Here is a 140710-nt window from a genome sequence, read left to right as displayed (position 1 = left end):
ACAAACAAACAAACAAACAAATAAATAAATAAATAAATAAAATAAAGGACTGGTGGGTCCGAGTGCAGTGGTGTTTACAACTAATTGATCACAACCAGTTAACAGATTTCTTTGTTCCTTCTCCACTCTCACTGCTTCACTTGACTGGAAAAAAAAAAAAAAAAGTACTTCTGGCTGCTGGGTGTGTGATGGATTAGACAGTGAGGCAGGCAGCTCTGTCGTTTTGGCTCTTCAGGCCCCCAGTCCCCCAATGTCAGCATCATTCTTGCTTTCTCTTTTCTCAACCCCCCCATTCTGTCCATCAAGAAATCCTGCTGGCTCTACCTTTGAAATGCATCCTAAATCCCTTTCTTGCCCAGCACCCTAATCTGTCCGGCTTCATCTCTCACCTGGACGATTACAGTAGCCTCTTCACTGGTGTCCCCTATTCCCAACGCCCATAATTTGCACCCCACACACAGCCAGTGGGACCCTGTGAACACCTAAGTCAGGTCACATTTCTCCTCTGCTTAGAACTCTCTGGTGGTCCCCGTCTCATTCAGGGTAAAAGCCAAAGTCTTGCAATGCATTAGGAGGCTCTGCATGATCTGGTTGTCACCTCCTCCCCTTCTCTCCTTCTCTCACTCTGCTCTAGCCACGCTGGCTCCACCAGGCACACTCCCAGCTTGGGTCCTTTGCACTAGCTGTTCCCTCTGGCTGGGAGCACTCTTCCCCTAGATGTCCACATGACCCGTTCCCTTTCCACCTATTAGCATTTGCTCAAATGTCAACTTCTTAGTGAAGCTTCCTTGGTCATCTCCTTTCTGAAACTATCCCTACCCCCACCCTACCTAGCTTTATTTTTCTCCAGAGCAGTTATCACCATCTGACATAACCTATAATTTGCTTACTATGTTCGTTGTCTAGGATGTCAGCTTCACAAGGGCAGGAATTTTTATCTGCTGTGTTCACTGCTGTGTCTCCAGCTCCTAGAACAGGGCCTCCCACAGAGGATGGGATCAGAAAGGAGGATGAGATGGGGCTGGATCACTAAGGGCTTTGACTACCAGGCTGAGATGAACTGTATTGAGGACACTGGCAAACATATGGAAGGGGAAAAAGATGCTTCCGGCTGCCAGGTGGAAGGTGGATGGAGGGGACAAGAAAGAAGGCCCTAAGCCCAGAGAGGAGGACAGGGTGGGTCATAGGGAGGGAAGGCAGGAGGCATCCCTGACAAGGCCCAAGACGCTGACCTGGGGACTGGAGGAGCAGTGGGCTGCCCTGACATGGGGATGTGGAGGAGGAGGCCACGGAGAGGGAAGTCAGCAGAGGCTGGATCTGAAGGGTTTTGAATGTTGAGGAGGTTGGACTTTATACTGATGGCACTGGGGAGCCATGGAAGGCTTTTGAGCAGGGGAGTAATATGGATTTAGAAAAATCCCTTTGGTTGTTGTATGGGGGTGCATCAAGGAGTAGGAGCCCAGAGAGGAGGCTGGGGCAGAAACCCAGGAGCAGAAACTGGGTGGAAAGTACCAGATCTGGAATCTCCAGTAGGTATCAAAGAGGTGGGGATCCAGGAGCAGGAAGCTGGGCCCCGCCCATCCCTCCTTTCATCTCTCCCTCCTGTCCTGCAGGCTGGCCTCGGCTCCATCTCCAGGTGTGGTCTCAGGACAGCTTTGGCCGATGCCAGCTCGCAGGCTACGGTTTTTGCCATGTGCCCAGCAGCCCGGGCACTCACCAGCTGGACTGTCCCACATGGCGGCCCCTAGGCAGCTGGCGGGAGCAGTTGGCACGGGCCTTCGTAGGTGGTGGGCCACAGCTGCTGCATGGGGACACTATCTACAGTGGGGCAGACCGCTATCGCCTGCACACAGCCGCTGGTGGCACTGTGCACCTTGAACTCGGCCTGCTGCTACGCCACTTCGATCGCTATGGCGTTGAGTGCTGAGGGACTCTGCCTCCAAAAGCTCCTATCCATACCCCTGGAAACCCATTGTGGGGCAGGATGGCACAGTGGTAGAGAGCATGGGCTCTGGAGATTGTCAGACCCAACCCCAGCCAAAGCATGGTCTGTCCTTGCTAGGACCTCATTAACTGCTCCTCTGGGCTCAGTTTCCCTGTCTGTAAAATGGGGGCAGTGTATGTGCAGGGTCACAGGGAATTGGGTGAGAAGAGGATGCTTAGGACATGGGAGGTATTCAATAAAGGAGAGCAATTCTTACAGGTATTGGTGCCTTCATCTGTCAGTTGTCCTATTGCCCTGTTCTCCCACCGACATCCTTTCTCCTCAGGCCCCCATCTTCTGCAGACCCTCTTGCCCTATCATCTGCCCCAGCTTCACACTCTCTTCCCATTCTGGGTCCCCATCCTCTAAGTCCTCCCTACCAGGTCCTCATTCTCTTGGTGACCCCACACAGCCCCCAAAACCATGGCTCATCTCGGTCACCCGCTTTTGTAGCGCTCGGCCGCCAGGAGGCAGCACCCTGTTTGTGGGGTGGAGCCGGGGTGCCCGCCCCCTTCCCCGCGGCTGAAGGGACCCCCCTCGGAGCCTGCCCACGCGAGATGAGAAAGGTAGCCCGGCCCCCCCATGCCCTCCCCCTGGGGGCCGCTCCCGCCCGGCGCGCTTCCTGGGTGGGGCCTGGGTGGCTTCAAAACCCCCCGCCGTCCCAGCCGGTCCCCGCCGCCGCCGCCCTTCGCGCCCCGGGCCGTCCCCCTCCCTCCTCCCTCCGCGGATCCGCCAGACAGCAAGGCCACCGGCAGGGGGCAGGGGGGACGCCCCCTCCGGGGCACCCCCCCGGCTCGGAGCCGCCCGCAGGGCCGGCTTCGGCCCGGAGCGGAGGAAGTAGCCGCCGAGGAGCAGCCGGAGGCCCCAGAGACTGAGACAAGCCGCCGCCGCCCCCGCCGCCGCCGCCACTGCGGGAGGAGGGGGAGGAGGAGCGGGAGGAGGGACGAGCTGGTTGGGAGAAGAGGAAAAAAGTTTTGAGACTTTTCCGCTGCCGCTGGGAGCCGCAGGCGCGGGGACCGCTTGACGCGTCGTCGCCCCGCGAGGAGGCAGGACGTGGGGACCCCGGACCAGCCCCCATCACCGCCTCGGACGCTTGTTTCTTCCCTGCCCCCTACACGGCGTCCCTCAAGCGCCCCCATTCCGGACCAGTCCTCAGGAGCCCCAAACCCGGCTTCCCGCGAAGAGAGGGCGCACGCCCCTGCACGCCGCTCTTCCCCCTCAGCCTGTCTCCTGAGTCCCCGCGCATCCTAGGACCCTTTCTCCTCCGGGAAACGGATCTCTCTCAGACCTGCCACCGCTCCCCTATTCAAGACCACCCACCTTCTGGTACCAGATCTCGCCCATCTCGGTTTTTTTTGTTGGGCTACTGAAACACCTCGGGTCAGAGCCTTTCCTCTGCCTTTGCTCCTTTCTCCCTGAAGGCCTCAACTTTCCCCCAGACCCTCTTACCTTTCCCCGGGAGACCCCCAGCCCCTGCAGGGGCGGGGCCTCCCCATCCCATCCCAGCCCTGTTCGTGCTCTCGGCAGTGCCGGGGGGCGCCGCCTCCCCCATGCCGCCCTCCGGGCTGCGGCTCCTGCCGCTGCTGCTACCGCTGCTGCTACCGCTGCTGTGGCTACTAGTGCTGACGCCTGGACAGCCAGTCGCGGGACTGTCCACCTGCAAGACCATCGACATGGAACTGGTGAAGCGGAAGCGCATCGAGGCCATCCGCGGCCAGATCCTGTCCAAGCTACGGCTCGCCAGCCCCCCGAGCCAGGGGGAGGTGCCGCCCGGCCCGCTGCCCGAGGCGGTGCTCGCCCTGTACAACAGCACCCGCGACCGGGTGGCCAGGGAGAGCGCCGAGCCAGAGCCTGAGCCTGAGCCAGACTACTACGCCAAGGAGGTCACCCGCGTGCTAATGGTGGAAACCAAAAACCGTGAGCTCGGAGGGTCAGGGGAGTTGGGAAGTCGGGAGGGGGAAGCCCAGGGGGCGCCGTAGTGCAGGGGTCATGGGGACGAAATTACTGGCAGAGGAAACTGGCTGGAGGAAGAGAAGCCCCAGGGGCGCCGGTAACGTGGGAGGGGGTCTTAAAAAGGACGGCGCTGAGCTCCCTACCCCCCAGGTATCTGATCTCGGGGAGGAGGAGATAGTGAGCCAAGTGGACCGCTTCAAGAGGGTGAGGAACTTGTGGGATTGTGGGGGAGTCCCCTAGAGGAAGAGGAGCAACTGGAGTGGGGTGGGAGTGGAAAAGGCTCCCCCCTCCAGAGCGCATTTGATGCGGGAGGAGGGGAGAGTGCTGCAGAGAAGGGAGCCCGGTTTTGCTAACACCCCAGCATTTGGGAAAGCAGAGGCAGTGGGGAAAGTTCAGCGGTCGTGAGGCGGAAAGATACAAGAAGGACGGAAAAGCTAGGTGAAGTGATCCCCGGGGATGCCAGGAAAGCGGAAAGTGGACCCACTTGCAGAGAGTGAGGAACACGTGGGATTGGGGTGGAGGGGTCGCAGAGAGAGACGGCGGGGATGTGATAAATACGGGTAGGAAGGGACGCAAGGTCATTGGGAGGAGGCTAGCGGGAGAGAAGTAGAGACGCCAGGGGGATGCCAGGGATGCGCGGGGACGTGTTGGTGGGTGTTTTCCATAGGGAGGTGAGACATACAGAGGGGGGAGCCCAGAGGGCCAAGTGAGCCCCCAGGAAACCTAGAATACTGGCTCCTGGGAAATAATTTACAGAGAAGGGAGACCAGCGTGGGAAAGCTGGACCCGGGATGGGGACGGAGAAGAGATACCCAGCGCACTCATGCTGTGAGCGGGGAGCCCCCACTCACCGCGAGATGGAAGGGAGGGGGCTAAGTGAGGAGTCGAGGCCTACGGGCAGGGATAGGTGGGGCGACTCTACAGCACCGGGGTGAGAAAACCGAGCTGATAAGGGTGAGAAAGCCCCACGTGGGCGCCACGCGCGGGGGGAGGAGCCTGCGCTTCCAGAAGGGGAAAGGAGGACCCCGCAGAACTAAACGCCGGCAGCCTGGACCCCAAAGTCCCAGTTCCTCTCGGGGAGGCTGGGGAAACCCCAGCGTCCGGCCGCCTCGCCCTCCTCCCTTCCCTTTCCTTCCCGTGCCCGGGGGGCGGGGATCGCGCGGAGCCTGGAGCGAGACGGGGCAGGTCCGGTGCCCGCCCTCGCGGCTGCTTCGCCTCCCGCCCTCCTCACCCCGGTTAAGGGCGGGGCTACCGCTGAGTCCGCCCCGTCGGTGCCCACGCGGGGACCCAGGCGTCCCGCGTGGCCGGAGCCTTGGGGGCGGTCCCCTGGATTTCACTTTCTCTAATGTGGTGGACTCGCGGGTCCGTGGCCCATTCCTGCGCCAGTCTGCGGCTCCGGGCAAATGACGCCCCGTGTCCTCCCACATCTCGGCCTCTTTCTTTTCCGTCGCTTCACCTTCGTTGTAGAGGTTACTTTAACACTAACAGCTCCAATCCTTTCCTCTCCATTGCCCTCCAAATGCATGTCTCTCTCCTTGCACGTGCCTCCCGTCTCTCCCGCATCCTCCACCTCTGCCCTCTGCTGTGTCTCTCTCGCGCGCTCTTTCTCTCTCTCTCTCACTTTCTCTCTCTCTCTCTCTCTCTCTCGCTCGTTTTCTCCTCCGCACCCCGCCTCCCCATGTTTCTCCATCTCTCTCTCTCTCTGTGCAGCATCCACCAATCCTTCCTGTCCCTTCTTTTACTCCCTCCTTTTACTCTTCCTCCCTGTCTATCACCCCCAGCCAAGGCTCTGCCCTTCCCTTGGGGTTTGAGAAATAACTACTGGGCTAAGAATAGGGCTTATGGGGTGGGGAGGGAGGGCTGGTTGGGAGGGAGAAAGGCCAGTGGGCCCCAGGAAGGGTCTTCCTCCGTCCTTTCTTATCATATACGCTCTCCACCATTTTGGAACCCCCACTGTAGGAGGCCCAAAGTTGATCCAGACGTTCATGGCCTGCCCCTTCACCCCCAGCCCCGAACTTTTCTTAGACTAGAAAACGGCTCTTCTTAATTTTCTTTTTCCCCCTATAGCTATTCCTACCTAGAACGAACTTCACTTTCTCTAACCAGCTGGGAGCGGGAGTTAAGGGGAGGAAGCAACTAATAATAATAAAAATAATAATAGTGTCACACCAGCAGGGAGGCAGCAAAGCTTAGGGGTTAAGAGTACAGAACCTGGAACCAGATACCAGAGTTTGAATCCTATTATACAGTTTCCTAGCCATGTGACCTTGGGGCAAATTACTTAATCTATTTGTGCCTCAGTTTCTCCATCTATTAAGTGGATATAATAATGGTATTGTCCTCATGGGGTTGTTGTGAGGTTTAAATGTTTTCATCTTTGTAAAGACGCTTTGAATAGCACTAGGCAAATGGCACTGTTTAACATACAGTTTACTGAGTGACCAGTGTATGCCGACTGTGTGCCACATACGTCACCTGCATCATCTCACTATCATCCTGGAACTGGTTCTCCTCTTACCGATGAAGATCTGGCTCAGAGAGAGGAATTCACTTGCCCAAGGTTACATAGTGCATCCATTAGGAGAGCCTGGTTGGAAGGCAGGGAGCTTTATGTTATTGTTGTTTTTCAAAGAATAACAAGAAAGTAAGTTTCAAAGAGGGTGTGTGAACTGCCCAAGGTTACACAGCTGACAGGCAGTAGAGGTACTATCTGATCCCAAAACCTGTGCCTTTGACCCTTACTTTGCAATTTAATTTGCATTTGAGGCTCCAAGCCCTGGGGAGGCCTTAGCGAGCCTTTGGTACCAGTCATATACTGGGTGGACACTTGGTGGATGATGCTTCCTGGGAGAGAAGGGTGGTTAGGAACTTTACAGAGGAGGAAGGAGAGCCAGTGGGGAGAAGCCACTCCCCCCAGGGTTACATAGCTAAAAAGTATCAGGGTCAGACTCCAACCCAGAGCTGTCAGCTCCAGAGCCTTAGATTTGGGGTTTACCAGCTACCCCCACTTCTGCCAACCTCCTGACATCCTGTCTCTCTGTTCCTCCCGCCTAGCAATCTATAACAAAATTGAGCACAGCCCACACAGCATACATATGTTGTTCAACACATCAGAGCTCCGAGAAGCAGTGCCTGAACCCGTGTTGCTCTCCCGGGCCGAGCTGCGCCTGCTGAGGCTCAAGTTAAAAGTGGAGCAGCACGTGGAACTGTACCAGGTGAGGACATGAGCCAAAGGGGTGGGGACACCAGCCACAGAGGGCTAAGCTGTGGCCAGATGGGATGATTGCAAGGCTGCTGGTTGCACAGTCCACACATAGACAGTCCCTGAGGGACGAAGAAGCATAGACCATATCCTAGGGCCCTAGGGCTCTTTTAAATGTTCAGACTCTTTGCATCCTGGGATGTTAAATACTTAAAAGGCTGGAAGCTTAGGAGTTGGACTCTTTAAGAACACAGGACTATTGAAAGTTGGAATCTCTGGAAAAGTTGGAGGCTTTAGAAACTCTGTGTCCAATATGGTAGCCACTAGTTGCATTTAAGTTGATTAAAATTTAAATTGATCAAAATTAGGGCCAGCCCCATGGCTCACTTGGAGAGTGCGGCGCTGGTAACGCTGAGGCCGCGGGTTCAGATCCTATATACGGATGGCCAGTGTGCTCATTAGCAGACCACACCATGCCGAGGGTTGCGATCCCCTTACCAGTCAAAATAAATAAATAGATCAAAATTAAATATTTCAAGTGCACTGTAGTCACATGGTTAGCAGCTGCAAGATGACCGGTAAGGGGATCTTAACCCTTGACTTGGTGTTGTCAGCACCTTATGGGATCCGAACCCGTGGCCTTGGTGTTATCAGCACCACACTCTCCCGAGTGAGCCACAGGCCGGCCCCAGCAGCTGCTATTTTGGATGTTACAGATAAAGAACATTTCCAGAAAGTTTTTTTTAGACAGCACTGCTCTAGAAGATATGAAATCTCCAGTATTGGGACCTTCGGAAGGGCTGGAGTCTCTAGAAGCTTATGTGACCTAGAATACATGTCATATGGAATGTTGGATGGTAGATGTTTGACTCTCACAATAAGAGAATGTTGTCTAATGTTGGCTTCTCGGAGTCTAGAGAATTCAGCTTTGTGCTGTAGCCTCTGGAGTATTATATCCAGCCCTTGGAGTCATTCCACATGCATGTCACACGTCTATAACATCTAGGTGTGTGGCATGTCAGACTCTTGGATTTGTAGAACAGTAGTCTCCTAGAACTTCTCAGGCTCATTAAATGTGTAGTTCTTGGGATGCTGTGGAACATGGGAATTGTAAAATGACTCCTAACATAAGTCCTTAGAAAGTTATAGACTCTCAGAATTCGGGGTGTCAAATTTGCTGAACCATATACTTAGCAAACCCCAGAATGTTAATGCAGAGTCTCTTAGCATTGTGGGCTGTCCGAGCTGAAAGTGGCCCAGCATTTCACCAGTGAAGAAACTGAGGCCTAGGGAGGGAAAGAAAATGCTCACAACCCCTCAGAGAGTCAGGGGCAAAGGTTGAACTACCCCAAGGTGCCTTGACCCCCGCTTGGGGCTCTTTCTCCAAGTGTCCTCTTAGAGGCACTTGGATCCTACAGGGCCCCACAGTGTGTCTGTCTGGGTGGGTAGTGTCTGGGAACTGTCTGGAAGCCTGTTTGGGGGAGCAGATGGAGTGAGGGGTATAGTCTGTGTATGTGGGGGGCGTGGCAGCATCTACCCACTGTCTCTTCCCTCATTCATTGTCTAGCAATACAGCAACAATTCCTGGCGCTACCTCAGCAACCGGCTACTGACCCCCAGCGACACGCCAGAGTGGTTGTCCTTTGACGTCACTGGAGTTGTGCGGCAGTGGCTGAGCCATGGAGGTGAAGATCGCTTGTCTGCCCCTCCCCTGTTTCTCAGTGGGTTGACCCCATTGGGGTCACCTTGCATAGCACCCCCCCACCCCCTGTTGGTACCAAAGAGCCGAGACCTGGCCCTCCTTCCTGACACTAAAACCTGAGTGATTAACTGATGAATCCATTAATGGTTAAACCAATGCCCTAGCACCTGCTCTCTGCCATGCTCTGTGCTAGGTGATGCTGGAGACACAGCAGTGACCAAAACAGCTCCATCCTGTCCTCACAGAGCTCATGGCCCATGGAGGGGGGTGGGGGGAGACAGATCTGTAACCAGGCAATGATGACCCAAAGTGGGTAGGACTGGGATGGGGAGCCCAAAGGAGGTGCCTGACACAGGCTGGAATCAGGGAGGGCTTCATGGAGGAAGGGACATCTGAGCTGATGTCTGAGAGATGAGTAGAACCAATCAGGAAAAGGAGAGGCAAAGTATTCTGGGCAAAGGGAACAGCCTTTGCAAAGGCCCCGAATTTGAACTGTCCAGGTAGGGATTATATCTGTCCTGTTCCAGGCTGAATCCACGGGGCCCATGTCTCCCTTCCTTATCTCCCTGTCACTCATGCCTTCATTCCATAAATGCCAACAGGTTCTTGCTCTGTGCCTGGCCCTGTGCTGGGTGGTGTGGGGAGCACAGTGGTAACCAAGACAGGTCTGGGTCCTGTCTTCACAGTGTCCACAGTCATTTCTGGACACTTGGGAGGTCTTGGTAAAGATCTACCAGGCAGTAACAATCTGCAATGATTAAGGTCGGGATGGGGGAGGCACAGGCAGAGGGGTCAGGGCCGGGATGGGGGGAGGGGTACATGCAGAGGAGTCAGAGCTGGGATACGGGAGGCACAGGCAGAGGGGTCAGGGATGGGATGGAGGAAGCCCTAAATGCTGTGTGGGAAAGCGCTCAGGCTTATATTGGCATCTCAGCTTACTTTTTGCCACCTGTGTGACCTTGGGCAGGTCACTGCCTCTCTGTGCTTCAACTTCCTTGTCTGTAAAATGGGGCATCTGTATGAAGATTAATGTAGACAATGTACATAGGGTGTTCAGAACAGGTTCTTGCACCCAGTACACAGTAGATATTTGTTTTTAAGGCTGAGGTTCATGCCCAGTGGGGAAGAAGAAAAACAAGGATCCCTGCCCCTGCCCCCAAGTGATATAGTTGGGGAGGGGTGTGTGTGCTGGAAGTCCTCTTTGAGGAGGTAACATATGAGCTGAGACCCCAAGGAGGACGAGGAGCCGGCGATGCAAAGGACTGGAGCAAAAGAGTTGCAGAGAAGGGGAGAGCCGGGGAGAGGCCGGAAGGAGCCCCTAGGGTTTGCTCCTTGCTTCCTCTTCTCCTAGGGCTGGTGAGCCACACACTCAGACTGGCTTTCCTCTCCCCACTCCCACAGGGGAAATAGAGGGCTTTCGCCTCAGTGCCCACTGCTCCTGTGACAGCAAAGATAATATACTCCAAGTGGACATCAATGGTGAGGCCCATTTTCCTGTCCCAGCTTCATGCCCAGGAGTGATCCATGTGTGTGCGTGCGTGCGTGTGTGTGTGTGTGTGTGTGTCCCCATCTGACCTCCTCCCCACCAATTAGAGTGTTTGTATGTCCTCCACCCCCGACTCCCAAACCAGGGTTCAGTAATGGCCGCCGGGGTGACCTGGCCACTATTCACGGCATGAACCGGCCCTTCCTGCTTCTCATGGCCACCCCTCTGGAGAGGGCCCAGCACCTGCACAGTTCTCGGCGCCGCCGAGCCCTGGACACCAACTACTGCTTCAGGTGAACTTTGTAGACTTCAGCTGAGGCCTTCCAGGCGGGGGGCTTGACTGCTGTCTGCTGACCAGGCCCTATGGATTGGATACCTGGCTGGTGCTGTGGTTGGGCTGAGTGTCTCCTTTAGCCTGGAGGGCTCAAGGGATGAGGTCCAAGACCTGGAAGGCTGGGATGTGGGACAAGTTGTAATGTTGGGGTCAGGTTGCTTTCTTGCTGGAATGTTGGAATCAGAGAATGTTAGAATATTGAACACTGAGAATTTTAGAATTCAAAGTTGGAAGATCACCATATGGGATTTCCAAATTGTTGGCAGGTTGTGATTCTAGAATGTTGGGATTCTAGAATGCTAGAATTTGGTGTTAATTATTGAATTCAAGAATGTTGGACTTGGGGCTGGCTGGTTAGCTCAGTTGGTTAGAGCATGGTGTTATAACACCAAGGTCAAGGGTTTGGATCCCTGAACTGGCCAGCTGCCAAAAAAAAGAATCTTTGACCCAAAGAAAGCTGAAATGTTGGGATCCTAGAATTTGGGAATTCAGAATTGGAAGATTGCCTGTGCTGTATTTCTACACTATTGGCAGATTGTTGTCTCTGGTGTTGGCAGATTGGCGTCCTTGATTGTTGGGCTCAGAATGGTAGAATCCTGTGTTGAAATATTAGCATATACAAATGTTGGAGTTGGAGAAAGCCAGAATATTGGTATCCTAGAATGTTGGAACTCAGCGCTGGAATGTTAGCATCTTGGAATGCTGGGATCTTAGAAAGTGATAGGTTGGACCTCTTGAGTGGTGGGCTCAGAATTGTGGAATGTTGGAATGTAATGTTGAAATACTTGGATGCAAGAATGCCAAGATCCTCAAGACTTGGAAAGTGTGAATCCTAGAAAGTTGGAAATGCTGTCAGAATGTTAGAATCTTAAGATGCTGGAATATTGCAATCTAAGAAAGTTAAAATGTTTGGGCCGGCCCGTGGCTCACTTGGGAGAGTGTGGTGCTGATAAAACCAAGGCCCCGGGTTCGGATCCCATATAGGGTTGGCCAGGTTAGCTCACTGGCTGAGCGTGGTGCTGACAAAACCAAGTCAAGGGTCAAGATCCGCTTACCGGTCATCTTTTAAAAAAAAAAAAAAAAGAAAGTTAAAATGTTAGATTCCTAGAAAGTTGAAATTCAGAGTTAGAATGTTTCAAATTTAAAGTGGTAATCTGACCTTATCCCTCCCCTACTTAAATTTTTTTGCTGGTGCCTCTGGGCTTTGTTACATGCTGTTCCCTGCTGGAAAGTCAGCCCTGCTCCCAGGCTCCTTCACCACCAGATCTTACCACCCTAAGCCCAGAAACCCTGCGAATGAACAGATTGAGATTTTAATCACCAACAGCCATTACAGAGGGAGACAGTCAGTCACAAAAGCCTCTGTAGGGAGAGACACAACATCGCCTAGGATGTCTTGCCAAAAAAATCAAACCTGAATCTATTCAGGACTGTAGATCCAACTACCAATTTTCCAGAAATACAGGGACAGGGGAACATCTTAAGCAACACTACAGGGATACAGTCAGCAAAATCCAGATTGTGGGAAACCTGACCCAGTTTCTTCAACAAATACAATGTGAAGAGGGAAAACACACACACACACACACACACACACACGCATATATAGATGTATATAGAGATGGTTCTGTAGATTTTTACCACGCTCTAACCAACTGAGCTAACTGGACAGCCCAAGTTCTGTAGATTTTTAAAAGAATCCTAAGAGACACATCACCCAATCACAATGTGTAGACCTTATTTGGATCTTTATTTCTACAAACTTTATTTTAAAAAGACATTTAGAAAATAGTAGGGGAAATGTGAACTCTGACTAGATATTTGATGATATCAAGGAATTATTGTTAATTTTTCACATGGACTTGTGGTTATGTTTTTTGTTTTGTTTTGTTATTTGTGTTTTTGACAGCTGGCCAGTATGGGGATCCAAACCCTTGACCTCGGTGTTTTATAACACCACGCTCTAACCAACTGAGCTAACCAGCCAGCCCTGTGTTTATATTTTAAATAGTCTTAACTTTCTTAGAGATACATACTGAAATATTTATGGATGAAATGATATGGTAGATGGCATATCAAAATAATCCAGTGTCAAAGAGGAAGTTCATAAGGGTAGAGATACAGTGAAATTGGCCATGACTTGATCATTGTTGAAGCTGGGTGATGGGGACATGAAGATTCAGTATAATATAATACTCCGTGCTTTTGTGTGTTTGAAACTTCCCATAATAAAAAGTCGTTCTTAAGTCAGTTCAAGCACCACCTCCGCTGAGAAGTCTCCCTGACTCCTTTTTCCAACATCCAAGGTGGCTGTGAGGCCTTTGGGCCTCTTCTGGGGCCCCAAGTGGATTTCTTTCATTCATTAGGCCCTGTTGGGTCTTGATAGACTAGAAGGAAGAAGCTTTGCAAAGGCAAGGGCCAAGCGTATCACTGGGACCAGAATGCAGAAGGCTCTGGATGTGTACTAAACAAATGAGTTAGTGCATCAGGATCACCTGGAGGGCTTGATCAACAAGGAATGCTGTTCCCCACCCCCATCCACACAGTTTCTGATTCAGTGGGTCAGGGTGAGGCCCGAGGATTTGCATTTCCCACAAGTTCCCAGGTGATGCTGCTGCTCCTGGGCCAGGGACTCCACATGGAGAACCGCTGACTTGGATAATAGGATCACAGACTGCTAAAATCTTACGACCTCAGAGCCCTATCCAGAGTTGGACGACTAGAGATTCAAGATGATTCTAGACAGTGGTTCTTCCCCTTTTATGAGTCCAGGACCCCTCGCCCTCTGAAAAGGCAAAAACCAAGAATCTTTTCCCCAGAAATATGTGCACATATACACATATATGTGCCTAGGGTGGCGTTCACACCCCTCCCCAAGCCTGTCCATGGACTTCCTGATGCCTCCTTGGCCCTTAACAAACCTTATATGATCCAACATCCCCCACCTCTTTGCTTTCTTTTTTTTTTTTTTTTTTTTTTTGGTGGCTGTCCTTTACAGGACCTTGGTGTTATCAGCTCCACACTCTAACCAAGTGAGCTAACTGGCCAGCTAGCCCCCACCCTGCCTCTTTGAACAGATGGGGAAACTGAGGCCCAACCAAATTGGGGAGGGACAGACTGAGTTGTCTGACTTCACAGGGATCTCAATTTCCTGACTCCCTTCTCAGGGTTCTGCGGTTCTTAGAAAGTTCTTGTTTTGCCTGAGAGATGCTGTGTCATCTCATCGCCTCTTCCTCTTCTATTTGAACTGAACTGGCCACACTTGGCAGATGAGGCCACAAACTCCAGGGTCTCACAGAATCTGCTGTGAACCTGGTCCTGCTTCATTCTTCAAATGGGAAGAATAATAAGGCCTGCCTCCCAGTGTTTTGAAAGAAATTGATTTATTCTCTTTTGATTACTTTTTTTTTGGCAGCTGGCCAGTATGGGGACCTGAACCCTTGACCTTGGTGTTATAACACCACGCCCTGACCAACTGAGCTAACCAGCCAGCAGTCTTTTGATTATTTTTTGAATAGGTAAATACATGGACATGAGCCAGTCCTAGCTAGAGAGGATACTTAGACCCTCCAGCTCTGACCCCAACCCCTCAATTTTGTCTTATTTGTGTCTCCTTTCAGATAGTCCCTTCATGACGCACTTATACATATAAATATATTCTTTTTTATTTTGTCCATTGGTAGTCTTGGGTGGGGGGGAGCCTGCATTTTCTTTCTTTTAATTTTTTTGTTCTGATTCTAAAAGTAACACATACCCACTTTTGAGAATTTGGAAAATACAGAAAGATATCACCCATCCTATCACTGCACATAAAAAGTCACAGTCAATATTTTAATATATTTCCTTCTAGTACTTTTATATATAGCAGAATTTGGATCATACTGTACCTATGCCTTTTTATAGTGTTTCTTTCACATGTCATGAACATGAAATATAAAGTGCTCTTGGCTTCCCATGAGTCAACATTTTTAGCCAAGCTCCCTACCCATCTCAGCCATGGCCCGAGGGGCTACCACATGAAAACACCCCAGTTCCTTTCAGACAAGCAGAAGCCTGGGCTCTGGGTTGGGGAAGACTGGCCTTTGGAGCTGAGCGTGAGACAGAGATCATGAGGCCAGAATAGTAGAGTCTTAGACACCACTATTCCCCAACTTGCTTTTTTAAAACATAATATATTAATTGATGTATACATCCAGCATTTGCTGAGTGCCTACTGTTTGCCAGGCACTGGGGATACATTAGAGGACAAAGCAGACAAAAATTCCTGTATTCAGAGGAAGACAATCAATCTAATAAAATAACGGGTGGCAATAATTTCTAAGAAGGAAATAAATCAGAGGAAGAGAACAAAAAGAAGTAGATATTGGCAACCATTTTTTTTTCTACTCTGATTAAAATTGTTTTATGATGGAAAATTTCAAATGTATACAAAAGCAACCAAAATAACGTAATGAATGCCCATGAACTCGTATCCAGCTTCAACAGTTACTGAGATTTTGCCCTACTTCAAATACACACATTTTCATATTTTGTTGCATAACTGCAATGCCGTATTATATAGAATGGAATTAACAGTCACCTGGATTGATATTTTGGATAGGATGGACCAGGAATGTCTCTCTGAGGAGGTGATGTTCATTTGCATAACTATATTTATTAAGCACATACTGCATGCCGGGCACTGTGTTAGGAATTAAGGCTCCCCTAGTGAAGAATATTTGAGCCAAGGTTTAAATGAAGAAGGAACAAGCCAGAATGGGTATCTGTAGGAATAGCAAGCCAGGCAGAGGGAACAGCTAGCGCAAAGGCCCTGTGGTAGAACTGTGTTTGAGTGGCTGGAGTGGAATAAGGGTGAAGAGTTGAGATCGGCCAGATTTGGTAGCACCTTGTGGCTCATGGTGAGGACCTGAGCGAGACAGAGTCATGGTCAGAGCAGAGGAGTGACATCACAATCTATGCATGGGGTGGGCTGGCCTGTGGCTCACTCGGGAGAGTGCGGTGCTGATAACACTAAGGCCACGGGTTCGGATCCCATATAGGAATGGCTGGTTAGCTCACTGGGTGAGCGTGGTGCTGACAACACCAAGTCAAGGGTTAAGATCCCCTTACCAGTCATCTTTTTAAAAACAAAAACAACAACAAAAAAACAATCTATGCATGGGGCCCTGGAGGGCAGGGATTTCTGTTTTGTTTGTACTCTGTCCCCGGTAGATGCCAGCCTAGCACACAGTAGTAGTTCCATAAACATTTGTTGCACAAATAGAACATATCAGTACACTTGGAGCTGCATTATTTTTTTATGTTCCATTGTGTGGCTGTGCCATGATTTATTTAGCCTTCCCAAGTGGATGGTTGTTTGGCTTCTTACAGGCTTGATGAGCATTGCATGAGATAACGTTTATTACAATGTTCCTAGCACAGTGGTTAACTAAAGGAAGTGCTTAGTGTTATCAATAATCATTACATTACTGTTATTATTGTTATTATCACGGGGGTACAAGGAAGACTTGGAGATGGGGCTGGGGAAAAGCCTAGAGTGACACACACAAACACACAGACATGGGGGGAGGAAGGGCATGGCCTGCCCTTGGGGTGGCAGCTCCTCCCTGCTCTTGACCCCGTGTTCCTCCTGCCTGAAGCTCTACGGAGAAGAACTGCTGCGTGCGGCAGCTGTACATAGACTTCCGCAAGGACCTCGGCTGGAAGTGGATCCATGAACCCAAGGGCTACCATGCCAACTTCTGCCTGGGGCCCTGCCCTTACATTTGGAGCCTGGACACGCAGTATAGCAAGGTGTGTCTAGCCCACAGGGGATGGGGGGCAGGATGGGGGGAGCAAGAACTGAGGAGGAGAAGAGAAAAATAAAAGTAAGAGAGATGAGTTGGCGGGATAGAGAGAGAGAGAAATATGGGGGAGGGATGTTTAAAGAGATGGGAAGAGAAGCAGGAAGCCAGACACAGGGTCTGAGCAGAGTTAGAGGGTAGGGGACAGAGGGACATAGAGATATGGAAAGGCCCCCAGAGCTGATGAAATGGGGGGTGGGGGTGGAGGAGAGACACAGAATGAGAGGCAGAAAGACATTGAATGGTACAGAGAGACAGAGGAAGACGGAAGGAGAGGGACAGAAAGACTGAGATACACAAGCCAAGAGTCGAAAATGGAGAGAGGTAGTGGGGGATGGAGAGAGATAGAGAGATGAGGGGAGACGGAGGTGTGAGAGACAGTCAAGGAGAGGCTGGCGGGGTGGGGGGCGTCGGGGGTAGGGTGCGGCCACCCACCCCCTCCGCAAACCTTGACCCCACCTGGTCGCCCCGCCGCCTGCAGGTCCTGGGCCTGTACAACCAGCACAACCCAGGCGCGTCAGCGGCGCCGTGCTGCGTGCCGCAGGCACTGGAGCCGCTGCCCATTGTGTACTACGTGGGTCGCAAGCCCAAGGTGGAGCAGCTGTCCAACATGATCGTGCGCTCCTGCAAGTGCAGCTGAGACCCCGCCCCGCCCCGCCGCGCCCGGCAGGCCCGGCCCCTCCCCGTCCCCCGCCTTGTATTTAAGGACACCCGCGCCCCAAGCTCACCTGGGGACCCATTAAAGATGGAAAAAGGAGTGGGGGGTGTCTGTGTCATTGGGCGCCTGACAGGGGTCTGCCTCCCCGACAGTACCCCCTGCCCCGCCTCCTGCTCCATCTCTCTCCCTGTGCAGCCTCCAGTCTCTCCACTGTTCATTTGCCCGCATCACAGAAACACTTACTGAACACTGTTATGTTCCAAGTACCTCTGTAGGTGGAGGGACCAGTGGCGAACACGAGTTAGATCTTCAGAGCACCTTGGGCACTGTTTTAAGTGGCTTATATTAATGAACTCATTTAATGAGCATAACAACACTCTGGGATATAGGGACTCTGATAACACCCATTCTAAAAGTGAAGAAACTAAAGCCCAGAGAGGTAAAGGGAGTAGTTCTTTTCTACCAGAAACCTACTTTCTGGGGTGGGAGACAGATAATGAAAAATAGTGGTTTAGTGAGAAGTGACATGTAGACAATAAAGCAGGATCTCATGAGAGAGTTGGGGAGGAGGTGGCATTTGAGCCTAGAAGGGAGCCTGGGGGAGGATCGTGGGGGAGCATTCATGGTAGAAGAAAGGCAAAAGCAAAAATCCGGAAGTGACAATGATCTTGGGGTGTGCTACACAGGGAGGAAAGAGATCAGTGTGGTTGGAAGAGAATGAGCAAGGGCAGGGTGTTGGCAGCTGAGTCAGACCATAACACTCACAGGCTGGAGAGTAATAACAATTCTACATGCCAGGTGTGTCGTTTCTACTAGCTCACTGCCTTCTCTCCACAACCTATTAGAGCAAGGGTTGGCAAACTACCACCCTTGGGCCAATTCTTGTAAATAAAGTTTTATTGGAATACAGCCACGCTCATCCGTTTACATGTTGTCTGTGGCTGTTTTAGTACTACAATAGCAGAAGTGAGGAGAGACTGTATGCACAAAGATATTTACTATCTGGTCCTTTAGAAAAAGTTTGCTGATGCCTGCTATAGAGAGCATTTGATCTCTACTTTACAGATGGGAATACTGAGGCACAGAGAGGTTAAGTTACTTGTTAAGTTCATACAGCTAGCTAGTAAGTGGCGGCTTGAGTTGAGGGCCCATTTATGTAACCCTACACTAGTACTGCTTCCCAGATAACGTCAGGTGTGTAGGACCCTGCAAGAACCTGTACTCTGAGAGGATGGGAGCCATGGCAGGGTTCTAACCAGAGGAGGGACAAAATTCAACCTAGGTGCTCAGAGTCCACCCTCTGGCTGATGGTTGATAGTAGACCGAATGGGAATGAGGGGTGACTACAGGAAGGCCAGTTGTCCAGGCAAGAAATGACAGTGGCCTGAGCCAGGATGGGTTTCCCTCTGCTGTCTCTGTTTCCTCCCTTCCCCTATGGTTTTCTTGTGAATTCTCTCCTGCTTACTCTTTCTCCTGTCTGTTTCCTCTCTCTCTCCTCTTCCATCCTCAGGCCTAGGGGTCCCTGGACTTAGTTCTCTTCCCAGTGGTTGTCCTGGGAGGGAAGATGGTGTGAGTGCTGTGGGCATGAGAGCTGTTGGCAGCACTGAGTCTGAGTGCTGAGTCCTGGGGCCCTCACAGCCCTAGGGTAGAAGTGTGGTTATTCCTCCTGCCCCAGGTCTGGGAGCCACAGAGGGCCAGGGGTAGGGTGGGGGTGGGAGGACAGAAGGAGTACATTATGCAAGGACATGCTGACGTGTGTAGAGACACTGCTGAGGCCTGCCTCCAAGAGGCAGAGACACAAGCAAGGACACAGTGACATGGACTGTAGTCACTGCAGCCCCACGAGGATGGGGCACATGTACACACACATACATACTCATAGCAAAGTTCAAATATGGATAGTGTCCCACAGCCACACAAACACATTCCCCTCTCAGAGCCGCAAAGGACACACAGAGACTGCAGCAGGACCCATGACACATGGACTGTGTCACCTGGCAGCAGTCACAGCCCATCCATACTCAAATACAAATAGAGAAAGTGTCACCCCCTCATTTAAACCCAGCACAGCCTGGAGCTTCACTGGAACATGAGACAAGCAGAGACTTCAATAGGGACAGAGCAAAACACAGTCACACAAATATATTCCATAGGATCCTGGTCACAACCACCACAAAACAGACACAGAATCAAACTGACAGTGTCATGCATAAACACACACCTTCATAGCATCAGAGCCCCATTAGGAACAGACCCACCAACACTCACACAAACATCCTACATGGGTCAAAAACAGGCACAGTGCTCACGCACACAGTTCGACCCATCACAGTCCCACCCAGACACATACCACACACAGAGGTGTGACACGTCACAATCACACAGACTGCCAGTCAGTCCTACCCACTCAGTCTGACATCTCACACACCCCCACACACACTCCAGCCTGCGGAGTCCCACATGGCCTCACAACTGCAGTGACCCCTTTACACCCAGACACACTGTCACACCCAGGGTCCCAGACAGAGCAGCTCCCCCACACCCAGACACACCCCCAGGGTCACAGACTCGCCCTCACACGCCCAGCTCGTGCCTCTGCCTGAGGACAAGTCCTGGCTGCGCTCATGACTCCCCCCCCCCACCCACTTGCCCCGGGCTGCCTGGCGAGCTGGCTTGGCTGCGGCCGAGGGCCCAAGGGCGGGGAAGGGAAAGTGTGGGCTCAGCATCTTCCCTGGGCCACGTGCGCGCTGCCCTGGCCCTGCCACCCTGGCACCCTGGCCCCGTCAGGACAAGTCTGTCCCCGCCCACAGCTGACCGCAGGGCAGGGGGTTCAGGAGCCCTGCTCCCCTCCTCTGCAGGCAGCCCTGGCCGCACAGGGAAGTCGTGGGGGAAGCCTAGGTTCTGGCTGGAGCCCCAGCTTCCCGTCTGGCCCCCACAGGGCAGGAAGCTGGCCGGGGGAGGCCAGCTCAGGCCTTCCTGCCCCCTCTCCCAGAAGGGCCTGGGACCAGGGTCAGTTTGGAAAGGGGGGGCGGTGGAAAGGGAGATAGAAGGGAGTGCAAAAAAGTCCCCTTCCTTCTGAACCTCTGGACATCTAGTGTTTTGTGTGTTTCTAACGTGAATTCACTTCTGTTCAGGACTTCTTTGTGTGTGTGAGAGAGTCTGTAGGTTTTGTGGTGTGAGTTGTTTCTCGCATGAGTGTTCTATCTCTTAACACTGGCTTGGGTGCCTGTTTGGTGAGTCTGGTATGGCTTCTATTGTCAGTATCTGTGTATGTCCCCAGCACATGTTCAACTCCATGTGTATGTAGCTGTGCTGCATTTCTGGTACGTGTCTCTGCATTTTGTGTTTCTGCTTGATCAGCTGGTGTGCTTTCTGTGGGTTCCATATCCTGGTACTGTTTGACTAGGCAAGTCTGTGTGCACACATGAATGGGGCGTATATCTGGGATGTCTTGTGTCTGAATTTTTCTCAACATCTTCACAGTTTTGCTGTAGGTATAAATTTGTGCATTCTCGATATAAGTTCAACTTGAAATATGGGTATTTTCTGTGTATGTTTATGGGTCTGTGAGAAAGATGTTTTTCCAAGAGGGTGTGTGTGTGTGTGTGTGCATGTATTTTGTTTCTTACACGTGAGCTGTATTTTCAGTGCATGTGTGTGGTAGTTGCCAGTGTTTGTGTGTCTGTGGGTGAGTTGTTTCTGGTTACATTTTGTGATTAGTGTGTGCATCTGTGGTATTCCGAGCATGTCTCACAGATGGTGTGTGTCTACATGGTTTCCAACTTGCTTGCTGTGGTTCTCAGTGTGTGTGTGTGTCCATCTCAGGGACTGGTATTCTCAACCTTTGTGGGTGTCTTTGAGCAGGTGATGTCTGCATTTTGTGTCCCCACATGTGGGCTGGTGAGTTCAGTGCATAAGGAATTGTATGGGTCTCTATTTTGTATCACCTTTGAGTTCTCAGCAGGGTGTGTATGTGTTCATTACCAGCAGCTATTGTGGGTCTGCACTGTGTGCTGGTATTTTCAGGGGAGGGGGAAATTGTGTGTCGAATGAAGCAAACGGCATCCTGAGTGACGAGTGACCATTGGCCTCCGAGCAGAGTGGAGTCTTCGTCTGTGGTGTGTCCCCTTGCTGGCTGGTGCCACGCTGGCTCAGGGCTGGCTGTGGCAGCAAGCAGGGCAGGGCAGGGGCTGTGGTGGGCACTGGACCCGTGCCCAGCCCTCAGTATAAATATCCCAGGCAGCCGGCGGCTGTGTTTACTTGGCCCCAGCCTGGGGGCGGGGGCGGCAGCAACCCAGCAGGTTCTGGGGGCGGGGGTGACCAGGCCACAGCACAGACACTTCCTTCTGGCCAGACAGGCCCCGCAGCCTCCCTCCTCTTTCTGGGTGGGGGTGAGGCAGTGACCCCTCATTCTGGGCTCCCAGGGGCCACCAGTGAAGCTCTGAGCTGGATGTCCCAGCTGGGCTTCTCAGGGTCTAGGAAACAGAGTCAGCAATGGGGCGGGGAGGAAGGACCAACAGGCAGAGCAGGGAGAGGGATAGGAAAAAATGAGAGTAGGAAGGGAGGCTCCAGCAGAGAAAGGGATGGAGAAACAGGGCTGCAGGGACAGTGACAGCAGCTCAGAGACTGAGATGGAGAGGTCGACAAGGCAGGGGAGAGAAGTGGGGGAGGAGGCAGAGGCACAGGGAAAATGAGAAGTGAGGAGGGGCTCAGAGAAGGGGGATGAAAAGCAATGGGGAGACACTGACAGCCAGAGAGGTGCAGAGACAGAATGGGAAGAAGACAGAGAAGGAAAAGAGAAAGGCAGAGGAGCAAGAAGGAAATGAGGAGAAGCAGAGAGAAAGGGCAGTAGACAGTGCGGGGCAGGCAGAGACCTCAACAGAGACCAAGACGGAGAGAAGAGAGTTGGAGGGAGCAGCACAGAGATGCAAGGGTAGGTGTGAGGAGTCAGCCTTAGCTGTGACAACAGGCACAGTGGTGTCCAACATGGGGGGTGGGGGTGGCAGCCAGCAGAGTGGAGCCAGGGCCAGGACAGACAGGAGACATGGGGGTGGGGACCGGATGCCCACGAAGGGGCTCTCCCGCAGCTGGGCCCTCCCTCCCTGACTCAGCCTCTCCACCCACCCCAACCTCAGAATTGAGAGGAAGGAGGTGCCCATGGGCTTAGCACCTCTGGGTCTCAGCTGCTGTGAGGCGGTGACCAGGAGGTATGTCTCTCACCATCCCTGCCCAATCTGTCTCCACCTCTCTTTCTGTCTCCCCATCTAATCCCTGTTCCTGTGACTGGCTCCACCTCTCTCTCAGCCAGACCTAACCATCTGACCAACCCTAATTCTGACTCAATTGCTATGTCTCTCATCTCTCTTTTATTTTGTTGCAGCTGACTGGTACAGGGATTCGTGCCTGTGACCTCGGTGGTATACGGCTGTGCTCTAACCAATCGTCTCTCTTTTTTAAGACTATACCTATACAGGGCCGGCCCACGGCGCTCACTTGGGAGAGTGTGGTGCTGATAACACGAAGGCCACGGGTTTGGATCCCTATATAGGGATGGCCAGTTAGCTCACTTGAGAGGGCGTGGTGACAACACCAAGTCAAGAGTTAAGATCCCCTTATCGGTCATCTTTAAAAAAAAAGCAAAACAAAACTATACCTATAACAGATTTGTGTATGGAAAAGTGTATTATGAACGAATTTAATAATCAAATGATAGACTAGCCAAAAATGTGCATATCACTAAGGGCTGACACCTCTACTATGAAAGAGCTCTTATAAATTGAGGGCACAAACATAAGTACCTAAAAGACAAACATCTCTCATCTCTCACTCCTGTCTTTCCACGTGGTGTGACCCCAATGGTGCTGGAGTCTGGCTGGCTAGATTATCTTGGGCCTCGTTGCTGTTTCTTCGGGAGATGGAATACTATTACTGATAGTGCCCACTCCTTAGGACTGCTGTGACGATTCAGTGATTCCAGGACTGATTTGCACATGAAGGTGATTCAGTAACACCTGTGTGTAGGGCAGTGCCTAGCACACGGGGAGGGTCCCAAGGCATTCACCTTTGTGAAGAGTTGGATGCCATCTTCAACATCTAACTCTTCTTAAATCTTCCCATCTTAGAAGTTTGTGCACTTGTGCCTCCAACTCTGTTCATCCCTGGGTGGCCCCGATATCCGACAGGCAGGCAACTAGAGTGGTTTCCAGGACCTTCGTGGATCTGGGCCTGGATTCCCTTCTCATTTCTGCCTCTGATGGCCAAGTGGCCCTCAGTAAGCAACATCTCTTTTCCAGGCTAGTATGACCCATCTGTGAAATGGAGCTAAGAGTCCCTAGTTTACAAGATCGTTTGGAGGATTCAAGGCACCTTGCTGGGGCCTGGCATAGGATAGAATTGCTCAGTAGCGGGAGCTTTCTTTATGTAATAGTCACTCCATCTGAACATCCCTCTGCTTCTGTCCAGCTCTCACTTTCCTCGTCTGGCTCTAATTCTGATTGACCCAGAGGACAGAGCTCAGGCCTGGGGGTCAGGAACTGTGGCTCTAGGAGGCAGTTTTGAGGGTCCTTCAGGCTTGGCCAGGGCAGGATGCCACCATTTCATCTCATAGTAGTGAGGGGTCCCCAGGTCCCACCTTGCTGACCCTTGGCCTGTGCCACTCCCCATCCCCCAAGAAGCCAGTCCCTTCTCTTTGTGTCTGTTGGGGGAGCATGAGCTAGGTGTGGGGGCATGGGAAGGCGGGACGCCTGGGTTCCCACAGGCTGTGGCTGAGTCACCAGGCAGCCATCTGGCTCCCATTAGCCCAGGGCGGCAGGGGGCTGCATTGGGCGGGCTCTGTGGTGGACTGGGGGCAGGAACACTGGAGCATGCTGTGTGTGTGGGATGACTCAGGACCCATGATAACAGCCTGTGCGTATTTGGGGAGTGTAAACAGGAGAGGGAGAGGGAGACAGAGGAAATGAAGGAAGGGAAAATTGTGGCCAGGCAGGGGGGGGCCAGTGGGACTGGGAGGGGAGTCCCCTCTTCCCCCATCCCTTCCCTCCACACCCATGCTGCAGGCCCCATGATCCCCAGTTCTGCCTCTGCCCATCTCTCACCAGCTTGGGTCCTGACGGAGAGGCGGGGGCTGGTGGTCACCCCTGGGGTCGTCCCCCTGCCTACAGTGAGGCCGCATTACTCAGCAGTCAGGGTTCTGCTGCCCACAGCAGCCAGGGGATAAGGGAGACTGAAACCCAAAGAGATAAAAACTAAAGATGGAGAAGGAGACAACACGGAGACCAAGAGAGAAAGGGAAAAATGTAAAGACAGAAAGAACCACAGGTCCAGAGTGAGGATGAAGGAGAGATGAAAACCTAACAAGCAAGGAGGTACTGAGTGCAAGAAAGTAACAAGACATAAACAGAGGTAGAGGAGACAAGAGGTGGAGACTGACAGAGCAAGAGGCTGCACTGGGGCCCAGGTGTTGGCCTGACCCTGAGTTGGGCACTAGAATAAACCTGACCAGCTACAGCCACAAACGGACCCACTGGCTGGCCTTGGTTAGGGGGAGGACATTTATTCTGGGCCCTGCTGCTGGGACAGAGCCCCAGGCACAGACAGAGAGGGAGAAAGGGGGAGACAGAAGCCAGAGACCTGGAAAGGGAGAGATCCAGAAAGAAAGAAAGAGACTAAGAGAGTTGAAGACAGTGAAAGAAACCTAGAGATAACAAGAAAAAGATAGAGGCAGGGCACAGAGAGGAGAGAGGGAAAAAGAGAGGGAGAAGGGCAGGGAACCTCAGAAACAGTGGGGGTGTTGTCTGAGATGAGACCAGACCCAGTGAGGCTGGTGGTATGTGGGGGGAGGTGCCACCCTAGAGAAAGAGTCACTGAGCCAGCCTGTAATCAGCTGCCTTGTTGGGGCTGGGAGCTGGGTGGCTGGCCGAGGGAGGGTTAGTGGCCATCAGTTCCCATCCAGCTCTGGGCTGGGTGCATCCTCAGGCTCCTCCTCATCGAAGTACCTCTCTTCCTCATCCCGTGCCACAATGTCCAAGTTGTCAAAGTCAGGGTTATTGTCCACTGTGCTGCAGAGGGAGAAGGCTGTCAGAAGCTGGGTCTTCCCAGGACCCTAGGAGGCCCAGGTCAAGGGCCTAGTGGCCCTCCTTGAGGTCAAAAGCCATATGCTGGCAGCTGTAAGTCAGAGCTGACCCTCAGAGGGGGATGTTGGGCCTCTCAGGCCTTAAAACTAAAGGAAACATCTTCCAAATCAGCAGTTTTACATAAAAAGTGTCTGGTTTCTCTAAAAAAGCTGGAAGATGTGACACATGGGCCCACATTCCTAAAGCAGGCAGTGGCTCTCAACAGGACCATTTTGCCTCCAGAGCATTCTGACATTTTGATTATCATGACTGGGGGCTTATTACTGGTGTCCAGTAGGAAGAGGCCAGGGATGCTGCTAAACACCCTACCACACACAGGACAGACCCCCACACCAAAGAACTACCCAGCCCAGAGGTCAATAGTGCCCATGTTGAGAAACACTGCCCTGAGGCAATAAGTACAGGTGCCCCTCGACTTAAGATGGAGTTACATGTTTGGATATACCCAATGTAAGCAGAAAATACGGTTAAGTTGAAAATGTGTTTTCAACTTACAATATTTTAAATTTACAATGGGTTATCTAGACTTAACTCCATGAATGCATATCACTTTTATACCATTGTAAAGGTGTAAATTAGGGACTGTCTATAATCCTAAATTAAACAGCTCAGCTCCAAACCCGCCCCCCCCAGCTTCCACCCATTGCACTCACCAGGCCCCACTCCATCTGGCTGCTACTTCTGGTGAGACCTCCTACCCCTTGCCCCTTGTCAACTGCCCAAGCCCTCAGAGAGGCCTTCCCTCTCTGAAGGAAAATATCAATCACCTCCTCAGAGAGGCCTTCCCTGACCACCCTGTCACTCCCCTCCTCCTGCTTTATTTTTATTCATGGTCCCATCATCACTAGATACTAGATAATTCTTTATCTTCTTCACTAGAGTGGGGCCCCTTTCCAGGCAGGGAAACCTTTTGCTGTTTTTGTTCCCTGCTTTATCCCCAGAGCCTGGACATAGCAGATGCTCAGCATGTGCTGACTGAATGAATGCACAGATGAGGGACCCGTGTGGGCCACTGCTGCCCAAGAGCCACCCACCTGAGGGGACAGGCTTTGGTCCCCACCACTCTTGACTTCCTCGTGGGCACCTGGGTTTAGGAGCAGCAGTGGTGCCCACTCACTGAGGCTCCCCGTGACCCAGGCATGTCTACTCAACTGAGGCTCTGAGAGACTCCACCCCAGATGGAAGTGAATTGGCCAGATTTGATTCAAGAGCTGGGGAATCCCAGAACAGGCCAGCAATGTTCCCCTCACCAGGTGCTGACCGTCGGCTGGGCCTGTGGGAGTGGTGCTCATGATCTCCATTTTATTGATGAGCCCACCAAGGGTCCACCTGTTCGAGGTCACAGTTCATGTGTCATTGGGGCTGGATTTGACACCAGAGAGGGCCCTCTGCTGCCAGGCCTGGTGTTTTGGACAACAAGGCAAGACTGCCTCAGATAACAAAACCATTTATCTTGACTCTGATATGTCACTCTCCTGTGTCCTTTTCCCTAATGGCAAAATCCTTCTCCAAAGCAAGTGGCCCATGCGTCTCACCCCCAGATCTTACTAGAGAAATGAACAACCAGCACTGCAAGGGCACCTATCACAGCCCCTCCATGCTGGGCATTAACCCTGCAGGGGCTACTTCCTGCAGCATGAGAAGTTCTGAGATTCTGGGGAAGAGGCTGGGCTTCCTGGGGACACGTTGGGGCTTGGGGTAATGGCATCTTTCCAGGCCACTGCCACTTGTGGAATGAAAATGTTTCAGTGTTTTATCAATATTGAGCTACATGTCATCCCTGCTTACTCCTCTCCATACACATGAGAGGATGGAGGCTCTGAGACAGCACAGGCTAATCCAGGGTCATCCAGCCTCCTGCTTTGGTTGGTCTAAAACCCCAGGCTGTCTTACCACAGGGCCCATGTCCTGGAACTGTCCCAGGGCTTCTAGCACCATTAAGGGAGGCCCTCTGCAGATGTGCATGGGATCTGGCATGTGGCTGAGGGCCATAGGGTGCTGGGCTGGGGGATGGGGAAGTGCGGACATAGGAGCACCTGTAGTCAAAGTCCCCGTCCTTGCCATCCAGGAAGCGCTGGTGCATCCGGCTTGTGAACTCTTCCCGCAGGATTAGCCTCTCCTCTGAGTCAGGGACCCAGGCCTCCAAGTCTCTGCCTGACCTCTGGTCTATAGAGGGAGACAGCCACAGGGGTGTGTGTGAGAGGTGCACTCAGGCAGGCACAGAACACATGTTCACAGAGAAGTGTGTCTTCTATGCCTGGCCCAGTGCTGGGTGGCACTGGGAACACAGCAGTGACCAAGACAGCCCTGATCTCTGCCCTCCAGAGACACACATCAAACACATGATGACAATACAGTGCTCTGGAGACTGTGCAACAGGGTCAGGACCTGAGACCTGAGGTGTGGGAGGAAGGCATTCCTGGTAGAGGGAATGGCATGGGCAAAGGCCTGGAGGTGAGGGATCACTTGGTGACTTTGAGGAGTGGGGGACAGGGATAATGGAGAGGATGGGAAGGGCACCCAGGGTAGAGGGTAAGTCCTGGCAGGAAGGAGACATGATGTCTGCTTTTTTGGGTTGGGGGCTCAGCCTGATGCCAGGAAATGGAGAGACAGGGTATATGCAATGTTGCGTCTCCCTGCTACAGGCCCTCACCTTCCTCATCACTGTCCTCCTCCTCCTCCTCTTCTTCCAAGCAGGCCTCCTCTTCCTCCTGCTGCTGGAGCAGCCGCTGCTGCAGCTCCCGCTCCTGGTAGGACTGGAGCAGCAGGTCGGAGAGGGGGCAGGCAGGTGAGCCAGGGGAGCCAGACTTGGGGGGCTGGTGGGTTGGGGTACGGGCACTGAGCTCCTCCTGGGTCAGGTACTGCCCAATATACTGCTCATACAGCAGTGGAGCCCGGAACCGCATCTGCTCATCGCTGAAGTACTCGCCCTCTGCACAGAGGAGACAGGGTGGCCATGGGGTGAGCGTGTCTAAGCAGACATATGTCCGTGTGTACATGTGTGATCATGCTTGTAGGAAGACTTGTACACTCAAATCCAAGTGTGTGTGTGTACATATTCAAATACATGGGAAAATATGCACAGAAGCCCGAGGTTGTATGGGTACGAGCACTCATGTGTGCAGCTGAGTATATGCACATGACTTGTCCTGTGTCTACCAGTGTATTCGTGTGTCCAAGCATGTGTGTGCACAGGCAGGCCCAGGTACATCCTGGTCTCTGAGGCACTGCTGGTCTGGAGCTCATGTACAACTGTGCCTGGGCAGGATTCACAAGCTCCTGCCCATGTGTGTGTGTGCAGGGTCACATGTACATGCATGTCCTCCCGTGAATCTCGGCACACTGCTGGCAGGTATCTGTGTCTGGGAATTGCCATGCAGGACATGGAGGTTGTTTGTCTATAGGTTGTGTGTGCCTGTTTGCTGAGCTCCAGTCTGGCTGTCAGTGGACATGCCTACACTGTTGGGCACGTATGTGTGCACATCCATGTGGATCTGGGATGTGTGTGCACAGGATCAGGTCAAGTGGGGCATCTGCCCGTGTGGGTGTCCCTGGTGGGAGCCAGGTCTTCCTGGTAGCAGCAGGCCCAGATCTGACCTCTCCCCAGAGTGCTTCTCTCTACGGCCACTCCCTCGGGTGGGCCTAGCTTCCCCAGCCTGGGAACACAGGTCCTTCACATTTCCCCTGGCTGCGTGTTCCAGTAGGAGTGGCTCTGTCCCTCACATAATGGCTAAACCTGCCCCTGGTACCTCCCACCCACTGGTCCTAGCTCTGACTTGACAGCCCAGGGCCGAAAACCCACCCAGAATCCTGGTCTCTGCAGCAGTGTGGTCTGTGACCATCCCTGTCTTGCTCGGTTTCCGTAGTCCTGCCCTCTCTCTCAACCTCCTGTCTATGCTTCTGGCACCCTCTACCAGATTCTGTTCCTATCCCTCCTTCTGCCTGGCTTGGATTGTCACCTTCCCTCTCCTCCTTTATCCTCACCTCTCTGCCCATCTCTCTGTCCTTCCTGCTTTCTCAGTTTCTGTCTTCTAATCTCACCTCATTCATTCATTCATCCCTCTCCTTTCTTCATCCTTGTTCCCTCATCTGTCCTTGTGTCTCACTCTTTCTGCATCAATCTCTCTATGGCTTATGACTTATCCCTAACTAGAATTTAACTCACTTGGTGCTTCATTTGCTTTCATCTTTTACCTTCAGTTCTGGCGTCACTGGTCACAAAGATGCTTTTAATTATGTTGTGACAAATAGGTATCATGTTTTTTCCTTCACTGTTTTCACATGTTTTGTTCAAGAAGGCCTGTGTGTCCCCAAGGTCACTGACACATTCCCTTTGGTTTTCTTTGCTACCTTTGTGTATGATGTGAGGTAGGGAGCTTGGTGTTCCTTAGGCACAACCAATTATCAGAATACTATGTACTGTGTCCTTGGCCCACTGATCTGAAATGCCACTTCTGTTATTTATTTAAATTCTAATTTTCTCACTGTCTGTCTCATTCTTTTCCCCTGGGTCCCTATCTGTCTCTCCCCCTTCACATTTCTGTCTCAGTCTCTCCCCATGTCTCTGTTTCTGTTTCTTTGTTTCAAAAGTTATCTACCATGATCTCTGTCTCTGTGTTTCTGCTCTTGTATCTTTTTTTCCAAATGCTTCTTCTGCACCTAATGGGAATTGGCTTCTACAGAAGCTCTATTTGTTGTTGTTGTTTTTGTGTGTGGGGGTGCAGCTGGCCGGCCAGTATGGGAATCTGAACCCTTGACCTTGGTGTTACAAGGCTGTGCTCTAACCAACTGAGCTAACCGGCCAGCCCCTGCTCTTGTTATCTTTGTTTCTCATTCCCTCTGCCTCCATCTCCCCCACACACCCCATCCCTGTTTCAGTCTCCCCTCTCTCCCCATCTGCACCCACCCTTGCCCTTCTGCTCCCCATACCTTGGATGAGCTCTCGCAGGGCAGCGTACCGCCGGTTACGCAGGCGGGTGTGTAAGGTGCGGGGCCGGGCAGTGCCCTGCCGGGCCACCTCAGCACAGTAGAAGTCTGCACGGTGGTCTCCACGAAGGTGGCTAAAACAGGCTAGGTGTTCCTCTCGGAGGCCTGTGCGGAAGCGCTCCAGGAACACCAGTGGCTTCTCGTGATATAGCTGGCCCAGGATGGCCACCTTCTCCCGTTCTGTCAAGTCGGGTTCACCCTGTTGCTGGCTGCACACGGGAAGGTGGGTGGCAGCCACAGCATGCAGCATGGCACTCACCAGTGTGTTCTCAGCCCTGGGGGCATCTTTGTCCAGGGCCTCTGATGCTCCCTCAGCTGCTTCCAGCTTGTGCTGGGGTCTGGATGGGACTGGTGTCCAGCTTAGCTCTCCCCAGCGCCCAGGTCCAGGTTCCATGCAGCCTGTGAGGAGAGATTTGTTAGTTCAGGGTTGGAGGTAGGAGAAGCAGAAGAGAGTGGGCAGGAAGGGACTGGGTGCTCACTCATTCACTCAATTCACATTTACTGGGCACTTACTATATTCTGGGCACTTTTCAAGGCCTAGAGACACCACAGTGAGCAAGAAGTTGACATTTTAGTGGAGGACACAGACAATTAACAACATAATTACTAAAAACACATAGTGTGTTAGGTGTTTCCCATAGCTATGCACAAAAATGAGAGGAGGAGAACGGAATGGAGGGAGGCTGCAATTTAAAATGGAAGGGTTAGAAAATTCTTTGCCAAAAAAGTGACTCTTGAATAGAGACCTGAGGTGGTGAGGGACTGAGCTGTGAGGTTTCAGGGGTAAGAGAGTTCCAGGCAGAGGGAACAGCTAGTGCAAAGGCCCTGAAGCCTGACTTACTGATTCACTCAATTCTTTTCATTTGTTCACAAAATAATTAATATGTTCACTAGTTTATTCACTCACTCATTCACTCTCTCTTATGAATTAACACATTCAACCAACCACTCTTCAGCAACTCTGAATCTACCAGAGGCCCTAAGTGAAGCAAAGCTGAGGATCCATGGGAGGAATCCAATACAGCTCCTTCCCTAAGTGAGCACCCAGTCTGATGTGGGAGACAGTCAAGATCAAAGATAACACAGGCAAAGATAACAGGAAAGCTGAGCTCTGGGAAAACCTTGGTGAGGGCTTTTTCTCAGGAGTGGTGGGAACTGGAGCAAGCCTGTAGCAAGCAGGAAATAAGTGAAGACAGAAAGCAGAGACAACTCCTTTAGGTAGCTTGCCTGGGATGGGGAGGAGAGAGCAGCGATGGTTACAGGTATACTGGGTTTCAGGGAGGATTTCAATCACTGAGGCAAGAAGGACTGAGCTGGACAAGGGCAGTAACTGTGGAGGAGGGGATGGGAGAACAGGGGGTGGAGTTAGAAAGATGCTCAGGAGGCCAAGTGGACAAGTCACGGGGCTGAAGGATGAGAGGTAAGTGAGGAATCCAGGATAAGGTCCAGGGCTCCAGCCTATGGAATGGCCAAACTGTCCAAGACAGGGACATAGACAAGGTTTGGAAAAAACACTAAAGCCAGTTTGAGACATGGAAGGTATGATAGGCCTAGGGGACACTGCTGGTACTCGGGCCTCTAGACTCCTCAGGAGAGAAGTGCTGGGCTGGAGACAGAGTGTGTGTGTCTCAGAGCCAAGATGAGAACTAAACCTGAGTGAAACGAGAGGTGGGGGTGAGAGAGGGCATGGGAGAATGTGTGAGGGATGGGAAGAGACCAGGAAAAAGCACTGAACGGATGGGGAGATGACATGCCTGTGAAAGCTAAAAACTTGCCCCCCAAAAGAGAGCTTTGTCTTAATCCCTTGACCTGTGGCTGCTACCTTAGATGGCCAAAAAAAGTCTTCACAGATGTGATTAAATTAAGGACCTGGAGATGGAGAGATTATCCTGGATTATCCAGGCAGGTCCTAAATGCAATCACAAGTGTCCTATAAGAGAGGCCAAGGAAGATTTGACACTCACAAGGCAATGTGAAGACGGTAGCAGAGATTGGACTGATATGGTCATAAGCCAAAGAATTCCAAATGCTGCCAGTGGCTGGAAGGCAAGGAATGGGTTCTCCCCTAGAGCCTGTGAGGGAGCACGACCCTGCTGACACCTTGATTTCAGACCAGTGATACTGATTTCAGACTCCTGGCTTCCAGAACAGTGAGAAAACAAATTTTTGTTGTTTTAAGCCACACAGTTTGGGGTAATTTGTTACAGCAGCCCTAGGAAACTAATACTGAGACTGAGAAGGAGCAGCCCAAGAGAGAGTAAGAAAACTGGCAAGAGTGGTATCACAGAAACCAAGGGAAAACATACAAGAAGGATGGAGGTGTCAACGATATGGAATTCTCCAAGTAGTTTAGTAAGAAAAAACCTGAATGGGGTAACTGGGTTTAACTACCTTGCGGGAAAGTCACTGGGGGCCTTAATCAGAGCAGTTTCTGAGGGTAAAAGTCAGACTGCAGCGGGTAGGGTGTTAGGAAATGGAGACAAGTGTATATGACTCTTTTTCCGTCCAGCCACAAAAAAAATTTTTTTTTTTTTGGCGGATGGCTGGCACAGGGAATCAAACTCTGGACCTTGGTGTTATCAGCACTATGCTCTAACCAACTGAGGTAACTGGCCAAACCCCTCCCCCCCAATATTTCTTACTGTGAAAAATTTCAAACATACGCAAAAGTAGAAAGTACAATGACGCCCCTCCCCCCACCTCCATATATCCATCACCTAGCTTCAACAATTATCAATTCTTGGCCAGTAGTATTTTAGCCAACTTCTCAACCACATGTCACTCCACATCGAATTACTTTGAAGCAACGGGATGGGATTTCAAGATGAGTAAAACAAAAGCATTTTATGTACTGATGGGAAGGCATCAGGAGAAATAAGAGATTGAAGATGCAAGGGAGAGAGAAAGGGAGCACAGAAATGGAGTAAGGACTTTGAGGAAGCAGAATGAATTGCTGACTCTGGGAGGAGTTAGAATGAAATGGAGGAGCCGTTAGTCTGAGTTAAGAAGAGTATGCATGGGATAAGACGAAGGTTAACCTGGGTAAAGGGAAAGCTCTGTTTGGCATAGGGGAGGAGGTAATTTGAGAAAAGGGGTTGGTCTGAAACTGGGAGTTAGCCTGGGGCAGGAGAGAGGCTCATAACCTGAGAATTAGGCTGGTAAGGAAATGGGTTAGCCTGGAACTGGGAAGATGTTAACTTTGGGGGAGGAAATGGAGAAAAAGGAGGTTATAAGATCTCCTCGTGACAACAGAAGTGTTAATCTGGACAAAGCAGTGCGGAGGACAGGTAAAGATGAGGGCAGCGGTCCCCCTATAAAAAGACCTCCTTCGCGTTCCTGGGGAATCATTTGCTAGTGACACCGCAGCCTCCTTCTCCAGTCACCTCCGCGTGGCCAGGACCTCACCCTCATCAGGTTCCCTCGCCGCCGGCGCGGTCTCCACGGCCTCCATCCTGATTCTCTCCAACTTGTCAACCGCTGCGGCAGGGTCGGCACGCGAATCTCGGCCCCAGGCACTCAGAAGCCACTTCCGGCTGAGCACGCTACCTGGGCCCGGTACTCCAGTGCGCCCAGGCACTAAAGTTCCGGGCCAAAGGCGGACCATTTATGCGCATGCGTGTCTACTTCGGGTTCCGCCCTCCGCAGCCAGGAAGGAAAAGGGCGCCAGAGTGAAAGAGGCCCTTCAGCATTTTCTATTTAAAATTAGAAAATCAGGAGGGACTCAAACCATTGTTCATTCGTTCACTGCTATGACTTCTGCTCCCAGGGTGCTTAATTTGGGGGTAAAGGTCGAATGACCACCCTTCAGAGTCTGGAAGTCTCATACTGAGTGAGGCTTGATGCTCTGGTTTAGAACCCAGTTTATCTCCTCTATTTATTCACCACTTCAAGGAATGTTTACTTAAGCCTTGACTCTTGTCATTATACCCAGTACTTGGCTGGCATGAGGTGGGTGGTGAGATCACACTTGGAGGAAATCTGCAGACATGGAGGAAGACAGATCTGATCCAGATTTGCCCTATGGGATGCGTTGGGACTCACATTCAAGTGTCTGTTACCAACAGAATAGACACACATGCCATCAGTAACCACCCTGAGTGGCCAGGGCTCTGACTGACCCAAAGGACTCGGGGAAGCTGCTCACTCCAGGATGGAGGGTCAAGGAAGACTTCTGGGAGAAAGTGATGCCCAAGCTGAGACCTGAAGGATGAGCAGGAGCTAGGGTAAGAGTAAAGGAAGTAGGGAAAGGTCTCAGGCAGGAGGGTGTAGGCATGGATAGTCTTGATTACTGCAAGCACTTCAGTATAGTTAGGGAATAAGAAAGAAGTCCCAACTTGAAGGCCATGTTTGGGCTGTGGAGGATTTGAGAATCTCATTAATCTTTATGCAAAATTCCATGTACATGTGCATTTATTTTCCCAAGGCAGAGGTTCATGGCATTTATAGGTTCCAAAAAGGATTTGTGACTCTTCAGAACTAAAGAACCACTGGTCTGAAGTTCAAAGGGGGAGCAGAAAGGGGTCAAGCCACTGAGGTGACCAGGTGCTAGGCCACACAGGGCCTCATAATCTTTATTAAGTAGCTTGAGCTCCTTTATCCTGCATGGTGGGCAAGGGGATCAGAGTAAGGGACTGGAGATAGGAGATCTGTGAGGAAGAAGGTGCAGTAATCCAGAGACTGTGGCTGAAAGCAGAGGAAGAACTTCCTTATTTGCATTCCCACAAGATCTGGTGATATGGAGGAAAGCCAGTGAGGTCCCTATTTGCCCGACAGGATAGGTTGGGATCACACTTAGTGTGTTATCAGAAGAGGCCAGCAGAGGGTACTGTTGCCCAGCACATGGACCTGTAGACGGGAACTTCCCCGACTACGGACCTGAAGCCCTCCCTGCCTACTCTGCCAGGGCAGGGAAGTGGGGGGTGGGGGACGGGACGACGACTTGGAGGTCCCTTTTAGTTAACCTTGGCCCCTTCTCACATTCAGATGCCCCACCTCAGACCTTGAGACTAGATGGCCTCCCTCGTTTTTGTAGCCTGTGTCCCCTTAACAAGGCTCTGAGATTATTAGTAAAGGGATTAGGACTGAACTGGCCACTTTGGTGCCCCAGCATTATTCCCTCTCAAGGTACCACATCATGTACTGAGGGAATGAAGAAATGAAGTTGCTAAGGAGGACGATGGGATGTAGGGATACAATCTGAAAAACCCTGGCTCACTCCTATTCCCCGTTCCCTTCTCCAGGAAGCCCTATCTTCACATCGCCCCAGGCCCCCACAGCTGACCACGTGGTACTGCCAGTTTATGACAGGTCCATGTTCTCTCGAGTGGGACTAGGAGGACAGGGTCCAGGACTGCCTGGGCCATGCTGTGTCCCAGCACTGTACAGAACAGTTGAGGAACAGAATAGGTGACCAACACATCTTGGCTGGAAAATGAAGATCCTGGAATCCCTATCAGCCTGGACCACAAGAGAGCAGGCAAAAACTGTGCTAAGTGCAGCACACAGGCCAGGCCTGAGGTGGATGGATGGTCAGTCAATACCTAGTGATAACCCCACACAATGAGCCCTGGTCTCTACCCCATCCATCCCACCTGTCCCTCTGCCTTGAGACCTGTTCCATGCTTTTTACCCAAAAATTCCAAGAGGGATTTGAGACTGTGATAGGTATAGAATCAGAGAACCACTTTAAAAATGAACTAGTGGGCTTTAAACCAGGGCCTTAGCTTTAAGGGGACATCCTCCACACCACAATTGGGGTTAGGCACATGAATCTCTCAGTGTTTGTTTAATGAATGAGTAAATAATTTCCTCTTGAAAAGGCCTCCCACCCCAATTAAAGGCCAACTTCAGTAACACTTCAGGATTCTGACCCTGCTTCCTTCCTGCTAGGAGGTGCCATGGCTTTTATTGAAAGAAAAAACAAAACAAAACAGGGCAAACACATTTCTTAATAAGTGCAGTTTGTTAAAATCCTGTTAAAACATATGGGTCAAGAAGTAAAAAATGAAAGGATCATTGTAGGAAAAACTTTTAGGTCTGGCACCTGGAAGATCACTGAGAGGAGGCAGTGGGAGAAACTTCATATTCCAAAGGGAAGGAGCCACTCCCCACCCCTCCCCTTCTTCCCTCTTACCCGCTTAATCCCACCAGAAACTACCAAGACGCCTGGAATAAAAGGTTTCAAGTTCAATAGTCACACTCTCTCCAAATACAAAAGCAGTTACAATTCAACTGAACACAGAAGCTTATGTGCAAAGTTACGGGGAACTGAGACATCGTATAAAAAGTTAGGTTAAAGATGATTCTGTGGTTTTGTGTTGTGTTTTGTTTTGTTTCGAGGGTGTGGCTCTTCCTCGGTCACCTGAACTCAGCAAAGAAATGGTTATCTTGATGAACTATCAACAGCTGACCCACAGTAAAAACAAAGTCTAAAAATTAAAAAAAAAAAAAAAAAAAGCATAATTACCAAAAAATATGTCACTGCTTCCTCCCTCCCATTTTGCTTTTTAAACTTTTTTTTTAAGTTTTTTTTTTTTTTAATCCTGAAAAGTAGACAGTAAAACAGCTCCTGGGAGAATTTACAACCAACTGCATGAGGGTCTGGGAAGCTGAGGGGATGGAGCAGGGATGGGAAGAATAGATGGGAAGGGGTCCTCCCCTCAGTCACTGTATGACCAAGAAAGATGAGGGGATTCTTTAGTCAAAAAGGAAGAAGGGAGAAAGGAGGAGGGGGGAGGATAACAGAAAATAAAAGGTCATTGTTGCCTGTTTGAATCCAGAGAAAAATGCCTGGCCCTGTGTGGGGGGCAGTAGCCCCTCAAAGGGGAGGCAGTGAGCTGGAGGGAGGCAGCCCTGGGATGACCTCGTCCTCCAGCACCATGGGACCTGGTGGGGGTAGAGGAGGAGGCCGAGGCAGGCGCTGGTGGAGGAAGCCGGCAGGGGCCTCTGAGAGCCTCTGGGACACACTGGCTACTGTGTGCTTGTGCCACCCTGTGTGTTCCCGGAGTAGCTCCCGTAGTCGTAGTTCCCGTAGTATGGTGGCCACTGGCCCTGGTTCTGATAGTACTGGTTCCACTGCTGGGCATACTGGGGAGAAAGAAATCAAGTGCACCAAGTTATCCTTCATCTACCCCACATTTGGCTCCTCCCCTGGCCCCACCCGTGCCTAGGGCAGAGATAGGTGCAGTGACAACAGTCACACATGGGTCCCCTGACACAAAAATCAAGGTACCTTGGTGATTGGCCTGATGCTACATGGGTGAAAAGTTTGGGACTGAAGGCCGGGTCTCCTGGGCTGTTCAATCTAGTGCCCTTTCAGGTGTAGCTAAATATCATAGTCAAAATATTTAATAACAGGTATAGTGGCCTAAGCACCAACCTGAAGCAAGATTTGGAGGCCCCTGGCCATGACGCTGAAGCAAGATTCAGAGGCCCCTGCTGTGCCAGACCTTCTCTTTTGCTTGCTACACTGTGGATAGGGCTAGGGTACTAGTTATTTGGCAAGCAGTGTAGAAGTGTTTAACAAATGGAATGGCTGTACCAGATGACAACATGAGGCCAGTAGGCTGCCCATCTCTTTAGAGACAGACAAGGACTCAAGTCTGGAAATATACACCCAGAAGGGGCCCCTTCAAATCTCTCCATCCCACTGGCCCCCAATCCGGCACCTACCTGCTGATACTGGTTATAGCTGGGCTGAGGGTAGGTCTGTGCGGTGGGGGGCGGCGGTGGGGTATAGGGGGCTGGGTTGTAGCCGCCGTAGCTCCCATAGTTGTAGGCAGGTGGCGGTGGAGGTGGAGGTGGTGGGGCTGTGTAGCCCTGGGTATAACCTCCCTGGTTGTAGGGTGGCTGGCTGTAACTTGGCTGGAAAGTGGAGAAAAAAACCCAAAGCTCTGTGAAACAGCCTGTTCAAGTTGGGACAGAGGAAGAGCCTTTGTAAGCAATTGGCCCATGTGATACTATGACTGAGATATACAAGCTTTTGTCCACAGTTCCTGGCTCTGCAAGGCAGGACTCTTAATCTCCCCTGCCTTTCTGTCTTGGAGCTGGCCATAAAGCAATTTTCTTACCTACCTTATCAGATCATAGGTCCTAAGACCCCCATTCCAGAAGAGATCCTGCCCCATATCCGGGAGGAAGGAATATTACACAGAGAGGCCAAGAAGAACCTGAACAAAAAGGCCTTGCTAGGTTTCCCCACTCAGACTGTACGATTGTCCATGCATGAATCATGCCTACATAATGAAGTGTCAATAAAAACTCAAGAGCATAGGGTTTGGGGAGCTTCTGGATAGCTGAACAAGTGGAGGTTATTGGAGGGTGGTGCACCTGGGGAGGGCATGGAAGCTCTGCTCCCCTTCTCCTAGATCTCACCCTATGCATCTCTTTCATCTGGCTGTTTATTTGTATCCCTTAAAGTATCTTTTATAATAATCCAGTAAATCCCTGAGTTCTGTGAGCTACTCAGCAAATCAACTGAACCTCAGGAGGGGGTTGTAGGGCCCCGATTTATAGCCAGTCGATCAGAAGCACTGGTGAAATAACCTGGTGCTTGCACCTGGCATCTGAAGTGGGGGGCAGTCTTGTGGGACAGGGCCCCACTATGGTATCTGACACTACCTCTCAATAGGTAGTATCGGAAGTGAATTGAATTTAGAGGACACCCAGCTGGTGTCTGCTGGAAAACTGCTTGCTTGGTAGTGGGGAGCAATCCCCACACATTTGGTCACAGAAGTCTGTCTTCTGTGTTGACTGTGCTGTGAGAGCAGAGGAAGAACACAATTTGTGTTTTTTTCCAATTCTCAGCCCACAAAGGCACTTCCCTGGTGGAGACTGTCTGGGGACTGAGAAGGAGATGGGTCAACTCTGTGACATGGGAGTACAGAGCAGGAGGAAGGCCTGTGTTCTGGACTTTAATCCCAGCTGTAAGACTCTGGGGGAGTAAAGCACATGGCATTTCTTGAAATCCCAGATTTCTTTTCTGTAACTCAAAAAAACACAACAGAACTATCCCTTCAAAATGCTTTGAGTATTCAATAAGCTTATGTGTACAAACCACTGGGCACTCAATAATTAGTGGTAGCTGTTACTAGAAGATCTTCTCGAGAAAAAATAGTGGCAATTTACTAAGTGCTTCCCATTTTAGGCTGTATTATTAACTCATTTAATCCCTGTATCAACTCTGGACTGGGAAGTTCCATTAGCCCCATTTTACAGAGAAGAAAGCTGAGGCTTAAGAAAGTGAAATCACTGGGCTAAGGTCACACAGCTAAAAAGGACTTAACCCTAGGTCTGCCTAGTCCTGGAACCTTAACCACTAAACCACAGTGCTGCCCATCCGTCACAACAAACTTCAGAAGTGAGTTCTACTAACACCTCTTGTCCTTTATGGGGAAAACAAAGCCCAGAGAGATGAAGCTGTTTGTCTAAGTTCACAAAACCAGGATGTTGTGGAGCTGGAGGTTTAAATTTGTGCCTGCCTAATTCCTGTTCCAGGAAATATTCTGGTTAGACTGGGAACCATACATCTATATCCTGGACCTGGAACATAGAAAGTGCTCAGGAAATGACTGAACAATAAATGAATAAATGAAGACTATTCTCAACACCACGCGCAGCCAGTGAGCCAACCAGCCATCCCTATATAGGATCTGAACCCGTGGCCTTGGTGTTATCAGCACCACACTCTCCCGAGTGAGCCACGGGCCGGCCCAAAATGAAGACTATTCTGGTTAACAGGAGCCTGTGCATACCAGAGCCCGAGCACTGACTTGCCAAGAACTGGAACTGAGCCTGAAACTGTTCGGTAGTGAAGCTCTCAGTGCAGAGGGCAAGTCCTCACCAAACTTAGGGCCCTGATCTCCACATCCTGACAATAAAGGGGTCAGTCCCTTCCAGCCTGGGAAAGGGGTCACTCCAGTTGAGTGCTTTCTTGGGGATTCAGTGAGGCCAGCAACAAAGCCAAGAGAAATGTATTTGTTGGAGGGACCAATGCTTACAGCCTGGTGCTGTTCATAATCCTGAACGACACAATCCCAAATGGCATAATCCCAAATGTTGAAATCCCAAAATATCAAAATCCCTAAAGTCTAAAATCTCAAAAATCATAAACCCAAAAGATTAAAATTCTAATTCACTTATTAGATGAATAAGAATAAAGTTCTAATTCGTTTTATGCAATTTTTGCAAATTTGACTCTGTGAAAGTGCATTATCACAACCTTGAGTTTGTGTGTAAGCACTGTGTGGATATGTAAAAATGTTGAAATCTCCTTAATAAATGAAGAGATGTCCTTTTTGTACATCTGCATTGGTGAAAGATAAAATTTCTTCAAATCTTGGCTTTTTGGGCAACTGCATACCTGCATGTTGCCCCAACACAGTTTTTGATCAATTTCATCAAAATACTTAAGACTGTTCTTCATAGCATTTCAGATGACCACAGTTATAAAGCTGGGCCACAGAATTACCAACCACAGTGATATGCGTTTATACATTTCGTCTTGTGACATGTTTCTTTATGAATATGGTTCATCTACTTGTAACTGTTACACCTGTGTAATTATCATTAGAATATCTGAGTATTTATGCTTCCAAAAATGTGTATGTTATTGCCTATTTTGTTGTGTAAAGCAGATTAAGAAGTGTTCTATGGTGGTTTTATTATGTTTCTCAAATCCCCCTTTAAAAATGTGGGCTGGCCAGTTAGCTCAGTAGGTTAGAATGCAGACTTATAACACCAAGGTCACCAGTTTGGATCCCTGAACTGGCTAGCCACTAGAAAAAACAAAAACAAAAACAAACAAAAAAATGCAAGTAAGTGGGGCTGGCTAGTTAGCTCACTTGGTTAGAGTGGGGTGCTGATAAACACATAAGTGAATGTCTTTTAAAGAATTTTTTACAGTTATTTTTTCTAGAGTTATATTTTCAGGCTTTTGATCTTTTGGGATTGTGATTTTCGGTATTTTAGACTTGAGGGATTTTGATCTTTTGGTATTTCAATATTTGGGATTATGGCATTCAAGAATGTGGCCCAAATTCCTTACAGCCAATCCCCTGAAGGTGGTGGGAGGAAAGGCAGGTTCTGGGAAGGTCTCAATTTACTCCTGGGTTTAGAAGGGATCTGGGAATGTCAAGGGACCATCCCAGTTCCCAGCACTGCCAGGGAGAACCTAGACCTGCCTTCTCTCTCCTGCTTGGGTTCAAGAGCATATGCGTGCACAAGAACATACAAACCCATGCTCATTCTCTCACCTGTGGAGGGCTATAGCTGCTGACTGGGGGGGTGCTGGTATTGGCGCTTGAGCCAGGCATACTGCTGTTCTTGTTGTAGCTACTGGGCCCTGGGGGGTTCCGAGCAGGGCTGTAGCTGGGCGGTGGTGGTGGCTGCTGTGGTGGTGGCTGTGGTGGTGGCGGCTGCTGAGGCGGTGGCTGTTGCTGGGGAGCCCGATTATAGCTGCCTCGATTGTTGGAGTTGTTGTTATCCCGGCTGTTGTTACCCCAGCGGTTCTGGTTGTAGCCACCACCTCCACTGCGGTTGAAACCTGTATTGGAAAACTCCAGATGAGAGGCCCCATCATTCTCAACTTGTAGTCCCCAGGAACAGGGCTGCCTTGGTAACTGCTGTGGTCCCAGGATGGCCAGGCACAGAGCAGGAACTCAATTATAAGTGAATAAATAAAGCATGTCCTCTGGGATTCCCCAGACCCCTGGGTAGGCTCCCCTATCACAGCCCTGATAATAACACCAAGTCATTATTGCCTGCTGACACATTTGTCTTATCCACTGGACTGTGGGCCCAGTGAGGCAGGGACCAGGGCTGTCTTGGTTTCTACTGTGTCCCAGCATCTTCATAGTTGTTGAACAAATGCAGACAGAGATGTTCAGGAAGAGGGATGCTAAGCACAGGGGACAGCCATGATGGAGTTGAGTCAGATCTAGTCCTCTTCATGCTTGGCCAAGTGGACCAATCTTTCCCGAGCCTTTGTGCATCTGTTTCTTGGGCCTGGAACCCATTCCCTCTTCTCCTGGCCAACTCCTACTAGACCTATAGACCTTAGCTTAGACATCAGCACCCCAGAGGACCTTTCGTGAGCCCTGCTGTCTCTCTGCAGGCTGGATTGGGGTCACCTGAGGTCACAGCATCCTTGAGCTTTCTCATTAATCTATTTAGGTCATGCCTGTGTCCTCAGAACTATCCAGGACAAGACTGAAAAAGAGCAGGGATCAGGACAAGTTTGTTAAATTATGAACAGACACTTTACTTCAGAGACAGCAGTACTTAGTGGCTAGGAACTTGGCCTTTAGATCACTTTAATCCCAGCTCTGGTTTTAGCTGAGTGATCTTGGGCAAATTAACCTCTCAGTCTCTGAGTTGGGACCCAAGACTGGCAATAAACTTGATCTGGTCCTCTTCTCAAGGAGCTCATGGTCAGATGGGGGAAGATTCACAAAAATGACAGCAACGTGACATAAGAACACCGTAACATGCACATGGACAAAGGGCTTGAGAAGCAATATCTGCAGGAGTGGGACAGTAGGAGAGTTTCCCTGAGGTCTCAGAGTCTGACTCATCTCGGTTCTCTACCAGAGTTTAACTCACAGCTGGTGCTCAGTAAACTTCAGGTGCTGATTAAGCAAGCAGTTAAAGCCCAACCTCCAACCAGGGAACAAAAAGTGTGGAGAGCTGTGTGTGAGATGTCTCACCTCCTCGGTAGTTGCCTCCTCCTCCGCTGCCTCCCCCTCGGTTCTGAAAGCCTCCTCGGTTGCCTCCGGGGGGACCTCGGTTGTCATAGCGCTGGAAACTGCCGCCACCCCCGCGGCCTCGGAAGCCACCACCACCTCGGTTGTCAAAGCGCTTTTCAGGGGGTGGCCCAGCCTTGCGACCTTCCTCGTTGTATTGCCTCACCAGTTTGTCTGCTTCCTCCCGCTGTAGTTCAATGAACAGAACCTCATCCAAGAAGTCCCCAACGTCTGGCAATGTGAAGTTGGCTAGGAGGAAGGGAGTGCCCCAGAGGGAACAGGGAGTGGAGGTTAGTACCTTCTGATGTATGGTCCCCTCCGCCCTCAGAACACTGGCCTGCCAGAAAGGAAAAAGTGAAGGAAACTAGAATAATGTACGAGAAATAGCTAAGATAGGGTCTCAACCCACAGGGACCTGTGTCAGCCTGACAACTATTAGGGGCAAAAGAAGACACTCTCCTGCCTTTCCTGAAGAGGTGGCTAAGCCCCATCTAACCACAGTGTATAGCTCCCTCCAGCCTCACCCCTATTTTCACAGAGGAGCAAATTGAGGCTTGTCCACAGTCAGACGACCCAGTGGGTGACAGAGGCAGGGTGGCCATACAGGTATTTCAGATTTTGCTCCCACACATCCTTTCCCTCATGCTACCCCAGCCCCATCCAGTTTGAAACCCTGACTCAAGAGAGAGATGGGTAGCTTTTCCATTCATAGCTGTGATAGACAGGGAAGGGGTAAAGCAGAAAAAAAGAATAAGATCAGAAAAGGAATAATTAGGGAGCTGGGGAGGAACAAACTGAGTAAAGAAAGAGCCTTTTCTCTTAAGGACCTGTTGTGATATCCCTCTGGGAACCACTCATTTCCTACCTTTCATTTCTAAGACCGCATGATCTGGGACATCCTTCCCCTCCTCGTCGGTTCGCTTTATTGTTCGGTCTTTTAGGTCCTCATCGGTGGGACAAATTACGATCGCTTTGCGCTGGAAGCCTTCAAATGGTCTCATTTTTCGTCTCTGGGCTGACCCATAAACATTTGTCTAGGAGTAGGTAACAGAAGAGGTAAGAGATGGTTCATTAAGAGTTAGTTTTCTCCTCTGAGGGGTATCATGTAGGCCAGGGACTGATAAAAGGATAGGAGTGCTCCTTCTAAGCAGAGAAACTCAAGAAACTGCTCTTTTTCACTTTGAAGATTCTTACATCCACCCTCAGCAAATAAATTGACTTGGGAAAGTGGCCACTGAGAGGCACAGGGTAAGGGGTTCTAATGGTTGGGCCTTGTTTTTTAATCCTATTTATTTTTGATATTGCACATTACAACTTCTCTTCCTTATTCTAAAAGTAATACATGCTCATGGTAAAAAACTCACAGTGTAAGGTATAAAGTTTAGAGTAAGAATCCCTTTATCTGCTGAGTGCCAGCCCTACTTCCCAGAGATACCAATATTCAATTTCTTATGTACACTTCTAAAATATTTATGTAATTTTTAACACATATGGAATTGTACTATACATACTCTTTGGAAGCTCTTTGTCATGTAACATTTCTCTAAAATTTTTCTGTGCAGTGTTCTTTTTTAATGGCTGTGTAGTATCTATAGAATGGATATGCTAAAATTAACCAGCTCCTTTTGAGAGTTGTATAGATTGTTTTCATCAACACTGTGATTCTTTTATTCCCTCAGTCCTTCTCTGAAACAATAGCCCCACCAAGCTTTAACCAGGGAGCTTGACAAGGCAATAGCCCATGCTTTTCACAAGCACTGTTTCACTACTAATGTTTTCTTCCCTTCCTCAATATGATGGGCAAGTTCATCCTTAGCTGGCTCTCAATGTGACTGAGAGCAGTAACAACAAGAGCTTTCATTTAATGAATGTCTCCTGCATACCAGGCCCTTTGGGACTGAGGCCCACAACTGTTGGACCACAGGGTTCCATGGACTCAGCCTGTGCGTTTGAATCACATGGACACTACTGAAACGGCAAGCAGCTCAAACCCCACTTGAGACTTTCTGAGCCTGTATGTCTGGAGGTGCAACCCAGGCATCTACCTATACATGTATCTTCTCTATCCAAACTCAGAAACTCAGCAGAACTGTAGTGATGAGTTTTAAACTGTACTTAAACAACTTCTTGGTAGCTGTGACAGGAACCCAAGGGAGAAGCTGCAGAGGGGAAGGACAGTTTGTAAGGGCGCACAAAAGTACAAAAAAATGTATTATGAAGACACAGCCTGGCAGGGTAGAAAGAGCCAAGGGTCAAGTCCTGATGTGGCCACTAACTCACTCTGGCCAGTCATTATAGTTGCTCTCTCTGTAAAATGGGGCTGAAAAGCTTCCCTCCCAGGGCTGATGAGGATTGGGCAGGAGGATGACCACAATGCAATTGACAGCGTGAGGAACTACTTGAGTTGGGGCTATGCAGTGGCCTCCAGGGCAGGAGATGCCTTGACAGGAGGCAGGCAGAGCACTGGGATGGCTGGGCAGACTTTAGCTCTAACCTGACTCAGCCTTATCACACCTGCATGGCCCTGGGCGAATGACCTCCATTCCAAGCCTCAGCCTGCTCCTCTGTAAAATCAACTTACTGGGTATTTATTGAGTCTTAAGCTCCCAAATGGGAAAAAAATATGAATGTCTTTCGGTTACTGTGAAGACTGAATGAGTTCATGTGAGTAAAAGCTCTTGTCAGCACGGGGCCTAGCAGGCAGCCAACGCTCAACAAATGTGAGCCACCAATGATATGGTTGTCACTGGGTGGGGTGCTGTGGATATTTATGCTGTAATGTTGACTTGAAGCATCCCAGATCAAAGAAAAGGTTAAGGTGAAAAATCAAAAAAACAAAACAAAACAAAACAAAAAAGAAAAGGTTAAGGTACAGTGATCTCCCAAATGAAAGGCAGGGACAGTGAGGGAAGAAGCTAAGGGTTGAAATAATCCCATATTTACTATATGTAAGACTCTAGACAAGTCACTTAATTAGTCTGAGTCTGAAATTTCTTCATCTGCAAGACAGGGATCATTTCACCCTCCTCCTGGCTCTGGTAAGGATTTGCAGATGCAAAAATCTCTGCCATGTGACAGGGAAGGGGACAGAGAAAGAAGTCAACTCACAGTGTGGATCTGAAAATATAGTCAACAGGACTGACACTGTCCTAGGAGAGGCTTCCCAATGGAAAGTACCAAGGAAAATTAAGTCTGAGGAAAAGAGGTGAGCAGAAAGCTAGGTGTGGGTCAGTCAGAGGCCAGAGATCCCAGCACAGACCTGTTGAGAGATCCAGGCTGTGGGTGTAGCTATCCTCAAAACCAGCCAGATGCCCTGGCTCTGACACACGTCAGGCAGAAATGTCCTTCCCTGTTCCTCAGGGAAAGTATCCCAACCTTCATGAAGGAGCAGGTGGGCATTATACAGTGGCAGGCACACACACACTGTTTGGGGTCTTAAGCACTGGCCCAAGGAGAGGCCTTGGGCCACAAATAGTTTAAAAGGGTACATCAGGTAACAGAGGAGGAGTTAAGTCCCCTCTTCCCACTACTCTTCCTTGGCTCCATTCCTAAAACCAAAGCAGCAGATGGCATCTGGTATAGGAAGATAAAATTTGGCTTCCTCCAGCTAAATAATCAAATTTTCTCCTGACACAAAAGCCAGAGTAGGTGGGTGCCAAAGTGAATGTGGCCCCAAACCATTCTGCTGATAACCCATTCCATTCTGTTTGCTTGCCCATAAGCGATCCTATTGTGACTCATCTGAACCCTAAGGGTGTGGAGAAACACTTTCTGGAGGTTTTCTATGTGGCAGACCTGCCCTGTCAATGTCCTGATGAGGGAACAGAGGAGAGAAGCAACAGTGCCAAGAAGGCTAATCTCTGTGGCTTCACTGGATAGGAGGAATGGGGGCTGAGCAGACTGGACTCATAAACAGCTGGCCTTTGTCCTGGGAAGTGGCTAGACTTTGAGGGATGGCTCCTCAGACACTTTGGAACTGAAGTGCTAAGAACCCTCTCAGTGATAGTTTTTAAGACTGCACCTCCCTCCACTTACTCGTTGGCTTAAGGAAGAGAAGAAATGTCTAAACCACACCAGCAGAAATGCAAATACTTGGCTTTCCTGGAGTAAAGGGAGTTAACTGCCTCTGGCTGTTGCCACAGCAAACACGGTGAGGTCAGAGCCCCTGGGCCAGCCCAGCACTACTGTGGTCACTGGGGGCTGCTGGGGGCTGCTGGCGGCTGTTGCTAGGAGACTGTCACAACAGCTAGGTCAGCTTTTCCAGCTGCATAGGTTCCCTCTGCCTAGCTCCTGCTTCTCCCAGTCCACCCTGCTTAAAGATGCTGACTCTAAGAGAAAGTTTGGGCTGTCTGTATTCCCTGGCCCCCCAACCACCCCCAATCCCCAGCAACATGGGCCAAGGGACAGAAGTTGGGTTTCTCAGAGAAGCTACATGGGTTTTGGTTTGTGACAGTCTGAGGGAGTGAGGGAAGAACACAGCAGACACAGGTGATTTCTGCTGACAGCCCAAGTTCTCTAGAAGTCCCACTGTCCCCTGTCTACACTCACTTGTCACAGCTCAACAGGGTCAAGTTGGCAGCAAGAGAAACCTGGATGGATCCCATAGGAGCAAACCTAAGGCTCATAAGTAGAGTTTGCTTTGGGGCTCATGGTGAGGTGAACCCAGTGGAAGGAACCACATGTGCAGGAAGAGAACTAGCCAGAGTGTCAAGAACGGAAGGGGCTGGAGGCTCTGGGGATGGTGTGGATGGAGGAAAGAAATATTCCCTTCTCCAACACCTGCCAACAAGAGGTAGTTCTGTTTAGGCCTCGACTCTAACCCTGGGCTTCTGTCAGGCAAAAGTGTGGCACCTGCCAACAGGGACGCAATTAGGTTGGCGATGTCATTACATCTAGTCCTGACTCTAACCAATGCCCAGCCTGGCTCTGGACTGTTAGAGCCCTCTAAGGGAACTTCTAGCCCATAGTACCCAACTCTGGGGGTGGTCTGGGCAACAACACCCTGTGGGGGCCCTCTCAGAAGTTTTCAGGAGGTCAACTTTGTTGCTTCGCAGAGGGCCAGCTTCTGCTTTGTACCCAGTGCTTTCTGGCCTGTCCCTCTGGTAGCCTAAGGATTGGCCAGAAAGCATCTCATTCCAGAGGCTTCCCACCTGCAAGAGAAGACTCCAAAGAGCCAACCAAAGCAATGTAGCTTTCTACTCATTTTTCCTTTCTCTGCAGCATTTTACTAGCCAGGCAAATTTATCCCTCCCTGATGAAAACATGACTATGGCTCCCCACTGCCTTTAGGACGAGGCCTCAACTCTTTTTATCATCCTCCATGCCCTGGCCCAGACATCCCACTTCCTGAAAGCTTTCCCAAATTCCTACCATGGCTCCAGTCATTCAGGACTATGGCCGTCTGGGAAGTCAGCAGAACTGTGTTCTACTGTACATTGACTGCATGACTTTGGACAGGATCCTTCCCTTTATGAGACCTCAGTTTCCCCTCTGTCCACCTCCATTCTATTTTTTCTCTTCTGATGTTCTACAGCTGTAACACCCACATGATCTGAAGAGGCTGCTCAGGTCATCATGAATGATAGGTCAAAGCTCCAACACACCTGAGAGCTTATGCCTGATTAGATACATCCTAGAGTGGGGACTGGTGTCCCAGCCAGACAAAGGCGGAAGAATCCTGGCTTACCCGGCCCTGTCTGGCTTCTGCACACAAGTTTTCTTTCCCTCTCAAGGATGGGCATTTCTGAGGCCAAACTATATAATAGAAGGCTGGCAAGAGCCAAAAGCAGGGAGGTCTAAGCACTCAGGAAAAACCAGAAAAGGGAAAAGACTGCCCTGGGCTGAGATCTAGGAAGTACAGACACTTTGCCTGTAGCACTTATCTCCCCTTTCGGAAGTCTCATCTAGCCCAGGAGACAGCTATACATCATCAACTTACACCTCACTGCCAAAGCTGGTGGGGTGGGAAGTGATGGCAGATGGCCAGAGGCCTACTCTGAACACACACACACACACTCATTCTCTCTCTCTCGTACCTAGAGTTTTCTGGAACCCACTTTTCGAGATTAGGCCATAACAGGTCAAACTACTAGCTTTAGACTCCCTTCCCAGGCCTTAGTAACCTACAGCTTCAGGGCCCAAGTCAATTGTCTTATCTGTGGTTAACCAGAGAACCCTCATCCCCCACCTTTACCTCACTATTGGCCTGGATCACTTGGATCAACCACATGTCCCTCTGCCAGGAGGCGGCAGTCCTGAAGACCACAGTTATACCTGGTGCAGCCCTGGACTCTATCCCTGGACAAGGCAGCACCAGCTAAGAAGGCCAATAGTGAGCCATTACAGCACTTAGTTGTTATATGTGTGGCTGAGCTGCTGGGGGCCTGGCCTCCAGAGAAACCCACTTAGGCCTCCTGGACAGAGATCTTAGATGATCCACCCTGCCACTATAATCCTTCTCTATTGTTTCACATGTTTGAAATGGGTTTCATGGCTAGAAACTAAGAAAAAAGACAGGCAGGAAATAATTGCTGGGGTATCCAAAAAGAGGTATCCTCAGGGTGTTAAAACAATACCATTGCTCTGCCTTTCAGGACAATTTTACTCGAGCCAAGTCAGAGTAAAATTCCAAAATGCCCTGACAAGGAGAATCGGCAAAGTGAGGCCAAGGGTTTAAAAAATAAACGAACGAGTCTTCAAAGGAGGGAGAAGGTTGGTTGCAAATTATTGATAGGACCAAGGTGAGGGGAATAACCATGGATGGCTTTCAGACTATCCTGTGCTCAACTGTTTTGTGTAGGATCCTCACCCCTATATGAAGGCAACTTGGTTCCTAGGAATTTCTTTCTGACAAGCCAACCACCATCACCAGCTCTGCCTTCATAGGACCACTTTGAACTCATGGTAACCAAGTACCCAGAGCTACATGTATGGAAGGCACTTCAGTAAGGCTACAAGGGTGGTATGTTAGTGTACATATTTACAGTGTACAACTTACAGGTTCTTAAGAAAGCACAAATGCAAGGCTGAGGGGAATAGAGGCTTATTCACAGATCCCCAAACACATATAATAAGGAAACATCCTTTGCTGTTTGAGAGAGCCTTTAAGACAAATGTCAAGTATGACATTGCATAAGCAATAAACATATGGAACTCATTACTCTGAGACAAGGATCCTTATATCATTTTTGATTAATCATCCTTTCGAGAATGCTGAAAGCCATAAACAATCTTCCTATCATAACTCAACACTGCCCAGTTTTTTAAAGAAAGAACGTATCTGTACCTGTATACAATATTCTGTATTCAATTTGAAAGGTTTGCAGATCCCCTGATATTAAGAATCCTGCCCTTAGTGGAAATGTAGGTTAAAAAAAAAAAAAGAAAAAAAAATGTGATTTAGCTATGTACCTGCCAGTCATAAAAACTTGCTAAGAGAAGCTAGGATATACCTATTCCATTGAGTAATTAACAACAGTCACCAGCTGCTATGTGCCAGGTTCTGCGTTAGGTATGTGGGTGCCATTTTAAGCCCCATTTTATAGACCAGGACACTGAGACTCAGAAGATAAAGTCAGCTGCCCACAGGCACAGCTAGGAAGTGGTACAGCAGAATCAAGCCCACTTGTCAGGCTCAGAAAGCCATGCATCTTCTATTTTGCTAAATGGGTCTCACCTGATCATGTGCTTTGACGCTGCTGATGAGCCTGAGCTAGTAGGCCTAGACCATGGCCCCAGACCCCACCCACAGACTGGCCCAGATAGCTGCGCTAAGGAGCTGGGACTGAGTCCTCAGGTGTGGCTGACTCCTTGGACCAGCACTGCAGTCAAAGAGCATTATGGAGAGAAAAGAAAAGGACCAGAGAGGTATTCCCAGGCACCAAATAGGTCCCTTACACTCTCCTGAGGACATGCTGGTCACCAGTATGTACCTGATCTAGGATATAGTTGCGTTTCTTGCGGGCAGCAATCTGGATGAGGCGGTTGAGGCACTGGGTGGCCTGCTGGATCAGGACGTCCCAGCGACCAGCATAGTTCCGCTGCCGGCGTAGGCCCATCACCTGTGGGCAGGAGATGGGGAGGGGTGAGTGGTCCTAGTTGCAGGGCAGCACTCAGCGGGTGATAAGTGGGTAAGGAGACTCCAGGAACATCCTTACCCGCATTTTATCCATGATGGCATTGGTACCCAGGATGTTGTACTTCTTAGAAGGGTTGGAGGCTGCATGTTTGATGGCCCAAGTGGTCTTGCCAGCAGCAGGCAGGCCCACCATCATCAGAATCTACAAGAACAGGACAGGGAAGGAATGTTGTGAAATAGCAGCAGTGTGTGGTGTAGTGGCATGACACCCCATGGCTTGCTGTTGACCATGAGGGTGACTCTGAACCTCATGGCCACCTCTGGAAAACAGAAGCAATAACAGCGTCTACCTCACAGCATTGCTGTGGGGATTCAAAAAGATGAGGTTTATCAGATTCTCAGCTTAGGGCCCGGCACAGAGTGCACACTAAATCAGGCACTTTCACCATTAGCATTTACATTTTTGTTCAGGTGGGATTATGCAGCCTCTGGCAGGGAAAAGCCAGGAGAAGGCTGTGCACTGGAACTGGCCCTATGCAGTGGGCGCAAGAAGTGGTACAACCTTCCTGGAGTCTGAAATGATAACAGAACTGTACACACACAAGGACACAAATCATATCCAATCAGTACATTTAGAATTTGGCAAACATTAGATGCAAACTAAATGCCCAACAGAAGGGAAATAGTTTGTGAAGCCATTAAAAATGATACTCAAACAGAGGTTTTCACGTGGTGGGATAAAGCTCACAAAATAATGTTAAGTGAAAAAGGCAGGATATCAAAATTCTTGCACCATAAGATCTCAGTTATAAATGTGTGTGCACAAAACATGCAGCTAGCACATCAAAAAGAACAGGATAAACTCCGAAGCTCTGAGAGTAAACTTTGAGGATGGTGGAATTAGGGGAAACTGCAATTTTTTTTCACATTTCTTAACTTTGTAGAATAAATATAAATCACTTATACATATAAGAAAAACAATGTTTTAAGAACAAAGATTACCACTGCAGCTCCTGGAGCTAAATCATCCAAAGACCATTTGTCTTTTTTGTTCTTTGACAGCCCTTAGTGGGAAGGTGAAATTGATCAACCTCCTTCAAGACCACTTGGTGGCAGAGTGCACTCACCAGGCAGTGCCTGGTGTCCTTTTCTGCTATGAGGAAAGCCTCCTTTTCCCACATTTTGGCTTCACTGAAGGAGTAGTGTGGCTACCTCCCTTGGGAACTTTCCTAAGATTTAGGTAGATTACCTCAGACCCTCCCTCTTCAGATTAAGCCACACAAACACCCCTCACCTCACACTCAGAGCAGCTTTTCAACTCTGAATCCAACCCCAAGGAGCTAGAAGAGGCCACTTGCCCCAGGGTTACTTGTGCACTAAGTTTGTGCCTCTTTCACCACACCTGGCTACTGAGTGTATCCCCTCTACTGTGGCAGCAAGGTGGCTCTGGAGAGGTGGCCACCAATTCAGTCTTCTGGTCCCACTCACCTCACACTCTGCCTTGCTCTTTGGTCCAACAGTGCCCCGGATCCGTTCACTAAGGGGAAGGTGCTGGATAAAGGTAAACCCTGGGAGAACAGAACAGTAGGGCTCTGCCCTCTGCCCAAAGTTGAACTCCACTGCACAATTCTTCACCAGGACATGAGGGTAGAGGGCCTGGCCCCCCAAGGCTTCCTTCTGGATTCGAAAGGCAATGCCCATCCACTTCCCATTCTTGGTAAAGGAGAGTTCCACATCATTTCCACATTCAAAGTCCTAAGAGAAAAAGCCAAAGGAAGGTAATTGGCAACTCTCACCTTAAGGTACTGGAAGCCACAAGTGGAAGACAACAGATCAGAGAATGGAAATATAAACAGCCTTCCGGACATAAGTGCATCCCTCCCTAACATACATTGGGCAACGTAAGTTGGGCAGCACCAGGGAATAGCTCAGAGAATGTCTAGCCCAAAGCTCTCCTTGCTCAAGACTCAAAAGCTGATAGATGTGAAGCAAGTAATTTTAAGAAGCTCAAGGTATTTGAGTCTTGTGCCTAACCTGAGGCAAAGATGAAGGAAAAGACAACTGATTCTGTCCTGTCTTCAAAACTGACAAATCTAGGCCGGCCCGTGGCTCACTCGGTAGAGTGCGGTGCAGATAACACCAAGGCCACGGGTTCGGATCCTATATAGGGATGGCCAGTTTGCTCACTGGCTGAGCGTGGTGCTGACAACACCAAGCCAAGGGTTGAGATCCCCTTACCGGTCATCTTTTAAAAAAAAAAAACAAAAAAAACTGACAAATCTGTGAAGATAACAGATGAAGGAAAGCTTTTTTAAGCCAAGTCCAGTCTACAAATGCATTCATTTGTTTGTTCGATACATTTTCAATAAGTTCCTACATTTCTTATAGTGATCTGGGCCTGATGGATCTCAGGGTCCCGTGTGGAATCAGATAAGGACACTCAATCATAACTCAGTAAGAGCACAGGGCCGGCCCGTGGCTCACTCAGAAGAGTGTGGTGCTGATAACACCAAGGCCATGGGTTCGGATCCCATATAGGGATGGCTGGTTCGCTCACTTCAGAGAGCGTGATGCTGACAACACCAAGTCAAGGGTTAAGATCCCCTTACCAGTCATCTTTTGTAAAAAAAAAAAAAAAAAAAAATTCAGTAAGAGCACCTTCCCAGGAGCAAGTTTCTCTGAGGAGGGGACTCATAAACGAAGTCCTGAACAACAGATGCAAATGAGCGATGTTTGGGGTTGGGAGGAGAGTGTTCGATGTAAAGAGAGGTGGTAATATTTTATACTACATAGGGTCATCCTAAGGATTAAGTGGGTTAGTACATTTCATACTCAGCAAGCACACAATGTATGTGAACTATGACTACAAGATGCCAGGCACTGTGCTAGGTATTAGGGGCTGAGACTGAACTGGTGGGGAAGAGACATGCCCCCCCCCCCCCCAGCATGTGAGGGTCTATCTAAGTCACCTCAGGCGTCTGCACTTGACGCTGGTGGCAGAGCAGAGCCCCTGACTAATTCTGAACAGGGGAGCAGCCTGGTCAAAACTGTGTTTCAGAAAAATCACTTTGGCAGCAAGGTAAAGGTTTACAATTAATAGAAGCTCAAAACTTGGGATGAGACAGCACACTGAAGCACTTGAAGTAAAGTACAAGGTCAAGTTTCTGACATAAAAGTACAAGATGTGGAATTCTTTCTCTGGAATCAGGAGACCACTCTGAAACTTGCCCTTCAAGAAGCAGTGGAAGAAACCTCCCCTGAAGAGCTTCTTTACCACCTTCCTAGTGCTCACAGGGCACAGCTCTGTATCAAGTCCTTCACGTTTGTTCATCTCTAAGCACATACACGTGTTTAGACCATGTAGGGCAGACATATAAACATTGGCTGGACTGAATCCTGCCCCAATCCCTGCAGCCTGGTTCCTCCCATGTCTTTCCACCTGAGCACAAGTGGCCCCAGTCACCTTTTCTCTGACATGGGATAAACACTGTGGGTGTTAGCCTTCCTTATGGCCACCAGCTTCAATACAGGAACTTACCATACTGCACAGAAACCAGCACCTGCATCTAACAAATCTACCACCCAGAGCTATCTGTCCTAGAGGCAAGTTGTGGCACTCCTGCTGAAACACTCCTGGTGCCAGTATGAGGCCTAAAGACTCCTTAAAGCCTGGCACTATTCAGAGTGTGCCATTTTTGTAGCCTCATTTCTCACACCTCCTTGTGATGTCCCTTAGGCTCCAAACTTCACTAAAGGATACTGCTGGGACAACTGACAAAATTTAAATGTAGACTGTGGAGTAGATAATAGTATTATATCAATGTTTAATTTGATACCTGTACTGTGGTTAAGATAATAGCTCTATTCTTAAGAAATACACAACGAAGTATTAAAAAATAAAGACATGCTGTATGCAACCTACTCTCAAATGGGTCAGACAGAACACACACACACACACACACACACACACACACACACACACACACACACACACACACACACACACACACACACAAACGGTAAAGCAAATGTGGCAAATGTTAGAATCTAGATAAGGCCCTATGAAAATTTCTTACTCTTAACATTTTTAAGTTTGAAATTATTTCAAAGTGAAAATAAAAAAGGAAAAAAAGTACATGTGCACAAATATCAGGGAGGTAAAGAGAACAGGACCAAGACGAAGCATCCATTTGGGTAGTCACTTCCTCTGTGGCCTCATGGCACGTTTTACAAACATCTCTTATAACTCCTAATGATAACAGTATTAAGTAGTATTTACTGAGCACTATGTACCAGGCATTGTTCTAAATGCTTTTAATGGATTAACTTAATGACACACAAAGTTCTGAGGTAGGTGAAAGATTCTCATTTAGAGGAGACTTAAAAACAAGGAAGGTAAGTTGCCCAGGGATGTGAGTGGAAGAGCAGAAATAGGGTCAAGGAAGTCTAGACCCAGAGCCAACAGCCATGTTCCGTAGCACTGTGATTTCTGGTTGCTGCAAAACTGAACTGAACTATGGCAGAACTCAGGCACCCTCTATCTTGCTCTGTTTGGCATCTGCCTCGGCTTTTCCAGTAGGAAGCCTGGCTCAACAAATGTGAGGGGAAGAAAGGGAGAAGTTTTGGAATAAGATGATGCCAATGTGGGACGAGAACCAACATCACTGCCTTGAAGAGCAGATAGGCAATTTTCCTAGCAAAGAATGATAAGAGATGCCAGGGTTTGTTCAGAAAAAATGCCACTCTGTTATCTAGGAATGGAGGAAGGCCTTGCAAACCCATAGTCCACAAACCTCTTCAGAGTGCCATGTGACAGCTTTGCACAAAAGACCAGACTGGGTAGAAAGCAGAATTTTGCACACAATCACAGTAAACATTCCAGTCTGTCAAAGACAGACAAAGAAGTATGGCGAGAGAGGCTGGATATAGGGCAGACAATGGATAGAGGTATCATGAAAAAGAAGTCTACAACCCACCCATCCAGTTCTGCCAACTCCCACAGGCTGCTAGCACTCACCGCAAAGCAGCCAATCACGTCGTTCTCTGCAAACTTGTCTCCATAGTTTTCAAACCGGCTATTGGTAGACTTCTTCCCAGTGCCTCCATAGCCATAGGAAAAAGGCTCTTCACCTGACAGAAAAAATAGGCAGAAGCAGGTTAAACCTGTGATGGCCATAATAGCCTCCGTAGCTGCCACATTCTTTTATTTTTGAAGAGAAAAAATTGTTTTCTTCACTAGTTTTACTAATCAGATGCTTTTTTTTGGAGGGGTAGGGAAGGCTGAAAGGAAGCACTTTATTATGCAGAACTCCTGAGGGCTTGATGGGTTTAGGTGTTAAATCTGGGAGTAAGAGGTGAACTGAATTGCTGCGAACAGAAAGAAAGAATTTGGGAAAAAAGGGAGGAGGGGAAGAGAAGAGGTGGGATAAAGAATGGCTGTTTGCTAAGATGTGACCCTCCCCTGTGATAGCCAGTATTCAGTCAAGTCTACTAATGTCATCAGTTTTTCGTGCCAGTTGGTTTTGGAAGAAATCCGTAAAGGTGCTGGGCTTTGCTTCTGAAGACCATGAAGACTAACCCCTGGGAAAGGTACTGGGCTTCCTCAGGCTACAGAATTGGGTGCTGAAGTGATCTGATTGAGATCTCAAGGGTCCTGGCTGACACCTGAGTTATACAGCGATCCTTGGGTAGGAACTCAAAGAGCATCCTGCCAGAAAAGCAGGAGTCAATGAGTATGAATTCCAGGTCTGGTGCTGCTTACAAACCAGCTATGTGATCCTGGACATGCTGCTTGACCTTTCTGGGCTTTATTTCCTCATCTGTCTCAACTGCCCACCACCTACATCTCAAAACCAAGACAAAGATAAAGTGAGATGACCTATGAGTTTTAAATAAAAAATGCTAATACATATCAAAATGAAAACTGTATACTCATTTTGACCTACCATATCTACTTTGAAGGATTAGTCTTAAGTGGTCAGGCAATCACATATGAGGACAGTAGCTCAAGTGTTTAACAGCCAAAATTTGTAATCATTTAAATGAGCCACAAAAGGAGAATTGTTAAATAATAAATAATACAACTATAAAATGAAAAATTATGCAGCGGTCAAAAAGCTATACTTACTTACAAAAATGTGCCCATCATATATTAAAAGAAATCAGGCTACACAATAGTATTCATGGCATGACCCAGTTTGAATATGAACAAAAGAACAAATGTCCAGAAGACTGTAGATGAAAATGTTAACACTGGTTATGCTCTCTCACAAGTTTAGGAGGGATTTTCATTTTCCCTTTCCTGTATGGTCAGAATTTTTACAAGGAGTATATATTATTTTCATAATCAGAATGTTTATATGTTCGAGGCAGAATGTAAGCACTGGTCATCATAATCAGTAACTTGGGGCCAGAAGGTCATTGAGGCCTGAGGTCCTGTGAAAATTCAAAACCTTTTAATGGGCAGCACCCCCGCTCTCTGCCAACATGCCCTGGCTCCACTGGTCTCTGCTTCCCCTTTTACTCTCGGTTAGGATCTGAGCAGGAAATCCAGACAGAATTTAATGGGGCTTGAGAACTTATTTTCAGCATCGTTTGAGGGCAAGAGAAAACTGAATTTTTTTTTTTTCAGGTTTTCTTTTTCTTTGGTGGCTGGCTGGTATGGGAATCCAAACCCTTGACCTTGGTGTGAAAACACTGCACTTTAACCAACTGAGCTTACCAACCAGCCAGGAACAGTTTTCTTTTCTTTCTTTCTTTCTTTTTTTTTTTAAGATGACGGGTAAGGGGATCTTAACCCTTGACTTGCTGTTGTAAGCACCATGCTCTCCCAAGTGAGCTAACCGGCCATCTCTATATAGGGATCCAAACCCATGGCCTTGGTGTTATCAGCACCACACTCTCCCAAGTGAGCCACGGGCTGGCCCCAGGAATAGTTTTCTAAAGAGAACTTTGGACCATCTCCTAAAGATGAAGGGTAAGAATTAATTCTTCGTAGAAAAGTTGTTACATGACTGTGGTCCTTCTAGTTGAATCTAGTATGCCTTAAGACAGGCAGCAGCTAATCCTTGCTTATGTTCCATCCCAGACTAGTTCTGTTCTGAATCCAGTGCTGGGAAGGGAAGCTTTGAGAATGCAGGGGTAGGAGCAATCACTCTACTCTCTCGACTGCTTAGCCTACCTCCCCTTACCTAGCTGTGTGCTGCAAGAATCCAGGGACCAGCCAATACGGACGACGTGGGGGTCGGGCTCTGTAGATGGAAGGTGCTTCACAGAGATTTCTTCGTTGATCTGGAGACAGAGTACAGAGGGCTCAGAATTAATTCTCTGGAGGCTGGTGGGTTATGAAGAACGATAGGAGGGAAGTGCTCCAGGCATTAAGAAATAGCAATGGCTTTTGTTGCTGGGGAATAGGTGTTTTAAGCAGCTCTGAAGAATCTGTTGCACTGAAACCAAGGCCTCCAAAGAGATCAAGTGAGTGAAAGACCACAGAGACAAGCATTTCAAAACACAGTTATCTTAGTTTCAGGGACTCTCACAATACTTGGTACAAGAATATACTGATGCATATCTTTGGAGGGTAATCTAGCAGTCTATCAAAACAGCAAATGCACATGCTCTATAATGCAGCAATTCTACTTCTAGTTTATCCTACTGATACACTCATGGGTATAAGTATGTATACATGTGTATATGTACATATGCAAGAATATTCAGTGCAGCATTGTTTTTACATATATTTTTTAAAATTTTTTTTACTTTTTAAATTATATATATATATATATATATATATATATATATTTTAAATCAGAAAAAAACACGCATAAGGTACTGGTCATATTATGGCCACAGAATATGACATGCCACAAAATAACACACAGCAGCTAAAAAGAATGAGGCAGGGCTAATGTCCTGGTACGTAAAAATATCCAAGATATAGTATTAAAAGTGGGAGTGAAAAAAAAAGCGCCTTCTGACTTAATCTCTAATTAAGTTAGTAGTTAGATAGCCTATTATCCACATCTACCTGTCTTGGTTTGTGGCCCTTGGAAAGTTACTATATTTCATCAACCTTCAGATGCATGTTTTTCACTTTTAACAACTCTGAAACCATGATCCATCTTATAATTGATGCAATAAAAAAGCACTGAGTAGTTTAGTTCGCAGTGTTTCTCCATGAATGGCACATACAATAACGTACAACTTACATCAATGGTGTTTTTAGTCAAGGAAGTATAACCCTCTGTCTCAGTTTCCACCTCTAAAAACTAGAGATAATGGTACCTATTTCATGAGAATTAATGGAGATAACCCATGTAAAGAGCTTGGCACTGTATTTTGTGCATACAATGTGCTCTCCAAGTATTAGCTACCATACTAGTAGTTTGGATATACAAAGGATACACAAGAAAGTTTGGATATACAAAGGATACACAAGAAATTGTCAACACATTACCTCTGGAAAGTAGGATGCAAACTGAGAGGAAATGAGAATAACTTCTGCTTTTTTATGCTATACTCTTTTGTGCTGTCTAAACTTCTGTTAAACATGAGTATGTATTGTTTTGATAAACATAACTTGAAATGGAACTTTGGAGAGAGGACAGCAGAGGATGGTCTAGGCTGCAGTTCTTTGCCCTGCTCTCCCTCTGGCTTCCTTTTAATTAGCAATTCTTGAGTCCATTCCTTTTAGATCACTTTTCTTCCAAACAATTCGTTTGCCGAGTACTACAAACACATCACCATTAGACTGGTTGGCTATGTAACAACTCCATCAAATCCCACCAATGGATGGATTTGCTTTCTGTCCCTATCTCTTCGGTTGCTTCTACTCACCTTCATCTCGAAGCACACACGGCCCCTTCTGACCCCATAGCTAGCACGGGCTCCTGACCACAGGTAAGCAAAGCCCTCAATTGTGAGTGGATAGCCACTACTCCGGTCTCTGGCCACCTTGAAGTGGAGATCGCAGTTATCTGTGGAAAAAAAGGCCACAGCTGGCTGATATTTTAAGTACCAAGAGAGGGAAAGGCAGAGAGAAGTTCCCCAAGAGTGTTGACCAGGAATGCACAAGCTAGTTAACACATTGTAGGGGCAATTTCAAGAGGAACCAGCACACTCACTAACCACTCTCCCTTTGAATACAAAGGGTCTGGATACTGAAAACTGGCCTACATCATCCCACATAGGAACAGGAGTTCTTCACTTGGTGGAGTCCGAGGATGGGCTTCAGGGAAATCCTTACACGAATGCCTGCGATGGGGATGTATGCTTTCTAGGGAGAGGGTCCACATCTCACGAGTCTCAAATATAGATTTTAGAATACAAACAGCCTAATCCTCACCACCTTGCACTCCAACAGCCTCCAGTGCCAACTCTGATCAGTTTGGGAGCCAGACTTCTGTTGCTAACAGTTGTACAAGCATCTGACTCTGACCCACATCTACCACCCAGGCATCAATGCCCAGGTGCACCACAGGCTCCCACCTCCTGTCATGGGCTTAGGAATCTCCTACTGTAGCTCTGACTCTTCCTGCTCTTCAAGGAGCCAGTCACGCCACCAAGAAAGCCTTTTCTGACCATCCTGCCCACGAGATATACTCCTTTCTGTAAAGGCTGAACACCTTAATCTGTATGTTTGGCATCTGATCAGATGCTACTTCTTGGATAACTGCCACCCAATACTTTAAAAAATGTTTAGCTTTACTCTGGGTAGATTGTATCTCTGAGAGCTTGTAATAGAAAAGATTATGTATGAGATGTCTTTATCTTTTACCAAAGCTTGTAGCCAGTGCTCTATAAATATGAGCTATATAAAGAAATATAAGAATTAGTTGCTGCTAACCTCCTCCTCTGTTGAGAAGTGCAGTGTTCTCAGACCTGACTAGGCTTCTGGGTGCATGTAAAAATTCAGATTCACAGGCTCTATCACTTAGATTCTGACTTAGGAGGAACAAGACCTCTGTAATCATTCCTCTAAGTGTTTAAATGCACAGTCAAGGTGAAAAACACTTATTCAGCAGAAAGAAAACTGAACTGGAGGACAGAGAGCAGGGCAGGTCAGGTTAGTGCATCAGAGAACAAAGTGACATTGATGAGCAGCTGATGAAACAGGGAAACTGGTCATCAAAGAGTTAAGTTTCCCCAGCAGCACTCCCTTCTTCTTTCCCTAGCAGATTCTCTTCTTGGTTAGATGACAACACCCTGTGTGTATAGGGCAGTCCACGGTTTTCCAAATTGCTCTCCTATCTATTCTGAGAAGAGTCACTGAAAATACTCTGAGGTATTAGGGCATTCTCCCTAAAGAGAAGCTCACAGCAGTAGAATGACTTGCCCAGGGTCCCACAGCTAGAGCTGGGAGTAGGTCTTCTGCCTCCAAACAAGCACCTTTGCTCCAGAACTACGCTGTGAACAATGGCTCTGGATGGTGGCAGGTAGGGATTCCGGTGAAGTTCAATGCACAATTTCCCAAAACTGACTGGAGGGCAGAATCACATAAGCACTCTGAGGACTCACATGTGTCGATGGCTACAAGGGTGTCGTCAAAGTCATCTTCATCCTCTTCAGCAGGAGGCTGGGGTGAGCGGCCCCTGTGTTGGAAAGAGGGGTTAAGTCACACAAGAATAGTTGGATGGGCACAGAGAAAGGGAAAGGGAGGTTCTGCTGGAATTTACAAGAGGCTTATAGACTGCTTCCTGGATCTCAATTTCTTCCCACAGAGGTTAGCAAAAGAACTCTGGAACCCTACATACTTGCAAAGAGAGCAATGAGGCTTAATTCCTGCGGTGGGGATAGGGACTAATGAGGGTATATTCTGCTAAAGAAGGGCAACAGAATCACTTACAGAGTATTTTCAAAGTCCCTTCTCTCACACCCCAAGTTCTAATCCATGCCCTTTGCATGTTGAGAACTGCCTCCACACTGAACTCTGTTACTGATTGGAGGCTGTGGTATCCCAAAGGGTGCTGGGCCAGGAAGAGGAATGTGCAAAAGCCTAGATAAACCCTAGGAATTACAATCTACCCATACATCAGGCTTCTTAAAACCTAGCATCTGAAAGTATTTGAAATGACCCAATTTTTTCAGTTTTTCTCTCTTTTTCAAAAGTGTCCTAAATTATGAACGAGATTCATCTTTTTACTAAAACACTAAAAAAGGGACTTTGTTAAAATACTGCTGGTTTCTGCTGTACAGGAATAAGGGAGAGGTAGAAAGGTAAGGTCTAATGGCCAGTGTCCTACCTGGACAGTTTGGATGCCTACTCTACCATGTGCATAGGGTAGGCCATGCTCAATTGGCTGCTGGCACTCCCCCAGCAGCAGGCTTCCTTCTGGTGGAGTGCCCTTCAGCCCTGCTGGTCCAGGGCTAGCACAGAGCCTAGTACAAAGGAGGAGCTCATTACATGTTAAGTCCATCCTAGGAAGCTTTCCCTGCCAACCCTGGAGCAGAGTGAGTGTTCCTCCTCTGCTCTCCGTCAGCAAGTAGCTTCCAGGCCCTCTGCTCTGTGAGAGGCAGTAGAAGAAAACCATATGAGGTGGGTTCCATGTCCTAACTTTACTTTAGTCAGTCTGTGAGACAAAGGCCTGTCTTAAGGAGTATAACAAGCCAGTTTGACAGTAGATCCCACCAGGTAGAAAATAAAATGTGTCAGATGACCAGTCCAGATGAGTAGAGAAGAAGTGGCTATTCCTAGTTTCCATGATTGGAAAAGGCTTCAGACAGGAGCTGAAAGAGGGAAGGAGGGAAGAGGGAGAGGTAAGACTGGGCCTGGGGGTAAAGGAGGGGGAAGGTTTATCAGGAAAGGGAAAAGGGAAATGCCCATAGCATAGGCCACTCCCTTGTGAGCTCCTGAAACTCACCCACATCCTGACTACTCACCCCAGAGGTTGTGACTTACTTGTGTATGTTACTGTGTCAGTCCCTATATTGAGATGGCAAAACCCACTGTCCAAATCATCCCTATGTCCCCAGTGTCCAGTCCAAGCACTCTGTGAAAGCATTGTGAATGCTGACTGAATGAGTAGATGGATGAAAGGAGTGGGTGTAGAGTCGAGAAACAGAACTTTCAATCAAGGGATACCAAGTAGCCAGTCAGAATGGGACACTGCGCAGGACTGCAGGGGCAGTAAGATGAAGGACTGAAGAGGCAAGCTGTCATCTCACACATGTAAGTCTAAGTAATCTGGAATTTACCCTGCAGATAAGGGAGAGACTGGGGGAAGAAACATAAGTTTAGGAAAGCAGAATCTGGTAGTGAGGGCAGAAAGGAATAGAGGGAGAGTGTGAGGGCAGGAAGAACTCTCCTCAGCCCCTCTAGGTTAGAACAAAAGTCCCCAAAGGCACAGGGCTGTGGACATAGAGACCTACTGAAATAAGCGTTGATTGTTGCCTCATACACCCACCTCCTATCCTCTCGGTGCTCAAAGTACCCCCGCCCCCGGTTTTCTTCATAAGGCCTCTTGCGACTCTGAAACTGCTGTCTGTCTGGCTTGAGTTGAGAAGCTTCAGGCGAGAGGAAGCTGGTGGGTGCTTCTTGCTTCATTTCTGTCTTCATTTCTACTGTCGAGACAAATCCAGATGATCAAGACACTCAGAAACTCCTCAGCTATCACTTTTCTGGTCCCCTTTGCCTCAGGAGATGTTGACAGGATTCTGACTACACTGGTGAAGGGCTGGGCACAGGCAGTTTGCTGTGTTCAACAGAAGTGTGCTGAGTGAGCCAAGGCTGTACTGGAGAACAGGGCTAAGATACAAGGAGGCCAAATGGCCAGCCAGCCCTGGCAGTTGATGGGGTGATACATGTCATTCAGATAACTCTCACAGGGGCTTCATGGGGAGGAGGGGCGACTTCAGCACTAAATAAGGACAAGCTCTCTGAAAGTCTACACAAAGGTGGAATGGCTGCCTTTGGCTACTTTGCCAAAGGCCCATGAAAGTTGGCAGGTATCTTGGCCTGTACTGAGTGGGAATGAGCTCAAGAAGACTTCTAAGATCCTTTTAAACTCTGAGATGCCATGACCCTACATTCTCCAATTTCTCCTCCCAAAGAACCTCTCCACCTCAGTTCTTACAAAGCTTCTTCAGTCTGGCAAGGAAGGGGGAAAGGGTAAATTCAACAGAGTATTGTGGTCCTGCAGCTAACTCTACTGGCTTTAGTCACCCTACCATAAAACTCAGAATCATTCCAGAAGGGAGAGTCTATAGTTAAGCCATCACGTAGGTGTGATAATCTCTTTAAGTCACACCACAAATAGGAGTCATGATGTAATGTGTTGTGGACAATGAGAAAGTCCCAATCTCAGGCAGACTCCAAGAATCAGCACCTAAAGAACAGCAAACGATGGATTAAGCCTAGCTTCATTTCTCCCATAGCATCTATCCCTGACACTGTGGCTCATTCATTTCAGCACTCAATCCAGGACCACCTTGGACCACTCCCTAGCTTTGGCATGTAGACCAAATCACTCAGAGAAGGCTCCTAGTTCTCCAAGGCAGGGATGGTGCTCAGTCATCTTAAAGAGAGTCTCCATGGATCCCAGCACAGAGCTGGGCTTACAGGAGGCCCTTGCTGAAAGTCTGTTGATAACAGCACAGAAAATACTCTCCTTGGGCCAAATGATCCCACAAGTCTCATGGAGCCTGACACAAATCTGCAGTTTAACCTACATTTATTAAAGTCCTGAGCCACCCACAAAAATGTCTGGGGATTTCACTTCGTGGATGAACCAGAATGGAATTAGATAGAATTAACTAGATCCACTAAGAAAAAGCACTGGAGCCACAACATAGTGAAAGGAGGACAAGACTGAAAGCCAGTCTTGGCTCCAACATTTTTCAACAGTGGGACCCTGCTTTCCAAAACAAATGGTGAGGAGTGCTGCTTATTAACCAAGAGCACTAGCCTGGGAGCCAGTTTCCCAGGTTCTATCCTCATCTCTGCCATTAGACAAACCACCTCCCCAATCTGTAAAATGGAGAACAGGCAGTTGGATTACATCTATGTTTCCCAAACAATTTTGTTCTATAAAGATATATTTACGTGTTTGGAATATTCCAAATTTAAACAACATGACACAGGGGTTTTTTCAATCCAGAATTTCTCAGAGCCTCCAATGCCCTGATGAACAGTGAAATCTCCTAAACATGGTACAGCATATATTGCATTTTCCAGACGCACTTAGCTAAGAACCCCTTTCTGAGGAGCTTCTAATAAAATCTGTTGGAACAGTATTCTTCAGAACACGGGACTAGAATACCAGACTAGAGGTAGAAGGCTCTTTCTGGCTTCCACATTCTAAGATTCTAAATAAGACTCAAATATTAGCCTCCAGGTCCAAACTCTCCTGGATGTTGACAGTAACATCTGAAAACAGATATCACGAAGACTCCCCTCTCCCAACACCAGGGAGCAGGACGGAGTTCTTTCCTTCAAAAAAACCTTCCGGAGTGACAAAGCCAAGACGAACTGCCCAAGAGGAAGACATAATGTTTCTCTGGGAATAGGATGTAGGCAGAGGGTAAGGGCCACATGTAGATTGTTTCCACCAAAGAGATGAGCCACATGTGCTTTCCTACCTGGGCGATAGGCCTGCTGCTGCTGTTCCATTTCCAGTGGTCTCCTCTCGTAGCCTGACTCATTTTCTTGCTTGATGATCTGGGCCTCATAGAATTGGTTCTGCCTGGTAATATTATCCATGGCATCTTAAAATTAAAAACAAAACAAACAAACAAATGGCCAGTCAGAAGGGTGATTATTAGAGGACCCCAGACCAGAGGTGGTTTCTTTTAAGCCATATAACACCATCCTCATTGGGGCCAGTCAGTCTGTCAGAGGCTAAAGTGTGACAACACCTTCAGATGGAAATCTCTCTGGGCAGTCAGTGACTCTAGCTGCCTGAGGACATGCCCTCTTGCCCCTTAAAAGGTTGCATATCTACCTGTGACTGGATTCTGCAGAAACTCAACATACAAAACTAACTGAGGCAGAAATGCTCTGGTTGAGCTGAGGAGATGGGAGGGTCAGAGAAGGGGTCCAGCTTGACCTTCCCTACTAAGTCCCCACTCCAGGATGGGAGGCAACTGTACAGACACCTAGCATTCTGTGGGGCACAGTTTAAAAAATCACCAGCCTAGCTGTTTTCTAAGATGGTATAATGTTTAGGGAGTTGCCTTCAGGGCACAATCTTAAAAATTGTTCAGAGCACAAACCAGCCCTCTGCCCAGCCCCATTCACTATTCCCACCTGCACAGCCAACCCTCTTTAAGAATCTCTTCCATCCTGCAGTGGCTGCAAAGGTAAGGGGTAACCATCTCAGGTGAAGGGAAAATGGGGGAGGAAGGAAAGGAGCTGTTAAGAAAACAACAACCAAGGCTGGCCGATTTGCTTAGGTGGTTAGAGTGTGGTGTTATAACACCAAGGATTCAGACCCCCTTACCAGACAGCAACCAAAAAACCAAACAAAAAACAAAACAAATAAAACAAAACCAAGAAAACAGGAATCATATAGTGGCTTTCAGACTCATTAAGGATAAGTCCTGAAATATTTGGAGTTAGATTGGAAGGGTTTCAGGAAGGTGTCGTTTAGGTCTGGGAACTCAGTTGAAGCATGGTAGGAATAACAATATCGCTGGGGCTGGCCCCGTGGCTCACTCGGGCGAGTGCGGCGCTGGGAGCGCAGCAGCGCTGAAGCACCGAGGCCACGGGTTCGGATCCTGTATAGGGATGGCCGGTGCGCTCATAGGCTGAGCGCGGTGCGGGCGACACCAAGCCAAGGGTTACGATCTCCTTATCGGTCACAAAAAAAAAAAAAAAAATTGCTGGCCGGTTAGCTCAGTTGGTTAGAGTGCAGTGTTCTAACACAAAAGTCAAGGGTTCATATCCTTGTATTGGCCAGCCACCAAAAACAAACAAAAAAGAATAACAATATTAACTATTTATGCAGTGCATACTATACACCAAACCCTGGGGGATACAGCTGAGGATAAGCTTGCCCCACTGAAGCCTTCAGTTTAGTGAGACAGGCACACATTAAATAATCATGTACACACAAATTTAATTACGATTATGTTAAGGGCTACAAAGAAGTACCAGGAGCTAAGAAAAGAACCCGGAAAGTAACAGATAAGCCTTGACTCAAAGGATACATAGGCGATGACTCAGTGATGAGAATGAAGAACGTTCCCGGGGTTGGGATAATACATGTGAAAGCTCAGAGGTGGGACTAAAACCAGAGTACCAAACAAGAAACCTCCTCAAGGAAAAGAACCTTGCAGCCAAACCCAGAGAGAACTTTAGAAATCTACACAGGCGACAGGCAGGCTTTCCACTCCAGGGGCAAGGTCTAAGCTAGGTACCTCCAGGGCCCTACTACTGGCTGTGCCAGGAGCTATGAGGCAGAACCACAGGGAAGGAGAGACTGTTCGGCAACTTGCTAACCGATTGGATCCTTTCTCAAAGGACAAATACATCTGGGCACAAACTAGGTGTAGCCCAAAGGGAGCAAAGTCACAGGTCACATGGTTTACTACAGGTCTGTTTACCAAGGCTGAAGGAAGCATTGGGGTGGTGGAGATGAAGGGGGCTCAAAGGATTCTGTTGTAGTGGGTAGGGGAGACAGGAAGAAACAGATTATCTCTTTTTGTTTTTTTTTTTTTTTTTCGTGACCGGTGCACCGGTCATTCTTATATAGGATCCGAACCCGCGGCGGGAGCGTCGCCGCGCTGCTAGCGCAGCACGCTACCGAGTGCGCCACGGGCTCAGCCCAAAACAGATTATCTCTTTAATTGGAACAGGGGTCCTTTCAAACTATTCTACTTCTTTGAGGCTCCAATCACAGTGCCCCCCTTCTCCCCACAAAACCTCTGGTCTCTCACATGAGGCAGCCGTGCCTAGAGAAGCTAAGATTCTGGGGTCCTTCTCCAATCTCCAAAACATCCCCCTCCTAACTAGCAGGCTCAGGGCTAAGCCCCTGACACATGTGATCTCATTCATAAAAACCCTGGGGATACTATTATTATTATTCCCACTTTACACACAAGGAAACCAGGCTCACAGAGACAAGTGACTTGCCAAAGTTATGAATCCAGACTTGAAACAAAGTCTGTCCGAGTCCAGAGTCTGCTCTGAAGCAAACTCATTTTCCTCTCAGAGACACCTTTGGCTGGATAACAAGGTTAGGACTACCCCACTGCCCTTTCTTCCTAGGCATTCCTCCGCCAGGGTCCTTCCTGCTGTAGAAATGCACACTGAGCCAATCCTTCCTTCACAGGTCTCTGCAATGGAAGTCCTCTTCCCAGCACCTCAGTCCCAGACAATCCCTAGGCCATTCTCTACCCCAAATGTACACTCAGCCTGCCCCTCTCCAGATCTCATCTCTCATGAACAAGCACTCAATGCCAATCTCAAATCTCATCTCTTTTGTGACTTCATTCCCTTAGCCCCAAGCCTCAGGGTGACCTCTTTTCAGAGAAACACCACAAACCCTGGACACCAGAGTCCTTTCTACTAACTCCTTAACCTCTCCAATCCCTCCATTTCCCCGTCTTGCTAGAAAGCCACCCTTTTCTAACTCCAGATTCACTCCCTCCCATACCAGGGTCTCCTTTCCCCTGACAACTGTAGATCTACCCTAACCCCTCTCGTTCTCAAGAGTCATACCTCCTGGCTGATACAGAGGTTCCATGCTATACTGCCTGAAGCCCCCCCCCCAATCCTGGATACACAAACTACTGCTTCTGGGGACCAAGGAGCCCTCTCTTGGAGACGCTCAGCCCCAGAAACACTCTCCTTACTCCATCCTGAGGCCCCAGCCAAGTCAACAGGTTTTCCTCTCCTTCCACATCCTACAGGCTTCCTGAACTTCTCCCCATTTTGCTACACAAGCTACATATTCTTTCTAGCTGGACACAAGGATCCTCTGTCCCCTACATATGTCACTTGAAATGCTACCAACTTATTATCTGCTCCCACCCCCCACCCCCAGTACCCCTGTTCTCCAAATGGTTCACAGTTAACTCAAAACCATTCAGCAGTGGCCACTGAGTTATCTATTCTCAGAGCCTTCCCAAATCTAGACCCCCAGGTCCTCTGTCCAGAGAAGCATCCTTCCCTTCCCCGCCAGCCGCCAGACACTAAGGTTCCCTATACCTCCTCTAGAAGCCAGCCAGAAAGCCCCCAGATCTACCAGTACCAAATGCCCAAGTTGCAACTCAAGGTTGCCCTTCCAGCCCTGGAAGAGAGATGTGGGCCCCCCATAGTCTAATCATATGCTGGTCTCCCACATCCCTAAATGCTCACCAGCCAATTACCAGAGCACCTATTCCATCAGACTCTCCCAGGACACAGACACCAGCGCCTCCACTTCATCACCCCGCCCCCAGTGCCAAATGTGAGAATTCCCAGTACCCCATCCAGCTGCAAACTCCAGGATCCACCATCCTCAAAACTCTCCCAGCCCCGAACATCTGATCATTCCTTCCCCAAACTCGGGAACAAGTCCCACCTCCCAGCCCACACGCTGCGGTACCACGGCCACCAAGCCCACCCAGCTCCAAACACCGGATCACCATTTTCAAGACCCTACCCAGCCCTCAGGATAGAAAACCTCTGTTCTTCCGACTCTCCTCGGCCCCAGAAACCACAGTTTCCGGTTTCCAAGACCTAGGGTCCGAAATCCTCCCCTCCTTCCCCGGACCCTTTTCATCTCCGAAACTGAGAGCCCCCACCACAGTATCTCCCCTGCACCAAATGCCAGGATCCACCCTCCGGTCGTCCCGAGGACGTTGTCCCCAGATCCTTTTCAAAGGCGGGTCGCGGTATCCCCCGATCGTCAGACCGTTTCCCCGACCTCAGGCGCCGGACTCCCGCGTCCCACAGCCCTTCCTCGGCCCAGACTCCGGGCTCCCCGGCCCCCGCCCCGCGCACTCTCACAATGTCCGTCCGGCCCCGAGTAGCCGCCGGGCTCCGCGTGCGGCTGCAGGCCGGGCGGCGGTGGCTGCGCGGTCCCCTCCAGCTTGGAGCCCCCCTCGGTCTCGACCTCCTCGTTGTTGTGCCCGGGTCGCCCCGGTTCGTCGTCGGCCTCGAGCTCCCGCTCGTCGTCAGGCTCCTCGGCCTCCAGCGCCGCCTGCAGCCGCTCAGCAAGCTCGGCCTTGAGGCCGCGAATGTCCAGGCCGCGGCGCTGCAGCTCTTCGCGAAGTTCGTTCACCTTCAGACGGCGCACATCCATGGCCCGGGCCCCCGGGGTGGCCCCCGAGCCCGGCCCGGCCTCCCAGGGCTCTGTCCCCCTTAAACCTTTCCTGTCAAGAGGCGAAGGGGGAAAGGGCCCCCCCCCTCCAATGGCGGCGGCGGCGGCTCAAAATGGCCGCCGCCGCCACCTCCCCCTCACCAGTTTCCTGTGCGATGCAACAGGGGTGCCAATTGGCTAGTGCGCGGGGGCAACGGGCGCTGGCCCGGAAACTCCGCCAATCAGAGCACAGTTTTCAAAAGATCGGCAATGAGAAGGCCAAGTAGCTGCCGGGGAGGAAGCGTTGGTCTACGTCGTAGCCGCTGCTGGAGCGGAGGGCGGGAAAAAGCAGCAGGCGGAGCGCGCGCTGATTGGGTAGCGACAGCGCGCCAGCTGCCGTAAAGTCAAATGGGGGAAAGGGAGTAAAGATTTGGGCAATCAGCGATGAGATCTCAGAATGAGCGTCTCACGGCCTTTCCTGTGCAGTCCTTTCATCAAAGTAAGTGTGTCTGTAACACACATTCTGATTGGTCTACATCTCCCGCCCCTCGAAGAGTCCGAGCGGGTAAAATCACTAGAACCAATCAAATAGAGGGTCAGCAGAAGCCCCTCCTCCTGTTGCCTTTATGAAACCGGAAAAAGATGAATTCACGAAGGGTCCGCCCATTGCCATTAGGGCGGTTTCAAAACAATCTGTCCACCAATCGTAGTTATTGTTTTATCTCACAAAAGCAGGTATAGAGTAATGGCTTTAGGAAAAGCTAACCAGATTGGCCGTTCTTCAAAGGATTGCCTCACAATTTTGCTGTAGAGGGAGGTATACGGAATAGAGATTAAGTAGATATATTCATAATCTGGAAGAAACTCAGTTGCTTTTATGAAAAACAAAATTTTGACTTCAGTGAGTCCTGAAGGTTTGAAAATAGAGGCTAGACTAACAACGGTGGAAAAGTTGTAAGGGATATTGCACCCCCTTCCCTTTGATAGTACATCTCACAGTGCGCCTCTTTCCACGATCTTAACTTCGCGGCCGTCTTTCTCTATGGTTGGTACCTTACGTGGAATGGGCGCTCTGCACGCGACCATAGAGCCTTCCCCTCTGGAAAGACCTCCAGAAGTTCGCAGATCTCTATCCCGAATCCTGTAGTCGCCTGTTCAGTAAATCTGGCTGTTTGACGTCTACACTGACAAGCTCGAACACACGGATCCACAATTAAGCCTCACACTAATAAACAGAAACGTCAGAGTTTCTCAATGTCTAACGCTGCACCACCTGTCGCCTCTAACTCAAAAGTCAAAACACAATGCAGAAGCCCACACACTGCCTAATGAGCCATACCTGAAGCCCACGAAACACATACAACCTCTCCTTGGACAAAGGCACACACGACACAAATAAGCAAATAGAAGTGAGTCAGATCAGATGCACCAAATCGGGATAATACACCAAATTGCAGTGTAGAAGTGCCCACGAAGGTCCGCACAGACAGGAGGCATTAAACGATAAAGATGCACAGGGCAGTTACGCTAAAGGCTTACACTAGCGCAAGCTAGACAAACAGCACCCACTCAGAAGCGGGACAGACACTCACGTGGGCCCGGAGGTTCCAGTCCAGACACCCCGCCCCTCGCCCACGTCCGACTTCCTCTGTCCTCCCTGCTTCCCACAATGATTTGTTCTAAAAAAGTTTGTGGCCCGGATTGAACTGTCCCCGGTTCTCAGGAGCCGCCACCGGGGGGCGTCCGGGCGCTGCCAAGGTCTCCTCCATCTGCTGCCGGCCACACCCAGAAACGTGCCCGCGAGTGTTCGGAGGGCACGTTTTGTCAAAAATCCCTTTGTGGGTTTATGGTTATCGGAGGCGTTCTGTGCCTGTTTCTGTGTCTGAACATTTGAGTGTGAGTACCTGTTGTAAGATACATGTCCGAGTATTTGTGTCACTTTACTCTGTGTCTGTATGTGCTACTCAAGTTTATTACTATTCCTGGTGGGTATCTGCCTGTGCATATGTTTGTATCTGTGTAATTTTGTGTGTCTCTGTTACTCGGTGTCTGAATTTCAGCTCTTTGTATTTGTGAGCAGGTGTGCCAGAGTATGTCCATTAATCCATGTCTGTTACTTTAGGGTGTGTGTGTGTGTATGTGTGTGAACCTGTGAATATCTATATGCCTATTCCTCACTAGGGGTTTCTTAGAGTCTGCATTTCTTTGCTTTTTTGTCTTTTTATCTATGTGTATGTTCATTTCTACCCTCCCTTGTGAGGAGAGAATTCCAAGACCCCACCAAACCCTTCTTTTTACTGATGAGGAGGAACTGAATTGCCAGGGAGAGAGGCCACATCACAACTGAATGGAGACAGAGCGTGATTACAAAATTTTATGTGTCCTGAGCCCCTCTGGAGGCACCAGAGTCTACACTCTGTACACGAGGAATGAGGGACTGGCTCTGGGGGCAGCATGGCCCAAAAGGAGGGAGATCGTCCATCCCCTGGGGGAAAGGAGACATCCCTAATGCATTGCACAGGCTTGAGGAGGGTACATCCTCACATTGAGGGAGGAGAAAGCAAAGGCAGCTAAGAAAGGAAGGGGCACAGAGAAGAATACTACAGTATAAGGTTAGAACCTTGGCGTCGTACCTAATGTTCTAGACCTGTGAACCTTTACAATCTTAGAAACTCAGAACATTTGAGTCTTAGAACTACAGTGCCTAGAACCTTAAGATTTTATAAATGTGCACTCTTGGACCCTTAACACTACTCTTAGAAAGGCAAAAGGCAGCATAGAACCTAGAGGTGTCCAACATTAGAAACGATTAGAACTTTGGTGTCTAGTTAGTCACAACTGTAAGTCTTATAATTTAGATGCTTAGGATCCAGAATCTGGACCAATAGAGTCTCGAGTGCCTTGAGACATAGAATAGAACATTAGAATCTTAGAGTTTCATAATCTAGAATCTTGGAGCATATATCCAGAATTTTAGAGAATCTAGGTCCTCAGACTAAACTTACAATATCACATCTTAGACCATTAGAGCTTAGAATCCCCATCTTTAGACTCAGAACTTTTGAATTGCAGATTCTAGAATCTTAGACCCTTGGGATCCAGGATCTCATACAAGAGAATATATGATCATAAAGCCTCAGAAACTACAGTTGACCATCATTAGAATCATAGAACTTGAGAAGAGAAGATAAAATTTTGATATCTTGTGATCTAGAATCTTATAGCCAGAGGATCTAGACTCTAAGAGCCTTAGAATATCAAATATTGACAGTAGGCCTTAAAACCTTCATGTGTAGAATTATAGGATCTTGAGAATTGTAGAATGTAGAATCTAACACCCTAAGGACTCAGAACCTTAGAAAAATAAAATCTAGAATCATAGAGCCTTAGATCCTAGAACTAGAATCTTAGAACTTTAGAACCTAAAATCTCGGGGTCTTGTCAAGAATCTTAGAACCAGAAAATCAAGAGCCACAGAATCTCAGAGCCTTAGAATAGTAGGCCTTAGAACTTCCAAGTCTAGAACATTAGCACTTTAGAATTAGAGACTTTGGAATTCTAGGTCCTTAGAACCAAAGACTCGTATTATCTGTGAAACCTTTGAATCTAGACTCTTTGAACCTTAGAATCTAGAACCTTGGAATGTTAGACCTGGGAGGACCCTTAGAGATTGCAGTCCAACCCCATCCTTTTACAGATGGGGATGATGCTATGGTGCAAAGGAGGAAAAGGATCTGTCTGGGATGAAGGTGGGATAGGAAGGAAGATAGGGGCTGCAGTTGGGGATAAAGCCTGGAGTGAGGTTTTCCCCAGTGGCAGTGCCTAGCTTGGGTCCTGAGAGGGAGTCCCAGGTGGAGGGTGTCTCAGGCTCCATCCTCCTGCCCTGGGGGTGCTGAGGAGACCCTGTCAGCAGGCAGAGTTGGGCCAGGGACTGTGGAAGGGCAAAGGACATAGCGTCCGGCAGGATGGACCTCAGCTGCAGTGAGGCAGCTACAGGAATCCTTAGGGTCGGGCTGAGTTAAGGGATCAGCTCCTCCAGCAGCTCCAGGGGGTTCAGGATGAACTCCACCTTCATCCATGTTGACATAGAGGATTTCATCAGGATCCTGGGCAGGGGGCAGGGCCTTCAGCGTGTTTTCCAGGTCTTCCCGCAGCTCGGCAAAACTTGGCCGGTCCCGGGGGTTTAGCTCCCAGCACCGGGACATCAGGGCATACCTACGGCAGCAAAATGAGGCATGGGAGACTGAGCAAGGGCTCAAAAAGGGAGCATTCTGGGAGTTTGGGGACATTTTAGGACACTCAGGAGATTGGGGACATTTCAGGGAGCTGAAGGGAACCTCAGCAATTTGGGAGCATCTGTGAAGATTCAGGAATTCTCAAGAGTTCCGGGGAGGGGTGGTCCTGGAAGACTCAGGATTTGGGAAGAATCTTGGGAAACCCGTCTGGGTATGGAGTGGTATTCTAGAGAGGGTTTGCTATAGCAAAGCTTCCCAGTGTGATTCCCCAGGACAGACTCTAGCATCAAAGTCTGGCTCTGCCATGTACAAGCTGTGCTGGTTTAAAATACGGAGATGGAGACTAAATCCCCTTCCCTTGAGTGTGGGCAGGACTCAGTGACTTGCTTCTAATTCAGCAAAAATGATGGTACCTGTGACTTCTGAGACTAGGTCATAAAAGGCATTGTGGTTTCCTCCTTGCACTTTCTCTTGGGTTGCCATGTTGTGAGGAAGCTCAAGCAGTGCTATGGCAGAGTTCACATGGCAAGGAACTGAGGCCTCCTGCCTTAGCCATGTGAGTAAACCACCTTGGAAGCAATCTTCCAGTCCCAACCTTCCTATGACTGCACCTCCAGATGACATCTTGACTGTAACCTCATTAGAGACCCTCAGCCAGAATCACCCCGCTAAGCTGTTCTCAGACTCCTGACCTTCAGAAACTATGTGAGGTAATACACATTTGTGGTTTTAAGCTACTAGATTTTGGGGATATATATAACTGATATACTAGCTGTGCAACCTTTGGCAAAAGACTCCCCTCCCTTTAGACCTCAGTTTTCTCATCTGCAAGATGGGAATAATGATGATGCCTGTCTACCTCATGTGGTTGTGGTAGGGTCAAATGAGTTAATACATACAAAGTACCTAAAACAGTGCTTTCGAAGTTCGATAAAATGTTAGCTATTATTCTTACTCCCCTCTGCTCTTAGAATACCTCAGGAGACCAGGGAGGTCTGAAGCCCCAGGCTGTCTCCTCCTGACCCAAGCAACATCCTCTCTTTACCCTCAAAGCGCTGGCTAAATGTCATGCCCTTCTCTGCATGCCCTGATGCCGCAAATGTTGATAAGCATGTGAACATCTCAGAGGAGACCTGAGAGTTTGGAGATGATCAACAAACAAATTAAAGTTTTCAGAGAGTCCTGGGTGTTGAAAAGCATCTGGGGGAAGTGTGGGATGCTCAGGAGTATGGGATGAATTAGGAGACCCTGGGAGTGGGGGTCCCAGAGGCAGGGCTGCCAGGTAAGTCTGTGCAGTTATTCACTGCCCAAGGATACCTGGCTGATAGAAGAGGGGGCTGATCCAGTCTGTGTTCTATGCATAAGGCAAAGGAGGAAAGGACAATTAACTAATTTGCACCCCACTGGCTAGTTGTGGATCAGAGCATTGATGAGGGGGCAAGTGGGTCACTGAACATTCTGAGGAATTCCGTGAAGGTTTTAGAGGGCCATGGGGGATGCTCAGGGGTTGGAATGAATTCTGGGGTGGGGTCCTTAGAGTCCTCACAGTCCATCCAGACAGTCCACAGGCTGCTTCAGGCGATTTCCCTGGCGCAAGTAGTCATAAATTTCACTGTTCTCCACTCCTGGATATGGGGTTTGACCCCGTGTGGCAATCTCCCACATTGTCACCCCGAAGGACCACTGTGAGGGGCAGAAGGGAGGGAGTTAGAGGGTCTCTCCTACACAGAGACACCCCCCAACACACGGATTCATGGGTACACTCACAGTTATGTACACATGTGTTCACAGCCATCCCTAGGGGTGCATCATAGGTATTCATAGAAATACTTTGGCACAGGTACACACACACATATAGGTAGCTTTTATGGAAACACAGATATGCTTATCCACGCACACGTTTACACACTTCATGAATACGTGATCTCATGTGTCACCCTCCATGCTCTGGCTGTACACATTGTGTGAATGCGGGCGCATGCAAGCACTGTCATTGCTGCTTCTCCTAACGTAAACTGTCCACACTGCCACCATGTACATGTGGGTTTGTATATGTCCCTGGCACGTATACACCAGCACTCACAGATGCCCACCATATCCTCAGACATGCCTAGCCCATATGGGCAGGCCCCTACACAGGGAAGCCCACATGTCCCTGTGAGCCCTGCACCTGTAGCTGCCCAGGCATGGCGTGAGATGGTCAGGCCATGCCCTCCCATGGTTCCCCACTCCTGGTGAGGGTGCACATACCACATCACTCTTGCTGGTGTAGACACGGTCGGCCAGACTCTCAATGGCAATCCATTTGACTGGCATCTTGGCAATGCGTCCCTGGCGGTAGTAGTCCCCATTGTAGATCTTCTTGGAGAGCCCAAAGTCCGCCACACACACAGACATGTTCTCATTCAGCCTGCCCAGATTGAGGAGAGGAACAGAGTCAGGGCATCGGCTACCTCCACCAGGAAGCCTGCCCGGACTCTCAGACATGTCTCCACCTCCTGCTCTCACTGTTCAGCTTGCAGGTAGGGATCTGTCTCCCGAATTCTTGCCCCAGTCTGGGAAATAATTGCTTTCCTTCTGTTCCTTCTGTAAAATGAGAGTGGGACAAAGGACTTCTAAGGGCCTTCACCAGCTTTGGCTTTTTGCCAGATTTAAGGTCCTTCCTGGGCTTCCTAGGTGTGATTCCCTGATTTTTTTTTTAAGTTTTCTTGAAGTATGCCATATGTATAAAAATGTGCACAAATCATATGAACAGCTCACTGAATTTTGACAAATACACCCATGTAACCAGCACCCAGATTAAGAAGCAGAACATCCGCAGGACATCCATGCAATGGAAAACCACACAGCAAAGGAAAAGAACAAACTGCTGATACGTACAACAGCACGAACTAACCTCAGAAATGTCATGATGAGCCAAAGAAGCCAGACATAAAGGAGTACCAACTGTCTGATCTCATTTACATTACCTTTAAGAATAGGTGAAACTAATGATGGTGACAGAAGTCAGAACAGTGCTTCCCGCTTGGGGGTAGTGACTGGGAAGGGGCATGAGGGAACCTGCTGACTTTGAAATGTTTCTTATCTTGATCTAGTGATGGTTATGCAGGTCTATATGCATGTAAAAATTCACTGAGTTGCACACATAAGATGTGTGTATTTTATTTTATGTTTTTGGTGGCTGGTCAGTACAAGGATCGAACCCTGGGTCTTGGTGTTATCAGAACCATGCTCTAATCAGCTGAACTAACTGGCTAGCCCTAAGATGTGTGTATTTTAGTGTATGTAAAATATACATCAATTTTTTAAAGTATAAAAAAGAAAGAAAAGAAACACATCATTAGTCCCCCAATGCTCTTTTCCAGTAAGTACCCCTCCAAGGATAACCACTATCTTCACTTCTAACAGCATGAATTACTTTTGCCTGTTTTTGTGCTTTATATAAATAGAAGCTTCCGTGATTTTTACACCTGAGCTTCTGGGATTCTATTTTGTTAAGAACTGATGATTCCTAGCCAGGGTCATGGGCTTGGGCAATGACCAATCAGAATGAATCTTGGAGGCCCCTGGTCTGTCAAGAATTAGCCTTTAACTGCTGGTTCCGGGGGAGGTCCAGCAGGTCATGGTGGGAGAGTAGAGGGTTGATATTCAGGCATCTAAACTGGTAGCTATGGAATATGCAGAGGTTTGGGGTAGTGGCCAATAGCTGACTGGTAAGGAACTATTTCAATATTTAATAACTTATCTGAAAGCTCAACAAGTGCATAACACTAGTCTGTCCTGATTCTCAGTGTCATTGTTACATTGAGGACTTGACAAGAATCAGACCGACTTACAGAAATAAAGCAATTTCCATTGTGGCTCAATCTATTCAAGCCTTTAGATCTACTTTCCAGTTTGCAGGAATCACAGGGGACAGGGGAACAGGGAAATACCACCACAAGGAAATGCACACATCTTAAATATGGGACATCCTACAAGACAACAGGTCTTGCCTCATCCAAAAGAATATGCCATACAAATATAAAAATGTGGTATTGGGGCCTATTCTAGACTAAAATACACTACAGGAGCATAGCAACTAGTAATTCAGGAACTTCGATTAGACCCTGGTTCAGGGGAAAAACTAGTTATAAAAGACATTTTGGAGGACAGCTGGAAGAATTTGAATACAGATTGGATATTAGGTTAGTTACAGAATTATTGTTCATCTTCTTAGCTGCAATAACAGAATTGTGATTATTTAGGAGAAAGTCCTCATTCTTAGGAGCTGCCTACTGAAGATTTAGGGTGATGTGTCATGATCTCAGCAACTTACAAATGGTTGAGAGAGAAAGAAGAGAAATATGGCAAGATGTTAACAAGGAGGGTATATGGGTGTTCATTGTACAATTCTTTCAACTTTTCTTTAGGACTGGAATTTTTCAAAATGAATAATTGGGAGTGGGGGGAAGAAATTTCCATTTCCATATTCCTGAGAGTTGTGAACATTTACACATCTTGCAGAAGATTTTCTGATTCTCCTGGTCCAATTTCTATGAGTCCAACCTTGAATGAGACAAATATTCTAAGCCATGTGGTTCTGCAACCTCCACCATTCACCCTCCCCTTAGCTCCGGTTCTGTCCTATTTTCTGCTTGTGCATTGGTGGGGAGTCTGGTCTCCTTACCCAATGTGGCCCCTCCCCAAGAGCACCCCCAGGCAAGACACTCAGCATAAAAGGGGACAGAGATGAGGCTCACATGTCACCGCCTCCCTTGGTCCCCTCTGCCCCCTTGCTCATCTCATGCTATGCACTGAGCTCGTCCCTTCTATCTTCACATCTAAATAATTCTTCAAGATCTCAGTTCAGGGCCCACCTCCTCTAGGAAGCCTTCCCAGAGCCCCTTGCTGACCTTTCTATCATGGTCCTGAGTTCTGCCCTGAGGGATGTCTAGCCCCACTTCCATTCTGAAAAGGAGTGGGGGGTCCCTGAAAGGCTCGACACTCACATGCAATTCCTGGCAGCCAGGTCCCGGTGTATAAATCTCTTGGTACTCAGATACTCCATGCCACTGGCGATATCTGCCATGAACTTCACCAACATCTGAGTGGGCAGGAACTGAGGGCCAAGGCAGGGGGAAGTAGAGGTCAGCAGAGTCCCCAGGGTCCATCCCTCTTCCCTTCCTCCTTCCCTTCCTGTGTGTGCCTAGCTCTGCCTGGGGTGGTTTCCTATGGTTCTGAGAATTAAATCCATCCCCCTTCAGTGGCCTACAAGGCCCTATATGATCCTCTCCTGCCTTTGTCTCCAGCTTGATCTCCTACTGTTCTTGCCCTTGACATACACCCCATCCAGGGGCCTCCTGCCTGGTCTTCAGACAAGCCATGTTTGTTCCCACCTCTGAGCCTTTGCCCATGCTATGCCCTCTGTTGGGATTGCTTCCTGCCCAGATCTCCTGACATCCCCCTGGCCAGCTCTTCGTTCAAGGTCCTCTAAAGAGGTGAGGCCTTACCTGTCCACCCAAACTAACTGCCTGGGCTTCTTGTCAGTCATCCTACTGTATTTCCTTCTTAGCATTTAAATTTTCTTGCTTATGTATCTGTTGGCTTGTTTATGCCTGGTCCCCCCGCTGGAAGACAAGCTCCATGAGAGCGAGCTCCTGCTCACCATGGTTTTCCCAATGTCTGAGCAGTGCTGGATACCTGGTAGGTGCTCAATTAATACTTGTGGACCCGATGATTAAATGCTCCTCACCACTGGCTGGTCCCCGAGCCGGGAATAGAGGAGGAAACTGTGTAGGTCTCCGTGTTTCATGAAAGGTAAGATGACCACAGGTGCCGGGAAGCCCTCTCGCTCAGAACCCTGGAAACAGACGCCTGAGCCCCCCAGGCAGCCTTGTCACTCCAGGTGGGCAAAGGGGAAGCCAAGCCTCACTCCTAGCAAGACTCCAGCCTCTCCTCCCTCCCCCTCAAACCTGACCCCATTGTTGGGGAGGGGGAGGAGTGGCAAGGACTGAGTTTCAGAGAAGCCGTTTCCAGCAGAGTTCCCAGGGATATTTCCGGAGCCCTCCTGGGGACCTCAGCTATTTCTGGGAATGGTCAGATGTCACATTCCAAGCTGAGGAAGAGTAGGAGGGGGGAGCTGGCTGACCCTGAAAGAGGAGGGAGTAGGGAGCCAGGAGGTTTGATCTTCTCAGTGCCAGAGGACGGGGTCTTCCCTCTGGTGTGGCCTGTAGACCTAAATCTGCCCCTCCCTCACCGATGAGCCTCATGACGTTGGGATGGTCGAATTCCTTCATGCAGACAGCTTCACTCAGGAAATCCTCCAGCTCTGACCTCGTGCAGATGGCAACTTGGGGGAGAAAGGAACATGGATGAGGGGGAGGGGAGGGAGGACTCTTTCCCCTCCTCTTCCTCCTCCATCATCATCATCATCATCATCATCATCATCTCATCTTCATCAAACATGATTAGTAATCACCAGGTGCTGTACTCTGCTTCACATGTATTAACTCATTTAATCCTCTGAGATGCTACCATTATTATCCTCATTTTAAAGATGAGGAAACTAAGGCATAAAAAGGTTGAGGAACCTGCCCAAGGGCACACACAGCTTGGAAGTGGGATAGGCAGAATTCAAACCTAGGCAATCTGGCTCCAGAGTACAGGTGCTCACTACCACAGCAGGCTGCTTCCCAGAACTTTCCCAACAGCTCTGGGGACCCACATGGTAATTATTATCCCGTTTTACAGTTCAGGACACTGTGGCTCATAGAGGCAAAGTGACTTGCCCAAGGTTGCACAGCTGGAGTTCAAATCCAGGTCGAGAACATAACCTAGTACACAGGAAGTGCTCAATAATGAATGAATGAATGATGACTCCATAGCTCAAGATTTTAACCCCTGTAATTCAGGAAAAAAGTCATTCCTCTCTCACCTCCAGCCCCAGCCTAAATCCTCTGTGCTTCTCCTTCCCTGTGTGGAGGGACTCTATGTGACTCTAGGCTGGCTCCTGCCCTCTCTGATAACGTAAATAATATAGTCACAGTCTGCATTAGCAGCACGTACTACATGCCACCCACAACATTAAGTGCTTTGCCTCCCAACAGCCATAGGAAGTACCGACATTATGATCCTTTCTTGCAGATGAGGGAAGGGAGGCTCAGAGAAAGAAAGTCACTTGCCTGAGATCTCACAGCTGGTAAATGATGCAGCCAGGTGTGCCTCATTCTGGATCTTCCCCTGTTCTGCTTTGTATTACAGGGGCTGGCCCTGAAGACTACATTTCCCAGGCTCCCTTTCCAACTGGCTTCCTGTTGGAGTTTGCCCATGGTAGGCACTGATGGGAGACTGGCAGGTGGGACGGAGGAGGGGAGAAACCAGGGTACTTCACCCTCTCTCTTTCCGCTTCTGGTATTGCCTTGATGATGGCTGTGTCTCCCCTGTGTTTCTAGCTCCCACAGGGCAGCCCCTAACTCTGTGGTCTCAACTGCTGCAAGGCATTCCTGGCCATGGGCTCTGGTAACACTGCTTTCCCTCTGCCCTTCAGGCCTAGCAGTGGAAGTGACTTCCTGCTGCTGCTAAACTCCAGGTTGCCTCACAGCCCCCAGTGGTTTCTTCAGTCCTTCTTCCACATTTGTGGTAATCTCCCCATATTCAATTCCTTTTATTGAAGTACCTGGCATTGGCTCCCTTCCCTATCTGGAAACACTGGGGCTCTATGCTACGGCTAATTTGCTGTTAACTTTTCTGCTCTCCTGTCTCCTCAGGGGCATAGGGAAGGGGCTTCAAGTTAGGGGATGAGGGTCCCATATGTGTGTGCATGCATGCACAGCCTGACTCACTCTTCATCGTCTTCACAGCCACCTTGAGGATGGAGTCGTCCTGGTTGAGCTGACCCTCCATTACAGCTCCAAACTCTCCTGTAGAGGGCCAGAGGGAGAAACTGACTTCTCAGGGGGCCCATAGGGACTGTATTTCCTACAGTCCAGGGGGGGTGGGGAAGTAAAGGACCTCAGGGCTCAGGCGGATGTGCATGTCCTGGGGGGACTCACCTTCCCCCAGGGTCTTCCCCAAGGCCACCTTGTGCCGGTCCACCATCACATCCCGCAGCTTCTCCTTCAGCTCTTCACTGATGCCCAGGCTGTTCACTGCATGGGGTGGGGGTGGGGAGTGTGTGGGGAGTGGAGCATGGAGCAGAGCTGACATTCAGGTGACACTCACCAGTAGGGATATACCCATTGTTGAAGTACTGAAATACTCTGCACTGGTTCAAAATTAGCTACTGCCTGGAGCACCTCACTACCCCTACACTAGCTCCTCCTCTAGACCCCCCGGACCTTCCTCCAGCCACTAAAGGTTTAAAGCCTGGCTACGATGTTGCTCCGGTGGGCTCCTTGATTGGTCAGCATCTGCTGTACCAGTTGTTAAAAATAGTTCTTTGTGCTGAAGAATAATCTGAACACATCATAAGTGAGCAGCCCAATGGATTTTCACAAACCAAACACAACTGTGTAACTAGCACCTAGTCAAGAACAGAACATGACTTGCCTTCCTAGGAGTAGCCACTTTCTCAACTTCTCTTACAATAGATTAGTTTCTCTGTTTGGGAATGTTATAAAAATGGAATCACATAGTATGTTCTCTTTTGTGTCTGGCTTCTTTCACTCAACACTGTGTCTATGAGATAGTTGTAATGTTGTTGTTCTGTGTAGTTGTAATTTATTCATTTTCATTGCTGTATAGTAATAATTCTCAAATTTGTTGACCTCAGGACCCCTTTACGTTGTTAAAACTATTGAGGACTACAAAGAGCTTTTGTTTGTGTGGGTTACACACACACACACACACACACACACACACACACGCATCTCAATATTTACTGTATTCAGCATTAAAACTGATAGACTTTTAAAACAGAGAAATATACAAGCACATGTTCCATCAACCATCAGAATGATAACAGGTCAGGGAGCCTCTGGAAAACTCCATTGAATGCTTGTGAGAGAATAAGAGTACCAAAGGGCAAGTAACATCTTGATATTATTATGAAAACAGTTTTGACTTCATGGACCCCCTGCAAAGGTCTCAGGGACCCCAGGGAACTGGGCTCACACTTTGAGAACTGCTGCTGTATATCACTGCATTAAATCACTGTGACCTCCTTGCTGCTGCTTCCTTCTCTTAAATAAATGTCTTTCCCAACCCTTTCCAAACATCCTCATGGGGACCTGGAAGCCTTCTTGCTGTGTGCTAAGAAGAGAACTAGCTCTATCCCTTTTTTTTTGTTGATTTCAGTTTCCTCAACTGGAAAGATGAGGATATTTGACTGGGTGGCCTCCAAGGTCCCTCCTTAGCTGGGACTCTCCATGACTCTACACTCCTCTAACAGAGAGTCTAAAGTTCTAAGATTTTCAAAATTATAAGGATCTATAGTACTGAGCCTATAATTCTTTAGGCCGAGATGGATTCTATCTCTCTAACATTCTATAATTCAAAGAGGCAGTAGAGTGTGGCAGTTAAGAGTATGTATTTCAGAGCAAAACAGTCTGGGCTCAGATCCTGGCTATTCAACTTATAAGCTGTGTGGCCTTGAGCAAGTTATGTGAACACTCGGTGCCACAGCTTCCTCATCTGTGAAGTGGGGGTGGTAAGTGCCCAGGATTAAGTGAGGTGACATGTGTAGAATGCTTGGAACAGGACCTCTCACATAGGAAGCACTAGGATTGGCTGCCATCTCATGTCATCATATCATCTCATATCATCATCTTCCAATCTCAAGACTGTATCATTCTCATCATCTCATTTCAACACCATCTCCATCATCATCATCATCATCATCTCATCACCATCATTATCATCATCATCATTACACTCTTCTAAGATTCCATGGCTCTGAGGTTTGGTGTTTCTAAGATTTACTGCGTCTAAGATTCTGTTATCCTAAAGTCTGGTTGCACAATTCCACTGTTTCCAGAGTCTGTGGTTTTACTCTTCTAATATTCCAATGCCTTCAGAATTTTTTTTGTCTCATGCATCTACAGAGGCCCAGCAGGCCCAATTCTCTACACTCTTAGCCCCAGAGCAGGGAAGGGAGGGACTGGGTTCACTCACAGGTGGCTTCCGTGGTCCGGCGACTGTAGGACTTGCGGACGCGGTACCTGACTACCAGTTCGCCTCTTTCCATCGTTGGCTCGAACACCTCTCTGGGGGGATGGGGAGAAGGTGAGGGCAGGGCAGAACTATGTGGAACTCCTTCCCTCGAAGTGAAAGCGAACCCCATCCCAGCCCCAAGCCTTGCCTACCCTCTCCTCCAGCATGTGCTGAGCATGTCTTGAACTGCTACCTTCTGCCTTCTATTCATTCCCCAGACCTCCTTGCCCTCATTCTGGTTCTTGGTCATCTCTCCTGCACCAGCCTCCTCATTGGTCTCCCTGCCTCCAACCTCTCCATCCCAGTACGCGTAAGCCTCCCCACAGAGTCCCAACTCACCCGTAGCGGGTCTCCTTCTTCCGCCGGTGGACAAGGAATAGGGCCAAGATGAGGACACAGGCAGCGGCCACAACTGCTCCCAGCAGTACATACCACCAGGGCCATGAGAAGGCAGGAGCTGGGGGTTCACTCACTGTCAGGGGGCATGGGGGACAGGTCATGACTGAGGCCCTGGATCCAGCCCCTGGTACCCAAGGAGGTGATGTGAGAGGGAGGCAGGACGCATGGAATAAGATATGGACATACTTGATGAGGTTTGTGATGGGTGCTTTCACGTGACTGAGGAGACTGGGCTGGGCAGGGCATGCGATGGATGTGATATGACTGTGCACTGAAGTAGAAGAAGTGTGATATTTGTAGGATGGGTGAGTTAAAAGTGGGATGTATATTTGAGGAATGAACAATGAGTGTGCAATGAGTGTGGAATGGAAGGGAGAGATGAGGAATGGGTTATGAGTGTGTATGGAGGGCTGGATGAACGTGGAATGAGTGTGAGCGAATCTCAAGCCATGTAGCTGTGTGTGTGTGATATGTGCTGACTGTGCAAGGAGTGTGGACTTGGGTGTGGAAAAACAGGTGAGTAGAGAAGAGAATACATGCAGTGTAGGATGATGCACGAGGCGTGTGCAGTGAACCCACAAGGACCATAAGGCTGGTGGAGGACTAAGGAATATCTTTGAGGAGTATGCGAAGATTGTAAAAGCGTTTTCATAAAGTGAGGAATGAGGGTGAAATAAATGTGCAAAGGGGCGTGGTGAGTGTACGCAGTGTGGACTGGCTATTGGAGGAGTTTGGGGTGTGTGAGGAGTGAGAAATACTCAAGGAGTTTTAGATACAAGGAGTGAGCAACGATTTTTAAGGATGTAACTTCAGCGTGACAGGAGCATGCAGTGTGCATGTAGAAGATGTGAGAAGGGCAAATGAAGAGTATGCAGTGCATGGGAAGTGTGTGCAAAAAGGGCGGGAGCAGAATGGAATGTAAGGAATGGAGGGTGGTTATGTGCTGAGTGTGCAAGGAGTTCAGCATGAGTGTGCACAGATTGAGATGGGTTAGGATTGGTGAGGGGTGAGGAAGTGGTGTCTGAGTGTGGGATGAGTTTTTTACAAGGGAGTTGAAGGATGTGGGACAGTTGTGGAGTGGATGCTTTTCAGTGTTTGCAATGTGAAAGGTATAGTGAGTGTGTACCAGGTGTGCAGAATTTTTGAAGGAGAAGTGTGGGTGTGCAATGGGTTTGGGAGTCATGTGTGAGGAATAAAGGATTATAATGAGATGTATGGAAAGGAGGGATGAGTGTGGAAAGGCTGTGTGAAGAAATGTAGGAAGGCGTGTGAGGAGTATTTAAGGATAATTGGTTGAGTTACAATAGATGGGCTATAATAGGCTAGGAGGGTGCAACGGGTATAGGAGGAATGTTTGAGAATTGTTGGAGAAATACTTGAGATTGATGGATGTGAGGAGGATACCCCATCCATCCATCCATCCATCCACATCCGTCCATCCACCCACCCACCCATTCATTCATCTGTCCATATATCCATCCACCCTTCATATACCCATCCATTCATTCATCCATCCATCCATCTATCCATCCATTCATCCATCCATCCATCCACCATTCACTGAGTACCTATAATGTGCTGGGCCATTCTAGGCACCTCCAGCAAGGACCACACAAGACCCAAGAAGTAGAGGGTTAGAGTGATTAGTTTGAGAAACATCAAAGAGATATGCAGAGTCCACGTGTGGTGATAGGGCCCTCACTGGCTGTTGAGGGGATGGAGGAAGAAGAGGGGGTACGAAAGCCCTTACCCAGTTGGTGGATTAGCCGTCCTTGCCCTGTGAGGAGAAAGGACAGAGGGGAGATGCGCTCAGAGAGCTTGGCGTGACACAGGTGAGGGAGTGAGGGAGGCTCCCAGTAAGGCTTAGGGTAAGAACAGGGCCTCAGTTGGGGTAACACTAAAAGGTACAGGGAGCAAGTCAGGGCATCAGGGAGAGACAAAGTCCTTATGAGTAGGTGGAAAGGGGGTGAACATGGCTTTGGAGTTACCTGGGCGCCAGGGCTCCAGGGACACGGGGAGGCTCCAAGGCCCATCCCCAGCAGCGGTGTAGGCTGCCACGCTCACTGTCAGGTTGGGCACAGGCCCATCCCCCCGCAGCTCCAGGGTCACCTCTTGCTTTAGCCCTATGTCCATTAGCACCTAGAAGTTCCAGAAGTGGCATCAGGGTAGAACCCCAGGCCCCTAACTCTTAAGCCCTCACCCTCAGCCTCAACTCCTCATCTCTTTCTCAAAGCCCTCATCCTCCAACCCCTCATCCCCAACCTCTTCCTCTCCTCCATCTCTCATGCCCCATCCTTTCATATCCATTTCTCCATCCCCATGCCCACTAGAATATCAGCTGCACCAGGGCAGGGACTTTGTCTCATTGGCTGCTGTCTCCTCAATTCCTTAGCACAGTGGTTGGCATACAGTACTATTCAATAAATGTTGGAGAACTGAATTCTCATATTTACATCTCCAGATCTCCATTCCCTTCTAATTTCCCATCCTCTCTCTCCACCTCCAAATAGGAAAAGGCACCCTTTCCTCAAGATGCTATGTAAAATTGCCATAGTAAATATAAGTCTGCTGAAATGATTTTGTGATCGTGTATAAATAGCCATTCCCTAACCCCTCCGCTGGACTCCCTTAACCTCCCCAGAATGTGAATGTGAGGCCCCCCAGAACTGTGTGCAGTGCAGTTGTGTACTACCCAACCTGCACAACTGTCCATGACTGCCCTGCCATCTTCTTCTGCCTATCTCCCTCCTCCCCCAGCCACTCTGCCCCAACCCAACCAGCAGCACCCACCTCAGGGGTGTCCTGGCCTCGATACGCCAGCCGGTACCCTAACAGGGTGCCCTGCAGGGGCGCCCTTGGCTCCTGCCAACGCACGAGGGCCTGGCTCCCATTCAGCACGGCGCTAACATTCTCGGGGGGGCCCAGGGGCACTGGAGGACAGGGAAGAGGGGAAGCTGGCACCCCCATCTCTTCCTGACCCCCTCCCCTGTTCCCAGGAAGCGGGGGCTGGGTGAAAAGGGCATGCATGTGGGCAACTTGTGCAGGCCTCACATGAGCGGAAGCTCAGGGTAGAGGTAGGGAGAGATGCCAGTGGGCAGTGCTGAGAGGTCAGGGACTGGATGGGAAGGAGACTGAGGTCACATGGGGTAAAGGACTGAGAGGGGATGCTGGGGGTGGCACTGATATAAGCAAACTTCAGCAAGGCAGTAAGTGATACTTTCCTCCCCAGCCCTTCCTACCTCCCTCTGGTGTCTGCACGGGAAGCCAGTGGGTCCAGGGTGAGAGGCCCTGGCTGCTGGCACACGCCACCCGGATGTGATAAGGGGTGTGAGGATGGAGGCTGCCCAGCCGAAGTTGGTGGGGGGGCACAGATGCTTGTAGGCTGAGGGGCTCCTCCGGGGGGTCTGGCTCTCCCAGCCAAATGCCCACCCCATCGTCTGATAGCACAGCCTGGGGAGAGAGAAGGGTGTGAAGACAGGATGACCACACAATCACACGAGGTGGTTACACAATTCTGGATCGTGGTGATCCTAGTGTGACTATACAACTTTGTAAGGATATGTGTGCTGTAGCTTTATGCTAGGACAACATGGGCACCAGCATTTGTAAAGCAAGGAGACCATACTGCTACATGATGAGGCTCTGTCACCACTTGCAAAAGCCACCTTTGGCAAGACTCTTTTCACTCTCTGAGCCTCAATTTCCTCATCTGGAACATGGGGGCTTAGAGAAGCAAATGCCTTACAGGGTTGCTTAAAGATTAAATGTAGTTATGCCTGAAGCATGCTGCAGGGCTTGGCAGGTGGTCAGCACTGAGAAAACAACGATGATGAATAGTGTCATGACAATAAATAAAAGTATGATGCTGTGAGATCCTGTTTAGATGACATTCTACCACAGGCAATAGAAATGTCCTACAATAGAAGTCATGATCATGAGTGGTCATCTCTGGAGTCTGAGGAAGCCTTCCTGGGGGCTGGGAAGGATCTGTGTCTTGATTTGGATGGAGGTTACATGGGTGAATGTGCATGGAAAACACTCTAGGTGTATACTGAAGATTATGCACACTATTTGTTATCTTAATAAAGAAAAAAAGAAAAAACACATCTAGCATTTACTGAGCGCCATTCTAAGCCCTTTACAAATCTGAGTTCATTCGACCCTCACATTGATTTTGTTGTGCTGTGCTAGGTAATATGCATATACCTCATTATACAGATGAGGACACTAAGGCCTAGAGAGATGGAATCACTTATCCAAGGTCACCAGATTGTCACTGATGAAGCTGGGACCTGAAGCCCATTCTGTCTCCAAGGCCTTTTCTCTCCTTATGGGAAGAACATCAATAACAGTAACAATACCTCTTATCTGCCCACCGAAGCAGTGTAGTTTAGTGCTGAAGAAAGGGCATGGATGCTGGATCCAGGGCTCAAATGGAGGCTGTGCCATTGCCTAGCTCTGTGCCTCAGTTTCCTCATCTGTAAAATGGGGTAGCACCAGTGGCTTCCTAATTTGCAGGGTTGACTGAGTTGGTGCATGTAAGCGTTTAGAAGACTGACTATGCAGTCATTATTATTTTATGTGTGTATGGTTGCCTGGCAACAAGTGTCAAACTCTGCACACCTCTGCACAGCAGGTACAGGCTTGCACACCTATCTGGTTCCCAGAAATGGCACAATCAGGATGGAGGAGGCCACAGCTGAGGTACACATCTGTACAGCTCTGCCACATGGAACCACAAAGCCACCACAACCACAAAACTCATAGCCACACACCTCAGGAATGCTGCTACCCAGGGCCTCGCCTTCACCCTGGGGATTCCAACTACAGTGACACACAGTATGTTGGAAAAGAACTTACTGCTTAGGGGTGTGGGTTCTGAAGCCAGATTCCTTGGGTCTAAGTCCTCGCTTGGATGCTATTTGCTGTGTGACCCAGGGTGAGTGTCTTAATGTCTCTGAGGCTCGGTTTCTGTCCCTGAAAAATGGGCATCAGAGTCCCTACTTGTCAAGGTATGATGTTTAATGATACTGTGCATGTAAACTGGTTTACACATTATAATATCAACAGCTAACATTTCTTGAGTGCCAAGTATGTGCCATCTTCCTGTCAATTGTATTCCTGGATGAACTCATTGACTCCCCCACTCCCCACCGTGAGTTCAATTTTTTTTCTCATCTTCATTTTATAAATGAGCAAGCCAAGGCCCAGAGAGGTTCCGAAGCTTGCCCAAAGTCACACAGCCCCCACGTGGGGAGACAACACCACCACGAGACCCATGGAGGAGGGGGCAGATGGTGAGTAGCAGGAGGGAGTGAGGCTGTCCCCATGCGTACTCTCTGACCTGCAGTGACAGACTGGAAGAGGAACCTCTGCCAGGACAGAGGGGAGACGGGTACAGACAGTCAGCCTCCTGTACCTACTCCCACTTCTCTTTTCCCTGGGACGGCTGTGAACCTCCCTCTGGGACCCTTCAACCCCAGCCCATGCACAGCAGGAAGTGAGACCTGGAAAGGGAAGAGAACACACTTCTGCTTTCCTGGGGACACTTAATGGATGTGGGCGGGGGTGCAGTCGATGCCTGACCTGGCATTTGAGGTCTCCCAAATTGGGCTGGCCAGTGGAATTGAATCTCAGCTTTATCCTTCTAGCCACGGGAAGAGAGGGGTCACTTCTCTCTGGGCCTTGGTTCCTCACCATGAAAATGGGAAGATTAACAGCCACTATCTTCTGGTATTTTTTATTTATTTATTTTTGGTGGCTAGCCGGTGCTGGGATCCCAACCCCAACCCGTGATCTTCTAGGGTTAAAATAACAAGTGAATGAGGTTGTGCCCAGGGCACGTAAGTATAAGAAAGACAGTTCCTGTTTAATCAAGCACTGGCTCTAAGTGATCTCTGAGGAGGTTAGGAACACAGTATGGTTTTGGTGAGACAAGGTTTTGAATCCCAACTCTGCCACTTCTTGGCACTGTGACCTTGGGCAAGTTGCTTAAATATTTAGTTTCTTCATGTCTAAAATGGGTGTGTCCATAGACCCCCCTTCACAAACATATGAGGAGGTGTGTACAAAGGTTTAACACAAGGCTTAGCACACAGTTGATACTCAGTAAAAGTCGGTCATTATTAATTACTGTCATCTCTCATCACTGGGATTGTCTCACCCTCATCTCCAACTTCCAGATCTCAGAGAACTTCAGACCAGACTGGGCTTTGTATTTACAGATCTGTATGTTTTGTTTTTCTTTTTCTTATTCTAGAGTAGGAGCAACTTCAGGGCAGAGCCTGGGTCTAGCTCCTACCCAGTTATCATGTATCCTTGTCCCCACTCTAAGTCTGGCCCTGTGCCGGGAGGAGTCCGTGGTGACTGAGACAGCTCCTACCCTGCCCTCACAGAGCCCACAGGCCAGTGAGCGACAGACCCACCCCCAGACAGTGACGATCCAGGATGGTCAGGAATTGGAGAGAAGCACAGGACTTCTCTGTCTGTGGGGACAGAGATGGCTTCAGACCCTACTGTCTCAGAGCTCTTGCTCTGGCTAGAGTTACTATTACCAATACCAAAAAACAGCTAATAGTTTATGACACATTTCCTATGTTCCAGATACTACTCTAAGTTGGTAACTTGCATTCACTCCTTGAATTTTTGCAAGACTGTCAGGTAGGTACTATCATTGTGTCCATTTTATAGATGGGAGAACTGAGACCCCAGAGAGGTGAAATCAGGATCTGAACCCAAGGCTCTACTGCTTCTCAATACACCAAAGGCTGGGAAGGGTTGGCTTCCCAGGGAGAGAAAGGGGTTTGTGGGTGTGGGTGGAAGTCGGGCCGAGATTGAGGTGAGCAAAGTCTGGGGGTCTCACCTGCAGGGTGCAGTGGGTGAGGGGGTAGATGCCGCTCAGGCCTGGGGTCCAAGCCACCTCCAGCTCTGTGGGCAGGCGGGAAACCAGGTGGAGGTCGCGGGGCCGCTGGGGGAGCACTGTGGACAGATGAGGAGAGGGACTAACCCTGGGGGGCCTTTGCCCAAAGCTCCTTACCCTGCCCCCTCCCCAGTCTGACGTCTGACCCAAGCCCCACCCTCTGACACCCAGTACCCCAGCTTCCTTTCCTGTTACCTGTGATAGTGGCCGTGCGGGAGGTGGTGACTCCCTTGGCATTATGGGCTTCACAGGAGAAAGAGGACGTCTTGTTCAGGCCTGGGGAGTCATATGAGGGAGAGGCCCAGTGTAAGACAGGAGAAAGAGGGGCTCCCAGGCCATGCTGGGCTACCCCCACCACACCCAGCCTGAACCCGCTCAGTTCTGCCCACTTGGACACTGGCTTGAAAGAAAGTGTGGGGTGGGGAGGGCAAGGTGTTAGGAACACAGTCTCCATCCTCAAACGCAAGGACAGCCCTAACCCTACCACCACACAGAGCCACACACAGACACAGACACACACTCTCACACACACACACTCTTACACCCAGGGAGAGAGACACATACTCATATACACACATAGACACACATAGAACCATACATGCTCATACATACACATATAGACACACAGAAACACTCACACATTCACATACATGCACAGACACAGACACACATGGAGGCACCTAATAGACACACACTTAAGGAAGCAGATCCTCTTGGTTGTGTGTTTGTTCATTTAGAGGCTTGCTTCCTACCAATACCTCTCCCCCTCACTCACACTGCTCCTGCCACACTGGCCTCCTGGTGTTTCTGGAACATGCACATCAAGCCTGTTCCCACCCTGGAACTATGCACTTCTGTTCCCTCTGCTAGGAAGAGTCTTCCCACAGATGTCTGCATGGCTCACTCACTCCCTCCTTCATGTCTGTTACTCAGATGACACCTCTCAGTCACTCTGTCCCTAACCACCCTATTTATTTAGAGTTGGAACCTCCCTTCCGTATCTAGCCCCTTCACAGCTTTACTTTCTCTGTTTGGCTCTCCTCATTACCCAACATACTTCACACGTCACTTCGTCACTTCGGTATCTTGTTCACTGTCTGTCTCCCCCACTAGAATGTCAGCTCTAGGAGGGCAGGGGTTTGTGTCCGTTTTGTCCCCTGCTGCGTCAGGATGGCCTGGCACACAGTAGGTACTCTATAAATGTTTGTTGAATGAGTGAACGAATTTATGCATGTACATCTGTGTGCTTATGAGCGTTTCTGGGTGTGTATGTAGAAATGCAAGCATGTTGAATTCCATGGGTAAGCAAGTTCACATATGTCTTGAGTAGTTTTTGAGTGTCTGGGAGCTGATTGCCTACGGTGGTGGAAAAATACACACACACACACACACAAACACACAGGTGCATCTAAGTACAGAGACAAACACCAGACACACAAACACACGGAGATATGCAACACACCCAGCTATACAACATACACAGATACACGCACACAGAAGCGCACACACACACAACATCTGTGTGATGGGATGGAAGGAGCACCGAGTCTTACGTCTGCAAGCGTAACTGCAATTCCGTGTTATGTGCGTGTGCTTATGCATCTGTGTCTGTGTTTCTGAGCGGCTGTGTTTGTGGCCCTGTGTGTACCTGTGGACGTTGTATATTTGTGTGTGCTATCTGTGTGTGTGTGCCTGTGTTTTTTCTCTGTGTGTGCCTGTGTTCCCACCACCAGGGTCGGGAGGGAAGGCACTCCCGGGAGTCTGCAGACACAAAGTTTCCTTTTCTCCGTCAGCAGAGGGAGTGGAATGGGGCAGACTGCAGAGGCCGGAAGGGGGTGGGCAGGGAAGCGCCTCTGCTGTGACTGCCCAGGCGGCCCCGGTTCCCAGCCAAGGTCAGGTGCCCGCGAAGACAGCCCCCGCGGCCCGGGCAAGGACTGGACAGCCCCGGGCGGGCAGCCCGAGAGGGGGCGGGGAGCCTGGGTCCGGTCCAGCCACCTGGCACGTGGGGACCCAGCCAGGGTCATCGCGCGGGAGCTGGAGCCGCCGGTGGAGGAGCCCTGGGCGGGAGGGGGGTTCTGAAGCCGGGTCCTGTTCCGACCGCAGAATTCCTGCCCCCGCGTGAGTCACCACGGACGCCCTCCTGCACTTCCGGCCGGCCTGGGTGCTCGGGCCGGCCGGGATCCCCCCTTCCCAGCCCCCAGAGCCGCACCTTGAGGGAGGGGGACAGGAGGGACGAAGGGGCCTGGGACCTCTTCCCCTCTAGCACGCTTTAGCTCCGTGACAGGCCAGGCCAACTCCAGATGTGCTTTCCAGATGTACTGTCCCACTCCTTATCCCCTCCCTCCCCGGCCCCCACGCTTTTCCGAGGGAGTGAGAGGGATGGGAGGAGGGGAGCGGAGGGGCACGCCCTGAGTCAGAGAGACAAACATACGTAAACTGACAAAATTCCTTCACACAGCCTCCCCCCCAACACACACACAATGAATCACACTTAAACATACAGGGACCGTTACTGGCACAAATACACAGACGATGCAGCACTTGCTAAGCTACACCCAAGGGCTGATGCTGTCACGAACACACAGTGACACAAATACACAATGTCTTACACGTATACACACAGGGACTGACATTGACGCACATACACAAAAAGACACAAACATAACACAAATGAGCTGGTGTTGGGACAAACATAAGCAAATAATCACATGTGTACAACAACATTGATTACAAACACCTAGTTACACGATATACATCTAGGCTGATGCTAACAAACACATAAACCTCCCTGCATACTGAGATATACACACCAAGCATCAAACACACATTGAGGTTGAAGTACACACCAGGACACAGGAAAGTTACTGTGGACTTGCTCACACACATACACATTGGCACATACAAACACGCAGTCAAACCTTCATCTGCACCAAAACACAGCTGACTGCCCTCAGGTTACTCTGCATTCACCGAGATGCAGACTGATAAAAAAAATCACAGTTGCATAGACACACAGGCCTGCTGTGGACACACCTGGATGGAGACATTGCCGTATGCACCTAGATTGGCACAGATACATATATACACACTGGCTGGTAAGCACCCTAGGCTCATCCATCAAGAGGGAGCAGGGCCAGTGCACACACAGGGAGACCAGACAGAAGCAGAAGGGTGTTGTTACTGCCCTTCTGTGAATGACACACACATGGACACAGGGGTCCCTGCTGACAGAGTCATATACCAACATGCTTACCCCTTGACATATACACAGACACCGCTGAGACATCCATGGACACACACAAGTATATACACAGACAGCAGTTAAGAAACACACCAAGTTATCCAAAGACAACCTGATTCCACAAGGAAACGACAGTCTATACCAGGACATACTCATACCCATAGAGGCATGCCTGTGAGCTGACACTGGTGCTTCCCTGAGAGGTGTGCAAAATAGCCACAAAATACACTGCCACCCACTCGCCCCCCCATGCCACTCCCACACAGTGAGTTATAGCTGTGAACACACAAACACAGAGGGACAGGCACAGGCTGACACTGGTGTACTCAGTCACACACACTGGCAAACTCTGTGAAACTTATAGAGACATACTATAAAGACCCAAACACCCAGTGGGACAGAAACCCAGGCTGACAGAAACATACCTAGTGACACACACACACGTACACACATGCACACATTGATGCATCCACAGAAGTTGACCCTGGCTAAGGCACACCTTTATACCAAGGTTGATGCTGACCAATACACCGACCCACAGATCCAGAGGACAGGACTACATACCCGACTCCTCTCCCACACACTAAGACACACACATAGACACCCCCCTCACCGCACACTGATACACAGACCTCTCACACCTGCAGTCCCCCATTTCTCCTCCTCCCTGGGATGGGGTTGGTGGACTGTCTCCCTCCCTCTCCCCATCTCCTGGTCCTTGGTCTTGCCAGGCTGACTCAGGCCCCATCACTGTCCCTCCACAGCCACTCGAGCCATGGGCCTGAGTCACCCCTCTGGGGGCTGGCATGCTCACCACAGCTTCCTTGCACACTCAGGGCCCCTGGAATGCTGGGGATGTGGGCACTTCCCTCCACCCCAGGAGACCCTCAACCAGGAGGCCCCTCCTAATCCTAGCAGGTGGAGACAGCAGGTTGGGATGCGGGAAGCTGATGCCTTTTAGGGTCCAGCTACCTGCCCTGACTGAACCTCTCCATCTGTGCTGTCTCCTCCCTCAATAAAGGGGAACCTCCATGTCGGGGGAAACTCCATGTCCAGGGTCCCTCCAGCTCTGCTTCTGACTGCTGTGTGACCCCATGTGAGGTCCTGGCCTGTCTGTGTGATGCAGAAGGGGATGGTCACCCTGAAGGGGAGGGTTTCTCTCACTCAGATTTCCCTGTCCTGTCTGTCCATCTTGGGTTATCTCTGTTGTCTGTCCCTTCCTGTGTTTCTCCTTTCTCTCTCTATAACTTTCTCTGTTTCCCATTTTCTCCCCCTGTCTTCTTTGGGCTCTTTACCCCCAGGGGGCCTGGGCTGGATGTCCTCCCTGTGACTGAGGCCAGGGGTGGGTGGGTTGGTGGGAGTGGGGGAGAGGGCACGGTTGATTCTGGTGCCCTGCTTGGGTCAAGAGCTGGCAAAGGGGCATCAGGCCGACACACACTTGGGCCATGGAATAGCTCAGGGGAAATCCAGGACAAAGAATTCCATTCATAGAGAGGCTGGGGTGAATGGAGGGAAAGAGAGGCAAAGAGACAGACAGAGATACAGACAGAGAGACAGAAAGACACAGACACACAGAGAAAAGTGAGAAAAAGATGGAGAAACAGGGAGATGGAGGGCAAAGAGAGAGACAGAGAAAGGCATATGGAGAGAAACGAGATAGGGACAGAGAAGTAGACATGGAGAGACTCAGACAGAGACAGAAACAGAGACAACACAGAAAGGGACAGACAGAGGGCAGCAGGACAGACAGACACACATAGAGGCAGTGAGGGCTTCCGTGCTTCTCACTTCCATCTGGCCTGCTCTCTATGCTGAGTTGGCCAATCCCCAGACTCACCTGAAACATGAAGGCTGCGGTGGGGGCCGTGGCCCGTGGCTGGGGCCAGGGGGACAGCATCCTGGAGCCAGAGTAGGTCCACGGGTTCTGGGGGTCCCTGGGCCCAGCAGCTCAGATTGAAGGGTGTGTTGGCAGCCACAGTCCTATCCTCAGGCTCCTCCAGGAAATAAGGCAGGCCTGGCGTGGTGGTGGTGGTGGTGGTAAAGGCTGGGGTCCCTCTGAGCACCCCAGGTGTCTAACCCACCTCTAGGATGCTGGAGACTTTGGTCATCAAACGTCTCCTACCCCCATGTCTGATCCCCCAGGGGTAACTGAGCCTCCTTCAGATGTCTGGTCTCTCAGGCCTCTATTTCCAGGACACATGATCCTAATATATGAGTCCCCCTTAATGTCTGACCCCCAAGATATCAGCCCCTCATGTCTCTTTTCCAGAATGTCTGACTCCTCATCTCATTTTACGGACGAGCAAGGTGAGGCCCCTGGCGGTGGGGGGGGAGAAGGTTTAAGTCATGTGCCTCTGACCCCTTTTCTGATCCCCAGAATGTCTTAACCCAAACATGTCTGACCCCCAGGACGTCCAACAACCCCCAAGGTGTCTTCTCCCCCAGGACATATAATCTCCGGGCCTTCCCCCCATAATTTATGGATCTCAGCTTCCTGACACCCCCTCCCACATGATCTCTGACATTCCTAGGGTGTATGTCCTTTGCAGATACCCTGGATCCTCCAGTACCATCCGACCCCTCAGGACTCCTGACTTCTCATGACTTATGAACTCCCCCTGTCCTCTGACTCCTTAGGACCTCTGACCCCAGAACTCACCCTCCAACCCTACATAGCCAGGCTGGGACACAAAGGTCTGTCCTCCCAGAAACACTGCACACTGGTACCGTCCCTCGTCTGAAAGCTGCAGGGACAAGATTCTGACAGGGCAAGAAAAGGGACAGAGAGATTCGAGGTCAGAGCTGGACACTGGGAGGGGGTAATCAGAACTGAAAGAGGGGGATCTGGACTGGAAACTCATAAGCATTACGAAGTAGGTACTATTATTAACTCATTTTACAGAAGAGGAAAGCGAAACCCAGAGGTTCCGTCACATGCTCAAAGCCACACAGCTAGCAAGTGGGCAAGCTGGGATTCTAACCCAGGTGGAGCTCTTGACCCATGACTTTTAACCCACCACGTGATGGAGGTGGGGGACGGTGCAGGGATAGGAGGGGCTTAGGGTTGTGGCTGGTCAGGGAGAGGCTGGACACCTGAGTTCGCTGACCACCTTCCAGTCATCCTGCCCGTCTTCACCCAGGGGTACCTGGGTCTGGGTGCTGTCTGCTAGCTCCAGGATCTGTCCATCCCGGAGCCAGATCACCTCAGGGGGCTCCCCCTGCAACTGAAGCTCACACCGAAGGGTCCCCATGCGTCCCCGGGCACCGGTGATGTTCCCTGGGCTCCCCACAAAGGGGTCTGCTTCAGCCCATGCACCTACAGGGGAGACGGAGAAGGATGGGTTTAGAAGCTCCCACTTCCCTCTGGCTCCTTGGCTCCATCATGTCCCTGCCAGGACCCCACCAGGCCCTTAGGCCCACATAGTTGTAGAGTGACCTCAGGTGGGGGAGCAGGGAGGGTGGAGGCTTTGAAGGGCGGATGGGAGCCTTCCCAGGGGACTGGGGTCCAGCGTCCAGCGTCCATTGGGAAGTTGGCCCCAAATCTGGCAGCCTCCCACGCCCTGGTTGCTTGGCAGGGCCAGCCCCTGCCCTGTCTGCCCTCTCTTAAGGTCTCTAGGGACTTAACAAATCTGGCTGGTGGATGGAGGGGAAGAAAAGGGGAGGAGAGAGAGACAGAGACAGAGAGACAGGCACCAGAGAAGCCGGGGAAAATCAGGCGTGGGGAGAAAGAGAGGAACAGAGTTAGAGAGAGACGGAGAAGATGAACAGAAAAACACCCCTCAAGAGGGGATCACAGGGCAGGAGGGAGAGTCAGAGACGGGGACTGAGGAGAGAGAGAGAGATTTAGTGAACAGGGAGAGAGGAAGACAGAGACAAGAAGAGAGAGAGAAATGGAGACCCTCAGAGATGGTAGAGCTGGAGGCAGAGACAGAGACAAAGGCAGAGACCCTCCTCCCCAGAGGTGGAGCAGACAGTGGTGAGGCAGTGACAAGCGTTGGGGAGGGGGTTTGACAGTGGCAAGGGTTTTGCCTCGGACTCCAGATCCCTCCTCATCCCCCTGCCTAAGTGCTCCTTTCGGGAAGATTCCTTCTTTCCCTGCCACCCCCAGCTCAGCTCCTCTCCCCAGGCCCCCTTGACTAAAGTCCAGCCCCCACCCCATCTCTCAGCTTCTCCTCATCTGTCTGTCCCTCCCCGTGTCCATCTCTTCGTCTCTGACCCTCCCAGTTTCTGTTTCTTGTCCTTCTGTTCCTCTCTAAGAGTCTCTTTCTCTGCCTCTACCTCTGTTGGGATGTCTCTGTCTGTCTGTCTGTCTCTCTGTCTCTCTGTCTCTCTCTCTCTCTCTCCTTTCTGTAGTCCCAAGGAAACTCCCTAAACCAGCCCAGACCTCCCCCCCCACCTGCCATCCATCCTCCGCCTCCTCTCCCTCCTGCCCCAGCCCCACCATGGCTGGCCCTGACCCAGAAAGCCCCCATCACTCACCCTTCGGGGCTGTGAACCCCCAGCAGCACAGCGCCAAGCACCAGGCCAGCGGGATCCTACCCATCCTCAGGGCACCACCACACACCACGCAATCAATGCCAAACTTTCCTCAGAAGTTGCTGGGCACCCGCGGGGGAGGGGGCAGGGCCGGGCTGTCCCCGGCCCTCCCCCCAGCTCCAGGCTACCCAGATTTGGCTTGCCCTCCTGGCACAGCGGGGGAGGGGAGTGAGGGCCCTCGGCCGGGGAGGCTCTGCTCCACAGCCGCCTTCTCTCCCTCCCAGACTTGGGGCAACCCTTTCCCCGCCCCTGGCTCCCCTCTGCCTCCGCCCACCAGGCCGGAGCCCAGGGGGCCACTTGGACAGTGAGGGGTTAACTCTGAGAGGAGAGGACCAGCCCTGTCTTAAAGGGGCCTTGGAAGGAGGCTGAGGAAGGCGAAGGAGACCCTGGTGTCTGCACCCCTGATCCTGGGCCAGGGAGGCAGAGAGGCTGTGCGTCTCTCTCTGGGCTCTAGGCGCTGTCCCTCTAGGCTCTCTCTGCGTCTGGTAAACATTCCTCCAGAACTCCACTCCCCTCTCAGCCCGAGATGGCCCCCTCCCCGGCTCCACCCCCAGCCCAGCCCCAACCAGGCCTCCTTGGTCCTTCACTCCCCCTCACACTCACGGCTCCTGGGACAAGGACACACACTCACACACATACACTCGGAGTTGTTGACACACAGAGACTGGGACAGGCAGAGACACGCAGAGAGACCGAGACAGGCAGGGGCATGCTGCCGGCCCACAGACACACTCAGACAAGCTGGGTCAGGAGCTCAACTCCTGGGGAAACCTCAGAAACGGGAAGACACCGCTAGGTGGACATCCACGAAGGATCCTCAGACAGACTAGAACCCACACGGACGCAGAAATAGGACACCAGCATATGGGCACACACGGGGGTGCCCAAAAGATTGAGTTGAGATCCCAGCTCTACCACTAACCATGTGACCATGGGCAAGTGACTGGACTGCTGGCCTCAGTTTGTCCATCTGTAAGATGGGAATAAGAATAGAATCTGTTTAGCAGGCTAGTGGGAGGATGATCTGGGTGAAAGGACATGTGGTTCCTCGCGAGTGGTGCTGGCAGCTGGCAAGGTGCCTATGAAATTTCCCATCTCGTCTCTGTGTCTCCTGTGCACTTGTGCTGCCCTCTGCCTCTGGAGAGATCCTCTATCCTGCTCCTTGCAGGTCTGGTGCCAGTGTGTTGGTTCTGCTGCATGTCCATTTCTGTGCCCCTGCGTGTTTTGCACATGGGGGTCTCTGCATGCCTGGGTGTCTGTGCAGCAGGGGTTGGGCGTCCTTTCCTCTGCTCTGGGCCATTTCTGCTTGGGTATTGGTGCCGCTACAGCTCAGAGTCCTATCTGTTTGGCCTCCTGATGTCTCCTCCGCCTGCCCCTTCTCTCAGCCCCACCCTGCCTCCACTCTCGCTTCCAGCAACCTATCTCCCACTTAGCAACCAGAGGGATGTTTCTGAAACTCAGTCTGAGCCTGTCCCTGCCCTGCTGAACCGTGGCTCCCCACTGCCCTCAGGGTGAGTTCCCAGCTCCTCACTGGCCACTCAGGGCCCTTCACCATTAGCCTCCATGGGCTGTCTCATTTGTGTCCCGTTTCAGAGATGGCCCCAGCATCCATCCTGCCACCCAAGCCTGAGCCTTGGGGTTCTCCTGGACACCCCACACCCAGCAGTTCATTACCAAGTTCTGTGGAGGATTCAGATTCTTCCCTCACAACCTTGCCCTGGCCCAGCCCCAATCTCCTGCCTGGACCCCAGCTCTGGCCTCCTCCCTGGGCTGCCAGCCTCTCTACTTGCTCCCTCCAACCTGTCTCCCATTCAGCAGTCAGAGGGATGTTTCTTTTTTTTTTTTTTTTTTTTTTTTGTTGTTTTTTTTAATTTTATTTTGTCGATATACATTGTAGCTGATTATTGCTCCCCACAAGAGGGATGTTTCTTAATCCCAAATCAAACCCTTTACCTCCCCTACCCCAAACCTTTCAGACAAAACCCCAGACTCTTTCCCAAGGCCTACAAGGACTCCCTCACATCCACTTGACCCTCCCTTACCCCCCACCAGGCTTCTTTCCCTTCCTCACCCAAAGATCCTCCTCGTGGTTGGCACATGTTCCTGCAACCCTTTTCCCCATCTCCTACACACTCCGCAGCCCCGTCTCTATTGTCCCCCTTCATTGCATCACTGCCTGGTCTCTCCCTGTCTAATCTAGGTCCCCACGTTGTTCACTCCCAACACCCTGTCCTTTGCTTTAGCAACACTTTGCATGAGTTGTCATTATATATTTATTGGTATAATAATGTCTCCTGTCTGTCTCCTCCCGCTGGTCTGTGGGCTCTGGGAGGGCAGGGACTGGGTGTGGTATATCCTGGTTCCTGCTGCATCCCCACTACCCTACAAGAGGTCTGCAAGAGAGGGGACAATTATAATCATGGCATTTTGGGGGAGTGCAAATATATGCAAAGGTCTGCTCTCTTACTTAGATACATTGGGGTTCCTCCCCACCTAGGGTTCAGTGGACCCAGCTGGATGCATGGCCAACTTGAACCTGTGAATTTATTCGCTCAAGTACTATTTGCTGAACTCCTCCATTGTGTCTACCATTTACTTTGAAACGCCTTTTAAAAAATAAGACAGGTGCCAGCCTGTGGCTCACTCAGGAGAGTGCGGTGCTGATAACACCAAGGCCACGGGTTTGGATCCCTATATAGGGATGGCCGGTTAGCTCACTGCGGAGAGTGTGGTGCTAAGTCGAGGGTTGAGATCTCCTTACCGGTCATCTTTAAAAAAAAAAAAAAAAAAAAAGGACAAGTAGACAGAAATGTTCCTGTGCTAGGGGTCTGGGGCTTCTATAGTCGGCAAGACAAGTCTGTGTCCTAGTTGAGCTCCCATTCTAAGGGGAAGAGAAACAAGTTACATAAATATTTAGCTGGATGCAAGACAGGCAGTGAAGAAAAATAAAGCAGGGGAGGGGATAGCAAGAGGTAGAGGTGCTATTTTAGAAAGGATGGTTCAGAAGACTTCTCTGAGGTCATAATTGAGATTTGAAGTGAATTAGCAAGTAAGCCATGTAAGGAAGAGCATTCCGGAGAGAGAGAACAGCCAGTGCAAAGGCGTAGAGGCAGGCACGTACTGGGCATGGTGAAGAACTTCGAGGAAACCCGTTTGTGGCTGGAATGGATGGGAGCCGGGTGTGAGCAAGTGGGGGTGGGAGGGCCTTGGCCTGGTGAGGACTTTGGCCTTTATTCCAACTATGATGGGAGCCACTGGTGGGCTTTGAGCAGGACAGACAACAATTTGATCTGGTTTTAAAGGATCCGTCTGCTAAGACCAGTAAGTGAAAGGTTGACAGGAGACTTTCTAACAGAGGGATCAGCCCCTGGACCCACCAATCTTTTTTTTTTTTTTTTTTACAGATTTATTGGGTATAATGTAGATGCCATAAACAACTGTAGGTGTACAACTCAGTGATTTTTAGAAAATGTATAGAGTTGTGCGACCATACTGCAATCACTTTTTTTTTTTTTTTGGACTCACCCGTCTTCAGTGTCATGAAACATGGGACCATTAGTTTTTGTGATGTGATGCAACAAGGGGCCCAGCACCTCCAGTAAGGAGCTCTTGCTGGAATGAGCCCAAATCTGACCTAATTCCCAGTTTATAGGAGACCCTGGGCACAGAAGGACATCTTGAACACCACCACAAAGATGCTGCCAGCCAAATCCAGAATATGGAAAATTGTACAGGGCAAATAATCCAGTTTATTCAAGAAATAAATAGCATACAGAAGGATGGGGAAGTTACAGATTTTGAAAAACTAAAAGACATTTCAGGGCTGGCCAGTTAACTCAGTTGGCTAGAGTGTGGTGATGTTAACACCAAGGTCCAGGGTTCGATCCCTGTACTGACCGTCAAAAAAACAACGAAAGACATTTCAAACGAAATTTGGATTCTGATTTGAACAATCCACCCCCAAAATACATTTATTAGACTATCAGGGAAACACAAACACTGAAATAACAGAATTGTTCAATGTGATAGGTGTGAAAATGGTTATTGTGGTTTTGACTTTAAAAAGTAAACTTTACAGGGGAGTTGTTTAATGGGTACCGTTTTCGTTGGGGATGATGAAAAAGTTTGGGATTAGATAGTAATGATGGTTATACAACATGGCGAATGTATTTAATGCCACTGAATTATTGTATGCTTGCAAATGGTAAATATCATGCATATTTTACCACTGCTGTAGATTAGATGCTCCTCCCCGACCTCATGAGGCTTAATCCCCACTGTAACTGTTGAGGGTGGGAAATCCTATTATGATAATTGAAAGGTGGGGTCTTGAAGAGGTGATTGGATTCTAAAGACCATGCCTAGTGAATGGATTAAAAACGGTGATCGGGGGCATGGTTCTGAGGGCTTTGAAAGAGCACATGAGAAGTTAGTCTCTTTCTGCTCTGCCATTTTCTACCATGTGAGACCCCTGCATTGTATAAAGCCACCACCAAAGAAGGATGTCACCATGTGGACTTCCCAGCCTCTGAAACTGTAAGCAATAAATGTCATTTATTTACTTGTTTATTTTATTTTATGGTACATTTTTAAAAATCAATATACAACGTAGTTGATTTCTGTGTCCCTTTACCAATTCCTCCCTCCCCCCTCCCACCCATCAACAATTTCATTTTTTTTTATACACCCAGTTCCAGGTGTTTTGTTATAAGCAACAGAAATTGACTAATACAACCACACACAAAAATATCTGAAGACCACACTAATTCTAAATATCTCACTTTGGGGTCCAGTAATTCTTCTCTATTGTTAAAGCCATTTTGAGATTATATTTTACTTGCCACTGAAATCATCCGGATGTCAACTTTTATATAGACGCAGTGCTAGGTCCATACCTCTTTAAATAAATTAGTTTGCTGATATTTCTGATTACAAATTTCTCTGAATGTGAATTTACAATATGCAAAGGAAATCATGTTACTGCCTTAATTTTAAAAGGAGAAAACCTTAAGCTTCATTTTATACTGACATATAAAATATCGTAATAATGTTAAATCCAAGAATTTAGCATGTATTTAGTTCCTATTAAGTTTCAGAATTTTTCACATTTCTTATTTCCTTTAAATTTATTAAGGCTTTAAGATGGTAAATCCTCAGGCAAAGTGTGACCAGCTAGGAAGAGGCAAAGGTAGGATCTGATTCCAATCTTGTTTCTCAATTCTCTATTATGTCACTGTTTTGTGCTACCTCTATAGAACTTAAGCCAATAAAGCAATAACATCACGGAAAATTTTTTAGAAAAGGAAGCTTTAGGGAATGATAAGAATATTGCAGGGTTTTACTTGGAGATGCCTTAAAAAAACAAAGCCCGAGCTGGATGTACAGGTGGGTAGAAATGTTATAAAGCAGTATAGCAAAATGAGATCGGAGAACCTGGGAGGTGACACATGGGAGCTCCGTGTCCAAGTCCCTCACCTTTGTTACATGTTTGAACACTCATAATAAAATGTTGGGGAGGGGGGAATGTGACTCTTAGAAATGCATTTTCAATTGTTTTCTGGGATTTGCTTTAAAATAATCGTAAGAGATACATGAAATAAAAATAGCAGAGTCAATGGTTATTAAATGAGACTAAGTGGTGGACACTAGAGGGTTCACTGTATTATTTTACTTTTGCATATGTTTGAAAACTTCCTTACTAGATAATTAAGAAATAGAAAGATGCCTCTGGTTTCCTAATAAAGAGAAGGCAAGAGGTTAGGGGCTGCATTTGTGCAACAGTGCCTGTGTTTAAGTATCTCCTTTCAGACTGGATCTACAGGCTTCAGGCTTTCCCTGGATGAGGCCCCCCAAGGTCTGCAGTCCACCACTCACCCCAGGCTCCACATCTGGTACTGATGTCAACAGTCAGGGTGGGTGGTGGCCATGTTTTTCAGCTGCCGCCCAGCCTCGGGGGAGAGGTGGACTCCCCCATCCCCACCCCTTACTCACAATGACTGACTCAGTCACACACATACACTAGGCCCGGCCACAGGACCAGAAACAAACTTTTATTGCAAAATGGGAAACGTGAAGTTACAAGGATGTCAGATCTGGCCTTTTCCCTGACACTGGGCGTTAGAATCTGACCCCTACTTGGTTGTCTAGCCCTTTCCACTGGGTCTAACAGGGACTTTGACACTGTGAATTAGTGTGTGTGTGTGTGGGAGTGGGGAGCCAGGGCCTTTCAACATGGTTACTTAAGCAGGGATGGGGGGGTAGGTGATACTCTGGACTGAGGGTCCTCATGTGGTCAAGGTCTGTGTACACAATGGCAGACCAGGACATGTTTCTATTTGGGAGAATTTGTGGACCGGGTGCTTGGAAAGGGGTGACTATGGTGTAGACTTGTGGCTCTGGAGACACAACCCTGTCCGTGCCTACTGTTGAGGCTGGAGGCACCATCCTAGGTGGCCACCACCTCCCAAGGCTCCCTCCTTCACCTGTGGGGTGGAGGTCAGCGGGGCCGGAACTGCAGCAGGAAGTCTGGGGGGATGTTGAAAAGGCCACTGACAGCTGGCTGGAGGCTCAGGGTGCCCGGCGGGCATGAGCTTTCCAGGGAGAAGGCGTGCAGGATGGCAGTGAAGAGGAGGAAGAGCTCCGCTTGCGCCAGGCCCTCCCCAAGGCAGACACGCTTACCTGGTGAAGAGAAGGAAACAGGACTGGCCCTCAGAAAGGACGTCAGGGAGAGCCAACAATGAGCCCAGGGTGCGGAGGGTGCCCCCAGCTGGCACAGACGCCCAGAGCAGCCAGGGCCTGCTGGTTATACCTTAGGACCCAGCAGATACCTAAGGAGAAGGGCAGGAATGCCTTGTGCTTCTTGAACCTTCCATCTGCATCCAGGAAACGGCCTGGGTTGAACTCCTCTGGCTGCTCAAAGACCTTGGGGTCATGCAGGACGGAGCCAAGGAGGGGGAAGACCTCAGTGCCCTGAGGGGAAATAATAGTAAAACTACAAATTCCTCACCACCCCAGGCTGTTCAGTTCCCAGTGTGGAGCACAAGTCTGGAGTGCCAGGAACACTAGCTCACAAAACCTAATGACACCAACATTTATCAAGTGCTTACTAGGGGCTGGGCACTTTCCATATATAATGTCATATGTGACAAATACACATATCACATATATTACATGCACACACAGAGCTCACTGAATCTTTTGAATAAGCCTAGGAGACAGGTACAAATATTATCTCCAATTTGAAGAGTGGGAAACTGACGTCCAGAGAACTTGGGCAACTTGCCCAAGGTAACCATTTGGACACGGCAGAACTTGTTATTTTTACATCTTATGTTGTGATTCAGCTGTGGCTGTCCTAAGCCACCTTTTTGCTGAATGTCTCCGAGTCCAGCTTCTTGCTGCTGTGGTCCAGGGCAGGTGGGTGGATGAGAGCTGTCCGTGAAGGGTCCCTGGCCCAGGTTCAGGGAGAATGGCAGCCCGTTCAGCCAAGATAAGAGCTACCACGCTCCCGGGGCTGTGTGGGGAGGGTGAAGGTAGATGGTGGCGTGTGAGGAAAGGGGCGAGACATTCTTTGCGAGGGACTCTGGCTAAAGGGTATCTGAGTTGAGAAGGTGAGTAGGGCTCCAAGAAAAGATAGGGCCATGTTACTGCTGTTAAAATAAGAGAAAGGCAGAGAGTAGTGGTTCAAACATAGGTTCTGGGTTCAAATCCTGCCTCCATTGCTTGCAGGCTGGGTGACCTTGGCAAGTCTTCTAACCTTTCAAGCTCTGTTTCCTCATCTGCAAAATGGGCATGATATTTGTATAGGGTTGCTTTGAAGATTACATAATACATATGTAAAGCGTTCAGAGTAATACCTGGCAGACAGCAGGTTCTCAAACACTGATATCCGTTATTATTATTATTACATTGCTGTTGCCATGAACATACCCACCTCCCCACCACCACTGAGAGCTGAGTTGGTGTTTTACAAGCATTATCTTACAAGTCCAAGTTGATACTATGATTGTTCCCAATTTAGAAGAGGGGTATATTGAGGTTTAGAGGATGAAGTGATTTGTCCGAAGTCCCAGATAGAAATCAGCAGGGCTGGATTCCAAATGCCAGGGGTTGGATTTTACAACGAAGCTAGAGGGAGCAGCTAGCATTAAGCCCTCTCAGGTTTCTGGGGAGACATCGCCCCCTGGTGGTTCTTGGTCTGAACTGCTCTCCCTGCACTCCCAAGAAAAGGGGGAGCGGGAGGGGAGAGGGAGAGGGAAGGGCAGAGACGTGAGGAAAGAGCACGCGAGCCTGAGTGTGTGCCTGCAGCGGGGGATAAGGGCGAGGAGGGCCTCTGTTAGAGCTGAACTTGGGTTTTTCATTTCTGAAATTGCTTCCCTGTGTGTCGCCTCATATGATTTTCCCATTCACCTTGAAGGAGGTAGAATTAAGATATCTGTTGGGGAAACTTAGGCCCAGAGATAGTCAAAGGGCATGAGAAACACATAAACAGTAAGAGATGCAGAGGGACAATGAGAGGGAGATGTCTGAGAGAGAGGAAGAGGAAGATGGGAGGGAGGGAGAATAGATACAGAGAGAGACAGACACTAAGATCAAGAAAAAGTCACAGAGACCCTAATAGCAACCGACTCAGGCCCCAAGGCAGAGAGACAACCTTGTGGCCGTCCAGAATACTCACCTGGGGCAGGGTGTACCCTCGGAAGCAGGTGGTCTTTGTGAGGGCACGAGGTATTCCCATGGGCACCAGTGCCAGCAGCCGCTGTGCCTCATGCAGAACGGCGTCTGTGTAAGGGAGGCGGGCACGGTCCCCCAGGCCTGGTGCCCAGCTGGCCCCCAGCTCCCGCGTCAGCTCCTCCTGCACACACTCTGCGTGCAAGAGGAGGGTTGAGTCAGAGGTGGGGTGGGGCCCTGTGATCCTCCTCTCCGAAGCTCCATCTTCTTGGAAAGCCATGGTTTGGGGTGAGACTGGCAGGAAGGAACAATCCCCTGGCCTTTGCTAAGCCCAGAGCTCATACATCCTGTGTGCTGGGGATTACATCTATGCTTTCTTAATTCCCACAACAACCCTGTGTACCATCCTCTATCCCCATTTCCCATATGAGGAAACTGAGGCACAGAGAAGCCAAGTCACTTGCCCCAAATCACAGCTGACTCCACTTCACCAATGCCACCAGGCCGCCAAGACCCATCTTCCAAGGTCATCCCACCACTCTGGCTGCCTGGCCCTCAAACGCAGGAGTTCCTTGGGGGTCCTCCCAGCCCTGCCTCTTACCCACGCACTCTCCCTCACTGTTGCGGCTTCAGTTCCAGAGCACTGCGCACTCTGATGACCCTAATTTTTAATCTCTTGTCCTGACCTGGGTGTCTTGTGGCCTCCTGGATCCCTCCCCTGGGTGGCTTCAGGCCCCACACTCAAATTGTTCCACACTGGCCTCAGCATCTTACCTGAAACCAGCTCCTTATCCCTCCTGTCCCCATCTCAGGGTGGTCCCAGTCCCACAATTTTCTGGCCAGTGACCTGGGGATGTCCCTGGACACCTCCTTCCCTCGTCATTTTCTACAACCTGCCTAACCCACTTCTTCTTTCCTCCCCACAGCCTGGCTCAACCTTGTCCTTCTCCTTGGGCTCCTGGCATCCTCCCTCACCCTTTACAGTCCTCTTCTTTAGGGCAGCCCAAAGGATTTTTCTAAAATGCGAATAAAATCCTGCCCTCCCCTGCTCAAAGTCCTCCCATGGCTCCCCAGGGCTCAGGATAAGGCACACAACGTACCACCAAAGTGACCAGGCACTGCAGATGTCTCCTGCCTTGTCTCTCACTACACCTCATACTGTAATCAGCAGCTGCCCAATTTCTGGCTCCTCAGACTCCCCAAATGCCACACTCATTCTCACGTCCAGGATCTGGCTCAGCCTGTCTGCTTTGCCTGCACATGCTTCCCCCTTGAACCCTCCCCTCTGTTCCCAGGGCCTGGCTGGTGGAAAAGGCTCTCACTTTGGACCTGAGGATATTTCAGCAGGAGCAAGAGGGCATAGCGGAGTGTGGCGCTGACTGTCATTGTCCCAGCAAACAGCAGATAAATGACTGTCATCAGCAAGTTCTTCTCAGTGAATTCTGTGTTTGGGTCTTGTTCCTCCTGGAAGAAACCAGGCAGAGGGGCTCAAAGAACACAGGCTGCGGGAAGTAAGGGTCCAGGGCAGCCAGGCCTACCTTGGGAAAGCTTTGTTGGGGAGTTGAAATAAATGTTTGGGAAGGCTGGGAAGCGGGCTCCTGGTATTAGTTTTCTCTGGTTGAAATGTTTTAAAATGTTAAAGAGAATGGCTATTATCAAAACCAGAAAATAACGAGTGCTGGTAAAGATGTGGAGACGTGGAGACATTGGAACCTTTGTGCAGTGTTAGCAGAAATGTAAAATGGTGCAGCTTCTGTGGAAATCAGTACAGCAGTTCCTCAAAAAATTAAAAATAGAATTACCATATGATTCAACAATTCCTCTTTTGGGGATACACCCAAAAGAATTGAAAGCAGGGTCTCAAAGAGATACATGCACACCCGTGTTCATAGCAGCATTATGCACAATAGCCAAGAGGTGGAAGCAACCCAAGTATCCGTGGACGGATGAACAAGTACTATTCAGACTTAAAAAGGAAGGGAATCCTGTCACTTGCTATAACATGGATGAATCCGGAGGACATTATGCTAAGTGAAAAAGGCCAGTCACAAAAGGACGAATACTGCATGAGTCCACTTGTATGAGGTCCTTAGAGTGGTCAAACTTATAGAGACAGAAAGTAGAAAGGTGACTGTCAAGGACTGGGGAGAGGTAGAAATGGGGAGTTGTTCAATGGGTAGAGAGATTCAGTTTTGCAAGAGTTCTGGAGATTGGTCATACAACATTGTGAATGTACTTAACTCTACTAAACTGCACACTTAGAAATGGTTAAGATGATACATTGTATGTGAATTTTACAATTAAAAATTTAAAACAAAATTTTTTAATTAAAGAGAAAATAAATGATGGCTGGCTGGTTAGCTCAGTTGGGTAGAGCATGGTGCTGATAACACCAAAGTCCAGGATTCAATTCCTGTACCAGCCACTTGCCAAAAAGAAAAAAGAAAAGATAAAAAAAGAAAAAGTGGGGCCACAGGGTTAAGAAAAAGTTTCTTTCTCCACCAACAGGGAACCTGCACCTAATCAAAGGATGTGGCCCTGAGGGCCGGCCCGTGGCTCACTTGGGAGAGTGCGGTGCTGATAACACCAAGGCCACAGGTTCGGATCCCTACATAGGGATGGCCGGTTGGCTCACATGGGAGAGCGTGGTGCTGACAACACCAAGTCAAGGGTTAGGATCCCCTTACCAGTCATCTTTAAAAAAAAAAAAAAAAATACAAAGGATGTGGCCCTGAATATCCCCCATAAATACAAAGTTTGTGCAATTTAAAACTAATTATTTCTCAGGAGTCACTTTAATTCTAATTTTCTCATATAATAATAAATTGTTCCCATGTAACTCACAAAGTAGACATTATTAATATAATTTGATATTGTAAGGTTTCATAAATAAATGATTATAAGTCACATAATATGTCTAGTATGGGCGGGGAAACAAGGGGTGGGGTGAAGGGATCACGGGAATTGCTGGTCGCAGGACCCCGGGCATGGGGTCTGAACAGAGGGCTGAGGTAGGAGGGAGGAGAAAGAGGAGAGATGCAAGAGACACAGAGACCCCGGCACTCAAACACACTCCAGGTGGGGGGGCAGGGAGAGGCAGTGAGAACAAGACAGCGAAAGAAGAGACAGATGGACAGACACACAGAGAAGAGATGTGCACACATGTGCAGAGACACACATATGAGACATGCAGAGAGAGAAAGAGACCCAACAGATTCCCAGGTACACCTGCCAGGGCCATCCAGGCCACCAGCCCCATTCAAAAGGGACACCACAACCTTGCCCCAACCTTCCCCCACCTGTGCCATCTTCAGCAGGAAAGCATCAACAACATCGCGTGCGGGGCCTGAGGTGTCCAGGCTGCCCTGGTGCCGCTGCACCTGCTGGACAGTGAAGGCAGCCAGGGTGCCCACGTGGTGGAGAAGCTGCGTGTGGGGGCCTGGCAGGGGCTGCAGGAGCCGGGAGAACATCTCGTAGGTCTGTGGGGAGAAGGGCATCTGGTTCTCGGACTTGGCAGGAACCTTTGGAGAAGGTGGCTAGAGAATGGTCCCACCCACTTACCTGGCCCCACGGGGAGCTGATCCCCAGCAGGGTACCAGCAGCCGCCCGGACTACGGTCTGGAACTCCTCATCCTCATAGGGGAAGCGAAGGCCAAAGATGAGGGAGCAGACTATGTTGGAGGTGGCCTGGGCCAGCAGCAGGGAGGGGTCCAAGGGGCATCCTAGGGGAGTGGAGGGCAGGGACGAGGGCTGGGAGGGAGCCAGGCAGAGGGGGGTCGAGGTGGGGCAGACCCACGTGTAAGTGAGAGAGAGTGGGGGCTGGACCCGGCCAGAGAGAGACACAGTCAGAATGGACAGAGGGAGAGAGAGACACAGACAGGAGACATTTAGACAAGAACACAGGCAAATAGGAAGAGAGACAGACAGACAGGGAGAGGGAGGACAGACAGACAGACAGGGAGAGGAAGGACAGAGAGACAGACACAGGGAGAGACAGAGAGAGAAGGGACAGACTGAGGGTCAGAAAAACAGAAAAACAGCAAGAAAGAAAAGAGGCAGAGAGATGGAACCCAGGAACAGTGAGATGACAGTACCAGAGACATGGAAAGAAACATTGTTGACTCCCTTAGAGGGACAACAGGACAGAGGGTAGAAGTGAACAGGGTCCCCAGCCCAGCCCTAGCCCAAGGCTTCCCCTCCCACTCATTCCCAGGCCTGGGCCAGGGGGCACCCCCAGGCACAGTAGGAGTCCTCCCCTTACTGGGCCAGGACGCTGGGCTGTCCCCACTCTGCTGACCTTCTGTCCCCCGGAATGCCTCCACCAGACACCTGGCCTCTGCCTGGATCAGCTCCTCTCCTTTTCGCTTCCCCATGCCCAGGTCCCGCAGAGCAAGCGTGGTGAATCTCCTCAGCTGCCTCCACCGTTCCCCGTTGGAGAAGAAAACCCCTGGGCAGAAGGCTAGACTCAAGGAGGGACCAGTCCCTCTCCCCGTTTCCCAGGACTACTCCCTTCCTCCTAGTGATGTGCCCTGATGGGGACTCTTCAGGCCCTGTCCTGAGTCCATACCAGCCTAGCCCAGGAATGAGGACCCAGTAGGTGCTCAATAAATGCATAATCACACTGGTTCCTCTATCCTTTCACCCTGGGTCAGAGGGTGCATTCCCCTGAAATGTTGGAAGCTGGGATGAGCCAGGTTCCTTCTGTTCTGTAATTAAACAAGGTGAGTTACTATTCCTTCCTTCCTTCCATCCATCTTTTTATCCCACTTTCCTTTTCCTGCCTCCCTCCCACCCACCCATACCAACATTCACGGAGTACCTCTGGCTCCCATGCCCCACACAGTTAGGAGGCTGAACAGAGAGGGAGGAGGATGGAACCGCACTGTTTCCCTCCTTTATCCAAGACACCTGCTCCGGAGAGACCTCCCTTCTCTGAGCTTATCGTTCCCACCTGTCGAATGCTGGCTTGTAGTGGCCTCTTGGACACCTCCTCCTGGGTGTCCCCTGCCCTACCTACCCTCCAATCTGTCCCAAATTGGCCTAGCTTCTCTCCTCTCCCTGTCTCAGCCCATGATCCATCCCTGACCCTTCCCCTGATCCTTCTCCCCACCACCCCCTCCTGCGCATCCCATGGCCCTCGCCCTGGTCCAGCCCTGTCTCCTCCCAGGTTTCCCAGCCTTCAGTTTTACCCTCACCACATAGCAACCATAGAGTCTCCCTAACTCTGCTAAAAATCTACTGCTCCCAGGAAAACCGTAAGTCCAAGCACCGGCGTGACCCACAGGCTCTGCATGACCAGGGCTCCCGCTGACTTCTCAGCTTTTTACTCATCCCACTACTACTGCACTGGCTTTTTCTCACTTTCTTAGAAGTGTCATGATCCCTCCTTCTGGGTCTTTTCTCTCTGTCTGCATTACTCTCGAGCTGCCCCCCATCCTCCAAGAACTAACTACACTCACCCTTCATGTCTCAGCTCATACGTGACCTCCTCTGAGAAGCCTTCCCTGAACAGGTCCCCTGTGTTCTGCTCTCAAAGTCATACCTATCACTTTAGGATTCCTTTCCCTCCCTCCATTGTCTTATGACAAGATCCCCTCTCCCATAGTGAGAGAGGACATCACACCTGTCTCAGTTACCTATGTCTGTGTCCCCAGTACCCAGTACAGGGTCAGGCGTAGTGAAAATTTGTCATTTGAGTGGATGAAAGCTTCTTGTTTCACCTCCATGCTTTGGTGCCTGCTGTTCTTTCTGCCTGCGACATCATTCCCACTATCCTATCAGTCTCAGCTCAGACATCCTCTCTTCCAGGAAAATTTCCTGGATATCCCCAACCAAACAGGCTGGGTCAGACGCCTCCTCTGGATTCCTACAGTCCTAGAGCCTCCCCATCCTGGCCCTGACCCCTCTGCCTGTGCCTCCCATGCTGTCCATGACCACTCGGAGCTGTCACTGTCTGATGATGGGTCTGTCTTCCCACGGGTCTAGACTCTCTGCGGGAGTAGGACAGGGACTGTCTCAGTCACTACTGTGTTCCCAGCAGCGTCCAGCATGGGCCTCCTGTTTTCTGTCTTAACACAGAGAAAAGTTTCTACATTTTGAGCCACTGCCCATCATTTCCCAGTGCCTCGAAAGCTGTCTGCTTCTGCCTGAGCCCTTGGGGCTTCACCTGGACCAGTGATTGTTATCGCTGACACTACGACCTGGTGATTAATGAGTGTTTACTTTGTCCAAGTCCTGTCCTTGTTCAATCCTTAGTACAACCCTATGTGGTTGGCACTGTTATCACCCAGTTTCACAGAGGCAGGCTGTGAGTGAAGGCTACAGCAGTCCCCACATACCTTCATGACTCACCATGGCCATCAAAAGTTCGGTCCAGCGTTGCCAACGTTCCCCGCCCGCTGAACTCCTCAGCCTGACCTCCCAGGGCCTCCTGCACAGCCTCGTGCCCAACCAGGACCACCACACGCCGCCAGGGTCCCAGATGCACGGTGAACACTGGTCCATACTTCTTACTCAGCTGGGGCCAGGGAGGGAGATGGAGGTGGGTGCCGTGGGGCGGCTGCTGCCTCTTCCAGCTGGTGTCTCCATCACGGCCCCTATTGCTGGTCTGGCTTCTGCTCCTTCTACCAGGAACTTCTCCCCATGCCCCCAAGCAGAAATACCCTCCTTGGGAGGCTCAGTTCCCTTTTTGCACCTGGCTCCCTGGTCTCCACTTCCAAGTGCCCCACTCCCCCCACACTCCCCCCACCCCCCAAGGCTGAGGCCACCTTACCTCCTTTCCTGCTGTCCTCTCCTCGGTCCCAGCAACTTCCAGCTCCCCACAAGTGAGCTCTTCCCATCCTCCCACCCCTGGATTCTCCGCAGACAGATTCCTTCAGCCTGGGACCCCGCCTCTTCTCTGCCTTCACAATCCCTCGGGGACCCCTCCCTCTTTTCTCTTTTGTCCCCCCCCTTCAGGATACCTCACCTGTATCTCGCGAGCTACCTCTCCTCCTGGGACAAGCTTCTCCCTGGCTTGAGGATCCCCCCCCCTCTCTCTCAGCCTTGGTCCCTGCCCACCACCTCCCCAGCATTCTGTGGGCAGAGGTCTCTGCCCCTCCTAGACCTGGTCCCCCACCCCAGGATCCTCCGTCCCAAGAAGCCTCCCCTTCTCAGCTTGGACAAACTACTCCTGCCCCCACCCCAGGACACTTTGCTCTGGGACTCCTGCCCCTGCTTCTTCCCTAAGATTCCCGAAGGCCCCTCTGCCCTGCCACTCCGGGACCCCTCCCTCTCTTGTCCCTGGATCCCCCCGCCCATAGCCAGGAATGCCCGCGGCCCCTCACCTGCAAGAGCCCGCAGTACAGCTTCCCGGGCCTGAGCTGCAGGAGGTTTCCCAGCAGCGGCAGCGGCGCGGGCCCGGGGGGCAGGTGGCCTCGGCCCCGGGTCCCGGGCAGCGCCAGCGTCAGCAGCAGCACCAGAAGCAGCACCAGAAGCAGCGCCCAGGTGCCGGTCGCCTCCATCTCTGCAGGTCGGCTCCTTCTCCTCCCAGACGCTCCACGCGGCTGGGCCAGTTAGGGCGGGAGCCGGCAGCTCCCTCCCCAACGAAATCAGGCGGCGGTGGGGGCGGGGCAGCACGCCCATCCCCCCGCCTGCTGGCAGGCTTCTCTGCCCGCCGTCGGACTTCCCCCAGACCACCGCCGCCGCCTGATGTCGGGGTCCCACGCTCGATTGGGTGTCTCCCAGGTCACCCAGTTTTACCCGGGGCTCGAGGGGCGGAGACAGTGCCTCGGGCCCCAGGTAGGGAATAGGCAAACAGGAGGAACCTGGAAGCCAGAGACTTTGGCCGCCTGGAGGCGGCCACACCCCGCGCCTGGCAGCGACCCTGCGCAGCGCTCCCCGGCTCCTACCTCCCTCCTTGTAGTCGGGATGTGCTTTCGTGTGTGCGTGTGTGGTATTTTTTTTGAGCCAGTTTCCTCCAGCATCTCACATCTTCACCAACTAGGAGGAAAGACTTAACCTTTAAACGGTAAAGAATCTGAGGTCCAGAGAAGTAAATCGGTTGGTCCTGGTCACATAGCTAGCAAGTGGTAAAGCTACTACTTGAACCCAGGCCAATGTGAATGACTGAAGAGTTCATTCGTTCACTTTCTTAAGAGGCAGTACGTAGAGTGGCTAGGAGCACGATGGCTGAAGCCAGACTACTCGCATTCACTGTTTAGTTCCTCTGTGCCTTGTGAGTGAGTTTAGTTCCTTTGGCCTTGGACGGGTGAGAAACACCCTCACCCGTCCAAGGCCAAAGGATGGACAGGGAGACACGAGGTACAGCGAAGTGAGACGTTACTTACGGCCCTGCAAGGCTCGGGTGTCTGACGGGCAGGCACGTGGAAAGGGGCTGGAGCAAGCAATTTATTTCCTAGTGCACAGGTCCTTGCCCCCGCCTCCTCATTGGCTGAGTACTACGGGTGCACAATCCTCCGGATGATGTCCAAATGTACCCCAATTTACGACCCCCGTGTAGGAAATTTCTTTGTCTGAGGGTTCAGGACAGGCCAGCGGAAAAAGGCCCCACCCAAAACCCTGTGGAAGGAGAAGCGTTAGGAAATGAAGAGAACAGTACAGGGCTATTAACTCATTACCATCTCAAGGACAACTTTATCCATTTGAAGTAAACAACTAAGGGCTGGTAACTCAATGTCATCTGAAGGAGAACTTTATCTATTCAGCGACATCCCCGCCCCCCGCCCCCCCCCCCCCAATGGGCTGGACCAGTCAGACAACTTTTGGGCTGGGCCTGAATTATTTCTGAAAATGAATCACTTAGATTATTTTCTTACAGCTTCTGTTAGCTCCTTTGTAAAACCGGGCTAGTTTTCAGGCTTAAAGAGATACACGTGTGCAGACAACTTAAAACAGAGTCAGGCTGGCTGGTTAGCTTAGTTAGATAGCAGTCTTGTAACACCAAAGTCAAGGGTTCATTCCCTACCCACCAGCAGCCAGAAAAAAAAAAAAAAGCAACCCATAAAACAGGGCTAGTCACATATGTAGCAAGTGCTAAATAAATGCTAGCTAATATTTCTTCAACTAATTATTATTGAGGTCTTACTATAAACAAGACTTTGCTCTATACCTGAGGATGCAGCTATGAGCGACCCAGACAAGGGCCCTGTCCTTCCTGAGCTCACATCCACGTGCAAATGAAGTTGAAATTAAGACAATTTCAGGAAGTGCAATGGGAATGGACCTGCTGAGGAGGAAGGCCGAATGTCAGGTCCAGGCAGGCAGGGATTGTTGTCAGTCTGGTTCACTGCTGTCTCCCCAGCATGCAGTGCGGTGCCTGGCACAGTAGGCGCTCAATAAATATTTGTTGCATCAAAGATTGAATGTAGGAGATGAGGTCAGTGAGGTATGCAGGAGCCGTCTTGCAGGGCCCTGGAAAAGACTTTGCATTTTATTTTTAGTGAAAAGGGAAGCCCTTTGGAGTAGTTTCCAGCAGGGCAGTTACTTTGTTTGCATTTTTATTTAACATTTATTATGAGAACTTTCAAACATACAGTGAACACCTGTATACCAACCACCTAGATTCCACCAATAACATATTGCTGTCCTTGCTTTCCTACATATCTATTTTTCTTGCCTCATCAATACATTTTACTTATTTATTTATTTTGATGCATTTCAAAGTCAGTTGCAGAAGCTGGTTCACTTCACTCCTAAATACATATCATTAGGTAGAATTCAATATTAGTTTACAGGTAATCCCCCCACCATCCCAGTAAGTTTGCATACAATGAAATGCATACATTTTAAGTATATTATTAGATGTGCTTCAACAAATGCATACATTTATATAACCCAAAATCTCTATCAGCATACAGAAAGTTACCATCAGCCCAGAAAGCTTCCTCATGCTCCTTCTCAATTTCTCACATCCTGTCACTGTACAGATCCCTCTCCCCTCCCACCATAGATTAGTTTTCTCTTTGCATTTCAAAAGATTTATTTGGCTGCCAACCAGTGAATGCACTGTGGGGGAGGGGGAGAGGAGAAGAGGAATCCAGGGGCCCAGTGGGGAATCTACTGTGAAGTCCATGTAAGTGATGACAGTAGCTTGGATCGAAGTTGGTGGCAGTGGAGAGAGAAGGAAATAGATATATTTGGTATGTATTTGAAGGTAGAGCTGGCAGGATTGGCTGACAAATTGAGTTTGAAGGCAAAAGGTCAACTGCCAAATACAAACAAATCCAGTTTTAGGTAAGGAGAGACTTTATTCAAAAAGACTATTGCAATAGGAGAAAGAGACTATTGCAAAGACAATGAACAAGACCAGAATCTGATAACCCAGAAGGATGTTTTTAATAGATCTGCAACATAATCAGCGCCACTTTAGACAATCCCAAGTACAAAATGGCGCCGCCTACCTCCTCCCCTCCCCTCCCCCCTTCCCTTTAGGAGAAGCCTCCTGACTTAAACAGAAACCCCTTTTGCTTCTGCAAGGATGCAGTTCTTCACCCCAGTCCACATTAGCATAATGACCCTCCTTGATGGTAACAGCCAGGCCTTGGTGCACTATATAAGGTCTACCAACCCCACACCTGGTACTGTCCCCTTTCCAGGACAGCCCTGGGCTGCTTGCTACTTTGAGCACAGCCCAGCAAATTTTCTTCCTTTGATAAAGCTTGAATGGTACCCAGCATCTCGGCTCACTTTCTTTCAGTTTTCTAGTGAAACAAATTTGTTCTGGGGCCAGCCTGTGGCTCACTCGGGAGAGTGTGGTGCTGATAACACCAAGGCCATGGGCTTGGATCCCATATAGGGATGGCCGGTTGCTCACTGGGCGAGCGTGGTGCTGACAACACCAAGTCAAGGGTTAAGACCTCCTTACCGGTCATCTTTAAAAAAAAAAAAAATTTGTTCTGTACTAGATGTTTTTGTTGTCAGCTAGTGGAAAGATGGTGGTGCCTCTTACAGAGGTGACAAAGGAGGTGAAGGGAGGTATGGGGACCACGTAGGGTGGGAAGCTGATGGAGCAGTTTGGGAGGGGCAGGATGGGGCAGAAGATGAGGATTTCTCTTTTGGCTCCATGAAGTTTAAGATGTCTGTTAGCTATACTAGGGGTAAAGCAGAGTGTGCAGACAGGTTTGAAATTGGATTTGAGACCTCCTAGAACCCCTCAGAACAAGGCAAAAGAGGAACTGAGAACTAGCATCTAATTCATGGTAACAGTGTGGACCAGCCTCCCCATCCCTCCATCCCCAGGTTCAGGGCATACCCTTGGGATATCAGAGGCTGGAATCAAGGCTAGAGGAGTCTGCAGTTAAAGATTCCTCAGACTCCAGGGAGCATCCTGGTCATGTTGTTGAGAGAAAGAGCTCTGGCTTAGGATAAAAATCACAAGACTGCAAAGGTTCTAAGAGTCTAATGTTTAAAGATCACCAAGAGGGGCCGGCCCATGGCTAACAGTGCGGTGCTGATAACACCAAGGCCATGCGTTCAGATCCCTATACAGGGATGGCCGGTTTGTTCACTGGCTTAGCATGGTGCTGACAACACCAAGCCAAGGGTTAAGATCCCTTTACCGGTCAAAAAAATAAAGATCACCAAGATTGCAAGATACTATAGATAAGACAACTTACAAGTTCCTAAGAATGTAAAAATTTCAGAACAAGACTTCCCACTGCCCTGGTAATAAAATTTCAGGATCTGTCGATTGGTTGCTGAATTTGACAACATCTTGGCCCATCTATTCTCTGCTCATGATACTTGACTCAAACTGGCCTTCTTTCAGTTTCTCCTACTTCAAGCCAGCTTCAGGGCCTTTGCACCTGCCCTCTGCCTGAAGTGCTTGATCTGGAGATTGAGGTTAGCTCATTCTCTGTTCCCTGCTCAAAAGACAGCCCCCTCCTGGGCTGGCCCCATGGCTCACTTGGGAGACTGCGGCACTGGGAGCGCCAAGGCCACAGGTTTGGACCCTATATAGGGATGGCCGGTGCGCTCACTGGCTGAGCGTGGTGCGGACCACACCATGCCCAGGGTTGCAATCCCCTTACCGGTCAAAAAAAAAAGACAGCCGCCTCCTGAAGAGACCCTCCCAAACCACACAAACTGAATCAGCTGCCTCCCTCATCCCAGACCCAGCTTTAATTTATTAAACTGGGTATTATATAAATATTAAATGAGTTAATACTTTTAAGCACTTATAATAATGCCTAGCATATGGTAAGCTTTGAATGTATTTGTTTGTTTTTTTATGGTAAATCTTATTTTCATTGATGTTTCATTTAACATAATTTCAAAGTAGGTCTGTGCTCTAAGATGAGCAAAAGAACAGATATCCTAAGTCTCACAAAGAGACTTTTTTCACCCTGTTCCTCTGAGCAGGGCATGGGACTTCAGGGTCCCCGATGTTGACACCTAACATTTTACCCCTTGGGATTTTACTTCTAGATGGGGGAAGAAGAGATAACATCAACTTACAAGAATCAAACTGTGTGAGTGTATCATTAAGCTCGTGTTACATATTTGCCACTTCTGTAGTGTTGTAATGGTAATGACTAATTCTTCCCCCCGCAAGTTGTGTTGTTTTTTCTTTAAGTAAAATGTCAGATATAAAAATGCTGCACTTATTTTTCTTAATATATTGAAAATAGTGGAAGCTGGAGATTTTTAATTCTTCATGAGTCCAAGATGGGATATGATTACGACTGATGGAATCTATTCAACATATTAACTCCAACTTTGGCAACCATCAGCAGACTGGCATCTGCAATTAAACGTGCAGGCATAAATTTTCCAGAGTGGTAGAATCTCATTTCCATAATGCCAGCCAAGGTCCTGGATGTAGCTAGGGAAACTCAAACATTCCCTGGATCCTAAGACAGCTGGTAAGTACCCAGGCCTGCTAACCCTCCAAAGAGGAGCCTGGCAGCCAGGGACAGAATGCTACCTGCTTTTGCATAGCCAGTGATCCCATCAGAAGCAACCAGTGCTGCATAACCAAAGCCAAACCAATGTAAAGACACTAGTGGGCTGATGTCTTTCTGCACTGGACTCTTCCCACTCTGTCCAGACAGGAGACTATACCAGGCCTGCACAGTTTCAGAGGCTGGGAAGTACAAAGTCCAGGGAACACTTCTGGTGAGGACCTTGTTCTTGGTGGTGACTCTACAGCAACATGGTATCACATGGCAAAAATGGCGGGAGAGAGAGAGAGCTAAATGTATTTGTTAAATACATAAAACATTTTCTTCATAGCCTCTTGTTACCACCTGAAAGTATCTTATATATTGATTTACATTTTTATTTTGCTTCCACTACCATGAAGGCACATTTTCAGGTTTGTTCATGGTGGTATCCTTAGTTCCTTGAACAGGGCCTGACACACAGTAGGTGCTCAATAAACATTTTGTTGAATAAACAATTTAAATACAATTTGCAAATCTCTAAAATTTATCTAAAAAGCAATCAAATTTCCAAAATTCCCAAGTCTAGGGCTGGCCCATGGCTCACTTGGGAGAGTGTGGTGCTGATAACACCAAGGCCAAGGGTTCGGATCCCTATATAGGGATGGCCAGTTAGCTCACTTGGGAGAGTGACAACACCATGTCAAGGGGTAAGATCCCCTTACCGGTCATCTTTTTGTAAAAACAAAAACAAAAACAAAAACAAAAACACCCCACAAAATTCCCAAGTCTATAAAGCAAGGATTCAGAGGTTCCCAAGATAGACTTGGCAGTGACTGACTCATCCCTGGTGGATCCTAGCCTCCCTCCCATATTGAATCCTCACCCCAGGCCAGGAAGTGCCCACAGTTGTTGTTCAGCTGCTAACAGCCTGCTCTCTGCCACCCCCATAGTTACTTCCCATCAGAATCCCTCTGATCTGGGCCTGTTGGTGCTGGGGATCCTCTTCGAGTCTAGCCTCCTACCATAGATTTTCTTAACCACTTCGGAGGCTGCCAACCCTGAGATTCCAGCAGGCTGAGCAGTGGATGGGTTCTGGAAATTGCTGGGGAGGTTATTTTGGCTTGGGATCCTCCTAGACTATTGTTCTGGAACTGAGCAAAGGGGAAGTTCAAGATGAGTCTTGCTTCTTTTTTTTTTTTTTTTTTTTTTTTTAAAAGATGACCGGTAAGGGGATCTTAACCCTTGACTTGGTGTTGTGAGCACCACGCTCAGCCAGTGAGCGAACCGGCCATCTGTATATGGGATCCGAACCCGGGGCCTTGGTGTTCTCAGCACCACACTCTCCCGAGTGAGCCACGGGCCGGCCCGAGTCTTGCTTCTTTCCTGCTTCCACAGGCCTTGGACTTCCCCAGATTGGAAGAGCATTACTGGCTGAGAATAACGTCAGAGACTTGAATAGGTCACAGACCACAAGTCTTCTGCTACTGTCTTCTCATTCCATTGCCACATCCCTTCCCTATCCATCCAGAAATCCATCCTTTCATCTCACCCCCTCCACCTTCTCCTCGTATACACCTTATCTACCTCTTCATCCATCCCCTCCTCACCCCCATCCATTCCCTCATTTATCCCCCATTCACCCCTTCATCCCATGCCTTCACCCCGTTTCCTTACCATGTCCTCTCTTTTCCTGATTCTATCTACCATTTCTTGTAGCTGGGTGGGGGTGGGGGTAGAAAAAGATGAGGTGCTGCCTCCACGAATTCACATCAGGAAAACAGCCATGGGCTGGGAAGAATAAAACTGCAGCTCTTCTCGGTGACGGCTGTGCTCCCTCTCCTGTATCTCCCTCTGTATCCAACTGTTATCTGGTTCCATCTCCCTCTTATTTTAAATAATAATTAATTATCTCAAAAAATGTTATTTTAAAAATAATTTCAAATACAGGTACAGGTTTATAGGCATTATCGTGATTGTGTATGTACACCTATCTTTATAATATCTTAACCTTTTTACCATCATTTACTTAGAGAAATAAAATGTTCACAACTGAATTGGGATCCCTTGTGTCCCCTCCCAAATATCATGTCCTTCCCTCCCTCCCCGGGGGAAACCACTATCTTATAGCTAATATTCCGAGGTACCTTTTTATTCTCTTACTACATATGTGTGCAGCCACACACAATATTAGGGAAAGTATTCTTTTGCAGGTTTTAAAACTTTATACACAGGCAGCACACAGCATGTACCTATTCTTCTGCAACTGATTTTTTTTTTTTCCCTTCAGTTTTTGAGATTTGTTCATATCCGTACACGTGGCTCTGGTTCATTCTTTAACTCCTGGAAGCTTTTTCACGGAACGGCTTCAAGTCTCCATCCATTTCCCCAGGGACCGATCTGATCTCTAGGTTGTTTCCAGTCTTTTCCTCTGGCCATCAGCACTGCATGTGCCTCCGGGTTGAGAATTTCCTCATTTCAGATGCCTGAGTCATGGGGGTCTGGTTCGTTCTGTGTGTCCCCTACCCGCCACAGTTCAGCCCAGTTCCCTCCCAGAGCCCTGGCCTCCAGGCCTGCCTCCCACATCCATCCTGCACTGGCAGCCAGAAACGCTTGAAACCACACATCTGGGATTGTTTGTCTCACACTGGCTTCTCCTAGCTTGGAGCTGGTGAGGGCAGGGACGGGGCTTGTCTGTTTCCCTCACTCCTGAGTGCCTGGGCCTCACAGCCTTCTCGTGGGGAGGACGTAGACATTAAGAGGGATGGAAATGTACCAGTCTCTGCAACTGGTTTCTTGAACATAGGCACAGCTCTCCTGGTTGATGAAAACATGTGGATCAGCCGGTTGGAGTTGGTGGAGGTCGGGGTGAGGAAGAGGGCTGGAGGGTAGAGTCTTAGGAAAGGGAGGCTGAAGTCTGGCAGCAAAGGAGTGAGCTTCATGGTTTTGCTTTCAAGAGGAACAGGAAATGTTTTGGGGGATGGGATGGAGAGGAATGTGGAGGCCCAAGTTTGAGGTCAGGAGTCCCCAGAATTCAACTCTGCACTGTGATCGCTACAGCCACTTTATGTGACTTTGGCCAAGTGTTCAGCTTCTCAGTTTTCCTCATCTGTGAATGGGGTTCATAACTCTATCCCCCATCAATTCTTTTGAGGGAGGTACTAACATATCATCACCATCTTTGGATGAGGACATTGGGGCTGAAGGACAGCTAGTTACCAGGCCACGGTCACACAGCTCCTAAGTGTCCATTGTTCTGGGATGTTTCTTCACTCGTCTGTCTCTTTCTCCCTTTCCCAGTGTGCTCTAGGTTTGGGGTGACTGTTTTGCTCCACCCCTATCCGGCAACCTGCCCAGCACAGAGTGGTCTCTCTGGGCCGTGGTAAAGAAGAAATGAATGAGTGAAGTCCACTCTGACACCCATCTTTCCATATCCTGGTAGGACCCTCCATACGGCTGGTGGCACCCTTATCCACCCCAGCCCTCCACCCCACTGGCTTCCTTTGCTGCGCACACACTGCTTCCACAAGGGGTACCCCAAGTCTCGCAGGTCACTGCTTTTGGCTTTAGCTTTGGGATGGAGAGTGGGCAAGGGGGAGATGAGGAGGCTGGTTCAGAGAGGAACTAAAAACCCTCAGGGGGTGGGGAGAACCCAAGAGGAACAGACTGTAAACCTTCTCCTCCTACTCCTCTGCTACCTGGGTTCAAATCCCTGGCCTTGAGGAACTGTGTGACCTTGGGCAGGTAACCTAACCTCCCTCCATTTCTTCATCAGCATGATATATTAGCATCTCCCTCAGAGGATTATGAGGGGATCAAATGATTAATGCCTCTACTGCATTTAGGCAAATCCTGGCTCACAGTCAATGGGTGCCAGCTACAGTTTGCTGTCATCTTGTTCTTGGTGCTTGTTATGTGCTGGGTGTAGCAATTATCTCCACTTCATTATAATTTTTCCATAGAAATTCAGTTATACAAGTAATAGATGATAATGGGTTCATTACAAATCTCAAAGGCTACAGAAAAGGAATTCCCTTTCTTTCTTTAACCCCTCACTCCGTTGGTCACTGTCCATGTCAGCCCCCACTCCCAGGTGTCAATCACGGTCAACTCCTGCAGTTACTAAAGCTCTCCTTCAGTTGCCTGGACCAGCCCATACTGGTTTCATTATTTTTTTAATCTTTCTAGAAGGTAAGACCCACCCTTGGAGAGCAGGGAAAAGGCCCCACCCTGGTTCAGGAGGTTACTGGCTCCTGTGTGTTACTTTGGTGAAGTCACACACCCATGTCTCCAAATCTAATGTAAATTCTACTTCCATTTAACTCCATTTTTTGTTTCAACATGCCCCAGCTTCCGTAATAAGGAGTGGTTGGAGAAGATCCAGAGGGTGAACATGCAGAAGGCCCCTCCGCCTGGGCTGGGTGCTGGAGGCTCCAGGGAACTCCCAGCCTCAGCTCCTTACTACAGTTGATGCCAGCTCTGTGCCCAGGCCTGGCTGGGTGACACCGGGAACATAGTGGAGATAGAGACAGCCCTGCCCTCATGGAGCTTGAAGTCCTCTGGAAGAGACAGATCAGTTACCAGACATTGATTGGTCAGGGCTGGGTTGTGATGGGGAAGATACAGGGGGCTGTGGGAGCCCAGACTAAGTGCCTGCCCCAGCCTGGGAGTGGTGGGTGTCAGGGAGGGCTTCCTGGAGGAGGGGATGTGTGGGTTTGAAGAATAAGTAGAGGTAGATCATGGGGAAGAGTGCTCCTGTAGGGGGAACAACAAGTTGTGAGCTCACAGGGTAGCAGGAAGGGTTGGAGGAGCTCAGGGTTGTTGATGATTTCAGTACAGAGTGCTGGGGGTGGGGGCAGGTGAGGGAGGTGGTGTCTCACCTCCAGGAGGGGCAGAACTTGGAAGAAAAGTGGGGAACAAACATTCCAGGTGGGGAAACACCTGTTCTAAGTGATGAGAGGGAGTGTAGGGTATTGGAGGCCCAGTAAGGCCAGTGTGGTTTAGTAGACCGTGGCTAGGTCATGCCAAGTCTAGGCTGTGGACATAGGTTTGGCAGTCCTCAGCAGACAGACAGACAGCAGCATTTGAAGCGTGTGAATGGCCAGGGTCATGAGAGAGAGGTTGGGAACAGGACCAAGGTCCCAACCCTCAGAAGTCCCAGCATTTGAGGTGAGGAGGGGTAGAAGAGAGAGTTGAAGAGTCTGAAGGTGAGCAACTCAGGAGGGTGGAAGACTGCCACCACGGGAAGATGGAAGAGAGGTTCTCAGCCAACTCTACCAGAATTTGTATTCTATAATACTTCTAATAATGATGTGTGGCTAACATTTATTTTACATTACAATTTATTTTTTCAGAAGTTTGTGCCAGTCTTAAAGATCACTGGAGATACTCTACCTTCACCAACAATTTTCTGGGAAGTTTTCATCAATATAGTAAATTTTATAACCAGAGTTGAGTATTTTTAAAAACCATAGTTTTAAGGATCCTGTTTTGTGGACCCCTAAATTTGGTGTCACAATTTTGACTGAGTTTCTTTTCTGTTACCTTAAAAGCAATAGTCTTCTGAGCCGGCCTGTGGCTCACTCGGGAGAGTGCGGTGCTGATAACACCAAGGCCACGGGTTTGGATCCCATATACGGATGGCTGGTTTGCTCACTGGCTGAGTGTGGTACTGACAACACCAAGTCTAGGGTTAAGATCCCCTTACCGGTCATCTTTAAAAAAAAAAAAAAAAAAAAAAAAAGCAATAGTCTTCTGTTTTGCTTATGTACCACATAAAATTTTTTTGGAAAAATATTGTATTTCCACACATTTTTAAGTTATAGAAACTTTTTTCCCATAAGTTTAAATTGTTGTGATTTCTGATGTGTTGTAGCTATTGAAATGTAAAAAAAAAAGGTATGCTACTGTTTAGAATGTATCCAATGGAATCTAAATAGCTTTGAGACCCGAGATCTATTAATTGTTTAAAAAAATACATAAGTGCTCTTTTCTTTAATTTTACATTTTCTTTTTTTCTCTTTACACTTGTATTTCATTTCATTTCTGCCACAGAATTTTATCCTAATATATTTTTATGCTTGAATAACTTTTAGTGATCATCCTATCATATTTCTGTCCAGCAAATACATGTAAATAAGCAGAAATGAAACAAAATTTAAATTTCTTGTGACTGGGCTCTAAGAAATTAAGATTTCTCCCAAATCGAGATTGTTTTTACAACTATTATTGTATACAAGTGATCAAGACATAAGTCATTATATAATCTGATATGTAATTACTACACATAAAAGACAAAATTTTATTTGAAATTTATTTCTTAAGGAAATGAATGGGCTTTTCCCCCAAACAGTTCTTTTTTTAAAATGTTGTTTTATCATTATTATTTTTAATTGACACACAATCATTATATGTATTTATGGAGTACACTGTAATATTTTGATACATGTATATAATATGTAATAATCAAATCAGGGTATAATCAGCATATCCATCACCTCAAACACTTATCATTTATTTTGGGAACATTCAAAATCCTTTCTTCTAGCTATTTGAAAACATACAATAAATTGTTAACTACAGTCACCCTATAGTGTTATAGAGCACTAGACTAGCTATAATTCTTCTGTCTAGCTATAATTTTGTATCTGTTAACCAACTTCTCATTATCTCCCCCCACGCCCTTTCCTGCTTCTGGAAACCACTATTCTACTCTCTAAGTGATCAACTTTGTTAGCTTCTACATACAAGTGAGAACATGTGTTATTTCTCTTTCTATTCCTGGTTTACCTCACTTAATGTCCTCCAGGCTCATCCACATTGCTGAAAATGACAAGATTTCATTTCATTCTTTTTTTTGGGGGGTGGCTAAATAGTATTCTGTTGTGTACGTATACCACATTTTCTTTATCCATTTATCTGTTGATGGACACTGTATTAGCCCGTTTTCTTTTGCTTACAACAGAATAACTGAAACTGGGTAATTTATAAAGAAACTAAATTTATTCCTTACAGTTTGGAGGCTGGGAGGTCCATGGTCCAGGGGGTGTGTCTGGTGAGGGCCTTCTGCACGGTTACTCGCTACAGCGATGCAGGGTATTAAATGTTGACAATGGCAAGAGCTCTTTCATGTGCTCTCCTTGTGAAGCCACAACTCTGCATCCGTGATAACCCACTGTACCATTAGCCCATTAATCATGAATAGATTAATCTATTTATGAGGACAGAGTCTTCATGATCAATCACCTCTCAAAGGCCTTACCTTTCAAATACCATTGCAAGATTTCCCATTCCTTAACACTGTTATAATGGTAGTCAAGTTTCTAACACATGACTTTTGGGGGGCATATTTAACCCATAACAGACACTTAAGTTGATTCATATCTTGACTATTGTGAATGGAGCTGTGATAAACATGGGAGTGCAAGTATCTCTTCAATATAATGTTTTCTTTTTCTTTGGGTGTATACCCAGTAGTGGGATTGTTGGATCATAGGATAGTCCTATTTTTAGTTTTACATCTGTAATGTCTGTAAAGATTTTACATCCAGAATGTCTGTACTAATTTACATTGCCACCAACAGTGTGTAAGAGTTCCCTTTTCTCTGCATCCTTGCCAGTGTATGTTATTTTTGTGTTTTTGATAACAGCCATTCTAACTGGGGTGAGATATCTTATTGTAGTTTTGATTTGTGTTTCCCTGATGATTAGAGATGTTGAGGATTTTTCCTTATACTTGTTGACCATTTGTATGTTTCCTTTTGAGAAATGTCTATTCAGATCATTTGCCCATTTAAAAATTTGCCTATTTGTTTTTTTGCTGTTGGGTTGGGCTTTCCCCCCAATCTTTTCTTATGTGTGAATAAATATGACTCATTTTCCCAACAGAATTCTACTCAGTATGAATGATGCTACCACGAACATTAATAATACATGTCTTTTAAAGTATGTTTATGCATTTCTGTTGAGAATATCCCCAGGAGAAAAATGGATAGGTCATTGGATGTGAATTTCTTTCACCTTTGTAGTTACTATCGGTTTTTGAAAGTGATCAAACTAATTTACATTTCGACCAGCAGTGCATGAGATTATCTGTACTACATCTTTGTCAAAGTTTGTGTCAAACCTTTTAATTTTAGCAAATCTGTGAGCATGTAGTAGTGTTGCACTGTGGTTTTAATTTGTCTTCCCTGATGGCTAAGTGAAGTTGAGCATCTTTTGATATATTTATCAGCCTTTATTTTTGGTGGCTGGCAGTACGGGGTGTTATCAGCACCACACTGTAACCAACCGAGCTAACCAGCTAGCTTTATCAGCCATTTAAACTTCCTTTTTTGGGGGCCGGCCCGTGGCTCACTCGGGAGAGTGCGGTGCTGATAACACCAAGGCCACGGGTTCGGATCCCATATAGGGATGGCCGGTTAGCTCACTTGGGAGAACCTGGTGCTGACAACACCAAGTCAAGGGTTAAGATCCCCTTACCGGTCATCTTTTAAAAAAAATAAAAAATAAAAAATAAATAAACTTCCTTTTTTGTAAATGCCTGTTGCAAATTTTGTCCATTTATTGTGGGTTGTCTGTCTTTTTATGATTGGATTTTAGGCATTCTGTCTATGTTCTGGACATGAGCCCTCTGTTGATTATCTCTTGCAAATGTCTTCATTCTGTCTTGCCTCTTCACTCTTCTCATGGTATCTTCTGATGAACTACCTTTGAATGTAGTCCAATTCATCAATCTTTCCATTATTGCTTGTACTTTTTTGTGTCCTTTTTAGAAACACTTTTCCTTCCTTGAGGACATAAAGATGCACTCCTATATTATCTTCTAAAACTTTTATTGTTTTGCCTTTCAGAATAGAGACCTACAATCCATCTGGAATTGATATTTGGTGTGATGTCAGGTAGCTGTCGAATTTCCTTTTTATCCATATACTCCATTGTTTCAATCCCATTATTGAAAAGACCACCCTTTCCCCACTGCCCTGTAATGCCATCACGGGCATCAGCCAAAAGGAGGTCCCCATTTTGGCCTGACTAATCTCTTCCACTGGTCTCTATTCACGTTTGGGGCAATTCTACCTCATACTAATTACTACAGCTCTGTACTAATTTCTGATATGAGGTAGAGTAAGTCCTCCCATCTTGTTCTTATTTAAGAGTATCTTTGCTTTGCTTGATACTTTATATTTACATGTACATTATAGAATGAACTTTTCAAATTCCCAAAATTTGGGACTTTGATTTGGTTTATATTGAATCTGTAGATCAAGCTGGGGAGAACCTACATATTTAAAATATTCAGTCTGCCAATTCAAGAACCTGGTAAATTTTTCCATTTATGTAAGTCTCCTTTAATCCATCAAGATTTCCTTGTTAGTTTTGCTCTGTGGTATTCTTGCATATCTTTTGTTAGATTTATTCCTAGGTATGTGATATTTTTAAATGAAATTTTAAAATTTCATTTGCTAATTATTGCTTTTATCTAAAAATACAAATACGTTGACTTTATATTCAGCAATCTTTCTCTGCTTACTTAATTATCTTTTGGATTTATATGTACAAATTATATTATCTGTAAATAGCTGGTTTGTTTTTCCTTGCCAATCCTTATGCCACTTATTTATTTGTTCATTTATTTATTTACTTTAGTGCACTGGCTAAGTCCTCCAGTAAGATGTTGAATAATAGTGATTAGAATAGGCATCTTGTCTGGTTGCCAATCTCAAAGGGAAAATTTTCAGCATTTCGCTATTAGATAAGCAGGAAACTTCATTGGTGATCAACTCAACCCTCAGCCTCCCTCCCCTCACTGGAGGTCTCTCCTGTCCAGGCAGTGCATAATAGGGACGTGCCCCAGGGAGGCTGCTCCCAAATATTCAGGCCGCATCAGCCAGCACGTGCACACAAGGTGGGACAGGAGGGGCAGAGGTTGGCCATGAGGAGCTAGGACCTGGGACAGAAAGAAGGACGAGGTCAGGGGTGCATGCGTCTCTCTCTCTGGCGATGTCTGCTGTTCTTTGGCAGGTACCTTAGCTTAGTAATAAAGCACTATTATGTTCTGTTTCTCTGTCCCTTTCTTCCTTTCCTTTCACCAGTCCTGTGAAAGATTCTTCTTTCATGAATGAACTAAGAACCTGGATCTGCCACTAACACTGTGACCAGCCCCCATACTGAAGCTATCCAGAGGCACTGGTCACCAGTCATCTCTAATATACAAAAGCTACTCTTACCACTCTGAAAATTTCAAGAGTTAGTATCTGTACGGGGATGAAGACCAAATATGTATTTCACAGTATCACAAGATTTATTACTCAGTTATTAAAGTTCCTCCCTTTCTCAACACCAATATGAATGTTTTTGATGTCTCTTTATTTAGTCACCAGAGGTTTTCTGCAGTGAGAGCACGAACTGAGGATGTGAGAGAGGTAGGGTTTTTTGTTTTTGTAAAAAGTGGGTGAAGGACGGGTAAGTCATTCCTACAGAACCAGGGGCATTGTCAGGCAGATCTCTTCAGGGAATTGTCCATTTGGAAGATTGTCCATTTGGAGGATATGGGCATTAATTTCCTTTGTTTTATTCATGTATCTGTCTATCCCTTGGCAAATTTTCATGGACCCTTCCAGGCATGTGTGTCCCAGGCTAAGGACCAGCCATCACCTTGAAGGGCAGTTAATGTTTTCTTTTACACTCTCTGACCTATTATGACATGCATTAATAAAGGAGTTACTTTATGGTAATCACTATGTCAGAACCTAGAGTGTCCAGAACTGTGTCCTGATAGGTGCTTAGTCCTAAGTTGCTGTAGTATATTGCCAGCACAGACCTAATTATAAATGATTGTTACAAACTCAACAGCAATGACATGGACTGTGTGTAGTGCCAGGTACTGTGAAAGCACTTAAGAGGCAGTGCCTTATTCAATTTCCATTTTACAGATGGGAAAACTGAGGCTCAGGAGCATTCAGCATTTCCCAAGGCTGCCCAGTCAGTTATTAGCAGGTGAAGGAATTCAGGAAATGCCACCCCAAAATAATGGCTTTGGTGTGCTGATTACTTTGAACTGAGGGTGCTTGGGGAACAGCGGATGCAGGCAGAGGCTTTCTCTGAGCTCCCCTCATCTGCCTAAAGATAATCTTCCAAAAGGATCTCAAATATTGTGAATCCTCTCCCTGGGAATTTCACGAACCAGGGGGGACTAACTAATCACAGGAGAGGACACTGGAGGTTGACACTAATAGATCTGCAACATAACCAGCGCCACTTTAGACAAGCCCAAGTACAAAATGGCACTGCCCGCTTCCTCCCCTACCCTCCGCTCTTCCCTTTATGAGAAGCCTCCTGACTTAGAAACAACTTTCTGGCTTCTGCATCGGTGCAGTTCTCCATCCAGTTACATCAACCTAATGGTCCCAGGTCTATCACCTATTCTGAGGTCCCATTCATCTTTCCCTTAAACCATTTACTCTCCCCTAAGTTGCCTACATTCCTCCTCCCCTTTTTTCTATGACAAGGGTATATAAACTTCTAGATCTCACTGGGATTTTGAGTGTTCACTTTTCTTTCATGTTATGCCCCATGCATGTAATAAATTTGTATACCTTTTCTTCTGTTCTCTTTCTACTGTCAGATCCCTTGGTTATCAACCCTCAGAGGGTAGAGGGAAAGTCCTCCCTCCCTACACAGGCTTAGGGCTTGAACCCAGGTCTGTCTGAATCCAAATTCTGTGACACATTGCCTGGGGACTCAAGGCTTTCAGAACAGTGGAATTTTAATCTTGGAGCCCCATTAGAGACTCATTCATCTAACACCTTTGTTTTGCAAAGTAGGGTCTGGGGCCAGAGTCAGGGAATGGCTTGCACAAAGTTATCCTCCCAGTCACAACAGGTGCAAGGTGTGAGCGAGGGAGCTGCAGGCATGGGTGGGAACCTCTCCTTGTTGACCTTCTGATACCTAAGACTTTGGCACAATTTCTTTTGAAGATAAGGAAATACCTAGGGCAACCAAGGTATTTCCCAAGTTGCATGAGTTCCTTAATCTCTTGAGAAATTTCTCTGGGAAGCAGGGGCATGGCTGAGCCGACCTGGGGGAAGCCCACACCAGATGCTTCAACAGCTTGACTCCTCTTCCAAGGCCTGAATGAGCTGGGGGGTGGGCAACCTCACAGTATCAATACACATTCCAGGAGAGTAAAAATCAGCAATCTGCCTCCTGATTCCAGGTACCCAATGAGTGCTGATCCAGGCTGTGAACTGAATCATAATCCTGAACCTGCACGGAACCCAAAGTCCAGCCAAAGAGGGTGGGGGAGAGCCTGGGTAAAGACCAAGAAGACAATATGTGGTATGACAAGCTGTTTACGCCAGAGGGACTGCCCAGCATTTTGTTGCCACACGAAAGCCACTGCAGGGGTATGGAAGGGAGAAGGCTAAGGCTCGGGAACATTCAGGTACAGGGACTCCCTTTTATCCCATTTCAGAGGGACTTGATACTCTGGTGTATTAGTTTCCTATTGCTGCTGTAACCAATTATCTCAAACAGTGGCGTAAATCAATACAAATTTAGTCGGTTACAGTTCTGGAGGTCAGAAGTCTAAACTTAATCTTAAGGGGCCAAAATCAAGGTGTCAGTTGTGTGTTCTTCTGGAGGCTCCAGGAGGGACTCTGTTTCTTGATTCTTGCAGCATCTAGAGGCTTCCATGGTCATATCTCCTTCTCTGACTCTGACCCCTCTGCCTTATGATTACCTTGGGCCCACCAGGATAATCCAGAATAACCTGCCCATCTCCAGATTCTTAATTTAATGGCCTCTGCAAAATCTCTTTTACCCTTTAAGGGAACATATTCACAGGTTCTGGGCATTGGGATGTGGACATCTTTGGGACATCATTAATCAGCCTACCACACCTGGACACAGGAGATTTAGGGAACTCGGTCTTCTAAGGAATTCTTCCAGGAACTAGATCCTGGGATGCCTTTGGGGAGAACTCCCTTCAGCACTCACTTTCTTCCCCTCCCACAGGTCCTCAGTTAGTTTATAACTATATCTAGTTAAATCGATATCAGATGTTTACATTGTTATGATTATGTAACAGAATTCACAGCTGTGCGGTGTTTCCTTCCTCCAGGCTTGTTTTTTCTGAGTGTGTCTGTGTGTATTACTCTGACAAAATTTCTGTCCAGTCAGTATTTTCACCTCTCTCCCCCCTTCTTGGGAACAGTACTTTATAGTTGGTTACCTCTTTTATTGCCATGAACTCATTCAAAACTCTGTTCTGTTTATCTCTAGATCAATTCATCTAAAAACCTAGTCAGCTCAAAATGATTTGGCCAAAATGTTTATTTATCAAATTTGCTTTATTTCAGAAGTCTCAAATATTATCACCAGCATCATCTTTATAAAACAATACCACCCCATTATTGTTTACGATACCAATAATAATTTTGCCACCCGCAGTAGCTCCTGTTTTCTGGGGCTCTGTATAGTAGAATGGTTAAGAGGTTCCAGCTCCAGCTTTGACACTTAGTTCCCCGTGTGACCTTGGGTAAGTCACTCAGCTTCAAATGCCTCAGTTTCCACATCTACAGAATAGGATGATAATAATAGTTCCTATGCCATAAGGTTGAGGTAAGAATGAAATGAGGGATTAAGACCCATGCCTGGCACATAATAGGTACCATATCTGTGTTAGTGTTATTAATACAATTTTTAAAATTCTAATTTATTTTTTAAGTTGACAGATAAAAAGTATATATAACATGGTGTACGATGTGATGTTTTGATATATGCATACATGTGGAATGATTAAACCAAGCTAATTAATATAGCCACCACCTCACATAGGCTTTTTTTTTTTTTTTTTTTTGTGGTGAGAACTTTTAAAGCAATTTTCAAGTATACAATACATTATTATCAACTACAGTCACCTGTGTTAATGTTATTATTATCAGGGCTCTGGTGTGCTAGGTACTGTGCAATCCATCTTTTTTTTTTTTTTTTTTTTTTTAAAGATGACTGGTAAGGGGATCTCAACCCTTGGCTTGGTGTTGTGTCAGCACCACGCTCAGCCAGTGAGCCAACTGGCCATCCCTATATAGGATCCGAACCCTTGGCCTTGGTGTTATCAGCACTGCACTCTCCCAAGTGAGCCACAGGCCGGCCCGCAATCCGTCTTATTTTGTCTCTATTTTATAGCAGAGAAAATGGAGCTCAGAGAGGGCAAATTCACTGGTGAGGGACACCTAGCCACTTGAGTTGCAGAGGTAGGGCCATGTGCTCAGCTGGGTTGGGGGTGCTCAAACCCTGCACATTCCAAAGAAAGTACTGGCTCTTGATCAGCTCCTGGGAGACAACCTCCAGGCCCTTGGAATATCTTGTCTGATAACAGTGTCTATATGTACTCATACCTGGCCTTGGGCCACAACAGGTAGTCTATGCTAACAACGTGATTTATGGTGAATGCCTGTTTTGTGTGCCTGGGGTGTTTTTCCACACTATATCAGGAATCTTGAAAAGACAAGTTAATATGGGTGATGTATATTTATTGAGCCTTATTTCTGCTATAAGCTCTACTTATATTAAGTGTCACTTAATTTTCTCACCGATGTGGTGGGTTTTGAATCTCCAGTATACAGACAAAGAAAGCAAGGCTCGGAGAAAGGAAGTCACTTGCCCAAAATTGTTTATCAACCTTGATGTGGCTCAAGGAGGGCTCAATTTTCTCCTACAAACCTGTTTAACTTTCAGTCTCTCTCACCTTGGTAAATGGTATTACCATCCACCTGACTGCTAGAGTTAGAGACCCAGGAATCATTCTTTTTATTTTACTTTATTTAACTTTTATTATGAAGGAAACATTCAGGCATCTACAAAAGTAGGGAGAAGAATACAATAAACTCCTATCACCCAGCTTCACCAGTTATCAGCATTTTCCCAATCTTGTTTCGTGTATCCCTATTTTTTCTGAAGCATTTTAAATACACCCTAGACATTTGCCCCATAAATACCTCAGTATGCATTGCTAAATGTTAAAGATTTTAGCATTACCACCCTGCCATTATCCCAGCTAGCAAAAATAATAATTCTTTAATGTCATCTAGTACTCATAATCATATTCACACTTCTCCAATGGCCTCAAAAAGGTCATTTTCAGTTACTTTGTTCAAAACAGGATGAAAAAAAGATCTAGAGATTGCATTTGGTTGTTATATTTCCACTTAAAAAAAAATTTCATTAAGGTATAATTGACATAGAATGGCTCATATTAAAATGACATTTCTATCACCTTCCAAAATTTCCTTGTATTCTTTGTAATCCTTCCCACTTACACCCCAGTTCCTACCCTCTAAGCAACCACATCCGTTCTCTCTTACTATAGGTTTGTTTCTATTTTCTAGAGTTTTATACAAACAGAATCACATAGTACGTACTGGTTTTTGGAGCGGGAGGGGTCCAGGTTTCACTCAACATCATCATTCTGAGATTTGTCCATGTTCTCAATAGTTCATTCCTTTTTATTTTTATTTTTTTTTGCTTGTTTTTGTCTTTTTGTGACCGGCCGCACCGCGCTCAGCCAGTGAGTGCACTGGCCATCCTTATGTAGGATCTGAACATGTGGTGGGAGCCCTGCTGCGCTCCCAGCGCTGCACTCTCCCGAGTGCGCCCATGGGGTCAGCCCTAGTTCATTCCTTTTTATTCCACTGTGTGGATGTACCACAGTTTGCTTATCCATTCACCAACTGATGAACTTTTTGGGTGTTTCCAGTTTTAGGCTATTAAAAATAAATCTTCTGTGGGCCGAGCCCCTGGCGCACTTGGTAGAGTGCTGCGCTGGCAGCGCGGCGACGCTCCCGCCGCGGGTTCGGATCCTATATAGGACTGACCGGTGTACTCACTGGCTGAGTGCCGGTCACGAAAAAACGACAAAAAAAAAAAAAAAAAAAAAAAAAAAAATCTTCTGTGAACATTTGTGTACAAGTCTTTATATGTACATATACTTTCATTTCTTTTGAGTAAATATGGAGGAGGGGAATGGTTGGGCCCTAGAGGTATGTTCAACATTTTGAGAAACCTTCAAAATGGTCGTACTATTTTACATCCCCACCAGCAATGTATGAAAGTTCTAGTTCCTTCATATTCTCACCAACACTTGATATGGTCTGTCTTTTAATTCTAGTTATTTGAATAGTTGTGTAGTGATATCTCATTGTGGTTTAAATTCGGGCTCTAGTTACTTATTACATTGAGCATCTTTTCTTGTGCTGTTTGTCATCTGCATATCTTTTTTGGTGAAGTGTTTGCTCAAATCCTTAATTTCCCATCTTTTGTCCTGGAGTCACCACTCCAATTGAAATCAGGAAATTCATTTCAATGGCTGTGTCAGCTATCTGAGTTTTTTACCTACATACCTGCCACTATAGGGCTTTTCAAAGATGCTTCCAGCATGAATGTATTTTTCAATGTCATTGTGAAAGGCATGTTTTCTCAGGGGACATTGTTAAGGGATGAGTGATCTTTTCTTAAAAAATTTATTTATTTATTATTATTATTATTATTTTACATTCTAAGCTATTGTTGTGGAGCAGCTGGGGGAAAGGGGGAGAGGTGAAGAGGAGGGGGATAGGATGGGAGGAGAAAGAAGGAGGTGGTACTTGGTCAAGGCCCCAGGCACCCCTCTCATTCTGGCAGGGGAGACCAGGGGGCTTCCAGTGGTGGCTTGGTCATGGCTGGGCTGGATGTGGACTTCAGGGGGGAGTGGCTGAGGCCCTCAGCTCCCCACTGCCCTGGCTTGGGAGCCCAGGATGCTTTCAGCATCAGCTCAGTGGTTGCTGCTGGGCTGGATGTGGGTCAGTGGGGTGTGGCTGAGGCCCTTGCCCTCCCTTTCTCCTGCCCTGGCTTGGGAGCCCAGGGGGCTTCCCTCCTTCTAGGTTTAACAGATGTTCTTTGGTGGTGTTAGACCTTTACAAGTTAATATCAAACTTTGTCTCTGATCTGTGGGTTTTTTGTTTTTTCTTTCAGTTCTGTGTTGGATATTAACTGTACCTACCACTTAAACTCTGCACTGGAAATGATTGGTTGTCCTTCGCTTACTTCCGAAATGGGGGAACTTCCTGTGGGAACCAGCACTTGAGCCTTGTGGTTGAGCTAAATCGCTGCTTTGCTGCTGATTCCCTGGGGGTGGCTTTTTGTGCAGCTCAGGTTTTAATTTTTGGGCCTTGTAAGCACTTCCGGGTCTTGTGAGGTCCAGTGCACCTGGATTGTGTGGAAACTCCAGTCTGGGCCTGAGTCTTTTTTTTTTCTTTTTTTTTTTTTTTAAAGATGACTGGTAAGGGGATCTTAACCCTTGACTTGGTGTTGTCAGCACCACGCTCAGCCAGTGAGCGAACCAACCATTCCTATATGGGATCCGAACCCGGGGCCTTGGTGTTATCAGCACCACACTCTCCCGAGTGAGCCACGGGCCGGCCCTGGGCCTGAGTCTTTTCAGCAAACTGCTCCCCATGCAGTTCTATATTCCTCACCACTCTCCCCTGAGCAGGCCTTTGCTGATTGGGGGACAGATCAGCCATCCATGCTGTGCCCCAGTATTCCCCCAGTAGGCCCGTCTCACTGCCTGTACTCCAAACATTTTCCATGGGATGGGCCATGTGCAGTTCCGTTGTGATGACTCACTGGCCTCTGAGTGGCTCCTTTTTCAGTTGTCTGTGTCTCCTTGTTCATACGTGGGTCAATGGGAACCCAAGAAGGCCCTCTTTTCCCCTGCAGCCTCCAAGTAACTTCCTATGAAGGGCACGACCACAACTTTTGCCAGTTCTTGTTCCATGTGCTCACCAGGCAGGGCTAGCCTTGAAGTTATTGGGGCTGGAAATGGTGAGAGGAGTCCTTTCTTTCTCTCATTGTGGCTTCTACTGCCTTCACTAACTCCGTAGGTCTCTGCTCTTCCCCTGAGCTCTAAATTGCTTGATTGTGGGAGGGGGTGATGCTGGGGACCATCTATTCTGCCATCTTGATCTTATCCTGAGTGATCTTTTAAACTTGACAAATTTAAAACTCTCTAATATTTATTCTCCCAGTCTTTACATATCTTTTTCTACATTATACCAGGAATTCTATAGCATACCAACAGATAGTTTAGTCCAACAGAGCAAATAATTAGAACAACTTCTAAAAACTTGATCTAGCAAGTTATCTAGAAAGTGTTTCCATACCAATACATGCAGTTTTACAAAATACTATGTGACAAATTAGCTGGTTTAGGATCTGCAGCTTCACTTCCCGCTTATATTCATCAGCTTTTTTTTAAAATTAAGGTATGATTTGCATTCCATGAAATGCACAGGTATTAAGTTTACACTTTGGTCAATTTTGACAAAGACATACATCTATGTGACCCAAATTCCTGTCAAGACAAAAACATTTCCACTGCCCCAGGAAGATTCTTAATGCCCTTTCTGAATCAACAACCACTTAAAAAGCAATCAGTGTTGTGATTTCTATCACCCTAGATTAGTTTTGCCTTTTCTGGAACCTCCTGTAAATGGAAATATACATAATGCACTCTTTTGAATCTGTTTCTGTCCCTTTGTACAATGTTTTTAAGGTTTACTTATGTTGTTGCCTGTATTAGTATTAAATTGTTGAGTGAGATTACATTGTATAAATAAACCACAGTTTGCTTATCCATTCTCCTGTTGATGGGCTCCTGAGCTATTTTTGGTCTCTTGCTGAGAAAGGAGCTGAGATGAGCATTCTTTTATAAGGTTTTATGTAGACCTAAGTTTTTATTTCTCTTGGGTAAATACCGAGGGGGAAAATTGCTGTTTTATAGGATAGATATATATTTCACTTTCTAACAATACTATTAGGAAAATTTTCAAACATAAAGAATTTTTTTTTTTTTTTTTTTAAAGATGACCGGTAAGACGATCTCAACCCTTGGCTTGGTGTTGTCAGCACCACGCTCACCCAGTGAGCAAACCAGCCATCCCTATATAGGATCCGAACCCGTGGCCTTGGTGTTATCAGCACCGCACTCTACCGAGTGAGCCACGGCCAGCCTCATAAAGAAAAATTTAAAGGATTGAAATAAACACCCATACACCCATTATTTAGATTCTACAGTGTAAATCTAATTAATGTTATTATGTCTCATATTTCTTCTGTCATATCCATCCCTCTATCCTTCCACCAAACTGCCTTATTTTCTAATGCATCTTCAACTAACTGTCAGACATTAGTACATTTCACTCCCAAACTCTCGGGCATCAATATCATTACCTAAAATGAAATATTTGTTTATGTTTTTGTTGACTTAGAATAAAATGTGTAAATTGTAAGTGTACAATATGATGCATTTTGAAAAATGCATACCCTTGTATAACACAAA

At 48.6% G+C, this 140710-nt stretch overlaps 6 protein-coding genes across 15 annotated transcripts in view; 2 read left to right on the top strand and 4 right to left on the bottom strand.

Annotated features, from left to right (window-relative positions):
- Positions 1 to 2196, top strand: part of B9D2 (B9 domain containing 2) — a 7703-nt gene extending 5507 nt beyond the window's left edge. For both annotated transcript variants that reach the window (XM_063112378.1, XM_063112377.1), the window contains exon 4: positions 1614 to 2196. In XM_063112378.1, coding sequence (XP_062968448.1) covers positions 1614 to 1927 — 314 coding nt within the window. In that variant the 3' untranslated portion in view covers positions 1928 to 2196. The remainder of the gene's footprint in view (positions 1 to 1613) is intronic.
- A 374-nt stretch (positions 2197 to 2570) lies between these two features.
- TGFB1 (transforming growth factor beta 1) lies at positions 2571 to 17261 on the top strand. The gene is made up of 7 exons (XM_063111083.1): positions 2571 to 3901; positions 6992 to 7152; positions 8707 to 8824; positions 10243 to 10320; positions 10473 to 10620; positions 16301 to 16454; positions 16986 to 17261. Exons 1-7 carry the CDS (start codon positions 3535 to 3537, stop codon positions 17142 to 17144), a joined length of 1185 nt encoding a protein of 394 aa, XP_062967153.1. The 5' UTR covers positions 2571 to 3534; the 3' UTR covers positions 17145 to 17261.
- Positions 17262 to 24689: 7428 nt separating this feature from the next.
- CCDC97 (coiled-coil domain containing 97) lies at positions 24690 to 33838 on the bottom strand. 3 transcript variants are annotated; one of them, XM_063111193.1, is made up of 5 exons: positions 33686 to 33838; positions 30224 to 30679; positions 27948 to 28226; positions 27331 to 27460; positions 24690 to 25219 (listed from the first exon to the last, which is right to left on the bottom strand). In XM_063111193.1, the coding sequence occupies exons 1-5, from the start codon at positions 33729 to 33731 to the stop codon at positions 25099 to 25101; spliced, it is 1032 nt and encodes a 343-aa protein (XP_062967263.1). In that variant the 5' UTR covers positions 33732 to 33838; the 3' UTR covers positions 24690 to 25098. The 3 variants fall into 3 exon arrangements, with proteins under 3 accessions (XP_062967263.1, XP_062967264.1, XP_062967265.1); XM_063111194.1 differs by having other exon boundaries at positions 33604 to 33824; XM_063111195.1 differs by having other exon boundaries at positions 25122 to 25214.
- Positions 33839 to 36451: 2613 nt separating this feature from the next.
- HNRNPUL1 (heterogeneous nuclear ribonucleoprotein U like 1) lies at positions 36452 to 71973 on the bottom strand. Of its 6 annotated transcripts, none has more exons than XM_063110608.1 (16): positions 70026 to 70450; positions 66339 to 66383; positions 65672 to 65797; positions 63499 to 63655; positions 61613 to 61686; positions 59933 to 60072; positions 58288 to 58387; positions 56115 to 56227; positions 52586 to 52852; positions 51177 to 51299; positions 50952 to 51080; positions 43886 to 44054; positions 42985 to 43269; positions 41533 to 41822; positions 37952 to 38143; positions 36452 to 37366 (listed from the first exon to the last, which is right to left on the bottom strand). In XM_063110608.1, exons 1-16 carry the CDS (start codon positions 70318 to 70320, stop codon positions 37250 to 37252), a joined length of 2622 nt encoding a protein of 873 aa, XP_062966678.1. In that variant the 5' UTR covers positions 70321 to 70450; the 3' UTR covers positions 36452 to 37249. The 6 variants fall into 6 exon arrangements, with proteins under 6 accessions (XP_062966678.1, XP_062966679.1, XP_062966684.1 ...); XM_063110609.1 differs by having other exon boundaries at positions 63499 to 63652; XM_063110614.1 differs by lacking the exons at positions 66339 to 66383; positions 70026 to 70450 and adding an exon at positions 71910 to 71973.
- A 704-nt stretch (positions 71974 to 72677) lies between these two features.
- AXL (AXL receptor tyrosine kinase) lies at positions 72678 to 99793 on the bottom strand. Of its 2 annotated transcripts, XM_063109516.1 has the most exons (20): positions 99722 to 99793; positions 98336 to 98558; positions 97902 to 98002; positions 97080 to 97256; positions 92197 to 92277; positions 91945 to 92060; positions 88322 to 88532; positions 87873 to 88012; positions 87071 to 87221; positions 86833 to 86859; positions 85023 to 85155; positions 84645 to 84736; positions 82586 to 82681; positions 82376 to 82453; positions 80791 to 80883; positions 80287 to 80408; positions 79544 to 79653; positions 76803 to 76962; positions 76099 to 76235; positions 72678 to 74532 (listed from the first exon to the last, which is right to left on the bottom strand). In XM_063109516.1, the coding sequence occupies exons 1-20, from the start codon at positions 99783 to 99785 to the stop codon at positions 74181 to 74183; spliced, it is 2664 nt and encodes an 887-aa protein (XP_062965586.1). In that variant the 5' UTR covers positions 99786 to 99793; the 3' UTR covers positions 72678 to 74180. The 2 variants fall into 2 exon arrangements, with proteins under 2 accessions (XP_062965586.1, XP_062965587.1); XM_063109517.1 differs by lacking the exon at positions 86833 to 86859.
- A 6095-nt stretch (positions 99794 to 105888) lies between these two features.
- LOC134389263 (cytochrome P450 2S1) lies at positions 105889 to 115950 on the bottom strand. The gene is made up of 9 exons (XM_063112789.1): positions 115774 to 115950; positions 114800 to 114965; positions 112746 to 112895; positions 112010 to 112170; positions 111748 to 111927; positions 109771 to 109912; positions 108456 to 108643; positions 106606 to 106747; positions 105889 to 106456 (listed from the first exon to the last, which is right to left on the bottom strand). Exons 1-9 carry the CDS (start codon positions 115948 to 115950, stop codon positions 106275 to 106277), a joined length of 1488 nt encoding a protein of 495 aa, XP_062968859.1. The 3' UTR covers positions 105889 to 106274.
- Between the last annotated feature and the right edge of the window lie 24760 nt (positions 115951 to 140710).

The sequence above is a fragment of the Cynocephalus volans genome, chromosome 10 (assembly GCF_027409185.1).
Source record: "Cynocephalus volans isolate mCynVol1 chromosome 10, mCynVol1.pri, whole genome shotgun sequence".
In the NCBI taxonomy this organism is placed as follows: Eukaryota; Metazoa; Chordata; class Mammalia; order Dermoptera; family Cynocephalidae; genus Cynocephalus; species Cynocephalus volans.
This window is presented reverse-complemented; position numbering and strand designations above follow the sequence as displayed.

What these genes read in the sequence shown, in the direction of transcription:
- TGFB1 (XM_063111083.1), top strand. Translation starts at nt 3,535, where the DNA reads ATGCCGCCCTCCGGGCTGCGGCTCCTGCCGCTGCTGCTACCGCTGCTG. An exon ending in GACACCAACTACTGCTTCAG is followed by an intron (nt 10,621 to 16,300) that starts GTGAACTTTGTA and finishes TCCTGCCTGAAG; the next exon opens with CTCTACGGAGAAGAACTGCT. An exon ending in TGGACACGCAGTATAGCAAG is followed by an intron (nt 16,455 to 16,985) that starts GTGTGTCTAGCC and finishes CGCCGCCTGCAG; the next exon opens with GTCCTGGGCCTGTACAACCA.
- CCDC97 (XM_063111193.1), bottom strand. Translation starts at nt 33,731, where the DNA reads ATGGAGGCCGTGGAGACCGCGCCGGCGGCGAGGGAACCTGATGAGG. An exon ending in GGAGGACAGTGATGAGGAAG is followed by an intron (nt 27,461 to 27,947) that starts GTGAGGGCCTGT and finishes CTCCCTCTATAG; the next exon opens with ACCAGAGGTCAGGCAGAGAC. An exon ending in GACGGGGACTTTGACTACAG is followed by an intron (nt 25,220 to 27,330) that starts GTGCTCCTATGT and finishes CTCCCTCTGCAG; the next exon opens with CACAGTGGACAATAACCCTG.
- HNRNPUL1 (XM_063110608.1), bottom strand. Translation starts at nt 70,320, where the DNA reads ATGGATGTGCGCCGTCTGAAGGTGAACGAACTTCGCGAAGAGCTGCAG. An exon ending in GCAACTATATCCTAGATCAG is followed by an intron (nt 44,055 to 50,951) that starts GTACATACTGGT and finishes ACCTACTCCTAG; the next exon opens with ACAAATGTTTATGGGTCAGC. An exon ending in GCAGCTATAGCCCTCCACAG is followed by an intron (nt 38,144 to 41,532) that starts GTGAGAGAATGA and finishes TCCACTTTCCAG; the next exon opens with CCAAGTTACAGCCAGCCACC.
- AXL (XM_063109516.1), bottom strand. Translation starts at nt 99,785, where the DNA reads ATGGGTAGGATCCCGCTGGCCTGGTGCTTGGCGCTGTGCTGCTGGGGG. An exon ending in CCGGACCACGGAAGCCACCT is followed by an intron (nt 82,682 to 84,644) that starts GTGAGTGAACCC and finishes CACCCCATGCAG; the next exon opens with TGAACAGCCTGGGCATCAGT. An exon ending in GGCTCGGGGACCAGCCAGTG is followed by an intron (nt 79,654 to 80,286) that starts GTGAGGAGCATT and finishes CTTGGCCCTCAG; the next exon opens with TTCCTGCCCACTCAGATGTT.
- LOC134389263 (XM_063112789.1), bottom strand. Translation starts at nt 115,950, where the DNA reads ATGGAGGCGACCGGCACCTGGGCGCTGCTTCTGGTGCTGCTTCTGGTG. An exon ending in TCAGCTCCCCGTGGGGCCAG is followed by an intron (nt 111,928 to 112,009) that starts GTAAGTGGGTGG and finishes TTCTCCCCACAG; the next exon opens with ACCTACGAGATGTTCTCCCG. An exon ending in TCCTGCTGAAGATGGCACAG is followed by an intron (nt 109,913 to 111,747) that starts GTGGGGGAAGGT and finishes GGTTTCTTCCAG; the next exon opens with GAGGAACAAGACCCAAACAC.